The sequence below is a fragment of the Lissotriton vulgaris genome, chromosome 9 (genome assembly GCF_964263255.1).
Source record: "Lissotriton vulgaris chromosome 9, aLisVul1.2, whole genome shotgun sequence".
Taxonomy (NCBI): domain Eukaryota; kingdom Metazoa; phylum Chordata; class Amphibia; order Caudata; family Salamandridae; genus Lissotriton; species Lissotriton vulgaris.
The window spans coordinates 749,812,772-749,956,950 of NC_141697.1; positions in this window are offsets into that span (position 1 = coordinate 749,812,772).

Here is a 144,179-nt window from a genome sequence, read left to right on the forward strand (position 1 = left end):
AATAAGAAAAGTTTAAAACAGAAAATATAATTGTTGCAAGAGTTAGATCCTTGCAGAGTGAGAGAAGTGACAGGTTTGCATGGTCATTCACTGGCTTGTCTTTCCAGGAGAGTATGCCAGAGTGTTTTTCATCATTTCAGGATGCTAGCAGTGCATCATAGTAAAGTGAGGAAATTAGTTAGAATGTTGTATTATGGTAAGAGTCCAGCAATTATGCTTAAACAATTATGCACTGCTCTTTTGCATGGTTCTGAAGTAGATGTGAAGAATTTTTGTGAAGAAATTGAGTTTTGTTACTTTACAAGTAAAGAGGAGAATGTTGAAATTGACCCAGAAGAAGAAGGTAATGTGGAAGCTAGTTTACTGGTTTCCAGTACATATAATTTTCAAAAGGAAATTGCCACGTTTCAGGTGAAATCAAGTGAGAGGCCTAATTTCACTTGTGTGTGTTGTCGCCGCACTTATTATAAGAATCAGACTAAGTTAGTGGATTTATATGCGAAAAGTGAAAGGGAAAATAATAGTGAATGGAAGGATTTTGCAACATACTTGATGGTAGAACATTGTTTTGATTTGGGTTTGCATCAAGGTGTGTGTACTTATTGTTGTAACAAATTAAATCAAAACTGGATGCCTGCTAGAGAGGTTCATAATAATCTGGAATTGGTTGACATTCCTTCTGAATTGAAGGATTTAAATACTTATGAATCTATTTTGATTCAAAGTGTGCATCCCTTTCAGGCTATTGTAAGAATGGAGCCAAAGACAGGGAAATTGCCTCCATCGGATTTACAGAGAGGATTAAAGGGAAGAGTTGTTTATTTGCCTCTAGATTTAAAAAAGAATATTAATACAATTGGAGTAGAGAAAGTGGAAGAGGAACCTCTGGTTATCTTAGTTAATGGGGTTCCGACAAGGAGTAAGAAAATATGGCAAGATTTAGTGGATGTTAGGAAAGTCAAAAAGGCAACATTGTATTTGAAGAAAAACAATAAGTACTACAAGAATGTATATGTTGCAGAAGAGGAAGTAAGTGAAGAAGAGGATAGCGATTTGTGTGCTGGTCAAATTGAAAAAGTAGAACCCTCTAAAAATGAAGAAATATATGAACATTATAGTGTTCATCCTTTGCATTCTAAGGAAGTCATGGGGAATGCTATTGAGTTGTTTCAAATGAAACAAGCCAAAGGGAGTCCCATTAGTGTTTGGGAGGAAAGTTTGGAAGCTCTGTGTTTCCCACAGCTATTTCCAACAGGTCAAGGAGGAAGATATGATGAGCGACCTGATCAAATTCCTGCTTCTGAATACCGGACTTTACGATTGTATGCAGAAGATCCTAGGTTTCGTCAATGCATTCCCTATTTGTTTCATCTACTGTTTGAAAGCGATCTGTCTGGACTGTCATATGCAGTGAACCACATCTTGAAAAGTGGTGTACAGATGCAAAACATCTCGGCAAGTGACTTTATGGATAAAGTCAATGTGTAAGATAGTATTTTGGATTCTCACCTGATTAATCTCATGGCGTGTCAGCGTGGTACTAATGAGTACTGGTACCGTCGTCATGGTGATTTAAAATGTATGCTGAGGAACTTAGGAACTCCCACATGGTTCCTCACTCTCAGCTGTGCCTAGTATGGCTGGGAAGACTTACTTGAATTTCCACGAGAGGCAAATGGAAACATTGAAAATATCGAATTCAAGACACCCGGAGAACTGTGCTCTTTGGATCCAGTGAATGTATGCAGGTACTTCAATCATAGATTTAAAGCTATGCTGTCTTTCATCATGAACAAGAAAAATCCACCTCTTGGAGAGGTGTTGGATTTCTTCTGGAGAAAGGAGTACCAAGCAAGAGGTGCTCCTCATATACATATGCTGCTGTGGATCAAAGATGCTCCCAAATTTGGAACAGATCCAGATGACTTAGTGATGAGTTTCATAGAACAGTATTCTACATGTGCTGTTCCAAAGACAAAGGAAGACAAAAGTCTAAGAGAACTAGTTTTCCGCTTTCAAAGCCATCGTTGTGGAAAGTACTGTCGCCGTAAATTCAGAAACAAGAACAAGCACTATACAAAATGTCGTTTTGGATTTGCACGATCGGTGATATCTAAAGGAAGAGTGAACAATTTGATGTCTTCTCTGCGACATAATGTGACGAGGAAATCACCCAAAAATACATACAATTTGTAAAGGAACGAAGAGTCCAAGTATATCAACGACTACAACCCAGTGATTTTGTCCATGTGGAATGCTAACATGGATATACAGTTTGTGGCTGATAACTGTATGACTATGGCTCGGTATGTGACATCTTACATCACCAAAAAAGAAAAGACAGAATTGAAGGATATGTGGGAGGACATTTCCCATGAAAAGAGCCTCAGTAAGAAGTTGTACAGTTTCAGTCTGAAGATGTTGTCGCATCGAGAAATCGAAGCTTACGAATGTTCTGACCGGTGGTCTTCAGCAAGTCTTTATGCCAAATCCAGGAGTATCATTTGGGCGAGTCTTGGTCTTCCTGCAACGCGTAATCGAGTTCTGAAACCTGTACGTGAAATTGAGTATTTGGCGGAAAAGGAGCCAAACAGTACAGATATTTTGAAGACCAACATGTTGGATACATATTATCCAAATAGAAGCAGTCACCTCGAGAATGTTTTTCTGTATGAGGTTCTGCAAAATTACATATTCAAAAGAAACATCAAAGAAGATATTGATAAAGGAGTGTATGCTGTAATTGGAAGTGAGGGATGTCTGGTCAAGCAAAGAAAATGCCAATTGGTAAATCATCGAAAATTGAGTGGTGAATCTCCTGAAAGAAAAGAGTTTTTCTATTTAGCTCTTTTGCAACATTCAAGCCTTGGCGTGCAGAAGAGGAACTGCTTGGAGATTTCCTCGGTTATGAAGACTCTTTCAATGCAGCCAAAGAGACCATAGAATGTCCTGTTTTTCCCAAATATCTAGAAATGTTGAATGCGGAAATCGAGCAGGAAGCAACGATTGCAGCCGAGATTGCTAGAGACAGTTCTCAGGACAGTCAGAGTTCTGTTTCATTGAGTCAGGATCCACTAGGAGGACCAGTTATCGAAAATGAAGCTGCCACTGCTATGATTGAAGTGGAAAGAGCCATGGCACATGCTCAGGAGGATGCGGTTAACTTAGAAGACTTGGAAAGACAACTCAACGTTGAGCAGAGGAAAATATTTGACGAAGTTACCAACCAAATTGATCATGGATTAAGTCATGAGAAGAAAGAGTGCTCATGTACGTCGTTGAAGACTGTCCGACTGTACGTGAGTGGAGAAGCGGGAACTGGAAAAAGTTTCCTCATTAAAACTATTTCATGTTATTTGCAGAAAAGGACTGAGTCATCGCTGTCTTGTGTTGTCACCGCTCCAACTGGACTGGCAGCACATAACATTAAAGGTATTACTTTGCATCGTCTACTGATGCTGCCAGTGGAGCATGATAACAAATTACAATTCCACAAGTTATCTGGAGATGCTTGTTGTGAAGTTTCAAGAGTCTTGAGGAAAATGAAACTTCTTATCATTGACGAAGTAAGCATGGATTCCAATGTCATGCTTGCCTTTGTGCATTTGAGAATGCAAGAGTATGATGTGTTATTTGGTGGCAAACACATCATTGTTTTCGGTGATCTTCTGCAGCTGACACCAGTGAAAGGACAACCTGTGTTCAAAATGCTCACGCATGAAGATACCAGGAAGTGTCTAGGGAGTATTGGCAACGTCAATATATGGTTAAACTTCAATTATGCTGAACTGCGTGAAAATATGCGTCAAGCAAAGGATGAAGATTATAAGAATATTCTACAAGATGTTAGAATTGGAAAAGTGACCGAGCATGGGAAAGAAGCTTTACATGCACGATTACTGTCAAATTTGTATCCAGAAGAAGACGTTGTACCTGAGAATATTTTTCGGAAAATTACTGAGAAGAAATCTGGATTATGTTTGATGCCAACTCTTGCAGAATGTGCCATCTTCAACAACAAAATGTTGCATTTAGAAAACCAAGAGATTGTGAAACTGGAAGCTATTGACAGAGTAGAGCATATGGGAGCAACAATTATTTTGTCTGAGAATTTGAAATCTAAATTGGATTCATTAGAGAAGACTATATCTAAAACTGCAGGTTTTGAAAAGACTCTGAATGTGTGCTTAAATTGTCGTATAATTTTAAGAAGGAATTTACATATTGAAAGAGGTCTGGTAAATGGATCAATGGGTAATGTTGTTGATTTTAAGAAATACAGAAATAGAGATGGAATTGAATTTTTAAAAATTAAATTTGATGGCATTGAGGAAGTACAGCTAATTGGTCATTGCTCTGCTAGGTTTTTGCTTGTAAAAGACTTATATGTTCGCCGTAAGCAATTTCCTGTTTGCTTGGCATATGTAGTGACAATCCATAAATCGCAAGGTTTAAGTGTAGACAGTGCATTGGTGAATATTGGCAGTTCTGTGTTCAAGGAGGGTATGGCATATGTGGCATTGTCACGAGTTAGAACTTTATCGGGATTGTACTTGATTGAGTGTGATGTCACAAACATTTGTGCGGATCTAGATTGTGTTAAGGAACACAATAGGTTAAGAAAAGAGTATGCGCCACATTTGCCTCAATATCCTTTGTTTGAGAAACGTGTGGTAGGCCGGAAAGGAAGAAATGTGACCAATAGTCGGGAGGTTGTAGCAAAAAGACAAAAAGTCGATGAACCTGAAATTATAAGCAGAAAGAAAAAGGATTCTGTTGAAGATGTTGTTGGTTTTCAATTTGAAAACAGTTCTGGTGTCAACTGCTATGCTAATGTAGTGGTTAATGTTGTCTTTTCTCTAGAAACTTTAAAAGAACAGATTGTGATCAATTCGGATCAAAGTTTTTGCTGCTTGCTGAATTCTGTGCTAGAGAAATGTAGCACTGATAGAACAAAAATCGAAAGTGTGTCTGAAATTTGAAATTTGTTAGATATATGTTCAGGTCAAACGCAATTCTCTCAAAATATTCAGCAAGCTTGTCAAGAGTTTTTAAAGTATATATGCCTGAAATATTACAAGATGAAGGTGTACATGTAGATCACCTGTTTGGCCTTTCTTATCAATGGCAGCATGACTGCGAGAACTGTAGGCTATCAAGTACTAGTAGTGTAGACTCAGAAAGATTTATATATTTAACTTTGCCAGACAGTAAATCAGTGTCCTTTAATAAGCTAGTAAAATCAGCCGATCACAACATGGAGTGTAGCCAATGTAAGTCTGCAATGCTGTCCACATTATTTATACGAACATATGGCCAGTATGTCATTTTAATGTTCCAACGATGTAGCCCTGATGGACAAAATTGACAACTTTAATTAAAAATTTTGTGGCTTCGCAGTTGTCAATATCAGGAAGGACTTTTGTAACTGCAGCAATTATATATCATGACGGTCCTTCAACAACATCAGGACATTACACAGCTTATTTAAAGTCTAGAAACGGCTGGTCATTCTGCAATGATTCTGTTTTAATTTTCACAAAAAAATTGCCTTTCCTCCTTCAAAATTCTTACCTGGTATTCTTACACCCAAAATTTTAGGGAAGGAATCTTGGGATTTGTTCAGAGGAATTTCAAGAGGTTATAATGGCTCCTACTCTATATGGCCTTGTGGATAATTGTAGTACAGAGCGAAAACTGTTTGTGTTTATAAGCTAATTCAAGCAACAGATCAAAACAAGGAGTAGAGGAAATGTAAGTCTGCAATGCTGTCCACATTATTTATGGAAACTTATGGGTGAAATGTCATTTTACCATTTCAACTACATAAACTGGATGAAAATAAGCTGTCAAGTCTAATTAAAAATGTTTTGGCTACACAGTCATGGATTTCAGGAAGAACATTTGTAACTGCAGCTATTATATATTATGATGGTCCTTTGACAACATAAGGATATTACACAGTTTATTTGAAATATAAAAAAGGCTAGTCTTTCGGCAATGATTACCATTTTAGTATGAGGCAATGTTGCCTTTTGACTTGTTTTCAGAAGTGAGAATTTAGGGTAGGTAACTGGATTATAATGATTCTAGGTGTTGCTGTAATTTAGTGTGCTGTTTCAAATTGCTTTGTATGTCTCATTTTTCTTTAAACGATGGAGCTTATCTTTCAGAAAGTGTCGGGCAGAAAATAGTAACAGCACAACAGAGTATAAGCTGTTCATAGGACATCCTTTGACGTCATAGAAAGTAAGTTACTTTTGAGGAGTTCTGATTTCAGATTGATTATATTTTATGGGTTTTTTAAACACAATCATTTTGATTGTGTTTTTTTCCCTGCTGTTATTTGATGAATACCTTCAACTCACTGTTTTCAGTGAAATTTGATATATTCTGAGAACAGCAAAAAGAAACCATTAAATATGTTTAATTAATTTTGTACTTTGAACTGTGATTTTTAATATGTATTCATCTTGTCTCATGCTCACTCATCTTTTACTACCTTCTATTAATTTAAATTTTTTTGTTCTTTATTACACAGATTAAAAGTATAAAAATAACAAGTGACTAAATTAATGACAATTATGAGGTAAGTGTTTAGTACTCTTTACGTTACATCTCTATCACATTTAACTATTATTAGTTCCACTGCTTCATTTCTTTAACCCTCAGTTTTTTGCCTTTGCTACTTCCCTTATTTCTTTTTCTATTACTTACTTATACTACTCTTTCCACTCCTTTTCTCAGTCCCTCTTTCAACAGTATCTGTGTGTTACTCCCTCTATTTGTCTTTCTTTTAACATTACTCTCTGTTTACTTACTCTTCTTTTTTAATTTTTTTTTTTTTTTTAGTTCGCTTCCGGTTCGCGAACCGGTGCGCGAACCGGGAAGCGAATCATAAGAAATAGAGGTTGCCAGAATGCTAAACATTCTAGCAATTTCTTATAAAGGGGAGGTAGTTCTGAAAAGAACTTTTTTTAAAATTATTTTTGTTGTTTTATATTTTTTTATTATTTTTCTGAACATTTTTATCGTTTTTTTGTATTTTTTGAACGGTTTTATATTTTTTTTGTTTTTTTGGGGTGGGGAAACAAAAATGATTCATTAGAAAGGGCTCAACAGGAGCAACAAAAAAAAAGAAAATTTATTTTCTGGGGCGTTTTGTACATTGATGATGTTCAAAAGCTCTATTGATTAGAGTTACACTCCTCTCTCCATAGGAAATTAATTTTCCGCAAATTATACAGGTAAATTTCATTTGGCCAAAGTTCATCTGTATATTTGGGACTGTCTCCCTTGCCTCTGATTCCGTCACTGCCTCTTCATTGGTGGATGTACTGGCCACAGGTCGGGGGTTATCCACAAGATCACGTATTTGTGCACCACTGTAATTTATCGGGTGCCACCTCTCCATATGGCGATGCATGGTATAATTACCATGACTGTATTTTTTTTCTGTTCCTCTGGACAGTTCATTTTTACAAATCAGGCAGGTAACATACCGGGCGTTCACCTTTTTTTGTCCTTCGGGAAATGAAAAAAATTGCCAAATATAATTTTCTTTTATATGAGACCTCCTTGGCTGTTCTGGTAAAAACCTCCCTGTCCCTTGCTCCTCTTCCTCTTCTTCCTCTTCTTCCTCCTCTTGTTGGAGGATGACCTGAGAAGGTGGTCCTCTCTTCCTAGGAGGTTGTGGTGGTGGTGGGGGTCTACCAGCTGCAGCAATCATTGAAGCCATTTGTAAGGTAGTCAATGTAGGTCTTTCTCTCATAAAAATGAAAGTCAGAGTGAGGAAAAAAGGTGGGGCTTTCATCATTTGGGAAAAAAAAAATTCTAAACCAATGAAAAGTGTTATTTTAAGGTCGTATGACCAAGCCTTCCATCATTAGGAAACCAAAAGTAAAATGAACCAATGAAAAGTTTTATAAACAAGTCACATGACCTGTTATGCTTACGTTACGCGCTCCGCGCCGTGCCACGGATCGCTTCCGGTGCGCTGCGCTTCGCGCCTCGGTTCGAGTTCCGGAGCGCTTCCGGGTGCGCTAACGCGGCGCGTCATAAGACGCATTACGCGGTAATGTGATACGTCGCGCTTATGCGACGCGTCACGATGTTGCTTTATAACGCGGTACTTGCGCTAATGGAACTATTACCGGTTCGCGGACCGGGTCGCGGAACAAATTGAAGCTAACGGGAAGCTGCCCGGTTCGCGGATCGGCAGCGAAACAAAAAAAAATATTAAAAAAATATATAAATAAAAAAAATATATTACAAAAATATAAAAAATATATTTTTGAATTAGAATAAGAATACATTTTACAGCTTTTGATATTTGCTATTAAAAAACCATTGAAATTCACTGAAAAAAACATAGGTTATAGACCATATATATTTAGGAATTAGCATTTACAAAACCTTGAAAATTCACTGAAAAAACCATAGGTTATAGGCCATACATAGTTAGGAATTAGCATTCACAAAACCTTATTTTACTCGCACAAAACCATTGAAATTCCATATATAGTTAGTTGCACTAACTATATATTTCGCGCACCCGCAATCCACTGCTGATGATGTCACATATTACATCATTCATGACATGGTCAGTGACATCACTGATGACATCACTGATGACATCTCAAATAACATCACTGATGACATCACTGATGACATCTCAAATGACATCACTGATGACATCACTGATGACATCTCAAATGACATCTCATTTGACATCATTGATCACATCACTGATGACATCATTATTGTGCTAATACGATGAACCTCTTCAGACTCTAATATAACCTTAGATACACTCAGTGTATACAGACACTCACACACTGTCACTCATCTATGGAGTTACTCACACACCTAGTCAGTCATGCAAAGAAACAATCTAACCTCCATTTCCTCAACTATACAGTTATACGCAACTTACTTATTCAAACATATAGTAACACATATTTACTCTCTTATACAATCCCTGATACAAGTTCACAATGATCCTTACAGCCACTCACACATTCACTGGCTCTCATGCACAGTTATTTATATATGCCAACTCTCACATGTACTGTGTTTTACATATGTACTTACTATGACATGTAGCATTCAGATATCCATTCACTCATCAATGCACTCATGCACACAGTCAACCGCCCATGCAGCTGTTTCCACATGCACTCTTGAACTCATACACCTAATGAATCAACTGCTCACACATCTCTGCACAGAGTCACACACCTTCCAGCCACCCCCACACACACTCAATCTCATATACAAATACTTGAGCAACCAATCAATAACACATATAGCCTCTCGTATAGCTAATGATCAACACATGCAGCAGTTTACACCACAACAGACATACTGATGCACACATTCAGACAGTTTAGTCACTAACCCATGCATTAAGTACGACACATTTATTCACTCACTCATACAGTCAGTTATGCACCTACTAAATCCTTCATCCAGACACTTATACATCCACTCATTCTTCAATATGTAAAACATATTTAAACTTTACAGAAACACACAGTCACTGGATGATGTCATCAGTGATGTCATCAGTGATGTCACTGACCATGTCATGAATGATGTAATATGTGACATCATCAGCAGTGGATTGCGGGTGCGCGAAATATATAGTTAGTGCAACTAACTATATATGGAATTTTAATGGTTTTGTGCGAGTAAAATAAGGTTTTGTGAATGCTAATTCCTAACTATATATGGTATATAACCTATGGTTTTTTCAGTAAATATATATATATATGCATGCTTCAAAAGCTCGCCTCCGCCACAACTTGCAAGTAAGACGAGGTAGACCCAATTCTGTGCTGAATTTTAGTTTATTTCATAAGTGCCACCATCCATCACGACGCGTTTCGGCAGATCCCTGCCTTGATCAAATGACAACAATGTTGTGAGACACACCTCTATTTAAAGTGACTGTGCATGATTAGACCTGAAAGAAATACTTATCATTTGTCATTTCATTTGTTCACTACTGTTTCAAAGATAAAAATTGTATACATGTAAAATACAGGTAAAATGCTAGTAAAATATAGGTAAAATACAATGAATCTGTCCCATATCTGCTTAAATGCATGTGAGGACAAGCACAGATGTGATTGTATAGTACATTATTTCATTGTGTCCAGATATCTAAAATATACTCTTTGATTGTATAGAGGTGCCCTCCAACTCAACAAGCATATTTATCTAGAAACAGTGCATGGTTTTATGGCATTGTTGCATTTGCCATTGAACACAATTTTATACATGATTTTCTTGTGTGTCTAAAAAACTAATTTACAGTGTGTATCCCCAGAATCCCCATAAATGAAGTACAATAGTGTATGTTCTAAAAAAGTACAAAACGTGAATTAAATAGTGTCATACTTGTGACACCCTAACCTTTTAAATTGATTTCTATCCAATATTGAAAATATTTCCACAACCTAAAGTTCAATATCCTATTTCATGAATGCACTTGATATAGAGAACAATAAGACATTCGGAACAGATATTGCTGATCAGACACTGATGTTTCATAGATATACCCTCCCACATTTGCAGCAAGCTGTGTGCCAAAAGCCCACTTTTATTATGGATAGACCTGATCTAGGGCAGTCAGTCCAAATAAGTATACAGATCCTCACTCATATTCAGTCCTTTTGGCTGCTTAGTATCTAACGTTAATATGTAGTGGGTCTCTAACCGCCTTAACAATCCCTTCCTGTCCCCACCTCTTCTCTGTATTAGGACAGTGTCTATGAGGTAGTATCTCAGATCTTTTGGTTTGCCCCCGTGAGTTTCCTGAAAATGATGTGCTACGGGGTAACTAGAATCATTGTTATTTATTGCCCTGATGTGTTGTAGCACTCTCTTCAGGCCTGGTAACTTTGTACTTCCTACGTACTGTAGATTGCAACTGCACTCCAAGACGTATACCGCATCCTCACTTTTACATGTGAGATGATATTTTATTGTCTGGGGTTTCAAACTGAAGGCTGTCATAAATGTAGTTTTGTTGACACCATGTGAGCAGGCTTTACAGCTGGGGCCTTTATAGAATCCCTTCCGGGCCAATGACCGTCCCGTATTATCCTTATATTCTGGGCTGCTTTTCACCAGGATGTCTGCCATGGAAGTAGCCTTCCTGTACGTTATTGCATGATATACGGGGAGATAGTTGCCTATCACCGGGTCATCTTTTACTATGTGCCAATTACGTTGTATGATTTTACGCAATTCCCTATGTTGTCAACTATAGGTAAAGATGAATCTGGCAGTATCAACTGGTGTCTCTGTCCCTCCCTTCTCATTAGACGAGGTGGTACCTGCTACTTCCAGAAGATCTACCGTTGACTGCAATCTTGATTTCCTAATTGATGTATCAATCGTTTTGGCACTGTAACCACGATCTAGAAATCTAATCTTACTTTCCTGTTGATGTTTATATAATTCCCCCTCATCACTGCATATTCTGTGCAGCCTCATCATTTCCCCGTAGGGAATACTATGTATAAGGTGTGTGGGATGTGCACTCGTTGCATGTAGCAACGTGTTGCCAGTTGTTTCTTTTCTATACAGTGTAGTGTTAATCTTGACTTTGTCTGTATTTACTTGTACATCAAGGAAGGATACCTGATAATTGCTGATTTGGGACGTGAATTTTAAGTTTACATCATTCTCATTGATGCATTCAATAAATACTTCCGCCTTTTCTAATGTACCTCTCCAAACAATTATCAGGTCATCTATATATCTTAACCAGGATACGATTTTATATACATATGTGGCGGCAGCACTGAAATAAAATTTTGGCATCCAAATACCGTGGTCCGTGTCTGTTCGTGCCCGCTGCTGGGAAGCAAGGCTACAGTGTGGGGAAGACGGAGTTTTGTATACAAATATATATATATTTTTTTAAGTGAAGATAACGTTATAATTATGAAAAGGAATTTAAACAATTTTAGACATTCTGTTATAAAATCAAAGGTTACCACACATTATAGTAAGGTTCACTTTTCAATCGTATATACATAAGGATTAGCTGTGGTTGGATGCCTTTAATCTGCGGGTCATTTATTGTACTGCCTATTCTAAAAGGCGGTGTGCAGCTAGAGCGTCGTTAGCAGCAAATGGGATATAATGCCCTGTGGGATTCTGAACTATACTTTGATTTATATGTTTGATTCTAAACAGCTATTTCCTATTTAATCATATTTTAGAACAAAATGGCACTTTGTGTGTGTATGTGTGAGCATCAGTGTGCCATTCAGGATGGTATGTTGCTGTGGGAGAGCGGTTATTTTATGTTTAATGTTCACAGATCAGATGGCTATAGCCCTTCAAGGAAGCATGAACTTCTCTCCATGGAAACAAAACAGATTGCATCATTCTGTGACCCCTGGAGGCTTGAATATTTTGGAATGAATTGACTTTCTGCCTGTAGCTGCTTGTATTAGCAATGGTAATTCAAATGTATCCCTTGATTCTATTTCTTGGTTATTTTCTCCGACTGTGTTTAGGTTTTTACTGTCAAAATATACTTGTTGCTACATTTCTTTTTTTATTTCAACAAGTTTCATTACATTTTTCACATAAGAATAGCATATACAACATAATAAAACATAATAAAATAAAAGAATAATAATAATTATTGGTAATACAAAAAATACATATATTGTGAGAGTTCTATTGATATTCAATTACAGAAAAACAGAAGAGCATATACTGATTGATGTAAAAGCATGCATTAATTGTTGTGTAACAGTTGAGGTGAACTGTAGCAAGGTGTATGAGTTCATGACTGTAAGTGAACAGAAAATAAAGCCAGGTCGCCCCTGAAGGGGGGTATGATTAGAACATATGATGCTGAACATAGTAGCTAAGGTACAAAGGGTTTCAGAGGACGATTGGTGTACGAGTGTTGTCTAAGACAGTGTGCATCAAACAGTTTTTCTTTGCTAACAAAACAGACAGGGTGCCCTGAAAGGGGGGCGGGTGTACGATGTATGTTCAAGGGGACTAGTGGTAATAAAATAAATGTCAAGCATGTTCCTTAGTTGTCTATGTTGTGGTTTCCAGGGAGAGTGATGTAAGGCAACGTTGTTGGTTCCTCTACTATGAGTGGTCCAGCTCATCCATGGTATAAAATAAGTGGAGGCACTGTTTTTCCAATTAGAAAGAATAGATTTACAAGCTGCTGTTAATAAGATGTCTAACAATGGTGCATCAGTTTGGGATTGTAAACCAGATCCATGAAACCCATCTTGATCGACTGGAACTCGCATTTGATCTGTAACCCAAAAAGTGGTTAGAGGAACTCAATCACCTGGTCTTCAACGGAATGACCGCATGGCAAGTAAAGAGTAAATGTGTTATATCTCAAGTGTCATTATTACAGTTCCAGCAGGATAGTTCCTCTCTGAGGCCCACCATATGAAGGTGAGAGGGGGTACAGAATATTCTATAAAGCAGCCAGATCTTGGTCTGGGGGAGTGCAGGAATGGTTTTCTGGGAGACTAACAATTTTCAAATTTGTTTACAATTTTTGTGGGGAAATGATGAGTCAGGATCCCACTTCTCGAGTATGTATTGGTTTATGTTTGAAAAGTTTGATTGTAATAGTTTACAGTACCGTGAGATCTGGTGGCCATGCTTATTGGCAACTGCCATTAGTTTAGGGAGGGAGGGCTCTTTGTAAAATGGATTAGCCTAAGAACTGCTGGACCTAAGTTTAAAGAAATTTTAAAACTGTGTGTTATCAAGGTTGAATTGGGTCTGCGATTCCCTAAAAGAGAGTTAAACATTTTTAGTACCCAAAAGTGGATCCCTTTGGAGGACCATGCTGGCCAATCAATCAGGATACCCTAGATTTTAAACTACGTATTATTCCATAAGGAAACCAGGTTTGAATCTTTAATTGGGACCTCCAGTTTTTTATCAGTCTCTTTAAGGCCTGTTTAGTGGTCTGGAAAAATTGTCTAGCTGGTAGAGATCTTTTTAAGTTTTATGTAAAGCAACATAATAGGGTGATGGTCTTCCAATAGAGCTTCCACAATCAGCAGCGAAGTAGACGTGAGTCCCGGGGGGGAGGAACCGCATAGACCCTTGTTTGGCCAAAAAAGCAGTTTTGCATAATTGAAAGTTTGCGAGGATCACTCCATCTAGGGAAGTAGGCAGACAGAGTTTTATCAATATTCCTAGGCGTTTGTTTTTCCAAATGAAGGTATTTAGAAGTTTAGTTTAGTTTAGTTTATGACATTTGTTGAGCGCTTGGTTGCACAGAGAACAGTGCGTCCCCGCGCTGACGAACCTACCTACAACTCTTCAGCTTAGCTCACAGAGGGGAAGCATAGGAACAAGGGAGAACTATACTGAGTTTATCATGGAAAAAAGATGGGTTTTCAGCCTCTGTCTGAACCTGGTTTCAGACGGCTCCATCCTCAGTTCAATAGGCAGATTATTCCATTCGTTGCTTGCATGGTGTCTGAATGAACGTCCTCCCATCCTTGCTCTATGGATCCGAGGCACCACTAATAGCATGCTACCCATCGACCTCAAAGGACGTGAAGGGCGATAGACAGGAAGCAAGTCCTGCAGATATGGAGGTGCTTTTTTGTGAGCTATACGGTGGGTGATGCACATAGTTTTAAATTTAATTCTCTCCCTTATTGGAAGCCAATGAAGGGAGCGTAATGCATGTTTCCCAGAAGCTCTCCTAGGGAGGTTAAGGACCAGCCTCGCAGCTGCGTTCTGTACGCGTTGTAGCTGTGACAGGCCCTTTTTACTAAGTCCACATAGGAGAGAGTTCCCATAATCTAACTGGGAGGTGACCAGGGCGTGTACCATAGTTTTTCTGGAGCTGGGGGGCAATAGGTCCAGGATTTTCCTTAGGACCTTCAAGAGTCCATAGCATTTTCCCGCGACCTTACCCACGTGATTGGTGTAGGCTAGATTAGAGTCCAGAAGAAAGCCAAGGTTCTTAACTGTGTCTACTGGGACGGGGACAGAGCCCAGTTCCGTGGGCCACCAGGCAGAGGTCCAGATGGAAGGACATGGACCTACAATAAGAACTTCCGTCTTGTTGCCATTAAGGCGGAGACAGTTCTGTTTCATCCAGCCGTCAAGTGCAACAAGGCAAGCCGAGAAGTTCTCAGCATCCACAACTGGATCACGGGACAGATTGATCACCAGTTGTGTGTCGTCTGCATAGGAGACTATTGCCACACCATATGACTCCACCAGTTTGGCAAGGGGTTCCATGTACAGATTGAATAATGTAGGGCTCAGAATCGAGCCCTGTGGAACCCCTTGCCTGAGAGATCTTACACTGGATTTGCATGGTGGGCAATGCACTTGAAATCTCCTGTTCTTAAGAAAGGATACCAGCCACTCATGAGCAGATCCGGTTATTCCCTTTTCCCTCAGTCGGTCCAGTAGTGCGTGATGTGATACGGTATCAAACGCCGCACTTAAGTCCAGTAGGACCAGTGCGGCCGTGTGACCTTCATCCGCCTTGCTCCGCAGCAATTCTGTTGATAAGAGGAGGGCGGTCTCAGTCGAGTGTTTAGCTCTAAAACCCGATTGAGACGTGTGCAGGAGCAAGTTTTCCTCCATAAAGTTTACCAACTGTCGGTTAGCCAGTTTTTCAACTACCTTCGCGCAGTAGGGGAGAAGGGAGATTGGTCTTAGATTGTCTAGTTGCGCTATGCTTATGTGGGCTTTCTTTTTTATTGGGACGACTTGGGCTAGTTTCCAGCTCTCCAGAACAAGACATTCATGGAATGAGAGCGAGGCCATATTGCCTATATGCTTCGCCACCTGGGGAAGATGATATCGAAGAATTCTCGCTGGTACCGCATCTAGGGGAGAGCCCGAGTGAATGTCCGATAGGATATTGATAAACTCCTCAGTTTGGGGAACCACAAATTTCCTAAGTTCTTTACTGACCTTATTACTGTAGTTAGGGTCGGGCAGATTAGTCGCATCTGAATTAGTCTGAAACGAAGCATAGATCTTTTCTACCTTCCCTATAAAGAAGTCTGCGATCTCGTTGCATGACTCGGTCGTGGGTGGGACTTCCCCTGAACTCGCGGGCTGGGCAGAGAGTTCCTTCAGGATCATAAAGAGCTCTTTCGATGTATTCTCTGCACATCCTATCCTGTTGTTATAGTACTCTCTTTTAGATTTCCTGATCTGATTGTGGTAGACTCTAAGTTCGCTCTTATAGACTTCACGTAGTGAGGGGGCGTAATCCACTCTACATCTACGCTCCAAGGTTTTACATTTGGTTTTTGCGGCGCGTAGCTCAGCGGTAAACCACGGAGCAGATTTCGTGCTCCGTGCCATGGGTTTGTGAGTCCACGGGGCTACATTGTCCAGCGCACATTGAACCCATTCTTCATACATAGTGTACGCCTCCACCAAATTGTCGCTAAGCTTTGGGGGGTCCTGTTCTAGGGCTTGGCTGAAGGCATCGTGACTGAATTTCCTCCAGTCTCTGCGTCTAATAGCGGGAGGTTTCTGTAATGGCCCCCTGTTGGGGGCAGTTTTCTGAAGTATGTATAGTTTGTGGTGAAAGCCATCTGATAGGGAGAGAGGGAGCATAGCTATAAGGTAATTTACAATCCGTATAACTATCGTTTTTATGGTTTCGATACGTTCCCACCATGTGATGAATTTAGGGTTCCAGGATTCAAGAAGGTTTTGTATTTTATGCAGGTACTTTCTCATTATGTAGTAGGATGTCAATTGAATTCGTGTCAATTTCCACACCTAACTATGGGGCCTATTAGGATGGCGGACGAACCTGCATCCGTCCGCCAACCCAGAGGAGCAGGGACCAAACGCAGGGGCAGCAGCGGGCCCTCCGTGCTAATTAGGATGTGACCGCCACCCTGAAGCAGCACACGCCGCAATGTTAAAAAAACATGTTTACCTTTGCATGCACGAAGCTGTAGGCACCGCGTGTTGCCTGCCGCTTCGTGCACGCAAAGGCAGGGGGGTACCATAGGTACCCCCCATGTGCACCCCCCCTTCACCCCTGGGGGCCCGCAATGGGCCCCCAAAGACAGCACTGTATACCTTTCCACGTGGAAAGGCATATGACCGCAGCTATCCTAATTTGGCTGGCGGTGTCTGATAGACACCGCCAGCCATGTTAGAGCTTTTCCGCCACGGTCGGAAGGCGACTGTGGCGGAAAAACGACGGACGGAAAATAGATCCCCGAGCCATCCGATTCTGGTGGGGGGTCTTTTTCAGTCCGCAGCGGATAATCCGCATCCTCCGGGCTGGCGGTGGCTTCCACCGGCCCGGAGGATGCGGATTATCCGCAATCCTAATGAGCCCCTATTTTAGGTATCCAGTCTGCCATGCTAGCCCTGGTTTGCCTAATACTTCTTTGGAACAAATATCATTAAATCCATTTAACCTCTGATATTTCGCAATTAAAGATGTATCCCGCCACCAAGGCATAGTCCCTCAAAAGTACTGATGAATGCTTCAATAGATGTTCCTGTGTTGTGCATCAAAATCAATATATCATTTGCGTATGCTTCCACCTTCATTGTTGTATTTTTTAGAGTGACACTGAGATTGACTTGTTATACTGTTTGTTATGGAGGAGTGGTTCTAATGTAAGAATGGACAGGGAGGTAGAAAGAGGGCATCCTTGTCTGGTTCCTTTCTCCAGTTTAAAGGATGTTGTGAGAAGGCCTCCTCTTCACACTCTGGTGTTGGGGTTACCATAGTGGACCATGACCATTAATTTAATTTTTCTAAAATTTCCAGAAGAAAAACCCATGAAACCTTGTTGAAAGCATTTTCGGCATCACGTGTAATGGCCGCTCTTTCTGAGGTAGACAATTTTGCTCTTTCTAGCATGTGACAGAGTAGTCGTGTGTTATCCTTTGACATTCTACATTTCATGAAGCTAACCTGTGAATTGGCAATCAGGCTAGACAAAAGGAGTTCCAGGCATTTAGAATTATTTTTTCGCATATATCTTTGCGTCTTGATTTATTTTGGAGATTGGACTGTTGTTTTTTGCTAGGTTTAGGTTTCTGCCTTCTTTGGGTACAATCACTATGGTTGCTTCACTGACTGTCCCTGATGCGGTACCCCCTTCTGTAAAATGATGATAGAGGTTTAATAATGTAGGAAGAAGGGTATACGCAAATGACTTAAAGAAACTTGCTGAAAACCTGCCGGGTCCCATGGACTTGTTTGCTTTAAGTGACTTCATCACTTAAAGCAAATTAAGTATTTCGTCTGTGTATTTTGTCTGTGGTTATTGCCCAGTTAATCTCTCTCTATCTTCAGGGGCTAGTTGTGGAAGGATAATTTTATCTAAGTATGATTTGCATGACTCGGGAGAGTTGACACTGTATAGGGACTCATACAATTCTTTGAATATATTCAGAATCTTCTGAGGGTCTGTTTGGATATTACTCCTTTTATCCTTGATGGAGCTGGCCTGTCTTTGGCACTGTTTGTGAATTAGATATGAGGCTAACATTTTTTCAGCTCTATTGAAGTCACATAATCTTAAACTTTCAAACTTGCTCATCCAGAACCCCGCCCTCTCACTCACTGGTTTATTGTATTCATACTTTTTATTCACTGATAGGGTGAGAGTGTTGGGGTCAAGATTCAACACGTGCAGGGCTTCCAGAATTTTTATTTTGTCTCCTAAGGAGCTTATTTTTTTGTAAGGTGTTTTGTTTAATTTAGCCCAAATGTCTTTAATGATCCTCTTATGGTTGCTTTTAATGCATCCCAGAAGAAATTGATCTGAATATCAGGGGAGGAGTAATCTTTGATATAATTAAGGACTGCTTTTTCAATGTGCAATTTATTATCTTCACCTTTGATTGAATCATCTCTGAAACGCCATATGTTACTTTTAGTTTTAGGGTTAATCCCTGTGATTGATAGGGAAATACAAGAGTGGTCAGAGATTAGATGTGGTAGGATATCGGACTGATCAATCAGATGGGTGTGGATGTGGGCACTGGAGATGAGTAAGTAATCGATTTTTGAGTAAGACGAAAGTGGGAATGAGTAAAATATGTAATCCCTGGTATTGGAATGTTGTAGTGTCCATCATTCTTGGAGGTGGAATTTAGCAAAGAGAGTAATTAAGGCTTTGTGGGACTTTGAAGGGTGGAAAGAAGATTTGGATTGTATGTTTAAGTTTAAGTCACGGGGAAGATTGAAATCTCCTACTATCAAAAGTTCCAAGCTCAGAATATTTTTAAGGATATGAGTCAAGGAATCCCATAATTCTGGAGAATCTGTGTTGGGCCATAGCTGTTGAGGAGGTGATTGTATTTCCAGTTCTGGTTGAATTTTGTGAATAATATTCTACCAGCATCGTCAGTTGATTGGGATACTAGTGCAAGTAGTTCACATTTTGTTGAGCGAGTTAGCCACTTTAAAACCAATTTTTGGTCCGTGTAGTAGTAGAAGGCCTGCGTTTTGCTTAAAAAATTAGCTTAGATTTTTTAGTGCTTGACCGGGTGGTTTGAACCCTTGACATTCAGTGACATGATTTTTAGGTTTTTGTCTATTGTTACGTAAGCCATTATATTTTCAACAACAACTGGTGAAGATCAACATGCTATGGATCATACAGTGAGATAATGGAGGAATGTTTCGGCAGCATACATTTTGCGTGACATGAAAGAAGCAGGAGTTGAGCCAACAGGTTAATGTACCTGAGCCATTGTACAGATCTTGATGTCGTATGCAAAAACCAATGCAGTAATTCGATAGCAAAACAGAAGAAAAGACAAGCTAATAAATGAGTGAAAAAGTCTGCAGAACCCCCATAGGCAAACCTAAACCCCCCTTCCCTCCCTCCCACCCTGCCTACCCACAACAAATAAGTAGGAGGAGATGACAACAAGAAATCAACCCATGGTCACGGGACCACTAAAGTTTTAACAGATTTTTAGAAAACCGTTTGTGTAAGGATTTACTTGTTAAAGAACAACTGGAAGCAATGTCACATCACCTGTGGGATCAAATCCATAACTTTGAGGATGGTTTGAGAACAATTTCAAACAGAGATATGTTTATAGGTCGATATATCAACCCTGAGGATGATCCTATAGGTGTACATTTTTAACCATAGATATAGTGGTGAATTTGAGCAACTAAGGGGCATATTAACAAGCCTTTTGTGCCGCCGGTGCATCACTTTTTTGACACATCGGCGGCGCAGAGTGCTGGACCGTATTTAAAAGGCCATACAAAGCAACCTGGCACTGGCTTCTCATGGCCCTGTAGCTCCTTTTCATGCATCACTTTGTGTGAAAGGGGCGTGCCATGGGTGTTTCTGTGGGTGTTCCCATGCAATACCTGTGGATTCTGCTGCATTCCCAGATTTACAACATTTTGTAGACCTGGGAATGTGTCAGAATTCTACAACTCCCCAGAGGAGGTGTCAGGAGGAGCAACAAATAGAAATACTTTTATTTTTCTACGTTTTTACCACTTTCTATACATGATGCTTTCTTCAGCATGGCTAGAAAGAGCAAAACACAATCAATGATTGTTTATGTGCACGGGGGTATCACTTCCGGCACAAAAACAATCATCCCCACAATGTAGGCACCTTGCACAATGCTGCAAGGGTGCCTGCGTTGGCACATGGCAGCCCATTGTGCGCCAGCGCAGGGGAATGCGTCACATGTTTGTAAATATGACGCATCCCTGTGCTTTCAAAATTAAGCAGCTCAGCACAGCAAAATGGCTTGTGGCACAGGGCTGTAAAATGTTGTTGTAAATGAGGCCCTAGGTGTACATTGAGTACATAGCCAATGGTGAGGATGATATCTGTTATATGTATTTTTCAAGTGTGTTATTGTCTGTCAGTAGTGATCAATGTAGTGCCTGTGTATAGTGCTTTGTGTAATCGGAACACAGGCCATTAGGAAAGAACATAAACTGTGACTGTGTGAGGAAGTAAATCCGACTGGAGTCACTGTTCCAAAGAAAGAAAGGATATAGAGAGAGATCCTAGGTTGTTCTAATACTATGGTTGTTGCGGACAGTGTGTGCTAATCATGGTGCGCTCACACACCCCAAAGGATGTCATGGTGTGGAAGCTGGCAGTGATCGCTGTTAGCATGAGCTGAAGCCATTTTGTTTGTGGCAGCTATTTTATTTAATATAACAGCTCCATGCCAATTTGAATTTTTTCAGTCTAAGGACCAGTGCGATAAGAAGGGTTAAACCGGTGGGCTCGGTAAGGCCCACCCCACAATGCTTCATCATTGGGTGGTGCTCCTCATCAGGCCGGCGCTGCAATGCCCTGTTGGTCCCCAAATCAAAAACAGTGGTATATGAACTATGGGCCTGATTACGATGTCGGTGGTTTAGACATCTGCCCCTGTAGTCTGCCCACCGCATTACAATGTGGTGCATATGGCAGAGGGACCATCCGTTGTGCTTCCGATGGGCTTAAGAAGTCCATCGGAGGGGCAGTAATCCCTACAATGAGGGCAGTGCTTGCTCAGACACTGCCATGGGGATTACAATGTCCCTTTCCACCTCCCCCTACATGGTGGTTTACCTGCCATAAAAAGACAGGTAGAAAGTGACTTTGGGGTCCCCTAGCAGGGCCCCCTTCCCTCCCTGGCCCTCTGCTATAGGGCTTGGGGGGGACATATATGGCCAGTGGTGGCTGGTGACATTTGAAAGTAGTGGGGCGTAAAAGTTGGGTATAAGTGTAATGTCACCATGACAAACTACTAAACTATTCCCTGGGAAACTATTAACTAATTGCATGATACTCGGATAACCAGTTCTGCAGGACATGTTTTGCATATTCCGCTAGACACTTTTAGCAAGTTTTCTCACACGTTATCACCCAGTTTCTTGAGATACTTTTAACCACCAGATCGATTAGTATCTATTAACCAACTCCTTGAGGCCCTATTAACCAATTTCTTGAAGCACTGTTTACCAACTACATGGAGCGCTACTAGCTAGTTCCCGAGCACACTATTAAAAGTTCCTTCAAAATCACTAAGCAGCAGTTTCTATTAACCATTTCTCTGAGTCACTATTAACCCGTGTCCAGAAGTCCTATTAATCAAATATGTAACAACCAATTAGTCAGTTCTTTTTTAGACTTTTTTTTATCTAGTTTTATCATACATACTTCACCAGTGTCTGTGAGTCCCTTGTCCTTTACTTTTATAGACTCCACCACTAACACTGTGAGCAGTAAACTAGCCCCTTGGGCCAGCCTCCCACAGGGTCAATGATTGAGAGAGGTTGGCTTGTTCAGGGGCCATTTGGCAAACAGGGTAGGTCTGTGGCTCTGCCACGTTTGTGCGCCCAGGGGCCATTTGTGATTTTAGCATGGGCACACGGGTCTTTGAGGAAAGGTGTCAATAGTCCGAGAGGGATGGAGCGGGAATTTAAACTTTCACTGACCTTCGCTCTGCGTAAGTACGTAGATGCACACTTCCTGCCCTGCAGGGCATTTTCCGGACCCCTGTTGATGCCACACCAGCGCGCCTTTTGTCCCAGTACTGTCCCCCTGGCAGAGAGCAGGCCCCATCCTCTGCCACCAGCACCAAGAGTGACACCCCGTATAAGAAACAACTTTTTTTTTTTATTCCTTCAGATTCTAGTGTCTTACAAATTAGCCCCGACTTGTGATACATATCGTCTTTGCTAAAGAAGATCACAAATAATTAAGAAGCAGGAAGACTTGTACTACACTGATTTGTTATAAAATGAATGTCGGTCCTCCCAAGTCCCAATTCAGCTCTCTGTAACTTAACTTTCTATTTAAAAGTAAACCAACCTGCTGCTGCGCGCTCGTTTGAAACCACGGCTGCAGTGCAGAAGCCTTTCTTTTTCGAGCATGACTGTGTCCCTGGAATAGGGGGAGCTGCCAAACAGTCAATCTAATGCATAGCCACTCCCCTAAGTTCGCCTGCACTGTGGGCCAGCCCGGCCCTTTCCCAATATCCTGAAAGGCGCTCCACTGCCCGCGCCCTGGGCCAATTCCTTAGCGCCCTATTTTAAAACCATGCTCTGCCGCTTTATGCAGCCACTCCCACATAGTCACATCAGGGCCACATGAACCCCCGCCCCACATGCCCAAACCCGCAAATAACACAAAGACACAAATGTTAGGTTTGGGTAAAAATTGCTGCAGGTTTATTACATACAACATATGTAATGACGGTGGGTTAGCTTACGGGCGATCCTAGGGCAGGCCGCATTCTCGCCACCTGCCCGCCTGTTGAGCCAAACAACACAGTGGCGAACCACCCAACTGTTGTACAATTACCATAATTATAATGACACGCCCATTGCGGGGCGTGACTAGGCAAACTCCCGGTTGCGCAGGCCCACAACCGCCCGAAGGACTACTGGGGCGCCGACACGGATTCCTGCACCTCCCATGAGGTTACAGGTTAGGCTCTCAGGTTATGCTCTGGCACCCCTATGTGCCCGCTGACGTCCAGCGTTTGCACCTCTCTTCTTCCGGATCGCCCAGTAACTCCGCCTGCAACGAAAAAGAAACATATTAAAAGCTCCCCCCGGAGCCCCCTCAAGCCGACACTCTGGGTTCGAGGAAGGGCGGGAAAAGAGTGTCCCAACATGGAACTGCGACGTCCGGGGCGGCAAAGAGGCCTCCCCAGCAGGGCAGAGGTCTGATGTACTCCAGACGGCTCCTCCCCACCGCCCCGGACGTGCATCACTACCAGTCTCCACCAACCAGGGGAGACTGCCTCAGGAGAGGAACTACTGCGTCATGCGGGGGCGGGACAGCCCTCCGTGACTAGGAGCCCGCCCTCCTGATGGCCACTGCGTGGCCTCGGGCAGGCGCATAGTCACATCAGGGCCACATGAACCCCCGCCCCACATGCCCAAACCCGCAAATAACACAAAGACACAAATGTTAGGTTTGGGTAAAAATTGCTGCAGGTTTATTACATACAACATATGTAATGACGGTGGGTTAGCTTACGGGCGATCCTAGGGCAGGCCGCATTCTCGCCACCTGCCCGCCTGTTGAGCCAAACAACACAGTGGCGAACCACCCAACTGTTGTACAATTACCATAATTATAATGACACGCCCATTGCGGGGCGTGACTAGGCAAACCCCCGGTTGCGCAGGCCCACAACCGCCCGAAGGACTACTGGGGCGCCGACACGGATTCCTGCACCTCCCATGAGGTTACAGGTTAGGCTCTCAGGTTATGCTCTGGCACCCCTATGTGCCCGCTGACGTCCAGCGTTTGCACCTCTCTTCTTCCGGATCGCCCAGTAACTCCGCCACAGCCCGTGAGGTGGTTCCCGCTGCCGCACGGGCCCCCCCACCATTATTACTGCTCTTTACCTGCAACCTACACCTAGAATTGCTACCTCCAGACAGAGGAGGAACAAGGCAACGCCGATAGGCGTGGGGTGCTACCATCGGGCACCAATAAACCTGTCCTACAACCCCTCAGGGAAACGAAAGGGATAGGAAGGGGCCCCTACTACAGAGGCCCTAGGTAACATGAGATAGGCATTCCAGCGCAAGCCGCTGGGACACCAACATATCCCTTCCCCCTGAGCGTCAGAAAACTGCGCCAAGGAGTCACTGATACATCTGAATCACTGACTTCATAATCCAGCAGGGAGAGTAAGTGTGCTTACTGACACGAGGGGATAGGAGGGCACCGAACATACTATAGAACTTGGACGAGTCCCAGTTAAGCGGTAATCCGGGTCCCCAGGCCAAACAGCCAGCATCCCCTGCCCTCTTAGGTTTTTGGCTGGAAGCGGCTTCAGACATAGTATCGTTAAATTAGCTAGACTGAAGGCAGACTACGACCACCTCCCGGGGACCGCAGCGCCTGCAACAGAGAGCCCCCTCAGCTGACCCGCGCAGGGGCATGCATGGATAAATGCCAGCCACCCGACACCAATAGGCATAACCACCCGGGAACAATCCCTCTACCCCAATAGGGAAGACTTATCCCAGGCAAGAGACCAGGTGATGGGAAGGGCCCCCCTGCAGAGAATCTCTCCCGAATAATCAAGCGCTGTCACCAAACCAATAACTGCCAGATTATGCTTCAGCAACTAATCCCCGCAGGATACAGAAGTCTATTGCAGTACGCGAATGCATATATTGGAGTGACTAGCGAAGTGGTCTTGCAAGAGACAAACAGAAAACCACGGGGACAGCCGAGAACACTTGTCCCTCCTAGTTAATGCATTAATTCCTAAAAGACTTCTCGGGCCCACCTCAAACGATTATTGGCAGTCCGAGCTCGGGCTGTGGAAGCCACAGTTGTTCTCTGTATACCTGAATTGAGTGTTACACTGAAGGCTGCAGACCGCGAGTGAGCAGCCAGTGGGAACCCGAGCCTAGGATGAAAGAAGGCAGGAGAACCAAAGGAAGGGGGGGGGATGACTATAACCTATGACCCTCCCATTCATGGAAGAGCAACACATGAGCCGTTATCAAGGGTGCACAGGTAGAATTTCTCAGTTTAAAGTGGTTGCCATTATTGCAGTGCTCTCTATGTACCTGTGTTGGTACTCTTTGTTGCACACCACACCACTTCTCATAACGCACTGTTTGCTATTTTTCACGTGCTTATCTTAACACTTGCACCGGTGCAATCATAGCCTACGTAACATTTGTTCTAGTACTAGGGTGTCTGGTGTGCACTGCGTGCTAAACATATTAAACCCCGCACAGGGTGGCAAGTTTGCCGACGAGCCTGGCACAATCACCTGTGCTGCACCCCCTTTGCCTGCCCAAAATAATAGGGGGGTACTATCAAATCCCAGAGTTCTAAGCATATATGATTACCCTAGTTAGTAATTCAACACATGTAGATCCAATCAGAATTCTCAGGTGTAACTCAATACTTAGCCTGGGCTGTCAAACAACTAAACCCCCAGTAATCAAATCCTAGCAAGCCTCCTGTTTAACTTACTGGAGTAAAACGAGGACCTATACCTAGCTGATAACGTCTGGGAATATGTAAGTGGCATATCCAGTCTTTTTTGTTTTTGACGTGACATATGAATGTCAATGTCCAGCACTTCACCGCATGTTAGAAAAGGACTAAAAGAGATTGGCCGTTGTGCCTAACTATTAGGATGAAGACCTCTTTGTGGTAAATGGGGTCAAGGTAACGTAAGTGCTTTGAAAATAATAATACATAAAAGATACTGGATTTTCTTTGGGGAATACCTGCGCGTCAGATATATGGCAGAACTATCAAATTAACGTAGTCGTGCGTTGCCCAGACGACAGGTTACTTACGTAACATGGGCCGAGGTGCAGCACTATCTATAGCTGCGTATTGCCTAGTTTATTTTGAGCAGGAATCGCAAGGTTTGGGTGCGAGGTGCCTGTCTAATAGGGCAAGGAGTGTGTCATAGGCACTGTTAAGAGGAAGAATAAGGGCCCCAGGAAGGTGATAGGAGATGAAATTGCAGCCATGATCACTACAGCAATGTCACTTTTCCCTGAAATACAAGCCCCTACCCTGGACTAAAGGAGCCACATCGTAGGGTAAACTTCCCCAATACTAAAAGTGCGCACTACACCCTTAAAACACCCCACCATCTACACATAATATACTCTTGCAGCATGCCTACCGGACCCTTTTCCATTTGTAACGACCCACAAGCTAACACGTAAAGTAACTCAGGGAAACAGGTCTGGCCCTAGCTCGACACAGCGGGCCCAACTGGTGCGATCCTGTGGCGGGACAAGGCATATAGCCACTCTAGCTTGATAATGGAGTACCAGGGCTATACTTGAGACCAGTGTCACTACCACTTCCCGAATTTACATGGGTCAAAGCAGTCATTCAACCTCTATTGCTAGTACGAATGAGCAGGTCAAATTTGGGTCTCTTCTGCAACTCATGCTAAAAACCCAAAAGAAAGATCCAATACAAAGATGGACAGAAAGCGGGCGGGGCATCATGCCCTTCACGTGCCTGCATCATGCCTCGAAGAGCCAGCGCAAGTGCTGCCTAGGAGGGACCAAGGCCTATACACTGCATGAATAAAACAAAGTATGACCAACTGTTGATCTGCAGGAAACATAACTTCAAATTGCTAATCACAAGGAAGAAAGGTAAGTAATATGCGAAATAAAAGACTATATAGGACAGTGCTACCACACACCGGATAACAAATTTTTGGTAGACACACACCAACTGCAAGCAAACCATATAGCTTAGCGTAACTCACTGTTTGGATTCGAGTACTGAACAGGGTAGGTGTAACCACAGTAAGACCCTAATGTTGAACAGGCCACCTATCCACTATAGTTCCCTTTCTATCAAATAATTGGGTTGCGTGATACATGAGATTGGACCTCTGCTAGAACTTATCGCTGCCTGTTAGGGAATCAGTTGGACTCTACAGATACTGCGAACACTGGCACCGGGGTCTTATGCCGTGAGCAGCAATACCCCAGTAGGTACCCACTCTACTGGGTATCTACCGGGTAGATGACTACCTACAATGCTGGTCTATAGCATGGCAGCGAGTACATGGCTACATTAGAGTATGGTTTAGCTATAACATCACGCTATACAAACCTGATACCTATACGATATGACGACCAGTCACTTACCACCAGCAAATTTACAAATGTGCGAAATCAGTCATTAAAACTCTATAACTAGTACGAGTGTGCAGGTCCAGTTTGGACCTCTACGGCAACTCATGCTAAAACCCCTAAATGCACGATCCAACTAAAAGAAAAGATGGGCAGAAAATGGGCGCAAGTGCTGCCTAGGAAAGACCTGAAACATCCACAGCGATGTATGCGAAAAAGAGACTATTTTGGACAATGATATAACACAACAAAATACTCTTTAGTAGTCACCACCAAACAATACAGCTTTGAGCAACTCAATGCATGGATACAAACAATGAACTTGTAGGTTTTAGCTACAGCGAGTTGTACTGACAAACTGGCCACATATCCACTATAAGCTGCCTTCTTACATTAATAGGGTCGTGAGATATATCTAATTAGGCCCTCTGTGAGAGCTTGTCATAGCCTGTTAGGGTAACATTTGGACGCTACTGGAGGTGCGAACTCGTGAACCATCACCGAGCATTCCCTGGGCAGCTTTTTCTAGCAAAACCTGGCATCCATGTGTTCCTGTCCCTAAAAGGGGGTATGTGTAATTAAAAAGAAGCACACTAACCCTAGTGCTGGCAGACTCTTGCACACTGCTGCGGTGTCGCTAAGCTTCCCCCCAATACTTGTCAATCGCCAGTGTAGTTCCTGTACAAATGAAATAATGTAGTATTTTCAAGTATCAGGGAAGGCGCCAGGACCGGGCACCGACGAGAAGGATTCTCTAAGAAACTAGGTATGGAGACAATCACTTAATTAGGTCTAAGTTTCTGGAAGCAGCGCTACTTGAAATGGCAACATTTCTGTGAAATACATGATAACAAAGTTCACGAGGGTACATACATGGTATTAAATACATGGACCGACTGTTTCCTAGTCTTAAGATTTTGGATGCACATGATAAGAAATAGCAATTATGCACCATGACTGTTTAGATACTGCCTTGGTAGCTTTACTAATTTACAGTGCAGCCGTAAACCGCATCACAACTCCAAGAGTATGTCAACCCTTCACATGCATACCCCCCCCTCGCTTGCCAATGAGCGCTCTGTGCAGCCAGAACATTCCTAAATACCCCGACATGACAGGCAGGAAGCGGACCAGGTCGAGCCAAGCCACTCGCTGAAACAACCGACCACCGGGGTTACATGCTCACAGCATGCAAGTTCCACGTGCCCCGAAGTACCCCCGGGCTACAACACATAACACAGAATGAAGTATGCACATAATGCACGACGGCGAAACAGTGCACAACGGGCGCTCTGATCGTGTAGCAAGGGAAACAAAGGAACGAGCATACCCACGAGTGGGGCCCACTCCGTAATAACACCGGCAAGCACTGTCCAAAGGCGCCCCCACTCGGAAAGCGTTTCGGAATATGACGTGATGCAGGCCGCCGACACGGTGCAAAGATAGCGATCTGATCATGCAGCGGGGGAAGCAAAGGAACGATCACCCAGCGGGTAGGGACCACTCTGGAATAACCCCGGCAAGCAGTTTTCCAAAGCCCCCCTCCCCGCGCGTAGAGAGATTCGGAAACATGACCCCACAGACAAAATGGCCGCGAAGGGGGGGGGGGGCGGGCGGTCGCCCATCAGCCTACAGGCCGAGCCCCCCCACGTGCGACACAGGCACTGGGCCGGCATTGTGTCTACCCCAAACCGCTTGGGGAATTGTCTGGTCGCCGTTTAATTCCTGTTTGGGGGCACTAATGAGGCGAACCGCGCCTTAGCCAGAAACAACGCCCGTTAAATCTCAAACTAGCAAAACTATACTGCTACTGACCCTGCCTCGTTAGCCTGTGTAATTTGTCTTCTGGTGATAATGCCCCATAATGAACACGGACACATGCGCATGTGCACTAACATGCACACAAAACCAACGCTGCTGTGAGGCAATCTCATTTCCCACTAAAAGAGCGACTAGCAATCGGTCTCGGGGGATACTAGTGTATGGGAATGGGCGACATCCCTGAAGTTGTGCTTTCTGAGAGCACTCATAAACATCAGCACCACCTCTGGGGTATACTCGAGACTTTTGTATGGGCACAAGACGAAATAAGACAGACGTATGACGATCAAAGCGCTGAGACAGAAAGCACCCAGCTTCGGCATCTGATTACTATACATTAACTGCCCCCATTGTGAACACCACAGAAAACGCACGCGCGCACAACATAGAACACAAACCCCTAGATCAAGCACGCGGCCCCCACTTAAACTAAATGTACGCCCGACCACCATACCTCACAAAATGGCCACCGAAATGCTGAAATGGGGGAGGGGGGGTGACTGAGGGCACTGTGCTTACTGGGTATGCAGGCCCCCACCTTGCGGTAATGTACACTCACCCCCCCAAGGCCAGAGAAATTACAAAGCATAGGGTTACCCATCCGGCGTGGAGGGACTAACAGGTATTACACTTTACAGCGGGGCCCGACATGTACAGGCCGGGCCCGCACTGAACATGAAACAACCTTCGGAGGACAAAAGGCCGGGGACCCGAGAACAGCAGGCGGATACGAAAAGGGGGGGGGGAGGCCGGGCGAGACAATAATAACGGCTCGGAGCGAATACAAGATGTCGCCGAGTACTCCAGACGGCTCCTCCCCACCGCCCCGGACGTGCATCACTACCAGTCTCCACCAACCAGGGGAGACTGCCTCAGGAGAGGAACTACTGCGTCATGCGGGGGCGGGACAGCCCTCCGTGACTAGGAGCCCGCCCTCCTGATGGCCACTGCGTGGCCTCGGGCAGGCGCAAAGTTTGCACCTGCCTCTTCGCTTGTGCCTCGAGGGCGATGAATAATCTTCGCCCAGTTTTGCACAAGCGGAGGGCCAGGAAGACTCTTCCAGACGAGCACAAAAAAAAGTATTTCCTTTGTCATTTTACAGTTTCAGTTCACGGAGGAGCACCAAGTGAGTACTTCTTTTAAAACTGCTCGAGTTCAGTGCCAGTGTGCCACATGGTGTTCATTCTCTCTCCCCCCTCTAGTTTTTCCGGATGCTGCTAGGTAGGGCAACACCCCCTACGACCCTGAATACCAGCCACCACTGTATATGGCCCCCCTCAACATCCCTGCACCATGTGGCAGGCACCGCATGGTGCCTGCCATACAGTGCAGGGATGTTTTTATTGTGTTTATTTTCTATTGGGTGTGTGCTGCAGCCCGCAGCACACGCTGCAATAGAAAATATACACGTTTCGACTGTCATGAAGGTGGTTGCATCGTAATTAGGATCACAGGACCACTGACTTCTAAACGGGCTGTCCTGCTACCGCTACTGTGCCAGGCAGACAAGAAGCTGACTGCATCGTAATCAGGCCCTTGCTCACTTAGAAGAAAGGTGTCCTAGTGAAATCTTCTACAGCTGTATTTAAATTCGCCACCAGAGTGGGAGGGAAACCAATAGGGGCTCTCTTGAAAATTTACCAAGCCAAATGTATCTGAAAGGCCAGTTACGGGAGTGAGATATGGGGCCATATTGGCGTTGGGGAAAAGCAAATCACCGAAAATGTTTTCCTGCGTTGGGCCCTTATTATGCCACAAAGTATTCCATCGTATGTGTTGCAGGAAGATCTGGGGATGCCCTTCTTCTCAGATGAATTGGCTTTTCGTCAGGATTTGGGCCAAGCAGGAGAATACAATCAGTAAGCACGTCCTAAAGGACTGTCTTTCGCTTGACCATCTCTCGCACATCCGGCTCCAGTACATAAGAGTAGGCCATTCCAGGTAATGTAGAGCAGAACTATTTACTAACCCTGAGTGTATATGTAAGAGGGACTGCGCATGGGCCAAAGAGCGTTTTTTAAGAAGGAGCCATTGCGAAAGAGAGGAAATAGAGCTGGTAAGTCCAGTGTGCATAGGGACATCATGTTAAAAACTGTGCCAACCACTGAACCATATATTTTAGGGATCAAAAGCATTCATGATCGTTTTTATTGACGAGGTCTTGGCTCGATCTTTTCCACTATCTTTTGGCTCAACCTAGTGGCTCCCACAGTGGTCAGTGCCTCATGCCCTGTGGCTGTCACAGTGTGGCTCCTCAGGACATGATGCAATTTTAAATTTTTTGCAGCTTTTACGATGTTCCTAGTAAATTAATTATTATTTATATCCTTAAAACTTCCACCTGGACAACCCCAGGGATCCCAACTCCACCATCCTTCATGACTAACTCGCTGACATCGGACTCAAACATCTTGTCACCACACTAACCCGCAGAGTAGGACACACCCTCGACCCCATCTTCGCGGCAGGAAACAGCATCCACTTCAGCCACACAACGTAACCACCATGGACCGACCACCAATGCGTACAGTTCGCTGCCGACAAACCCAAGGCACCCAAACCAGCCCCACACCCATCAAGAAGGACCTGGAGCAAGGTCACCGATGAGCAACTCAACTCCACCCTCACCCGAGACAACCACACCAGGACATCTGATTCAAACACAGCAGGCAGAGGACTCCATACATGGATCTCCAACTGTGCAGATGAGCTCACCCCGCTATGCAACCCCAACAAGCAGCCCCCCAGGAAAGCCACCTGGTTCACCACTGACCTCCAAGAAGCCAGGGGCACCTGCAGATGCCTGGAGAAGAACTGGAGAAACTCCAAGACAGCTGAAAAAGACTCCACCTACAAGTACGCCATGACAGACTACCACAACCAAATAAGAAAAACCAAGAGAAACTTCTTCCATAAAAAAATTCTCGCCTACTCCACCAACTCCAAAGAACTCTTCAGTGTCATTCAGAAATTCACCAACCTATGCAGTCAAGCCACAGACATCACCCCGTCCCAAGTCCTCTGCGACAAACTTGGATCCTACTTCTACCTCAAGATCAACAACCTCTATGACAACTTCATCGACCACCCACCAGATGCCACAGCCCCCACCGGCCCCCCAGAGACACTAGCCAGCCAACCATCTCCAACTGGACACTGATCACAACCGAAGACACCGCAAAAACCATGAAAGGCATCCACTGAGGGGCCCCCACTGACCCTGCCCCCTCACATCTACCATGGAGCTGCGGCCGCCAAATGCCTGAACTATAATGCACCATCAATACCACCTACAAAACCAGCACCTTCCCAGGTGACTGGAAGCACGCAGAAGTCAGGCCCATGCTCAAGTAGCCCACAACTGACCCCACCAACCTCAGGAACTACCGGCCCATCTTGCTCCTCCCCTTCGCAGCCAAAGTCGCAGAGAAAACAGTCAACAAGTGTGAGAAGTTGGCTTGGCATATGGTGTCCAGTATTCTAGTGGGCACCTTGCACCAGTCCAAATGACCCTTATTGATGGTAGTTTAAAGACAACCTTTATAGAAAGCTATCCTAGTGGTAGCTGTGGAGAGCAGCCTTCAGGCTAAGTATTGTAGGAATGTAAAGCAGCTTGTTTTACCAATCTATAATCTTGTGAAAGACCAAATGAAAGGAGAACCACACCAGGTATATATTTAAAATATATGTATTTATTCTAAACACATCCCTCTAGTCTCTTTATGAGGCTAGAGGCAAAAGCACATTCAATAAACTTAATAGCACACAGTAAATTATCACAATATACGTTGAGCCCTAGGGGCGTACTAAACCATATTCAATAAAGTGGTATAAGAACCACGACTTGCATAGATACAAGGCCTACAGCCTTTAGGACCACTGGAGCCACCAGGAACCACCCAAGGTAGTGACACAGGGGACCCAAGGGGGATGCGTGCAGTGTCTAAACACAGCCGCGAATCACCATTAACTTCTATGAGGGAAAGTCGCGGTTGGAATTTTAAAGATAAAGGACACTTAGAAGAGGACTTGGAGCAAACCCCTTTATAACTAGGAGGTTCTAGAGCCAACACCCACGTGAGCACTGGAGTACTCGAGTTACCTCACCCAGGGGTGCCGGGTGCATAGGTGTCGTTTGATGTCAGGTTTCGTCGTTTATTTCACTGGCGATTTGCTGCAAAAGTGCTGCTGGCATCCAAGTTGAAAGTGTCCCGAGTGAACCAAGTCTGGATCGAGGATGAGAAGAACCTGAAAGCGGGGACAGAGTATAGGTCACTAGCCAGTGACCAGGGGCACGGTAGTCGAATGCCTAAAGATGTCGGTTGCTTGCAGGTGAAGAAGTCATTTGGCAGTAAATTATTCTCATCAGGTGCTTAAAATCCACGGACCTTCCTATCCTGTTCTACCTACTTGGGAGTGCTGATGATTTGGTGAGCTGGACCCTGGATTGCTGCTTGGAACTGTTGTTGGTCGCGGGGGAGCAGGACTGCGAGGCCCAGGGTTCTTTGCGCTTCTGACATCACGCGCACCTGGTGCCTCTTCCCGCCCCTCCTCCCCGCTGACCTGGTGCTCCTTAAACACGACTCGGGGCCCCCGCTCCTCGGGAGCCGCTCGAAGTCGTTTGGCAGTAAATTATTCTCATCAGGCGCTTAAAATCCACGGACCTTCCTATCCTGTTCTGCCTACTTGGGAGTGTTGCTGATTTGGAGAGCTGGACCCTGCATTGCCGCTTGGAACTGTTGTTGGTCACGGGAGAGCAGGACTGCGAGGCCCAGGGTTCTTTGCGCTTCTGACATCACACGCACCTCGTGCCTCTTCCCACCTCTCCTCCCAGCTGACCTGGTGCTCCTTAAAGACTACTCGTGGCCCCCGCTTCGCAGGAGCCGCTCGAAGTCGTTTGGCAGTAAATTATTCTCATCAGGCGCTTAAAACCCATGGACCTTCCTATCCTGTTCTGCCTACTTGGGAGTGTTGCTGATTTGGAGAGCTGGACCCTGCATTTCCGCTTGGAACTGTTGTTGGTCGCGGGGGAGCGGGACTGCGAGGCCCAGTGTTCTTTGCGCTTCTGACATCACGCGCACCTGGTGCCTCTTCCCGCCCCTCCTCCCCGCTGACCTGGTGCTCCTTAAACACGGCTCGCGCCCCCTGCTTCACGGGAGCCGCTCGAAGTCGTTTGGCAGTAAATTATTCTCATCAGGCACTTAAAATCCACGGACCTTCCTATCCTGTTCTGCCTACTTGGGAGTGTTGCTGATTTGGAGAGCTGGACCCTGCATTGCCGCTTGGAACTGGTGGCGGGGAGCGGGACTGCGAGGCCCAGGGTTCTTTGCGCTTCTGGCATCACGCGCACCTGGTGCCTCTTCCCGCCCCTCCTCCTCCTCTATTTAAAGGACGCCCATAACGCAACCGCGGGACGTGCGCGGGACGGAGCACGAGACGAAGCCCGGGCCAAGGGCGGGCCCGTTTCAGCCCGTTCAAGACCGATCAAGACCGACCGGGCCGCCCCTCTTGCGTGCCAAATCGGGTGGGACTATAAACCGAATGTACTGAAAATCTTCCTATTGACTACGTGAGCTTGTGTTCCATTGTTGAGTTAGTGCTAGTAGGATGGCCACTCGTGAAAGCAGGAGCAAGGCAGCAAAGGGGGGGGGGGACAGCTAACAGGTACTATTGATAACTTCATCACTAGAGCTAATTCTGTAATAGACCAAGGCATAATTTTGAGTGTATCACTGGACTTAGCAGCAGCTAGAAGAATGTCACAGGACCCTGCAATGACCAAAAGATCGTCCCTGGGTCAGATAGCATCTGCCAGAACCCAGGAACATATTGACCGCTCAGTCCCTACTGTTCACCACACTCCTAACTCACATCCAGAGTCGTCTACTGTTGCTCAAGTACCAATGCATCAACCCAATGACCCTATTATCCTTCCAGGGTCAGTTGCTGGGGATGAAGATCTAATTGAAACCTTGGATCGGGAGGGCCAGGAAGATGAGGCCAGTAAAAGACAATTACGTGGGAGACGGGAGGGTGCTATATCAAAACGGAAACGCCAGACAGCGCCTGCACCTGCTCATAATAATAGTAAAAAAGCAAAAGTTACAAAAGCACAGGAGAATAGGGACATAGTAAATAAAAAGGGGGAGGCGACAGGAGCAACATGACAGGTAGCACAAAGTGGGGGTAACGAGGCTGATGTTCAAACCATTGTCAATCTAGATATAACAGAAGAAACTCAGGACCCCTCTACTTAGAAATGAGCGGAGAGACAGTAGAGCTGGGCTGATAGATGATGGGTCCGCAATCCTGCTAAAGAATATAGGGGAAATTTGAAAAAAACTCCTAAACCCATTGGAAACGAGACTGTGTCTTGGCCCCCACTTTATTTTCCATCTTTGTGAATGATATTCCTGCTCACTTGGAGGGTTGTAAAAACGACTCGCCAAAATTAAATGGGGAAAGGGTACCCGCGTTATTATTCACTGATGATACCATTTTAATTTCCCAAACTAAGAAAGGTTTACAGGCATTACTACATTCATTTAGCGAATATTGCAACAAGAAAGGTTTGGAAATTAATGCCAAAAAAACCAAATATATGGCCTTAAATCCCATCAAACCAGATTAAGGTCACCTATCATTAAATGGCCAAAGACTAGAATCTGTCCAAAACTTTTCCTATTGGGGGGTCACAATCGACTCTAATTTCATGTAGAGACCCCAAATTGAGAAAAGTAAGTTAATATTCACCCAGAACACCACACCCATTCTGAAGAAGCAGGGTGTAAGTATTAGCAAAGCTGTGTCTCCAGCACTTGAACTGTTTAAATTCAAAGTTCAATCCGCTGCACTCTATGGTGCTGAGATCTGGGGGCCAATGTCAAAGGATGTGTTTATGACTTCCGATAACAAATTTATGAGAAGTCTCGTAAGGGTTCCAAAAGGCACCCCCCTAGTACCATTACAGTTGGATCTAAATGTCAGAAGAACTGACCACTATACCATTATCCGACCGTTAATGTTCTGGGTAAGACTTTGGCAAATACCAGAACTGCTTGACTACAAAAATGGGATAAAAGAGGTAATGGGTATGTATGGATCGAACTCTAATGTGTGGCTAAAACATGTTAGGTTGTGGTTAACTAAAATAGGCTTATCACAATTTTGGGAGAATCCGGAAATGTTGCCACATAATCTAAAAAAAATGGTGAAAATTGCCTTTTGGGGCTTTATTAATAATCAAATGACCAATGGAAACAGTGGTGGGACATTAGTAAATAACTTTCTAAGGTTCAAGGATGAACCATTTTTTGAGAACTTTTTAGATGAAGTCGAGCCCCCGCTAGCTAAAACCCTTTTTTTGAAATTTAGATATGGGAACCTTGTGACCAACACAACCTTGGCACGCTGGTCTAGAAGGGGTAATGTTGATGAGGACCATACGACTAGTAAAACATGTACTATGTGTGAGGGTAATTACAAGGAGGATGACCAGCATATCCTATTCTTCTGTCCAGCCTATGTGTTGGCCAGAAGGAAGTGGATTAAACCTTTATGTAACCTGTTGGGAATAAGGTCATGCACAACGGCGCTGAGAATGATCAAATCTGATACAACGCAAGTAATTGTATTTAGTGTCAGTCGTTTTTTGCACTCAATCTACATTGTGCGTAGGAAAAAAGGCCTAAGCTATAAGGTCCAAATCATTAACCACTTGTTCACTCGGTTTTACCTGTTTTGTGGAGTAAATGTATGTATTTATATTGTATATTCCTCGGCTCCGCGCCCCATTGCTTTTAAAGCTAGAGATGTACCATTTTTCACATTTGTATTCTTTTTAAATCCATATTGATTTTAATGGCATACCAATCAATTGATCTAACCAGGGGATTTAATGTGTATATTTTTAATGAAATGTATATGATGTGTAAATCTTTTATGGCAAAGCTTTGCTGAAATAAAGATCAATTGAATTGACTCTTCAGCCATGAGGACCTGGAGGAGTTGACAACAACCAGGCACTGGATTCGAGCTGTCCCATAAAGGATGTTGAGTGCTGCAGTGTTGGTGCCCGGATTGGACCCAACAAGCCTTTGCAACAGCAACCCACGCAGAAGGCAGAGATCGGCTTCGGTACAGACCAGCAAGGTCTGAGGGACTCGCCCTTTGGTAGGGAATCAGGGCATGTCTGGAGCAATCTGGGAATCCCATGGAAAAGTAGAGTTAGCTTCGAGGGGACCCACCAGTCGACAGACCAGGGATTGGAAAGGAGCCTTGAGCATAAATGCAAGAAGCAGGCCCAGGAAACACTCGTAGAGGGTAGGCCCACGATCTTCAGTGCAGATGGTGCTCGGGGCTTGGGCTACAAGTAACACAATGCATAACTTCCGTAAAGCTCGGGAAGTTGATGCACTAGCAAATGTGCAGAGTGTCCAGGAGTTCCAGTCCCATGTCACTTGTGAGGGCTGTGGGTCTCAGCTTTGCTGGGAACTCGGGTCGGCCTTCGAGAAGTCTGGAAATCATCTTCCTGTGCTGCAATTACTTCAGAGTCCTGCAGGAGCTTCGGAGCTGCAGACTGGTGAATGCTTTGTTTGTGCCTATTTGAATCAGGGAGTCACTCCTTGACCCCAGGGGAGATTCTTCTGTCCTCTAATCGTTAGTAGAGCATCGAAGTTCCAGGATTTAGTTTCAGAGTATCATCCAGGTGTATTCTAAAGTCCTGTTACAAGGGTTTCCTTACTTTTACTGAGAAAAGGGGTTGGACATACTCTGGGGACCCACCTACGGGAGGGTTTGACAAGAGGGGTGGCTACACCCATTTGCTTTGTCCAGTTTCACGCCAAAACAGGGGCTGGAAGACAACTGGTTTGCAACTGGTTTGAGCTGGGCTATGCACAGGGACACCAAAAGTACCCCCAGTGCAGACATCAAAGCACTCTCAGAGTGCACCACCCAGCCCCAATACACTAAAACCTGTCTGGGAGGTGGTTACACCTCCCTGTGACAGGAAACCTATTGTCCAGGCCTGCCCTGCGGGAGTTTCAGTCAGCATCTGGAGGCCAGACTCATGTCTGGGGCTGCAGCATCCATTTTGTAATGCTGGGGCTCGTTTAAACTATTACCGGGCAGACCAGTGTGTACATGTCTCTCCCTCTAGAAGGGTGGAATTCTACCCCCACTGCCAGGACTGGTGGAAGTGCAGGATCCCAAAGTGTTTGAGACCAAACACAACATGTTTCCATGGAGCCATTCCAAAGTTAGCATTTACTACGAGGTTATAATGCAGGGTATGTGGTCTGGCTGCATCACAGAACAGCCTCACAGAATAGGCTCCAAAAGCTGCAGAGGGGCTTTGCTCATGCATGGGCACCCTCTCACACAAAACCAAGCACTCTGCCTTCAGGATTGATAAGGCCTGCCATAGGAGTGGCTTATATGTGTCAGTGATTAAAGGTACATATAGGTAACCTATATCTTAGTAAGGGGTGCATGCACCATCTTACCCAGGCTGCAGTAGCAGTTCTGTGGTACAATTTTGGAAGGCTTCCCAGGGGTGGCATACTACGTGCTTGAGCCCCAGGTAGGACTCTGGGGTATCTATGCACTGAGTACCTGGTGTACCATATACCAGGGACTCACAAGGGTAACCCAGTAACCAATCTGGAGTATACCTAATGTACATGCAATCAATTTAGAGAGGAAGCAGCTAAGCTGGGGTCCTGGATAGCAGGGTCCCAGCCAGACTAAAGTCGAAAAATAGTGAAACACCAGCAAAAAGTGGGGGTAACAATAGTAAGCAGATCCAACTCTCCTACAACAGGGAACGGACACGATTCATCAAAGAGAACGCCATCCTTGATCCGTCCCAATCCAGATTCTGAAGCAACCACAGCCCGAGACCACCCTACTTGCCGCCACAGATGACATACGCACCATCCTGGATCAAGGCCACTCACCAGCTCTCCTCCTACTCGACCTATCAGTGGCCTTCGACACTGTCTCCCACCGCACAGTGGTAGCCAGACTACCCAATGCCGGTACACAAGGAACAACCCGGGACTGGATCCGATCTTTCCTCACAGGAAGAAGGCAAAGGATCAGACTGCCACCCTTTCTCTCTGATCCCACAAAAATCACCTGCGGAGCCCCACTGGGGTCATCACTGAGGCCGACCCTCTTCAATATCTACATGGCCGTTGTTGCAGTCATCGTAACACAACATGGCCTCAACATTATATCCTACGCTGACGACACCCAGCTCATCCTCTCCCTCACCAAAGAACCCACCAATAGCACACTCAAGCTCCAGAAAAGAATGCAAGACATCGTAGTCTGGATGACCAACATATGCCTGAAGCTCAACGCCGAGAAAACAGAAGTCCTCGTCCTTTGTACCACCTTTTCAGCATGGGACAACACCTGGTGGCCGACAAACCTCGGAAGCCCACACACCCCTCCAGATCACGCCAAAAACCTCGGCATCATACTCAACTCATTACTCACCATGAACCCTCATGTCAACGCTGTCACCTCCAGCTGCTTCAACACACTATGCATCCTCTGCAAGCCCTTCAAAAGGATCCCCCTTAAATCAAGGAAGACAATCACCCACGCACTGTTAACCAGCAGACTGGACTATGGAAATGCACTCTACACCGGCATCAACAAGCCCCTGCTCCGCAAACTCCTGAAAATACAGAAGAGTGCCACCAGACTCGTCCTTGGCGTCCCCGGCACGAATGCATCTACCAACACCTACAAAATCTCTACTGGCTCCCGTGGAGAAAAGAGTCACCTTCAAAATCCTCACTCACGCCTACAAATGCCTACACAACAACGGACCCAAAATACCTCAACAACAAAATCAACTTCCACGCACCCAAAAGAAACCTCCGATCTACCAATCTCGCACTGGCTGAAACCCCACGCAGCCACAGAGCCAGAGCAAGTGGAAGATCCTTCTCTCACATTGCAGCCAAGACCTGGAATGAACTACCGGCAGACATCAGACGTGTCCCCTCACTGAACAGCTTCAAAAAGACCCTCAAGACCTGGATCTTCGTCTAAACAGATCTGCGGAATCCCCCCCCCCTCAGCGCCTTGAAACCCTCAAGGGTAAGTAGCACGCTTACAATTCCCTGATTGATTGATTGAAAAAATCTGGTTTCAGGAGTGTAAGACCAGCATTTATCTTTTTGCAACTCCTCTCTAATGATACTATTTTGTACACTCTACATTTTTTACCGGTTGCTCTCAGACTCAGGTCAAGTTGCGATTTATTTCTGTATTATAATCTATGTACCTTTACAATAAATCCAGTGCAATTTTATGTATCAACATTAGCTAAATCTGTATTTTGTTAGATGTTTTTATTTATGTTTGTTCTAATTTTATGGTTTTATTTTTAAAACCAAATAAAGTTTGTTGATGATAATGAATGAGGCGGGAATATCAGGTTCCGTTTTAGAGTCAGGCCTGGAGGTTTATCAGATATGCTAGGAGTCATAGCACTTTGGTCGTTGCAAAAATAGGAGTGGTGCAGAGCTCAGCGCCGGGGAGGTTGTGCACTAAAGTAGGAGCCAAAGCAAATCTACCTTCATTTGGTGAGAATGCCCATAGCTCAAGCCCTGAGATCTGCTGGTACGCCAGTAGTGGCCATTTTGTGGAGTGCATCTCGTGGCCATCGATGCTTGTAATTGATCTGCCTGCCGAGAGTTGCTGCTTTCAAATGTTGGTGTTCGACTTCATGCTTTGGGGATTTAGATTAATAGTGGTGGCTTCGGGAGTCAGATTGGTGTAGAAATACATCCGTAAATCAGTTTCTTAGGTCTGTGCCAGCGCAAGTGGCAGGATTACGGTACCATTACCTTGCTGTCCAAGCCACTCCCCCCTCGTTGGTACATTTTTAATCTCTTTAATCCTTGGAATTAACCTTTGCATTTCTGGAAAGATTTGAGGCAATTAGTTTATCATTGGAATGGGTGTGGCCAATCTTATCCTCCATTTTAATTCTTCTATTTTTGGTAAAATCTTACGCACTCTACCCATTTTTGGGTAAAAACACAATCATAAAAAAATCTGTTGTTGCACGTGCTCAAAATACTCTAAGTTATCCAATCAAATATTATTCCCTTAATTCATCTGTATCCAATTGACCTTGCCAATCATTACAATTAGATGCCTCTGTGGATGACACTCAAACAAATATTTAAACCAGGTTTCTGCACAACCCAAAGGATGCCAGTAATAAATGCCATGAAAATGACGAATAACATTCATAAAAGCAGTAGAGTAAGGTCCTGATTGCAAGTTATGAGGACTATAGTGCAGTATCTATCACATCCAGTAAATACCATTTATAGAGAGATGTATTTACGGAGCATGATAACATTTTATAATCCACATTTTCAAATTGCAAATGAGGCACTGTAAGGAGAATTTAGATTTAAAACACGCAATTCCACGTTTGCCCTTTTCAATGCCTTTTCTTCAGATACATTTTAACAGGTGTGACCAGCTGTATTTTACCTCGAGCAAGCACACTGCAGCATTCCTAGTTTTTTTCAGAAAGGTGCCCCTCAGGGCAACGCTTTCTGCCATTCAAAATTACTACTTTTCAATCATTCCGAAAAATACTTGGAGAATGTATAACTTTGCCCAAAATATTACAGGGCTGAAGTTGGAATACTAAATAAGCCTCTTGGAAAATTTCTGGGTAAATTGCTCTTTCCCCAAATATTCTATAACTGGAATTAGCATAGTAATTTTGACCGTCCAGTCTCTGCCACGCCCACCGCTGCCCTGAAGGTGCAGTTCAGGGCAAAAAACACGGATGTTGTGATATTTATCATAAAACTTGTAATTCTAATACCTGTACAAACTCCAGCTTGGAATGATGATCAGATTTAGCCCCGAGATAGTATTAAGAGGCATAAGTGAAGTGTTACAAAAAGAAACACCAAAATTAGGACCCAAATATGTGAGCCATTTAATTCTGCAATAACTCATGTTATGAAAAACATTGGATTTGTGTTTTTCAGTTCATTAATGCACTACCTGCAATTTTATCACTGTAAAGTTCAGCAGGTTAAACTTGCCGAAATTTACCAGGTAACAAAAGCCCTGTAAATACCAGGGCATGTAGCATTTACCACACCAAGGGGCATATTAGCAAGAACCTTTATAGAATTCCAATAGAAGCCCAGGTTAGATTTCCTGCACATCTAACCTGGGATTCTATTGGAATGCTATAACGCATATTAGCAAGCCCATATTCGACGTTTTAGCAGCAGTTTCCTGCCGCTAAAACTGTGATAATTTTAACAAGGTTCTTGCTAACATGCCCCCAAATTCTTTGTAAATACCTAATCTCGAAGTGTTGATATTCATCAGGTAAGCAAAAGATAGCACCACTTCAAACCCCACTTTTGCGAGGTGATTATAATGTTCCTGCTCAGGTCGGAGTTTTGTCTTCAAGCATTTTTGACTCGCCAAGTACTAGCACAGAGGGTTAATGTTCTTGGTACAAAGAACACGTAGCACGCATATTCACAAAACAATATTTTATGAGGCTAGCAGGGAGTTATTGCTTTTTCCACAGAGATTCTCTTGTTTACTTGTGGAACGTCTGCGGCACAATGCAGAATTTCTTTTGTGTCCAGGAGTTTTCATGCAACAATAAAAATGTCAAGGTAATGCTGTTGAATAATGTTTCTGCTGTTGCTAGATCAGTGTTTTGTCCGGTGACATTCTTGACTCATGATAAAATAGGGCAGAGGATTAATATGCCTGCTGCAAAGAACGGGAATCAGGTTACGAGAGCATTAGGTTAGTGCCTTTCCATTTCTGGTACTTTACTGCAGTTACAACATATTCTTAGAGTTTCTAATTGCTCAAATGAGGGTAATTAGTGATGTTTATCTGTTTCCCTGGACTTCATTGCTTAATTTTGTTTGGGAGAAAGAGCTACTCTTAGTTGTTTTATGTCACGCATAATTAAATTGAAATTATGAAAATGTCACACATAACCAATCTGAAAGTTTGGCAGCTATGTACCTAGTATCAGTGATACAGAACTGCTGGTGATATTATAATGCTCCTTTTAGGCCATTAGGTTTTGGAAAAGAGGACTTTTTTTTAGTGAATTTGTTAACCTTTTTTCACTCACAGTAAAGTGTCACCTAAATTGCCACACTCACTTCTCTGCATTACTTTCTAGTAAAATGCTTTAGCAGAAAAGCAGGACTTCCTGTATGGGTCAAGGCTCCCTAATATCTTTTTCTCATCTGCTGTCAACTCCTTAAGCAGTGAATGTTATCCCTGGTGCACTTCAATGTAGTTTAGTTCCTATATTCCCAATAGGCTCTGCGCATTGGAATAATGTATACTGTAGTTTAGACGTAGGACTGAGGTCGACTAGGTCTCTACCGAATTTATTAAACTTAATAGTGAGTGCCAGCTAGCTCAGAGGTCACTAGAAACTTTCTCGAATTCACAAGAAGGGATTAGTTTCTGACAACCGTATAAACATGACAACTTTGTGTCCCAAGAATAAGAAATCAAATCTCTAGAGTCGCGTAAACAATAGATAACTATTTTACTCAGTCAATCATGCATGCTTCGTTTCACCAGAGGTGCTGAGAAAATAGAAAGACGGGTGTTTTCAATAAAATTTTTATTGAACAGTCTTCTTTCTCAAGCATAAGAAATGTACTGCTACAATCGTAATACTGGTTTTGAAGTACAGGGCATATTATACGAAAAGTATTATAGAGTAGTACTGCAAAAGCATGATATGGATTCTAAGCCATAAATTGCCTAAAACATATAAAATGCATACAGTGATAAAATAATGACTAAAACTAGTCAACTGGTGCTTCTAAAATACGCCTACCCCAGTGTACCTAACCTAAGTCTAGTACAAGGGAAGAAGTAAGTCAGGAGTAGCTTAAGTTTAGTAGTTCTCTGACAGGAATCTATTCCAAGAATTCTCTAAGGGTCTAATCAGCTCTGTACCTTAGTTTTAGTATGAAGGAGGTCTTGTATATCTCTCTCGGGAGTCGATTTCCCAGATACCCGCAAGGGTAGCCCGGAAACACTGGAGCTGGATTTCTCGGCAGGAGAAAAGACAAAGTCTCTCAGTGCGTCAGCTGGAGGGTCGGCTTCCTTCAGCACTTGCTGCTGCAGGGCGTCGGGCAAGTAGATAGTCGATCAGCTCCAAACCACCGTGTGTTTGTCTGGGCAAACCTAGGCATATTTATACTTTGAAGGTGCCGAGTTTGATGCATGATTGGACTTAATAACGTCACTCAAAGGCTAGATTCTTTGAAAACTCCAGGATTTCTTGGAGAACTCAATATTCAAGCAGGGGAAATTCCCTAGATGCTGGAGGCGGGTTTTTCCAATAAATCGTTGTTGATTCTCGGAACTTAGTGGAAGTAGCCATGCCATATTTGGGCTGTAAGGCTTAGGTCAGAAATGGTAGTGATTTCTATGCCTATATAAGGATATAATAAAGTAGACCTATATAAGGGCATGAATCGGGAAAGTTTACACTAGGGTCCTAGATTCATTTACAACACCCACTCAACGATCTTAAGTTCAATAAAGCTAAACGTATAAGCACTGAACATATCTAAAGCTATTGTTTACAATCCCACCCCAAAATACATAACATGCACTTGAAATGGTTGTACAAAAGAAAAAATATTGAGTATTTCTACAGTACGCATTTTAAGGAAGTGATGTCATTCTAAGCATAGAGTATCTAAATATGCGAACTGAATGAATCATGAAATTACATTTATGAAAATGGCTCTTAAATACAGAAAGAAAGGTCGAGACCATTTCATAATATAATATTTCATGTCAATTGTTATGAGGACAAGGCCAAATATTTTCTCTAGGCAGTGTTCAAAAAGGAAAAGAATATCTTGTTCTTTAAGAATAGTTCTACTTTAAGCAGATTAGTCTGTGCCAAAAAGTTCTAATATTTTTGAGAGAAAAACTCAATTGGTTGTGAAAAAATAGAGTTCCAAAGTTAGAAGTCTTTGTTTTGAAACATTGAAGGCCGAATTTCAGAGTTCAGGGAACGCTGTTTGCATGAATCAAAAGTTATTCTCGGTGTCAGGAGAGAACATCAGATCATCTAAGCTGGCAAAGAAATCGTCTACCACAGTAGGTGAAAGTGGAACTACTTGATCTAGCAGATCAAATGTGCACAGATGAGAAGCATCGCTGCCAGCGCTTGTTGCCGTGTTAGCAATGGTCATATCAGATGGTAATGTGTGCCTGTTGATCCTCGTATCTCACTCTCAGTTAGACTTACTGGTGAGACCTCAATGAATGCCGTCATCAGGATTGGTAGCAGTTGGGGACAACACGATGCATGAGTCGTTACTGGACCTAGCAAGGCGTCGACATCCGATGGCAGGACTGATGGAAGTGTAAGACAAATGTCCAACATGCATTCCTCTCCACAAAGCAGGCATCGTAGAACAGGTAAGATGCAATCTTGCCAGATTGGTCTGAACGAAAGAAACCAGGTTGTGTTCAGATCTCTTAAACGAGCCAAGCCAAGAATCTGTGTAATTCTCTCACGATACCTCATGGCAAGGAGGGTCCCTTCCATGGGGGTCTGGGTATCGTTGGTTACCGGACTCGCCATATCGGAGCAGAAGGAATAAAAATAAAATTCCTGCTACGAGTCCCTAGATGGGAGGCAGGCCGCCAAAAACAGAGTGCACGAAATTTGGAAAAATGCTGAGGACTGCTTCAAATGGTGTTAACAGTCTCAAAAAAATCGTCTTAAATACATGTGCGATGCCACTGGTATCAGACATATTTAAGATTTGACTTAACATTTCTGCGAAATATACTGGGCAGTTTGTTGATAATAATGCATGTATCTCTGCAGATGTCCTCGCAACTTGCAGATCATAGGTTTCTTTAGACGAGGTCAGTGGCACAGGTTTTTGCAAAAGAATGGCTTTTATTCTGCTTAAAGTATCAATTCCTATTGAAGAGATATTCAGTAAAGGCCATAATGCCGTCCCACTGTCTGTCCTGTGCGTTGGATACAGTACTTGCATACAACAAGTGACCATGGATGACACACTAACGAGGTAAAGTTTTCCTGGCAACATGCCACAGCAGCTGTGATCATTCAACATAACGTAAATGCCATTGTATAGCTGCCTGAAAATGGGTTCTATCACTGTGGAGAGTGTACCGTGCAGGTGTTATGTTATGTTAAAAATGCTTATTGAGCGCACTTACACCTAGCGGTTTCATGACGCTGTGAGCGGGGGGGGAGGCAGACAGTTCAGCAGTGAGGTAACACAAACAATGTTTAATCATAGGCTTTATGAAACAGGAGAGTTTTCAGGAGTGACCTGAAGCGAGCGTAGGACTTAGTTCATCTCAGCTCCAGGGGGAGTACATTCCAACAGGAAGGGGCAGAGAGGTTGTTTGCAGAACCATCGCAGGCTCCATGTAAATTAATACCTTTGCACAAAAGTGTTCCACTTACTGAGTTCTTACAATTTTAGCCACTAAGGAATACCTATATTCCCTTGTTCCAACATTCGTGTGTGTAAGGTACAGTCCATGTTGACTTAATGTATTCTTTACCCAACCTTTCATACAGGCCGGCTGGTATATGCTGTAGACAGTACTGAAATTGGAATATCGTCACTGGTATCATGATGGTGCCATGAATTATCCATTCAATGACAGGCTTCTCAGAAACTGTCAATGGTAATCTTTCCAATTTTTCAATACTCAGCACCGTATAGTCTGCTCCTCTTTGTGCCAAAGAGATTAAATACAGCAAACAATGACGTTGTGTTGATTAGGGTGAACAGTCAAAATATCGAGTCCAAAATATCGAATGGACATAATATCGAGTTTAAAATATAGAATGGACAAAATATCGAATGGACAGAATATAGACATCATTAATATCGTTTTTAAGGTAAGTAATGTAATATCGAATGTTAAAAATATAGAAAGTTGAAATATCGAAGTATATAATATAGGTTATTAAAATTATCGATTTTTTAATAATATCGAATTTTTTATAGTGTTTTTTATGTTATTATATGTATGAATAGTGTGTATTTATGTTATAATTAATTTTAATTATGAATTTTGCTTTTTTTAATTTTTGCGTAATTTAACTCTGTAGCAGGTTGTGGGTTTATAGGGGAATAGGGTGGGGAGTAATTTAATTATAATTAATTAAATATGTAAATTTATTTATTGGTATTACTTTTTAATTAATTGTTAATTAATTTATATTTGGTAATTAATAAAATTTTAATTGGTAATTAATTTTAATTAATTGGTATAAAGCTTTATTTCGATATAATAATATATTGAAAGCACATGACAATTAAAATACAATTCATATTATTAAAAAACACTCAATAAATAGTTAAAAAGACAGTTTAAAACAGTATTAAACAATTTACAGCTTTGAGTTTAAAAGAAATAAGGAACCAAGGATTGCCTAGAAGAGGATTCGTCACATAGCTTTACATCTGATCACCCACGCCCAACTAAGGAATTTGGCTACCCCGCACGCCAGTACTGTGTTAGGATCAGATTGTAAAATTCTTAATGCTGGGGCATAGCCTCTGGTCTCAAGAAGGGGACAGACAGGTTTTAGCCATTTGGATCTAGGCGTATTACATGTGGGATAGTTTCCAGTTCGGTGCTGCAGTGTGGACAGGTGGCAGGCGTCTGGTAGGGGGGTTTCCATTTAGAGGTGCGTTCACGGACTGGTAGGGTTCCTATTCTAAACTGTACATATAATGCCCTATCTTTGGGTTTTCTAATAAAGTCCATGTAGGGTTCAAGTAAGGGTACAGTATTGTGCAGTTAAAACTCATCGGTGAGTCTGCCCAAGTTATCCGCTCTAGATTCCTGGGCGTCGACCCACCGCCAATAAGCCCGCTTGACTTCTAGTTTGGACAATGAAGCACCGGACTCCCATGCCACCCAAAGGCCAATGGCCAACAGAAGATCCTTTATTTTAGAAAGCCAGGCTATTTTATGTGACCCCTGCAAGCTCATGATTTCTTTGAGGCCGTCTGCGTAGCTCTCTAGCTCTGGTGTACGCCACAGGCGAGCCCAATAAAGAAGCCGATGCAGAATTATAAGATCTTTGATAGATCTGCGTCCAAGATCGTATTGAATGGGCTTGCTAGGGGAACTCCTGGGGATGGACAACCGCTCCTTATAGAATTGGTTTTCAGCCATTACTAGCAGGTCAACATTACTAAAGCCCCAGCGCTCTGCCCCGTACAGTGCACTGCCTACTGCTTTTGCTGAATAGATCTCTAAGGCAGGGGCTATAGGTCTTGAAACTGAGGATCTATGCTCACTCCTTATGGCGCCCACGACCCGTTTGTCGTTTAGGGCCATTTTTTCAATGTGGGGTTTCCACTTGAGTTGGTCGGATATCCTAATCCCAAGATAATCGAACGTTTTGACCCGCTCTAGTGGCTCTTCATTGAGAGTAAGCGTGCGATTAGCTTTTCTACTGGGATTGAAATAAAGGAGCTTTGTTTTGGAGGTATTGATAACCAAGCCCCTTAAGTTACAGAAGACACAAAACCGGTCCAGCAGTTTTTGAAGCCCCATGGGCGTTTTGGAAACTAGTAGTGTGTCGTCGGCAAAGAGTATGGCGGGGACCTTCACGCCAGCCAGACTAGGGGCGTCATCATCAATGTCAGTTAGAAAAGAAACCACAAGGTACCAGAGTGTCTCAAGAAAAGGCGCCCAGGAGTGTAAAGAAGTTACCCAAGACACCCGCACCACTAAATTGATGCGGCACAGGAGATTCTCAAAGGATGAGGAAATTACCCATCAGTCACCATTCGGATCCGCCCTTCATCATTTGGGATTTTATCCGAACCACCCGTCTGAGAAAAACTGTGCCACACTCAGAGGTCAACCCGGTGGTAAGGGGGTCCCTCAGAAGGTATAGACACTAACAGTGCGGTCTACCACTCGATGTTAATGAGTGGACAAAGGTATGGGACTGGGGTGTGCAGTGCAAGAAAAAAGTGAGTGAGAAAAGAAACCAAGACAAAAGAGTGTGTTAAAATTGGTTTAGAAAAAGCACAAGATAACATTTATTCTATGTGTGCCTTAAATACCAAGATTAAAAATATGTGCAACCTAAAGCAGTCTGGTTATGTAGACTGCCTGAGGTAAGGGTGGTCAACATGTTTCTGCAATATGGGGACTACTACGTCCTTGCATTCATCAGGACCAGAACTAAACAATTAGAGCTACTGCACAACGTGAAAATAATAATAAGTGAAGTGGAAAAAGTGACACAAGGAAATCTAAAACAAGTGCTCGCAGTCACCTGAATAATCCGAGTGCCCTTACAGTCTGTGTCGGTCACTGTGGAAAGAAAAGAGGTAAGGGGTATGGGTATAACTATCAATATCTCATGGGCTATGAAGTAAGTCCATTGGCTATGGATCAATCTTAAAATCACACTCACGGAGTTGATCTAAGCGCTCTTAATATTAATAGAGCCAGATGTTATACATTTGGAAAGAGACTTCATTTGCCAAATGTCGTTCAGTCCTTACCTTGATCTGTAAGGTAGACTGGCCTCACCCCACCTGGCAGCGGCTCAGGGGAAGATGAAGCACCGCTCTAAAAAAACATGTGAAACACATGTCAATTACAGTATGCACAAGAAAAAACAGAACACTTCTCACTGTCGATAGCCGGTTTTCAATGGGACTTGCATCTTTAGTTAATGATGCCATTCCCTAAAGTAACGGAGAAAGGACTCTGCCGCATCCACAGAACTCGTGCCGGGATGAAGCAGCATAGCGGGAAACGAAGGGGCTCGTCTTACCTTTCCGTCGGTACTCCGGGGCCGGCGTCCTGGCCGACTGGGGAGGTACCGGACGGCAGGCGCGAGACTGATTATAACACGCGCTGTCGTTGGTCACGTAATCACGTGGGGCGCTTGAACACGCATTGTCATTGGTTCAGTTGATGTCAAGAATGCAAAATGCGCGCTCATTGGCTACCCAGCCCTAGACCAACGATTGGTCATTGGCCACCCACGAGGGGAAAGGAGGTAAACATAAACAACAACGAGCACATCCAGAGCGAGGTAAAATGAGGAAAAAATGCTAAACGGACCACATTAAATCCCATATCACTATTGCTGGCAAATTACAAATATTATGGTAAAGACCACCATATTTGATGTACACAACAAAACTGCCCTGTCAAGACAAGAATAGCTGCATAGTGCATTGTCATTTAGGTGTCAACAATATAGATGGACAGATGTGGAACCCTAATGGAGGTGTATCTCCGATCAACTAATATATTATCAAGTCTAGCTGTAATGACTTTGAATTGGATGTTATAATGCAGAGCACCAGATTAACATATCAAGTGAGAGTGTCACATACAGTATAATGAACAAGCCATTTAAGGTATACTGTATAGGGCCAGTGTGTTTATATATGGAAGAGGACAGATGTATATATCCTACTGCTAGTCTTGGTATATCAGTGGCAGTAGATCCAAATAGTAACAAGATGTTTAATGGCCTGTTGATATCGAGAGAGAGACTATAGTGTGGACCAAGGGATATCATCGTTTAAACCCTTTTTATGTGTCTTAAGTTTTAGTACCCATCTTTGCTCTTTTTTCATTAGGTACTTGGCCACATCTGCTGTATGTGTTGGAATAAAAGGTTGTTCCAAGACAGTCCACTGAAATTCAGTGGCTAGATGTTTAGCCTCCAAAAAAATGAGCAGTTAGTTTTGTGGCTTGTCTGGCGCAGCGGATGGTACTCTTATGTTCCGATATCCGTATGCAGACCTTCCGTGTGGTCATGCCCACATACTTATGGCCACAGGGGCAGGTAATTAGATAGATCACATGATCGCTGTTGCAGTTAGTAAATTTTATCTGCTTCCAGGGTCTTGAGGTGCCAATATCAATCTCCAATGATTTTGTAGTCTGTGCACACACCTGACAATTGCCACAGGGGTGGTGTCCCTGAACAGGAGGGAGATTCCACAGTGAACCTATGGCTCTTGGTAGATCTTCACGTGGTCTGGTGTGCACCAGTCTATCTCTAAGATTTGGGTCCCTCTTAAATGAGACCAGGGGGCGAGGAAGAGTTAGACGTCCCGAATTTAGTATTGGCCAGTGTTTCTTGACCATGCGTTGAATACTGTTGGAAAGATTACCAAAAGTATGAACAAAGGTGAGGCGATCCAGAGTAGCCTTGGGGGGCCTAGGTTCCAGCAGAGCTTCATGATTGTTGTTCATTGCCTTTTTCATGGACCTTTGCACAAGTGGTATTTGCGGGCAACCAGCTGCGTGCTCAATTCATTGGAATGTTTCTTGAAAGCTGCCTTTGTTGAGCAGTTCCTATGAACCCGTAGGAACTGGCTGAAGGGGAGGCTCTCCCCTTCAGTAGCACAGGCCATTATAAATTGGACAGGAGTGATGCTGTTCATTTCCCTGGAGTCAAGTAGTTGGTGCACAACGTCCAATGTCTCATCCTGAGGGATGGAGGTATAGAGTGCCTCTACGTCAAAAGAGACTAAGAGGTCAGTATCCATATCAAATTCGATGTCAGGTATTAGTCTCAACAAATCCGTGGTGTCCTTGATATAGGTGGGCATTTCCTGCACCATCGGTCTTAAAAAGTGATCCACAAAGGTGGAGAGGGGTTTCAGGGCTGATCCTATCCCAGAAATTATGGGGCGTCCTGGAGGCGGTCGTAGCTCTTAATGAACCTTTGGCAAGGTGTAGAAGTATGGCATCTTCGGGTGTTCTGTGCATAGGTACATGGCTTCGGCTGGTGTAATCCATCCCTCCGAGGAGGCTTCTTCAACCAGTATTTTGATGTTCCGTTTCAGTTCGTCAGTAGGATCATAGTTCAAAGGAGAGTAGGCATTTCTCATGTTCAGTTGTCTGAGACACTCAGCTCGATACACTTCAGTGTCCAGTATGACAATCGACCCACCCTTGTCGGCTGGTTTTATTGTTAGGTCCTTATTCTCAGTCAGAGATTTGAGTGCTAGATGGTATGGTTTGGGCAAGTTGTAAAAAACTTTATGTTTGGCAGTAAAGAGGTCATCCATCTCTTTCTCAAGTGCCTGCTCATAGGCCAAGACTTGGGGAGGCATTAAATGAGTAGGAGGAGTAAAAGTTGACTTGCATTTCAATCCTGTATTGACGTCATCCTTACTATGTAAGGAGGATTCTTTTTCAGCGAAGAAGAAATGCAGTCTAATCTTCCTCAGAAACCTTGCAAGCTCCAAGCGGGTTTTAAACTCATCATTATGATGGGTAGGCACAAAGCCCAATCCTTTGTTAAGGACTTCTTCCTCAGTGGGAGTCAGAGTATGTCTACTCAAGTTCATAACTATACTGGGGCTGCACTGCTCTGTCCGGCTTCCTTGTTCTTGGACGTGTTGCTCCTCAGTATCCTCCCTTCCGTTGAGGTTGATGGAGGGCTGAAGTGAACCTGAGGTTGTGTGTTTCCTCTTCTTCTCCCCCGTGATCTGCCCCGGCCAAACCCTAAAAAAGGCTGCCTGTTGAAGTTATTTGTTGGAAAATTCCCAGGTAAGTTAGTCATATTCGGTCCCATAGGCTGTTGGAAAGGACCCGGTTGCTGCGGTGGAAAGAAAGATTCATGCCGCCAAACTGCCAAGGATTAGGTGGCCACCATTGTTGTGGCTGGTTGCCCCTCCAGTTATTCCTAAAGTTTCTTTTGCCCTGCCCTCGCCCTCGTGTGTTGGAATTATCACTGCTGGTATCACTCCCTGAGGAGTTGTCACCGGAACTCGATGTGCTGTACGATGAACCCTTTCTACGGCCAGTGGTACTGAAGTCCGGGGGGGTGTAGGTATCACTTGAGTATGGATACACTCTCTCAAATTTAAACTTTTCAAGGTCTTTCCTGAATTTATCCATCTTAACCGTTAGTGTATGCTCTCTGAAATCTCTGTTGTTTTTATTAGAGTCATCTAAGTTTTTAATGAAGACCTTGGGAGCTATAGTGGTCTTTATTTTAGATTCAAGGATTTGGATCTCTATAAGTATGGTATCAGCTATGCGTTTGGAGGTTTGGATGATAAGAATCAACCAGTCTCTGGTACACCTCCAGGCTATAAGGGCCCAGTTTTTCAAAAACTCATTATCATTTATAAACAACCTGGGTGCATTGGTCACTATTAGTCCTGTTGGAGCACAATCATTGCGCAAATATTGTGCCATGATTGTGCCATGTAAGGCTGTCCTAGTTTGGGATTTTTTCAAGCCCAGCAGTTTACCCCACTCATCCTCGCTCATGGTGACGACAGAAACAGACGATTCTGTCAAATCAGGATGTTCAGCAAGTGCTGCCAGAAGGTCTGCATCGGAGAACGATAAACCGTGGTTTTCGGCCATGACTATAGAAAGTGTCCTGTCACAAGTACACACTGTATTTTAGAGTGACATAAAAGTTCAAACCACTCTTGCGTGATGAACTACTACTACGAAATACTTAATTCGTAGGAAAAAGAGGTCCGCAGTTAAAAACTGCACTAAACAACAAAAACACTACGGTGGGAGAGGACCTCGGGGAAATTTATAGACCACGTTCTGGATACAATCCCCAAAGAACCTATAAACAACACAAGGTACCAGAGGGTCTCAAGAAAAGGCGCCCAGGAGTGTAAAGAAGTTACCCAAGACACCCGCACCACTAAATTGATGCGGCACAGGAGATTCTCAAAGGATGAGGAAATTACCCATCAGTCACCATTCGGATCCGCCCTTCATCATTTGGGATTTTATCCGAACCACCCGTCTGAGAAAAACTGTGCCACACTCAGAGGTCAACCCGGTGGTAAGGGGGTCCCTCAGAAGGTATAGACACTAACAGTGTGGTCTACCACTCGATGTTAATGAGTGGACAAAGGTATGGGACTGGGGTGTGCAGTGCAAGAAAAAAGTGAGTGAGAAAAGAAACCAAGACAAAAGAGTGTGTTAAAATTGGTTTAGAAAAAGCACAAGATAATATTTATTCTATGTGTGCCTTAAATACCAAGATTAAAAATATGTGCAACCTAAAGCAGTCTGGTTATGTAGACTGCCTGAGGTAAGGGTGGTCAACATGTTTCTGCAATATGGGGACTACTACGTCCTTGCATTCATCAGGACCAGAACTAAACAATTAGAGCTACTGCACAGCGTGAAAATAATAATAAGTGAAGTGGAAAAAGTGACACAAGGAAATCTAAAACAAGTGCTCGCAGTCACCTGAATAATTCGAGTGCCCTTACAGTCTGTGTCGGTCACTGTGGAAAGAAAAGAGGTAAGGGGTATGGGTATAACTATCAATATCTCATGGGCTATGAAGTAAGTCCATTGGCTATGGATCAATCTTAAAATCACACTCACGGAGTTGATCTAAGCGCTCTTAATATTAATAGAGCGAGATGTTATACATTTGGAAAGAGACTTCATTTGCCAAATGTCGTTCAGTCCTTACCTTGATCTGTAAGGTAGACTGGCCTCACCCCACCTGGCAGCGGCTCAGGGGAAGATGAAGCACTGCTCTAAAAAAACATGTGAAACACATGTCAATTACAGTATGCACAAGAAAAAACAGAACACTTCTCACTGTCGATAGCCGGTTTTCAGTGGGACTTGCATCTTTAGTTAATCGTTTATCGTTCTCCGATGCAGACCTTCTGGCAGCACTTGCTGAACATCCTAATTTGACAGAATCGTTTGTTTCTGTCGTCACCATGAGCGAGGACGAGTGGGGTAAACTGCTGGGCTTGAAAAAATCCCAAACTAGGACAGCCTTACATGGCACAGTCATGGCCCAATATTTGCGCAATGATTGTGCTCCAACAGGACTAATAGTGACCAATGCACCCAGGTTGTTTTTAAATGATAAGGAGTTTTTGAAAAACTGGGCCCTTATAGCCTGGAGGTGTACCAGAGACTGGTTGATTCTTATCATCCAAACCTCCAAACGCATAGCTGATGCCATACTTATAGAGATCCAAATCCTTGAATCTAAAATCAAGACCACTATAGCTCCCAAGGTCTTCATTAAAAACTTAGATGACTCCAATAAAAACAACAGAGATTTCAGAGAGCATACACTAACGGTTAAGATGGATAAATTCAGGAAAGACCTTGAAAAGTTTAAATTTGAGAGAGTGTATCCATACTCAAGTGATACCTACACCCCCCCGGACTTCAGTACCACTGGCCGTAGAAAGGGTTCATCGTACAGCACATCGAGTTCCGGTGACAACTCCTCAGGGAGTGATACCAGCAGTGATAATTCCAACACACGAGGTCGAGGGCAGGGCAAAAGAAACTTTAGGAATAACTGGAGGGGCAACCAGCCACAACAATGGTGGCCACCTAATCCTTGGCAGTTTGGCGGCATGCATCCTTTCTTTCCACCGCAGCAACCGGGTCCTTTCCAACAGCTTATGGGACCGAATATGACTAACTTCCCTGGGAATTTTCCAACAAATAACTTCAACGGGCAGCCTTTTTTAGGGTTTGGCCGGGGCAGATCACGGGGGAGAAGAAGAGGAAACACACAACCTCAGGTTCACTTCAGCCCCCCATCAACCTCAACGGAAGGGAGGATACTGAGGAGCAACACGTCCAAGAACAAGGAAGCCGGACAGAGCATTGCAGCCCCAGTATAGTTATGAACTTGAGTAGACATACTCTGACTCCCACTGAGGAAGAAGCCCTTAACAAAGGATTGGGCTTTGTGCCTACCCATCATAATGATGAGTTTGAAACCCGCTTGGAGCTTGCAAGGTTTCTGAGGAAGATTAGACTGCATTTCTTCTTCGCTGAAAAAGAATCCTCCTTACATAGTGAGGATGACGTCAATACAGGACTGAAATGCAAGTCAACTTTTACTCCTCCTACTCATTTAATGCCTCCCCAAGTCTTGGCCTATGAGCAGGCACTTGAGAAAGAGATGGATGACCTCTTTACTGCCAAACATAAAGTTTTTTACAACTTGCCCAAACTATACCATCTAGCACTCAAATCTCTGACTGAGAATAAGGACCTAACAATAAAACCAGCCGACAAGGGTGGGTCGATTGTCATACTGGACACTGAAGTGTATCGAGCTGAGTGTCTCAGACAACTGAACATGAGAAATACCTACTCTCCTTTGAACTATGATCCTACTGACGAACTGAAACGGAACATCAAAATACTGGTTGAAGAAGCCTCCTCGGAGGGATGGATTACACCAGCCGAAGCCATGTACCTATGCACAGAACACCCGAAGATGCCATACTTCTACACCTTACCAAAGGTTCATTAAGAGCTACGACCGCCTCCAGGACGCCCCATAATTTCTAGGATAGGATCAGCCCTGGAACCCCTCTCCACCTTTGTGGATCACTTTTTAAGACCAATGGTGCAGGAAATGCCCACCTATCTCAAGGACACCACGGATTTGTTGAGACTAATACCTGACATCGAATTTGATATGGATACTGACCTCTTAGTCTCTTTTGACGTAGAGGCACTCTATACCTCCATCCCTCAGGATGAGACATTGGACGTTGTGCACCAACTACTTGACTCCAGGGAAATGAACAGCATCACTCCTGTCCAATTTATAATGGCCTGTGCTACTTTGGCCATGAAACAAAAAAAATTTCAATTCGAAGAACAGGTTTATTTACAAACATCTGGTACCAGCATGGGGAGTGTTTATGCCCCCAGCTTAGCAAATCTATACGTTCATTCATTCGAACAAAATCATGTACTGAATGACCTGAATCCCTTCATCGATAACCTTAAGACCTGGAAAAGGTATATCGATGACGTCTTTGTTGTGTGGAGAGGTTCGAGCGATAGTTGTTTGGAATTCTTGGGTTGGCTGAACAGCAGAAATAACCATCTCAAGTTCACCATCGAAATCGGTCGACATGAATTGGCTTTTCTTGATCTTTTAATCACTGCTAGACCAGAGGGCTTGCAAACTGAGCTTTACAGGAAGCCCACTGCCAGGAACTCTTTGCTACTTTTTGATAGTAACCACCCAAAAGCACTGAAGGAGAGCCTCCCCTTCAGCCAGTTCCTACGGGTTCATAGGAACTGCTCAACAAAGGCAGCTTTCAAGAAACATTCCAATGAATTGAGCACGCAGCTGGTTGCCCGCAAATACCACCCCAGACTTGTGCAAAGGTCCATGAAAAGGGCAATGAACAACAATCGTGAAGCTCTGCTGGAACCTAGGCCCCCCAAGGCTACTCTGGATCGCCTCACCTTTGTTCATACTTTTGGGAATCTTTCCAACAGTATTCAACGCATGGTCAAGAAACACTGGCCAATACTAAATTCGGGACGTCTAACTCTTCCTCGCCCCCTGGTCTCATTTAAGAGGGGCCCAAATCTTAGAGATAGACTGGTGCACACCAGACCACGTGAAGATCTACCAAGAGCCATAGGTTCACTGTGGAATCTCCCTCCTGTTCAGGGACACCACCCCTGTGGCAATTGTCAGGTGTGTGCACAGACTACAAAATCATTGGAGATTGATATTGGCACCTCAAGACCCTGGAAGCAGATAAAATTTACTAACTGCAACAGTGATCATGTGATCTATCTAATTACCTGCCCCTGTGGCCATAAGTATGTGGGCATGACCACACGGAAGGTCCGCATACGGATATCGGAACATAAGAGTACCATCCGCTGCGCCAGACAAGCCACAAAACTAACTGCTCATTTTTTGGAGGCTAAACATCTAGCCACTGAATTTCAGTGGACTGTCTTGGAACAACCTTTTATTCCAACACATACAGCAGATGTGGCCAAGTACCTAATGAAAAAAGAGCAAAGATGGGTACTAAAACTTAAGACACATAAAAAGGGTTTAAACGATGATATCCCTTGGTCCACACTATAGTCTCTCTCTTGATATAAACAGGCCATTAAACATCTTGTTACTATTTGGATCTACTGCCACTGATATACCAAGACTAGCAGTAGGATATATACATCTGTCCTCTTTCATATATAAACACACTGGCCCTATACAGTATACCTTAAATGGCTTGTTCATTATACTGTATGTGACACTCTCACTCGATATGTTAATCTGGTGCTCTGCATTATAACATCCAATTCAAAGTCATTACAGCTAGACTTGATAATATATTAGTTGATCGGAGATACACCTCCATGAGGGTTCCACATCTGTCCACCTATATTGTTGACACCTACGTGACAACGCACTATGCAGCTATTCTTGTCTTGACAGGGCAGTTTTGTTGAGTACATCAAATATGGTGGTCTTTACCATAATATTTGTAATTTGCCAGCAATAGTGATATGGGATTTAATGTGGTCCGTTTAGCATTTTTTCCTCATTTTACCTCGCTCTGGATGCGCTCATTGTTGTTTATGTTTACCTCCTTTCCCCTCGTGGGTGGCCAATGACCAATCGTTGGTCTAGGGCTGGGTAGCCAATGAGCGCGCATTTTGCATTCTTGACATCAACTGAACCAATGACAATGCGCGTTCAAGCGCCCCACGTGATTACGTGACCAACGACAGCGCGTGTTATAATCAGTCTCGCGCCTGCCGTCCGGTACCTCCCCAGTCGGCCAGGACGCCGGCCCCGGAGTACCGACGGAAAGGTAAGACGAGCCCCTTTGTTTCCCGCTATGCTGCTTCATCCCGGCACGAGTTCTGTGGATGCGGCGGAGTCCTTTCTCCGTTACTTTAGGGAATGGCATCATTAACTAAAGATGCAAGTCCCATTGAAAACCGGCTATGGACAGTGAGAAGTGTTCTGTTTTTTCTTGTCCATACTATAATTGACATGTGTTTCACATGTTTTTTTAGAGCAGTGCTTCATCTTCCCCTGAGCCGCTGCCAGGTGGGGTGAGGCCAGTCTACCTTACAGATCAAGGTAAGGACTGAACGACATTTGGCAAATGAAGTCTCTTTCCAAATGTATAACATCTGGCTCTATTAATATTAAGAGCGCTTAGATCAACTCCGTGAGTGTGATTTTAAGATTGATCCATAGCCAATGGACTTACTTCATAGCCCATGAGATATTGATAGTTATACCCATACCCCTTACCTCTTTTCTTTCCACAGTGACCGACAGAGACTGTAAGGGCACTCGGATTATTCAGGAGACTGCGAGCACTTGTTTTAGATTTTATTGTGTCACTTTTTCCACTTCACTTATTATTATTTTCACGTTGTGCAGTAGCTCTAATTGTTTAGTTCTGGTCCTGATGAATGCAAGTACGTAGTAGTCCCCATATTGCAGAAACATGTTGACCACCCTTACCTCAGGCAGTCTACATAACCAGACTGCTTTAGGTTGCACATATTTTTAATCTTGGTATTTAAGGCACACATAGAATAAATGTTATCTTGTGCTTTTTCTAAACCAATTTTAACACTTTCTTTTGTCTTGGATTCTTTTCTCACTCACTTTTTTCTTGCACTGCACACCCCAGTCCCATACCTTTGTCCACTCATTAACATCGAGTGGTAGACCACACTGTTAGAGTCTTTACCTTCTGAGGGACCCCCTTACCACCGGGTTGACCTCTGAGTGTGGCACAGTTTTTCTCAGACGGGTGGTTCGGATAAAATCCCAAATGATGAAGGGCGGATCCGAATGGTGACTGATGGGTAATTTCCTCATCCTTTGAGAATCTCCTGTGCCGCATCAATTTAATGGTGCGGGTGTCTTGGGTAACTTCTTTACACTCCTGGGCGCCTTTTCTTGAGACCCTCTGGTACCTTGTGTTGTTTATAGGTTCTTTGGGGATTGTATCCAGAACGTGGTCTATAAATTTCCCCGAGGTCCTCTCCCACCGTAGTGTTTTTGTAGAAAAGAAACCACCCCATTAACAAATAGGGAAAAGAGGGTCGGTGCCAGAACACATCCTTGGCGGACGCCTCTCTTCACCGGAATTTTTTCTGTTAACTGCTCCTTCGTTCCCCACCGAATGCGTGCGTAAGTTCCATCGTGCATGCGGGCCAGCAGGTGCAGGATGGGCAGAGGGAACCCCATCTTGTGAAGGACCGCCCACAGCCGCCCTCGGGGGCCAGATTGAACGCGGTCTTCAGATCAATGAAGGCCAGGTACAGACCACCCTTGCTAATCGAGACTGTCTTCCAATGCAGTAGTAACAGCCTGAAAGCCTGGGCTACAGTGCTTGTACAGGCCCTAAACCCCGCCTGGAAGGGGGAGATAATGTTGTTCTCCTCTGCCCAGGAGAGGATCCTTTCACGGAGGACTCTGCCAACCACCTTCTGACCAGCGTCGATCAGGCTGATCTGACGATAGTTGGCCGGGTCACCCCTTGGCCCTTTCTTATATATAGGGATCACTTCTGCTCCCTTCCATGAGTTTGGGACTGGAGACCCTAGGAGGAGAGCATTGGTCAAAAAGGAGAAGAATTTGGACCATTGCTTAGGGATGGCACGGAACAGATTGGCAGGGATGCCCTCCTGGCCCTGTGCCTTGCCTTGGGCGATTTTACTGATTGCAGATTCTACCTCCCTCTGCCCTATGGGGGTATATCTTGGTGGGGTAGTGTGCATTCAGCTGTCGCTTCAGTATTCTCGGGGGCCCCTACTCCAGCATACAGTTTCCTGAAGTGGCCGAACCATTCCCCATCCGTGATGTGGTTAGGAGGTTGGTCTGTTCCATCATCATTATTATTTCTCACTAGAGCCCAGAATTGTTCCCCATTCCTATTCTGGCTAGCAAATTTTAACTCTTCCCAGTGGGAATCATCCCAAGCCCTCTTTGCCACTAGTAGTGCGCGCCTATACACGGCACGAGCTAGGCGAACCTCAGTTGGATCTCGGGTTTTGATAGCACAGATCAAATGAGACTTAGCATCCCTGCAATTGTCGTGGGTATACCACCTGGCAGCAGGCTTCCTACGTTTCAGCCGGCTTGTCCCACGTCCGTCATGGAAGAGGGCGGCCATCCTATCTATTGTCTCCGCATAGACCATATTGACCTGGGCGGAGCCGGGATCATCGGCACAATTAATTGATTAATTGCTAATTATGTTAATTTTACTAATTTATTTTCTGTAGCGGGTTGTGGGTTTATAGGGGAATTGGGTGGGAAGTAATTTAATTATAATTATTAAATATGTAAAATTATGTATTGGTATTTATTTAGAATTAATTGTTAATTAAGTTTTTATGGGTAATTAATACATTTTAATTGCCAAATAATTTAATGTACTTGATTATTTGCTAATTAGGTTAATTTTACTAATTTATTTTCTGTAGCGGGTTGTGGGTTTATAGGGGAATAGGGTGGGAAAAATGTATTTATAATTATTAAATAATTAAATGTATTTAATTGTATTTAATTTGAATTAATTGTTAATTAATTTTTAATTCTTAAATGATTAATTGTTAATTTGTCATTATTTGTATTAATAGGTAACTAATTGTAATAATTAATGTTAATTAGTAATTTTAATAGATTAATTATTATATTATATAAAATTGGAAATTACTTTTAAATAATTTTTTATAGATATTAATTTATATTTTTTTTAATAATATATGAAGTATTTACTTTCCCTAATGTTGCACTCTCTGGATTGGGAATAGTAATTTTGACCCCTACGCTATCCAACGCTTTCCCTACTGTTGCACCCACTGGAGTGGGAATAGTAATTTTGACCCCTACGCTATCCAACGCTTTCCCAACTGTTGCACTCTTTGGAGTGGGAATAGTAATTTTTACCCCTACGCTATCCAACGCTTTCCCTACTGTTGCACTCACTGGAGTGGGAATAGTAATTTTTACTCCTACGCTATCCAATGCTTTCCCTACTGTTGCACCCACTGGAGTGGGAATAGTAAATTTTACCTCTACCTTATCCAACGCTTTCCCTAGTGTTGCAACCACTGGAGTGGGAATAGTAAATTTTACCTCTACGCTATCCAACACTTTCCCTACTGTTGCACCCACTGGAGTGGGAATAGTAATTTTAACCCCTACGCTATCCAACGCTTTCCTTACTGTTGCACACTTTGGAGTGGGAATAGTAATTTTTACCTCTACGCTATCCAACACTTTCCCTACTGTTGCACTCTTTGGAGTGGGAACAGTAATTTTAACCCCTGTGCTATCCAACGCTTTCCCTACTGTTGCACTCTTTGGAGTGGGAATAGTAATTTTTACCCCTACGCTATCCAACGCTTTCCCTACTGTTGCACTCTTTGGAGTGGGAATAGTAATTTTAACCCCTACGCTATCCAACGCTTTTCTTACTGTTGCACTATTTGGAGTAGGAATAGTAATTTTTACACTTCCGCTATTGTACGGTAATAATATTGGATATTATTTAATTATATTATATTACTAAATATATATATATATGTTTTAACCAATATGATATAAAACATTTTTTTTATAACTTTCATTAATTATTTAGTTATTATAAGTTAATTTAAGTATTTGTAAGTATATTTTAGTAATTAATTTTTAATATTAATGTAATTTAACATTGTTTTTAATAAAGTCTATATTTTTATAAACTATATTTTAGTAAACGATATTTTTTACTCAATATTTTTGTACTTACCTGTTTGTAGATACAAACTCGATATTCTGTCTGTCGATATTTTGTCGACGATATTTTTGATAGTCGATATTATGTCCCTCCATACTATGTCAGTGATCCGTTGATTAGACGCCATGGCACGTAGCCTGAACGAAGATTTTGCAACGTCCAGCCTAACTGCATTATAGAACGTAATTAAGACTGGCCATGTTGTAACATTAGCAAGTCCTGTTCCATTATGTCGATTGCAGAGGATACAATGCTGTCCAATGAATATATCCTGGAGGACAGAGTCGTTAACCCATTGTCCACTACATAGAGAGCTTTTTCTAAATTAATACAATCAATTTCTCGTATTCTTACTGCAGTTTCTATTTGCGTTATTTTCCAAGCTTCATTGTAAGCAGCGTATATACCGGCGTATATGAAACGTTTTAGCCGTGGTTTGCGAGTCCCCATTAAGAAATCTCGCAAATCATTGCCTTGTTTAAGTAAAGATAAGTGTTGTTTGATTTCCGGAAGTGTGGATGTCTTTAGCCACTCAAGGCATAGTTTTCATACACTATAAGTTGTTACTATCCCTGGATGGTGTCTCTGGGAGTATCTTGGATCTGGCCTGTTCAGTTTTAACCCCTGTGTTTTGTTCAGGAATCTATCATGACAGTTATTGGTATCTGTGGGCCAGATTAACCATTTTTTCCAATCAGGATTAGTTCTGTTTTGTGTTAAAATATAGGGTACATCTACCTCCTTTTCTGTAGTGTCATTATTCTCAGAAGTGGGTTTAGGTATAGACGGTTTATTTAAATCTTTTATCTTAGCCAGGCAAAGACAAGAAGTCTGTTGAACAGTTTCATTTAAAAACATTATTTTTTCTGGTATAATGCAGGCTCTGAACAAGGCTTCTAAACCTTGTACATGCCAGTCTTTCAAGTCCCAGATAGTTTTTGTCTCAATGTTGTCTTTCCAAAAGTCGAAACCTAATGTAGACAGCTGAGCATAAAAGTTTGCAGAATAAATTTGTTTAGTATTGGTCAACATTGTTTTCATTCCTGTCTTATTTACATTTTTGAAATAAAACGTTTCTGGATTTGTAACATTAAACCCTAAGAAGTACGATAACTTTTCATGAAATGTTTTTGAGCTGCCTTTTGGTGGTGTGGGACAATGTTCTCATTGATTATATGTAAAAACATTCCTTGGACTTGCAGATTTGTGCAAATAGTGGTGACCATAATGATTAAAACAATACATTTGTTCATAATCTGATGACCCTTCTAAATAGTCATGTTCAGTAAATTTTGCAGACATTTCTAAATCTGACATCATGTTATTAATAGTCTCACAGTCCCAATCATCAGAAAATGTGCTGGATGATACAAAGTCACTTAAAGAAACCTTGAACTGGTGTGGAATCTTCAGCAGCTCAATGGTCCATAGATGTCATAATCAGTTCTGTCAATACTAAAGAAAGGGAGTCAGAGGGAGGAAAAAAGCTAAGGCTCACCCTCCAAATACTATATTCAACGTAAGGTCCGCAGCAATTTCAGATGCAAACATTCAAATACAAAAATGACCACTCATTTTATGGAAAAGGGACATACCCCCAATGACATGCGTTGGGTGGTTCTGGAAATACAACAACCACATGCAGAAATTGAGAAAAAACTACTGGAAAAGGAACAACGCTGGGTTTTTAAACTTCGCTCTCACATTGTGGGTCTGAATGATGACATCCCTTGGGGACAATTCACGTGACAAGAAGTATTCAACTCAGTGTCACAAAAGCATATCTGCACATGAAATAACTGAATAAATGAAAAATAACTGTGGGAGGTATTCTTCAGACCGTAGTGATTTACATTATCACCTGCCTTAGTATACCTAAATATTTTCTTTTGTAAAAATTGGGGCAAACTAGTTGATAATAACAATGGTCGACAGGATTATGCCTTAAATTAATTTTTAATCACTAAAACCATCCTAATCCAAAAGAATTGACCTTCTAAATGAGTGGAAAGTACACCATACACCGAAGATGGCCGCCGGAATTGTAATATCCTAATCAACGGCCTTTATACACCTAATTATACTATTTTTGTAAAAATGTGGCGAATTAGTTGATAATATACAATGGGTGATGGGAATAAGTCTAAATTTAATTTTAGCTATAACGAACTTCCTAATCAAAAAATATTGACTTTTCAAATGAATGAATAGTACACCATACACTCAAGATGGCCGCCAGCCGCGACCGTTCTGAACAACGGACACGCACCAGCTCTTGACTGAGCTTGGGCGCGCATGCGGAAGTAACCGGGTGTCTGGAGATCTTTAAAAACAAACCCGGCGTCCCCGGTCAAGTAACATCCGGACCGGAGGGACGCTAGTAGGTGCCTAAAAGAGGGAGGTATTCTTTAAGCAAGTAATTGTGTGCGAATAAAATCGGGCAAACGAAGAGCCTTTCTCTTCAACCTTGCGGGTTGAATAACCATCGCTAAGCCTAAGGAAACCAGTGGATGCAATTTACGATGTGCCATTTCTCCTACCTCTCTTAGATTTGCTGGGATACTGAACCCCTCCGAGTCCATGGGGCACAGTTAGGCCCCACGACATGTATGTAAATATGTATGAGTGTGTGTGTAAGATGAATGTTTGGTTGTGTCACAATAAGGTGTTTTATCACGTTTTGATGCATGAGAACTACCATTTTTTGTGCATGAAAACAATCACGTTTTTACATAGAAAAAACGTCCTGTTGAGGACCACGGGAAATGTAATAACGTTTTCCATGAGCAATCCAAAAGATATGTGCTATGTGTGCTATGTTCGGGGGTAACACCCCTTGACTTTTCAAGTTGTCTTTTGTTTTACAGGAACCACGTGTTTGGAATAAATACGTAGGTATTACTGCATGCACTAATTATAGATTGCAGCATTTATTTAATTTAATTAAAATAACTCATTACAGAGCTAAGGAGTGGCGAACACAGGGCTGGTCCCTGTGTAGTTCCGAAGAAGTGCTTGGGGTATGCACGAAACATGTTGACAGGAGTTGATAGGTATACCTTAACACATTACGTTTAGGGGCCCCTATTCTTCCACCCCATTTTTAATATTACCACCTAGAGGCAAGAATAAAGTATATTGAAAACCTACTGGGCAGGTATTTTTTAACACATCACTTAGCCCACTCCACCATCACATCTGCACCACACATAGTCATTTGTAAGTGCTCCTACGTAATTCGCAAGTCGCAGCACGTCCCAGCCCGTAGAGGACTGGGATGGCCCCAATGATGAAGCATGTCACCATGGGGCAACCCTGGTGAGTGAGGGGACACCTAGAAAAAGAGCAATTTCTCCTTTTCTATCTACTATACCTTCCAGACCAACCCCATTGAGTGTTGTGAATGGATTTATAGTGACCAGCAAGGCTCTCAGGTATCTGATAATCAGTTCTGTCCCATGCTATACCACCAGGTATAGGAATGGCTGTGATGTTTACTGATGACAGGTCTCTCTTTTCACGATGAGATGATTTGTGAGGTTTTAGGACCAAGTTGATTTTCTGACTTGCTGTGTCCATTTTACTGTATTTTCCATCCATCATTTGTCCCAAGCTTAAAACTAAAATCAGCCAGAGTAGGAGAAAAAATACACCTAAACCAATCCAAAATTCAATCCATGGTAAAACCAGATATATTTTCTCAAGTTGATGAAAGAGTTCTGTTGTTTTTTCTTAGAGAGTTTTATTTGCAGGCGTTTCTTCGGGTTCACTGGGGTCCTCAGAAAATGTATCAAAGTTGATGAAATAGCCAGAGGCAGTTCTCTCAATTGTTGGAATTGCATCAGGATGGTTATTAATCTTTGGAGCTGCTTCTTCCTTTGTCATATTGGTGTATTCAGAGGCTACATCATTGTAGCCAGGTGTTTCTTGACAAACTGTTATTTGGGTCTCAAGAGGCACGAGTTCCATGGCTTTGTTGCATAGTCCTTCTTTTCTTACAGTAGGTTTATCAAAGGTGATAAGTCTTTCAGTTTGAACCTCTTGGATAGTAGCAAGATTTGGTCTTCTGCTACATCTTGGGAGTCCACTGGGCCTACTACTTATTATTGGCCACATGATTGTGGTTTGACCAGGTCGATGGACACAACTCTGTTCTCCCTTTTACCAGCAAGGGGCGGTAGTACTACTGATCTTGTTTCTTGGATTGCCAAGACAGGTACTGCTTTTCTGTAAGAAGGCCAAATTCCTTCTTCACCGCTATCTTTTCCCGGACTAGATCCCCAATCTTTGGAAACCAGAGAGGTCTTGCTGGGACAGGCGGTTTTTCTTCAGTGGCTGTTGGCTTTTTGTATCGTATTACTCAGACTTCTTGTTTCATTTAAGTCCTGTAAAACAGCCAAACGATCTTTGACATCATAGGGTTTTTCTTCCACCACTGAAGTTTGACAATCGAGGTCTTCGATTAACATTCTAGTACCAAATAGTAATTCGTATGGAATGATTCCCCCCAGAGAATTTCTTGGCAGATTATTAAGACTACGTTGGATACTTATTAGATGTTTGACCCACCCATCACCTGAACCTTATACCTTAGCTTTTATGGATTGCTTTAGGTCATGTTTTTTTCTTTCCACTACCGCATTACCATCAGGATGGAAGGGACTAGAATACTGCAATGCAACGCCCAAACTAGCCATGGCCTCCTTGTAAGCTGGAGAGCTAAACGCAGGACCCTGGTCAGAATGTAGCGTGCCGATTGCGTATGTGCCGATAAAGACTCGTAAATCCTTTATAACAGTTCTAGCGTCAGCCGAGCGCTGGGGTCACATCCAAATAAATCTTGTCCGTGTAGTTGTGGGATCGCATCTGTCCATGATGACGTCTGCGTGTAGATAGTCTAATGCTGTCTAATAAAGGCATCTGAATTGGGCTGGCTACACTGTAGTCAGGTATCTGGTAGTTGTCAAAGCTATGATATCTGTAACAGGTATCACAGTTGATTCCAAATTAGTAAACTTGGATGCTCATTCCTGGCCACCAGTACATCTCTTCTAATTCTTTTAGAGATTTCACGATCCCTTCATGTGTCAGACCCTCTCCCATATGTGCTTCTTGAACCAAGTAAGCTCTCTGCTTCCTGTTTGGAATTACTCTGTTCCCCACTCCAGGGATTCGAGCAAAAGAAACAGAGTTTGCATCAATTATGTATGTATACGTGAGTGGATAGTTTAGAGGTAACGCTGCATGATTACCTTCCATAGAGGCTTTTAATGTTAGTAACGTTTCACCATCTATTACTCTTTTTGTAGCTACGGAAGCCGTTTGCACAGCTGCCTTCGCGGCTTCATCAGCCAATGAATTCCCTGCAACGTGAACGCCATCATGCTGATGACTCAGTGTATGAATCACGTGAGTCTTTTGTAGTTCGTTCTCTAAAAGAACTACTTGTTCCCAAAGCTTTTTATGCATGATTGTTCCATCTTTTGAATTTTTTAACACATTTTTAACCCAGTTCTGCAAATTTTCGTTGTAAGATTCAACGCAGAAATACGAATCGCACACTTTTAGTGTGGGGAATTCGTGATCTGTATTTTCAAGCGCCATCTTTAAAGCCTGTAGTTCAGCTCGCTGAGCTGTACAGTCTCCGAGTGATTGAGTTTTTGTGACCATAGGTCTAAATTTGCATGTGGCCAGCGAACTTTAAAATCGCGCACGCAGCACTATAGGCTTGTTTACCCCCAATTGCGGGCTGTGCTGATCCGTCTGTATATATTATACAGCCGTAATGTTCTAGAGGCAGAATCTCGGTCGGCAGAGGACATTCCTGTTCGTATTGGAGAAATTCTTGTGTTTTGAAGTATGGGTCAAACACGTATTCAACGTCTGTTGCAGCAAGAGAGTTAACCCATTGTATCCATCTTGGATGTTAAGTTGTTGCATTCGGAATGCTTGCTTTTGTCACTGCCTCTAAGGCAGGTACAGGTGTAACGATCATTATGCGTTTACCCTGTGCAAGGGCTCTCTCATTTGCTACTGCAGTTTGAACCGCTGTCAGAATTTTCTCAGTAGAAGTGAATTTCATTTCTGCTTGTGTGTACAAGTGTTATTTGTAAGCAATTGGTACCATTTCTCCTTCATCAAAGGTCAGGTATGAGAATCCGCATCTGCCTGGGATGATTCGGATCACAAGGTTGCGCACGTTTTCGGGTGTCTGTAATTGTGTTTTTGCTAACATGTCTGTTTGGACTGAACGCAGAATTTCTGTGTGTGTTTGGGTCCAATTAGTTGGTTTGAAATCAGGTTTGATTAATTCGTAGAGAGGTTTAACCCTTTCTGCGTAATTCAGAACATAAGTTCTTCCAAAATTCAGGAAACCTAGAATTGACTGTAAGTTTTTCAGCGTCTTTGGAAGTTGTAGCAGCACACATTTCTCTAGAAAGTTAGCTGCCAGGCGTTTGCCTTCACTTGATAACTCGTAGCCTACAAATAGGACACTGAGGTGGGCAATTCGTGATTTCTTAAAATTGAATTTATAACCTTCAGAAGCGAACCCAAGTATTATGGTGTACACTCTTTTCAAGTGCACGTCCAAATCGTCGTCTGTAAGATAGATGTCATCGACATAGGATAATGTCTCATCATCGTACATTTGTAGTAACTCTGTTACCCTGGCTGAAAATAACCCTGGACTATTCTTGAATCCCTGGGGGAGACAGCAAAATTGTTGTTGTGTCCCCATAATTGAGAAAGCGTTCAAATGCCTGCTTTCCGGTGCAATGTTTTGACAGAAAAACCCATTCGAAATATCTAATGTGGTTTTACATTTTTCCGCACAATGTTATTCATCAATGCTGCACTGTGTACATTTTGTACTGCAAAAGTTTTGCAACAGGGGTTTAAATGTCTGTAATCCAAAACTAGATGATATGAATTGTCTGGTTTGGAGACAGGAAACAAAGGATTGTTCATTGACGAGGTGCATGTTTCAATCACCCCTTGGTATTCAAGTTGATTTAAAATCTCTCTGACTTGTTTTTTAGCTTCTTGCTTGACTGGATACTGCCTCTGTGCAGTAGGTTGATTTTTTAACTGGATTTTATGGTGTGGAGAGTCCTCATCCCATCCTACGTGATTTTTATTTAATGCTGGAGCCTGGGCCACAGCCCAGTTTCTGGCATATGTCTATTTTTTATGAATTGGAATGTGATTTGAGAAGGCTGGCATAATTATCTCTTCGCCAAGTGGGCACTCCCTGACAAATTCAGGTGGCCAGTCTTGTTCAGCTAGAAGAATATCATAGCCCTTAGCCCCTTCGATGCTGATGACGAGCTGAGCTCCTCATCAGCCACGGGGGGCGTGTGCGGATGATGAGCTGAGCTCGTCATCTAACGCGGCTTTTGAAAAAAAGCTGCGTAGGGGAAAAATCACCGCAGCAGCGATGCGGTTAGAGAGCTTCTCCCAAAAGAGTGCTCTTATTTTTCTAGTTATGTCCCCCTCCACCCGGAGTGTTAATTCATATAACTTGTGGGGTACACCAACCCTGGTGTCGGCAGTTTCAACTTGAATGCATTCATTCAAGTCCACTGTCTCCAGATGATCCATTAGGATCCTGCGAACTATGGTGACCTCTGCTGCGCTGTCCAGCATTGTCTGAGCCCACTCCCCGTTCTTGAGTTGTGTCCTCAAGATCCTCGGCATGTCTGATCTTTATGCTTGCTACCTTCTTTTATGTGAATTGAGCTTTTTTGCTTTGGTGAACGGGTTCTTTGTCTTTGGACTTGAGGCGTTCCTCTTTCTGTTCTGACCGTCCTCTTCTTTCTGATTTCTGCGAGGAAGTCTGAAAAGATCGAGAAAGACGTGTATCATTATCTTGATATTTGTCAGGTTTTTTCAAATTATCCCTATTCCTAAGGTTATACCTTTTTTCAGAGGGCTCCCTTTGGGGAGACCTACCTCCTTGTTGGGGAGATCTTCCTCTGGATTGAGAACGTTTCTCTTTAGGAAGTGTCTGTTTAGTATTTTCCCACTTCTTTTTAGGAGTAGTGAGATTATTTTTAATAAATTCAGGATTTTCTGTTAATTCAGGCTTTACTGGTTTCCCAACCAAACTATCTCTTCCTAATTCTTCATTAGATTTTTCAATAATTCTAGCAAGCTCATATGGTCGGTCTGTTATATATGTTTCTTTTAACTTTTGGCGGATTGCCACGGATGCTGCTTCACCTCCAATGTTAGCTAATAATATAGCTGAGACCAGTTTGAAATCTTTTTGTAATTTCATGCCTAGATTTCAGGCAGGTTCTGGACCGTATTCATTTTGAATCTGCCTCAGAACATCTGGTATTACCGCCATGGACGGACCACCATGTGTTTTTGTGTAGATTAAAGCAAAGACTGTACCCCAAGTGTCACAGTCCTCCACATGTGGTGCTATCCCCATTGGTAAACAGATTGTCAGAATTCTGTGTTTCTCATGAGGTGTACTATCAGGGCATACTGCCTCTATTTGAGTAATTTTCTGAGCTAACCAGAACAGAATTTGTTCCCTCTTTGCGGGTAATTTACCAATGACTGATTGTATAGTGTGTGGTGTGATTTTCTTTGTGTTCCCCTGGTGAGGGGTGTGCTGTGGAATCCTTACAGTAGGTTGGACTGTTAAGGTCCGCATGACATATTGAACCAATTGTCCATGTATTTTAATTAACTGTTTCAGCTGTATCAACAGTTCTCTACCTGGCATATTTTCTATGTCAGGATGTGGTGTATAGCCGGCTAGTACCAGCCATGTAGCTCCTGGTCTACCTAGTGGACCGAGCCTGGTAATGTGATTTTGTTGTTTTAGGGCGCCTTTAAACCAGAGATGATGCTCTTGGTAAGTTAATGGAATTTCAATGTCCTCATAAGGAACATATTCCTCTGGAGGTTCCTCTACTTTGTAGTAGTGGAACTCGTGTGTCCCTCCGTCTGCCGGAGGAAAATGAATCCATGAATAGAATACCTCTGTTTGCCGGTATTCATGTGCCTCTATAACAAAGATTACTTTACCACCTCTCGATGATACCCCATTATTTATGAGTTTGTAAGTTATAGTTTTTCTTACATTTACCGGGATGATTATAGCTTCCGGGTCATTATCAGGCCTATTTCTGTCATCTAAAGCCGCTTGAGCTGCAGCTGCAGCTAATTCTTCGTCAGACATCATTATTTTCCCGACTGAAGAGTTTTGCAGAATAGGTTCAAGGAAACAAAGATTAGGTGCACAATATTTTGGAACACTGTATCCTTCAACGTTGAATAAACCAAAGACTAATACATAGGATTTTCGTCCTACTCAGTTTTGGTGGATATTAACCTTTTACCCACTCCAGACCTCTATTGGAGTATTTTACGAGAAAAAGGGGTCTAGCGTTAAATTTTCGCATTACCAAACGTTGGGTGCCATGTAGTGTAGTTCCTATATTCCCAATAGGCTCTGCGCATTGGAATAATATATACTGTAGTTTAGACATAGGACTGAGGTCGACTAGGTCTCTACCAAATATATTAAACTTAATAGTGAGTGCCAGCTAGCTCAGAGGTCACTAGAAACATTCTGGAATTCACAAGAAGGGATAAGTTTCTGACAGCCGCATAAACATGACAACTTTGTTTCCAAAGAATAAGAAACCAAATCTCTAGAGTCGAGGAAACAATAGATAACTATTTTATTCAATCAATCGTGCTTAGAAAATAGAGAGACGGGCGTTTTCAATAAAAGTATTTATTGAACAGTCTTCTTTCTCAAGCATAAGAAATGTACTGCTACAATCGTAATACTGGTTATGAAGTACAGGTCATATAATACGAAAAGTATTATAGAGTAGTACTGTAAAAGCATGATATGGTTTCTAAGCCATAAATTGCCTTAAAACTTATAAAATACATAAAGTGATAAAATAATGACTAAAAGTACTCAACTGGTGCTTCTAAAATACACCTATCCAGGTGCACCTAACCTAAGTCTAGTGCAAGGGAAGAAGTAAGTGAGGAGTAGCTTAAGTTTAGTAGTTCTCTGACAGGAATGTATTCCAAGAATTCTCTAAGGGTCTAATCAGCTCCGTACCTTGGTTTTAGAATGAAGGAGGTCTTGTATCTCTCTCTCAGGACTCGATTTCCCAGATACCCGCAAGGGTAGCACGGAAACACTGGAGCTGGATTTCTCGGCAGGAGAAAAGACAGAGTCTCTCAGTGCGTTAGCTGGAGCGTCGGCTTCCTTTGGCACTTGCTGCTGCAGGGCGTCGGGCAAGTAGATAATCGATCTGCTCTAAACCACTGTGTGTTTGTCTGGGCAGACCTAGGCATATTTATACTTTGAAGGTGCCGAGATTGACACATGATTGAACTTCTTTGAAAACTCCAGGATTTCATGGAGAACTCGATATTCAAGCAGGGGGAAGTCCCTAGCTGCTGAAGGCGGGTTTTTCCAAGAAATCGTTGTTGATTCTCGGAACTTAGTGGAAGTAGCCATGCCGTATTTGGGCTGTAAGGCTTAGGTCAAATATGGTAGTCATTTCTATGCCAATATAAGGATATAATAAAGTATACCTATATAATGGCATGAATTGGGAAAGTTTACACAAGGGTCCTAGATTCATTTACAACAAGGGCTAATATTCTTGCTACATAGAACACGTAGCACGCATATTCACAAAACAATATTTTATGAGGCTAGCAGGGAGTTATTGCTTTTTCCACAGAGATTCTCTTGTTTACTTTTGGAATGTCTGCGGCACAGTGCAGAATTCCTTTTGTGTCCAGGAGTTTTCATGCAACAATAAAAATGTCAAGGTAATGCTGTTGAATAATGTTTCTACCTCAAAACTAAGTGTCCTTTTTTTCTCATAGTTCCTGCACTTCGTGTGGCAGTGATGGTTTCTACTGTTGCTAGATCAGTGTTTTGTCTGGTGACATTCTTGACTCATGATAAAATAGGGCAGAGGATTAATATGCCTGCTGCAAAGAACGGGAATCAGGTTACGAGAGCATTAGGTTAGTCCCCTTCTATTTCTGGTACTTTGCTGCAGTTACAACATATTCTTAGAGTTTCTAATTGCTCAAATGAGGGTAATTACTAATGTTTATCTGTTTCCCTGGACTTCATTGCTTGATTTTGTTTGGGAGAAAGAGCTACTCAAAGTTGTTTTATGTCACGCATAATTAAATTGAAATTATGAAAATGTCACACATAACCAATCTGAAAGTTTAGCAGCTATGTACCTAGTATCAGCGATACACAACTGCTGGAGATATTTTAATGCTCCTTTTAGGCCATTAGCTTTTGGAAAAGAGGACAGTTTCTTTAATGAATTTGTTAACCTTTTTTTACTCACAGTAAAGTGTCACCTAAATTGCCACACTCAATTCTCTGCATTACTTTCTAGTAAAGTGCTTTATCAGCAAAGCAGGACTTCCTGTATGGGTCAAGGCTCCCTAATATCTTTTTGTCATCTGCTGCAAACTCCTTAAGCAGTGAATCTTAGCCCTGGTGCACTTCGTGTTGCCTACACACTACTACAGTCCTTTGTCACGGTCCATAGATATACTAGGGGTGTTGTAAAACTGGTTATGTGGGAGTCAAGAGACAGGGAAACACCTGGATGCAAGAAGTCTGAGGACAGTGGTGCAGTCGATTGGAAAGTCAGCCAGACAAAACAGTAACCAAAGGTGCAGCAGTTGCCTCAAGTGAAACAAGCAGACCTGTCACATGTAAAACTAGATAAATCGAGACCAGAATATGCTATTGTGTTTGTAAGTTGGCTTTTCTTATTAAACACTAGTAAAAAACTTTACTGTTAGTGGGTTTGAGGATCTCCTTTTTCTTACCATTGGCCGTTTTCAAAGCCACTCTCAATTACATGCTTCCTGCTGGTCAGTTCTATGGTCGGCACTTTACTCTTCTTGCATGTGATCCTCACGTAGAGTGGTGTTATTGTCCCAGGAGAATACTTTAAATAACTACATGAAACTCAATACAACAAGTGTGTGTTGAGAGATGGGATACTGTACCTTCCCGGAACCGGCACTGCAGGTTAGGTCCTCCTCTGAGGGGGCGCGAGTTGTTGACACTCGTTGGGTGCACGTGTCCACAAGATGCCGCTACCCGATGGGGCTAGTTTTTAATAATTCATAGATTGGTTACCACACCCAAGGACTACACACCCCATTGGTGCTATCAAACTGGTAATATCTAGGTTACTATACCCTATTAAAAGTCATTTAATGTAGATTTTAACTTTCATTTTAGGTCCTGAAGAATTGCCGCCTGATCCTTCCTGTAACAACTAGGGCAAGAAACATATTGACCGCATGACACAGAGGGCAACTGCCTATAGCATTACTTTAGACAGTCGCCATTACATTTTTAATCAGGGTAGGAGACATGAATATTAAATTGGTGGCCCTGACTCATGTGGTCTTTTTAGAACCCACAACACTGCACATCTACACTTTTAGGGCCCCTTACACAGACTCACAATACGGCAAGGAATAAAAGATCTCCGCCAAACAGCCCCCACTGAGGGTGCCGGTTGGGTATTGCAGCACGGACCTGACGAGGAGCATGCCCAATAATGAAGCATGACACCCAGCGGGCTGGGTGATTGAGGGCCCTAATTCCGAAAGGAAGGATTCCCCATCCTCCCTCTTGGCAGCCAACTTCCTGCACTTATTTCACAGCCTATCTCAACCTTCTTAGGAACTGCATACTTCTTTCCTTGTTTATAGTATCTGGGCACGTATGCTGGAAAGCCCCTTCTTGGTCTCTCCTTGGTCTCTCCTTTTTGTTAATACACTGTAGAAGATGGTATAAATTATTGTTTTTGTGTGTGTACATTAACTGTAAAATGTTTTTTCTTTACTAATTTGGTCTGCCAACTCTTATCAGTGGACGGCTGGGGTAGCTGCAGATAATTTAATATGTGTGCGTCATTATTTAACACAAAAATGTGAGCTATCAGCATATCAGCACCTATGAGTGCTATGGCTCTAGCAGCCCTCTTAGGATCACTGACATAATATAGAATGACAAAATATAAACTTACCAAAATATAGTCAGCAAAATATAGAATGACAAAATATCGAATTCCTATCTACAAACAGGTAAGTACAAAAATATCGAATCCAAAATATAGTCTGTAAAAAATATAGTCAGTCAAAATATCAATTTTTTTTAAATGTCTTAAAAGTAATTTAAAATTAATGAAATAATAATTATAATTAGCTAAAACATACTTAAAAATACTCAAATAACCTTAAAATTAAGATATAATTAATTTAAGTTATTAATAGAAAATGTACAATATTTTACCGTAGGATAGCAGGAGGGTAACATTTAATATTACCACTCCAGTGAGTGCAACAGTAGGGAAAGCGTTGGATAGCGTAGGGGTGAAAAATACTATTCCCACTCCAGTGAGTGCAACAGTAGGGAAAGCGTTGGATAGCGTAGGGGTAAAAAATACAATTCCCACTCCAGAGTGCAACAGTAGGGAAAGCGTTGGATAGCGTAGGGGTAAAAATTACTATTCCCACTCCAGAGAGTGCAACAGTAGGGAAAGCGTTGAATAGCGTAGGGGTAAAAAAAACTATTCCCACTCCAGTGAGTGCAACAGTAGGGAAAGCGTTGGATAGCGTAAGGGTAAAAATGACTATTCCCACTCCAGAGAGTGCAACAGTAGGGAAAGCGTTGGATAGCGGGAGGGTAAAAAATACTATTCCCACTCCAGTGAGTGCAACAGTAGGGAAAACGTTGGATAGTGTAGGGGTAAAAAATACTATTCCCACTCCAGAGAGTGCAACAGTAGGAAAGCGTTGGATAGCGTAGGGGTAAAAATTACTATTCCCACTCCAGAGAGTGCAACAGTAGGGAAAGCGTTGGATAGCATAAGGGTAAAAATTACTGTTCCCACTCCAGAGAGTGCAACAGTAGGGAAAGTGTTGGATAGCGGGAGTGTGAAAATTACTATTCCCACTCCAGATAGTGCAACAGCAGGGAAAGCTTTGGATAGCGTAGGGGTAAAAAATACTATTCCCACTCCAGAGAGTTAATATTACCACTCCAGTGAGTGCAACAGTAGGGAAAGCGTTGGATAGCGTAGGGGTGAAAAATACTATTCCCACTCCAGTGAGTGCAACAGTAGGGAAAGCGTTGGATAGCGTAGGGGTAAAAAATACAATTCCCACTCCAGAGTGCAACAGTAGGGAAAGCGTTGGATAGCGTAGGGGTAAAAATTACTATTCCCACTCCAGAGAGTGCAACAGTAGGGAAAGCGTTGAATAGCGTAGGGGTAAAAAAAACTATTCCCACTCCAGTGAGTGCAACAGTAGGGAAAGCGTTGGATAGCGTAAGGGTAAAAATGACTATTCCCACTCCAGAGAGTGCAACAGTAGGGAAAGCGTTGGATAGCGGGAGGGTAAAAAATACTATTCCCACTCCAGTGAGTGCAACAGTAGGGAAAACGTTGGATAGTGTAGGGGTAAAAAATACTATTCCCACTCCAGAGAGTGCAACAGTAGGAAAGCGTTGGATAGCGTAGGGGTAAAAATTACTATTCCCACTCCAGAGAGTGCAACAGTAGGGAAAGCGTTGGATAGCATAAGGGTAAAAATTACTGTTCCCACTCCAGAGAGTGCAACAGTAGGGAAAGTGTTGGATAGCGGGAGTGTGAAAATTACTATTCCCACTCCAGATAGTGCAACAGCAGGGAAAGCTTTGGATAGCGTAGGGGTAAAAAATACTATTCCCACTCCAGAGAGTGCAACAGTAGGGAAAGCGTTGGATAGCGGGAGTGTGAAAATTACTATTCCCACTCCAGATAGTGCAACAGTAGGGAAAGCTTTGGATAGCGTAGGGGTAAAAATTACTATTCCCACTCCAGAGAGTGCAACAGTAGGGAAAGCGTTGGATAGCGTAGGGGTAAAAAATACTATTCCCACTCCAGAGAGTGCAACAGTAGGGAAAGCGTTGGATAGCGGGAGGGTGAAAATTACTATTTCCACTCCAGTGAGTTTAACAGTAGGGAAAGTAATGATTTAATATATTATTAAAAATAAATTAAATATCAATACCAATAAAACATTAATTGAAATTAACAACCAATGTAATATTAGGTAATAATTAATTAGAAATACAACTACATATTAGTTATTACAAATTAATAACCTATTCATAAATATTTAACAACTAATTAATTTTCAATAACAAAAACTAATTCATAATAAAAATTAATACCAATTAAAAATTAACAGTAAATTAATTATCAATACACAAAAAGTATTTTTAATATGTAATTAATTACAATTACATTACTTCCCACCCTATTCCCCTATAAACCCACATCCCACTACAGAAAATACATTAATACAATTATCATAATTATCAAATATTTAATTAATACAAAATAATTACCAATTAATAAAAATTAATTGCCAATTAATAGAAATTGATTACCAATTAAAAAGTAATTATCAATAAATTTAAAATCAATACCAATAAATGAAAAAAATTATTTACTTAATTACAATTAAATTACTTCCCACCCTATTCCCCTATAAACCCACAACCCGCTACAGAAAATAAATTTAGAAAATTAACATAATTAACAATCAATCAATTAATACAAATTAATTGGCAATTAATAAAAATTAATTATCAATTAAAAAATAACAATCAATTTAAAATGAATACCAATAAATAAATAAAAATATTTAATTAATTACAATTAAATTACTTCCCACCCTATTCCCCTATAAACCCACAACCCGCTACAGAATCAAATTACGCAAAAATTAAATAACATAAAATTAATTACTTAAAATACATTAAACATACATTACAATAATTAATATACACTTTTCACACATATACTAACATACAAAACACTTTAAAAAAATTGATATTATTAAAAAATCGATATATTTAATGCCTATATTGTATACTTCGATATTTTGACTTCTATATTTTGAAAATCGATATTACTTACCTTAAATTCGATATTTTTAACCACTATATTGTGTCCATTCGATATTTTGTCCATTCTATATTTTTACTTCGATATTATGTCCATTCTATATTTTGGAATAGATATTATGACTGTTTACCGCCCTCTTAATATGGCAACCGGACGATACCACATGGTGCTCCATTTTTTAAAGTCGGCGAAAAAGTTCTCTTTTTGAGAAGGTGACATGGGTTGTAGGAGTTTTAGAAAGTCAACTATATTTAAATTCTGAAAAGTATCCAGAGCACTTGTTAGTCTGAGAGTTATGTATTCAACTTTAATGACAATAAGTGCACTCAGAGTATTGAACCCTCCAGATATTGATTCTGTGTGTGAGGGGGACTCCACTGCCTGGGTAAGGGGGTCGCTCTCAGAGGGGTTGTGGTGGCAATAGTCTCATATTCGGGTTGTAGACTGCACACACAGCACCTGTAAATCACATTGAGTTTGGGGCTGTATTGTGAAAGGGCTTACATTCACCTTCATGCCACTAATCTGCCTAACCATTAAGATCAATAGGGTCACCTTGTATAGCAATTTTTAGTTTAAGAAATAGGACTAGCTAAAGTAAAAGACCTGAAAAGGACAAAGAAGTTATGCTATTGTCTTGTTTATTGTTGGAATGTGAAAGGTCACCCATTTGCACTATTTGTCACCACAATCGCCCATTGAATTGTCTGTGTATTTGTTAGTGTGTTTTCTTTGTCAGACAGCTCCCATTGTGAAAGAAATAATCAGGTTCTGAACCAGTACCCGTGGTACTTACGAAACGAAACCACTTGTAGCTTTATAACTGCCTAAAGCAATATTTAACGTGCTTACATTAGCCGTGGCAATGCACCTCCACCCATACGATCCTGTGCCCTAGAGCATATGAAGAAGATGCGTCATGCCTCACTGGTCCAGGACGCAGCAATGGCCCAGCAGGGGTTTATACATGGGTGGTAGAACATCCCAGGGAGAAGTAGGGCCCACTCTCATGAGGTTCGGATTGGAGCTGTGCTTTCGTAGAGCTGCAGACACTTTAAACATGTCTATTTCAAAGTGGAATACTCTGCTAAAACAGTTGCCATTGATTCAAGGCAGAAAAAAATGATTACAAATCACATAAAGTGCAGCAGAAATGCAGCAAAATGTCAATTTTTGTGCATACAATTTTCACTTTCTGTGCTACATTATTGCAAATCTATGCCACAATATCCTAGGGGGTCTGATCTTTTGCCTTGAGTGTGATGATTCCACATTCGTAACTTCACTACATGTAAGTTACTGCTGTTGTAAATCGGGACCCAAGTCCTCACAGACTAAGATTTGCCTGGCAGCCACTGGAAATATTTTAAATTATCTACAGCATCATATACAGCTGGCATTGAATGACTGTCTAAATTATCTATTGCATTGTGAGAAGCTTCACTGTCAGCAGCTGCACCAGCATTTTTATCTATCTGATTTTAGAATTGTAGGCCTTTAGGGCCTTGGGTATGTAGTAGTGTTTTATATTTCCATGCTGGGTGTAAATCCTTCACTTGCATCATTTTCAATTGTTGGCATATGATTATGACAATATTTGTCAATTTAAGCCACTTCATCAGTGGCTTCCCTGGAACCTGTAGGAAGTCTAGCAGCAGGGTAAGTGTAATGTACGCATATGTTGAAGAGAAAAAATGATTAAGCTATATGGTAATCTAATTTAAAACAATGTAAAACAATAAGTAGATTGGGTGAAATGAACTTGGCATTTCATGTGCACTAAGAGAGTCAAGCAAGCCACTGTATACTCCACTAATAAGTCTTACAGATTCACGGAAAGCTCACTCTTTTTTTCTTGTCTTATTAAAGATATCTCTTTGTATTCACTTCAATGTAATGTAAAATATATTTCTATAGCGCACTACCAACCCACGGGTATCGTGGCGCTTAGAAAATAACTTGTTGTTATAATCATGCTTGATCAGTCACCCTAAAAAGAAAATACAGGATCTTGGTTAGAGAGAGAGGGGAGAACCAGACGAAATCAGAAGATGAAGAAGTGACATTACATCTATGTATTATTTCTCCCTCTGGAATACCCATGTCTTCAGTTTTATCCTAAATTACATTACATTCTCACTCTGCCTGATGTTAGATGGAAGCTCATTCCACAGTCGTGAGGCCACTGAGCTAAAAGCTCTTCCTCCTGTCTTAGCTCTTTCAAATCTTGGGATGTTGACCAGATTAGCTGTTAAGGAGCAGAGATTTCTTATAGGAGTATATCATGTACATTTACTCTGCAGTGGTCTAGGACCCAGGCCAAGTGCTGCCTTAAAAACAATGCAGAGAGATTTAAAATAAATCCCCTGCTGTATCGGTAGCCAGTGAAGGTCTCTTAGAGCACGGGATGCAGAAGATCTGCGCTGCCGATTTAAGGCTAGCTTTGCTGCTAATATTTGGATTCTTTTCAACTTCAGTATCATGGAGCTAGGGGCTCCAAGACACAGCAAGTTGCAGTAGTCCAGTCTGCTCAAGATAACACTCCTCACCACTTGTATTCTAGCAGAGACTGGTAATAGCGGGAGAATCTTGCATAAAGCTTTAATCAAGAAGAAACAAGTGCCGACTGTTTTGTTAACTTGTGAATCCAATTGGAGATTGTTATCCATCAGCACCCCCGGATTGCGTACTGTTTTAGTTGGAGTTAACACACTATCCGTAGGGGTAAGCCCGAAATCAGCAGGAAGGGGACGGGTTATATAGCCTGTGGTGCAGACGATAACTTCTGTTTTGTCCCCATTAAATTGGAGAAAGTTACATGATTTATAGTACTAAGTCTCGAATATAATATGTAAATCTAGTAAAATACCTTTAAAGACTGCTGCAACAAGTTCAGATGATATTGGACTCTTCTTTGCCAGACAAAAACTATTGTCACTGAACTACAGAGCATAGATGCGTGAATAGTGTCTCTCAGAAAATGACTGCTGTTAGAAATCATGTTACTGGTTGACTGGGGTATAAGGTATGGTTAAGCAATACACACAATCCTAGTTAGGGTAAGTCACAAGCAAACCCTAAATTAACTGGTGCTCACCCTCTGATAGCTTGGGACTGAGCAGTCAATCTTAACTTAGAGGCAATGTGTAAAGTATTTGTGCAACACTTCAAACAATAAGAAAGTGAAAACACCACACAAAAAGATACCACACCAGGCTAATAAAATAAATCTCATTTTAATAAATAAAACAAGACCAAAATGACAAACATTCCAGCAGTAGAACTGGAGGTATGAATTTTGTAAGCATAAACTGATATATAGTGCCTAGGAACAGAAAGCACTAACCACAGCTATCTAGTTGTGCTAGACTGGGTAAAAGTCCAAATTTCAGATAACTGCAATGGAGCGTTGGACAGATGCAGTTTCAGATTAGTACTGCTGATGTTTTACCGTCTCAAGTCTTGTACCAAAAGTTTGGATCACATGGAAGAAGTTCCCCGGGAGCAAGGAGAGTGCCACTGGCGATGGTCAGCAGGGCGCAAAGAGTAGGTCAGGCACTAGGGACAGGTGGGCTGGAGCCTCGCAGTTGCGATCCACATGGGCGGACGTTACTTGCTGTACGAAGAGACAAACTTCGGTGGCTCACAGTAATTTCCTGTGCGAGACACACAATTCTGGTGCGAACGGGCCCAGTCACGGTTGCAAAGAGCCCAAACGCTTGACTTTATGAGCTTGAGAGTACCACCAAGGGCCCAAGACCCAAGAAGCATCTCTTGCGTGTCGAGAAATTGTTTAAGATGGGTCCAAAAGCTGTGGGGAGCCTGCTATGTCCCTGGGGATAATATCACAAGCCCAGCAGACTATCGCTTTGAGTCACTCTGTGGTCTTGGGTTCAAGATGGGTGCCAGGTTCTTCCCCAGGCAAGAGGGCAGCAGGCAGCAGGTCAGCACAGCAAGTCACCTGCTCATTCAGAGTGGTGGTCCAGCTATCCACAGTTCCGGAAGTATACTGAAGTGGAGTTGTCTGAGGCCAAATAATTATACCCGGTGGTGCCTGTGACACAGCCTATCCAGATGTAAGTGAGGCTGTGGCCAGCTCCTCCTTCTCATCCTGCCAGAAATGGACCATTGAGACAAAACTAAGCCCTAATTGTGTGTGGCTATCTTGGAGGAATACAAAAAGCTCAAATGCCAACTACACCCAGTCATGTGATCAGGGACAGGCTACAGGTACCAAAAGGCTAAGGCAAACATGCCAACTCTTTAAAAGTGGCTTTTTCAGAATTGCCATTCAAAATCTGACTCCACCATAAGTTGGGATTTTAAATTGTGATTACAGCGGCACCAGACTTGAAGAGCTTATCTCTTTCCAAGTGGAAATTACTTTTATAAAATGTAAAAAGGTAATCCCAATATTATCCCAACTGAGAGGTACGCCTTGTAGTGGTGAAAATGGAATTTGATTTGATAGATTTTCTCTACCAGGACATGTAAAACTTAAAAAGTACATGTTCTGCCTTTTAGATACATTTCACCCTGCCCGCTGGGATGTCCAGGGCCTACCTTGGCGGTAACGTATATGTATAAAAAGGGAAGGTGTGGGCCTGGCAAAAGGTTTATTTTGCCAGGTCAACATGACAATGTAAACTGCACACAGATGCACATGGCAGGCCTGAGATATGTTTATAGGGCTACTTAAGTAGGTGGCACAATCAGGGATGCAGGCTTACTAGTAACATTTCATTTACAGACCCTGGATACATGTATTACTTCTTTACTATGGACTTAGAAACAAATGAAATATGCAAATTGGGGGTGAACCAATATTACCATGGATTAGGGGAGAGAGCATAAGTACTTTAGCACTGGGTAGCAGTGGTAAAATGTACAGAGCCCTAATACCAGAAAAAACGAGGTCAGAAAAGTGGAGGAGGAAGGCAAAAAGTTGAAGGAAGACCACCTTTTAAGCTATCAGGGCTAACAGCTGCCATGCCAAAGTACCAAAAGAACAATTGACGGATGGAATGCTGAACAATGTCAAACACTCACCCCCAGTACAGAGATATGGGCCTAAATTCATAGATTTTTTGCTCAACACTCCACCCCAGTTTGGACCCAGCCATATGTAAATCAGTCTTGATTTTGCTTCCCATGGGAAAGGTCCAACCCGAACTGCCAAGCCAAGGTCACGACTGATTTGCATATCACTAGGTCCAAACTGGAATAGCATGGTGAGCAAAAAACACAGGATTTAGGCCCGGATCTGTGTACTGGGGTGAATATTTGACAACACTCAACATTCCTTCAATCCTCATTTTGTGTTACCATAGGTGCCCGAAGTGGGAAGGGTATGCCCAGATGTGGGTCCATGCTCACTATACCATTAGATTGAAGCTAGCTTGGCTGATGAGCAGTGATATCCCAAAATTAGCCCCATGATGCTTGTTTACAGCCCAGGAAGGTCCTGCCTGGGAATTCGGGCTGGACTGTCCCCTTGGGGATCAGAGTCAAAACAGATTTGCATAAGGATGGGTCCAAATTGGAATGGCGAGCAAAAAAACTATGGCTTTAGGCCCAGATCTCTGTACTAGGGTGAAAGTTTGACAATGTTCAGCATTCCGTCCATTATCTTTTTGTGTTCCTTTACGCTGTTGGAGAGGAAAATACACTAAATCTTTTAATGACATGAGAAACTCGATAATGACAATTTCTGATTGAAAAATTAATAAACGTGCACCAACTACATGTCCAAGAACAATCCCAAGCCCTTGGCTGAGTGGCAGACAGGAAGATGGAGCCCAGGACGGGAGGGCCCTAGTACAAGGCGGGTTCCCCCAGGCCCCTGTTAGAGCTCCTGGACCCAGGGAAGCGTTCCCTGGACTGCAATTGCCGGTTCCAGGTTCTTGGCCTTGCAGTGGGCTGGAAGACGGAGCTCAGGATGGGGCACTGTGGGAGGGACAGGCAGAAAAAGGATTGTGAAGGCTTAATGTGCTTCTCACTCTTGGAGTATTTATTAAGGGGGGCATGGACAGACTGAGTAACGCCCTTGCTTTCTTGTTTCATGAAAAAACTTCTTCTCTTATTTTCCTTTAGGGCAGTCTTCTTCCAGGAGGCTCAGAGAAAAGAAGGCAGCTATGGTGAGTACATTGATAAGAATATAATCAGATTCAGGATAGAGTCCTTCACCACTCCCCAGGATTGATGGACAGGGACCTAGGCTTTGTGTTTCTAATAGTAAGGTTGTATAGACAAATCTTATTGCCCTGGGTTTGCGGGGCTCCCTCCCCCATGTCTTTGACCAGGGAATGGAAAGGAAAAAAATGGTAAGAGCAGGAAGAAGACAAAACCAAAGTGCTCAAACTTTCTTCTTCTCTCTCTCTGTCTGAATACACTGTGGGATGTTTAGACCCTTTCTGTTAATTGCCCTGAAGTTAACAAGTGCAGACGGGCTACATTACAGTCTGTCTTTTAGGGAGGATTGGTAAATTAGGTAAAGTAAAGCAGCAACAAAAAAACACCATGTTCATGCTGCTGTTGCACGGCGCTCTTGACACAGCTCCCTCCCTTCCCTACTCTGACCCTCCTCCGTCCCTTCTTTCACCCTGAGCCTTCCCCAAGTCTCCCTCCCCTGTCCAAGTCACATACCGCAAATGTTGCGACTCTCCTGAGTTGCAGCATCGTATAGGCACTTCCTAGGGCGTCCACCACTCTTCAATGCAGTCCTCTGGAGCCGCAGCATCGTTGTCACCTTCAGCTTTGCCAGGCTCTACTTCTCCCAATGGCGTCTCCTCTTGGGTTGTCCAGCTTCCACTGGATCCGTGGTCATTGGCGTCTTCCGGGTTTCTCCACCTCCAGTCTTCTTCCTTTATGCCCTTTCGCGGGATGATGACATCCTTTTCACCTCCGGCTGGAACCTCTGGTTGGCCCCTGGGACTGGTGGGTCCGCCCCCTTCCTGTGTTGGAGATTCTGTATCAGTATGATTAACACTTTGTTCTTTTCCATTCTTGGGAGTATGTTGTCGACGTTCCCCTTTGTGGAGGAAGTGCTAGGATAAGAAAGGTAAGTCAGGGGGCTCTATGGGTGTTGTGACCTGGTGTTCCTTACAGGTACCCACCCCAGGTCTGTCACGGACCCGGTCAGAGCTTTAGGACCAAGCAGGGAAAGCCTTCACTGGTTCCAAGGGACCCTGTCCTAGGTCCTTGGCAGTGAGGCAGGCAGGAGCCCAGCGTGGGAGAGCCTGCCCCAGTCAGAGTTCCTGGACCCAGCCGCATAGGGGAGGCCTTCCCGGGCCCGCAGGTCTCCGTCCCAGGCCCTCTGCCACGCAGCAGCCCTGAGGATGGCATTCAGTATAGGGGATTTCCACCCCAGGGTCCGCCGGGGCCCCAGTCCTGGGCGATCTGGAAACTGTCTGTGAACCACCAGCACACAAGTGGGTCCTGGGTACCCTGTCCCTAGTAATCCAGAGGAGAGCTACCCTCTTTTCTTGTACTCGATGCACACCGAGTGACAGAGGAGACTGAAGGTGCATACGCATCTGGGCTCCTGGAGCCCTGGCTGGGCTCAAGGCAGCAAATGATCCCTGATCTGGACTTCCAGGGCAGCCCGGTCATCTGGTCCTCCCCCCAGTGGAAAGCATGGCGTGCAATCAGATGGCCTGGCTCAGGGGACAAAACAAATAGATCGAAGATGCACAGCAATCAAGTTTAATAATTGTTTAGCTACAAAGTTAGTTAGGGTAGGTTGCTCTCGCAGGTAGCGTGTCCGTCCGCAATGCTAGCAAATATAGTTCAAATGTGCATACATACGACTGAATGCATCCCTGTGTGAGGCACTCCTTAAGGTTCAACAAATAATGACTCCATTAAATATTGGTTCGTATTTCCAAAGTTTATATGTGATAATCAGTTTCACTAGTTGTATTCAATGTTTCAATTCATGCAATATAATGATGAACATCTCATTAATCATTGAGTTAATCCGACTCCAATGCATTTCGGGCCAGGGTGCCCTTTATCAAGGAGTACTGTGGAGGACGAAAAAGATATAATGAATGATGCGAAGGGTAATACAAATGATAATAAAAACTCACATGCAGGTGATGCATTAGGTGCCATGCACCGCCGTGGTGTGTTAATAAATGAATGTGCACAGATGTTGTGCCAAATACGGGTACCGGTTATCAATGGTCACGTGATATGTATGCCCAGTGCGGTTCTAAACGGTAAAGAAGTGCAAAATAAGTGATAGGGTGAAAAAATGCTAATAGGTCAAGTGAACTAATGCAGAGACACCCACGAAGCACAGTGTATTCTGGGGAGGTGGCTAACAAGGACGTGCTAAAAAAGTGTGACAGGTACATGCAAAAAATACCAGAGAAACCACTTACAATCATTCGATCTAACACACTCAGCATAGCTGCGAGAAAAGATAACGTAACATTAGGCTCCCTGAGAGCATATCTAATGCCTCAGACAAAGTATCCCATATGAAAGTAACAAGAGTGACTTACATTTGCGTGTAGTAGAAGTTAGCGTCTATTGGGATCCGGGAAAGACGGTAACAGTCGCCTGACCAAAACGCGGAAGGGAGACTGTGTGTGGTTAAAGTGGTGCGGAAGGTTAGTCACGTGACAGGTGAATGAAACTAGAAATAAGAGATGGACTCGCGACGCGGCCATCTTGGGAGTACCAGACAACAGTGTGGGGAATAAAGTAACAATCTGAACCGTTACAATGGGAGGGTCATATGAAAACATTCGAAAAATACATAAAACAGAGAGCAAAGCGCTGCTGCAACGCCTAGCGTCTCCGGCGTACAATATAATGAGGCCATACCTTCTCTGAGGGTTTCATGAAGATCCATATTTTGCAATGACCAGGGTGGAAAAACAGGGCCATGCAGAAGGAAGGTTAATCACAAGCATTCTATGTATTTCCTCTTCTCCAACCGTCATGTGGCCCCCATGTCTATTAAGTCTTACAAAGTAGAGGACATATCGATTCCGCTTTAGCTCTGGGGGACTTCCTTACTTGAAAACCTATAGTTTTGTAATTTTGAGCTCAGCTAAGCTAATGTGACAGCACAGCAACAGCGTCCTAATAATGATCCCGGCTTGAACTGACGGTGACTTTAATATTCAGAGAAAGCTATATTACCTTTAGAAAGAACAGCCTGTCTCAGGGGTATATGTGCTAATTTCCAAACTCCTGGAAAATAAATTGTGGTTAATGAAAATAACATCCTAAGGTGGAGCAATGGCTGCTTGAGGGCTCTTTGTGATGTCAAATTAACGCTAAAACATAACAAATACATTTGCTAAATACCACGGGGAGGTTAAAAGTTGAAGTGGAAATGTCAAGATCTCAAGAGGAAGCAGCTATTACAGTTTCCACGCATTATCAACTTACGTGTCAGACGCATAACATCAGATGATCACCTTGCTGAATTACGCATGAATAAAATGAGTAAACGATTTACAGAAAGAGGATATCCTAAAACTATACTAGACAACGCGAAAACAAGGGCTCTATCTACCAGCAGACAAGAAGCCTTAAGGAAATCCTTAAAACAACCAGACGACCGAATGGTTCTTGTATCTAGATTCTCCACCATGATCCCTGCTTACAAGGAAATTATCCCTAAACACTGGCCAATCTTAGAACTTGAACCTGATTTCAAAGACATGTTTAAAAAACCACCCATATTTGCATACTCAAGAAGTCGTAACATCAAAGAAATTCTTGAAAAACCTTTTGTTACTCACACAGAAAACAAAGGCACGCAGCCTTGTATGAACTGCAGCAATTGCAACAATATCATTAGATGTAACTCTATCACCCACCCCATGAAAGGAAACAATATCAAACTTCATGTAAATGCTACTTGTGATTCCTTGAACCTGATCTATTCCTTGAAATGTCCATGTGATAAAATCTATGTGGGAAAGACTGAGAGAAAAATTAAGGTGCGGATAAATGAGCACAAATCAAACATAAGAACTAAAAACGAAAAATCTGCCGTCGCTGTTCACTTTAATGAGCAAAAACATACAGTTTCCCAAATCAAATTTATGGTCCTGGAAACCATCTGTAAAGTTGAAGGTAGAGACAATCGTAAATTTCTATTGCAACGCGAAATGACATGGATTTATCGTTTACAAAGCATGAAACCCTTTGTGTTAAATGACAGAACTGAATTTAGCTGTTATCTATAACTATTTCTTTTTGAACCACATTCTGTGGCTGACTGACACTGATACTTTGCTGTAGCTCGTTATCCATCTATTGATTTTCATGCAGTCGGCAACTTGAAGGTGTAAAGTGTTATATTTTATAATTTAGTGTTTTCACTTTTATGCAGTTTTATTTATGTATTTTTTGAATGTTTTCATATGGCCCTCCCATTGTAAATGTTCAGATTGTTACTTTATTCCCCACACTGTTGTCTGGTACTCCCAAGATGGCCGCGTCGCGAGTCCATCTCTTATTTCTAGTTTCATTCACCTGTCACGTGACTAACCTTCCGCACCACTTTAACCACACACAGTCTCCCTTCCGCGTTTCGGTCGGACGACTGTTACCGTCTTTCCCGGATCCCAATAGACGCTAACTTCTACTACACGCAAATGTAAGTCACTCCTGTCACTTTCATATGGGATACTTTGTCTGAGGTACTAGGTATGCTCACAGGGAGCCTAATGTTACATTATCTTTCCTCGCAGCTATGCTGAGTGTGTTCGATCGAATGAGTGTAAGTGGTTTCTCCGGTATTTTTTCCCTGTACCTGTCACGCTGTTTTTGCACGTCCTTGTTAGCCACCTCCCCAGAATACACTGTTCTTCGTGGGTTTCTCGACGTTAGTTCACTTGACCTATTAGCGTTTTTTCACCCTATCACTTATGTTGCACTTCTTTACCGTTTAGAACCGCACTGGGCATACATATCACGTGACCATTGATAACCGGTACCCGTATTTGGCACGACATATGTGCACATTCATTTATTAACACACCACAGCGGTGCATGGCACCTAATGCATCGCCTGCATGTGAGTTTTTAATATCATTTGTATTACCTTTCGCATCATTCATTATATCTTCTTCGTCCTCCACAGTACTCCTTGATGAAGGGCACCCTGGCCCGAAATGCATTGCAGTCGGATTAACTCAATGATTAATGAGATGTTCATCATTATATCGCATGAATTGAAACGTTGAATACAACCAGTGAAACTGATTATCACATATAAACTTTGGAAATATGAACCAATATTTATTGGAGTCATTATTTGTTGAGCCTTAAGGAGTGCCTCATACAGGGATGCATTCAGTCGTATGTATGCACATTTGAACTATATTTGCTGGCTCAGGGGACCCCACGGGCAGGGTGCTCACACCGGGCCCGCAGGGACCTTATCATACAGGCAAAGGGGGGAGGCCTCCCTTGGCCTGATGGAACCCCGTCCTGGGCTCTTGGCAGTGCTGCAGGCCGGAGGACGAAGCCCATCAGTCCTTGGGCCCGTTCAAAGCTCCTGGATCCAGCCACACGGGTGAAGGCTCACTGTTCCCAGACAGATGGCAATAACACTTGTTCTGCCATTTTTTTTCCTTAGATTTTGGCCCCTAGCTCAGCCAGCCCCTGGGGACACCTAGTCAACTTATTATTTTCCAGGGTGGGCTGACTTGTATGGCTCTCCCCGCATTTTATTTCTGTGATGGAAGGTTCTGGAATCTGAAGGGAGCCACAAACTTCCTTCCACCCGGCATTCCCCCAGGTGTCCTAATACAAATGGCAGGGGAGGCCCTTACCCTGCTCCCGAGGCTGAAAATTTTTTAAATTGCACTGCTGTATACAGCAGAGGGATTTCCTGGACGTGCACAGAGGAGGCAGTGGTTGCATCCTCCACACACGGCAACAGTGGCGGAGAATGTAACCTTAACATCCTTGACACAGAAAGGGTTAACCAGCATCCAGGAAAATAATTACGTTTATTTGCTATTTGTATGGCTGCTGGTTAAATTGCACATGAGGTCTGCTGTTTTGCCAACAGCTTGTAATGAGTGATAATTCTATGCTATTTGCTTGACTGCTGGCCTAATAGTACATAAACTCTGCTATTTAGCCAGTGTTCAGGTAAACATTGAAGTTTCCATGTTATTTGCACAGCTGTTGCCCCAATAGTGCAAAATCTCGGCTGTTTAGACAGCAGCCAATAGTGATTTTTTTTTTAAATATTTGCATGGCCTTCGGCTAAACAGTGCAGAATCTCTATCATTTAGCAAGCAGCTTGACGCTTTTCTGCTATTTGCTCAGCCACCTACCAAAGAATACAGAATCTTAAATATTTAGGCAGCAGTAGGGTAAAGAGATTAGTTTCTCTGCTGCTTTCAAGATGGCCAGTCAAATAGTTAATTATTTCTACTATTTAGCCAGCGGCCAAATAAATAGTAGTGAAAAGTTATTACTTTTCTGGGGGATAAATGGCAATTACATTAAAGGACGTTCATGAAATAAAACCACAAGAAGAAAAAACTTCAGAGTAGCAAACACGTGCTGCTGCTCAACAATTTATCAGTTGCATTTTGTTGCACTTCAGCCCTGATCACTCTATTAAGATGTAAAATGTTTCCATGCACCAGGGATCATTTTCTCACTTGTAAGTTGATAATGCGTGGAAACTGTAATAGCTGCTTCCTCTTGAGATCTTGACATTTCCACTTCAACTTTTAACCTCCCCGTGGTATTTAGCAAATGTATTTGTTATGTTTTAGCGTTAATTTGACATCACAAAGAGCCCTCAAGCAGCCATTGCTCCACCTTAGGTTGTTATTTCCATTAACCACAATTTATTTTCCAGGAGTTTGGAAATTAGCACATATACCCCTGAGACAGGCTGTTCTTTCTAAAGGTAATATAGCTTTCTCTGAATATTAAAGTCACCGTCAGTTCAAGCCGGGATCATTATTAGGACGCTGTTGCTGTGCTGTCACATTAGCTTAGCTGAGCCCAAAATTACAAAAGTATAGTTTTTCAAGTAAGGAAGTCCCCCAGAGCTAAAGCAGAATCGATATGTCCTCTACTTTGTAAGACTTAATAGACATGGGGGCCACATGACGGTTGGAGAAGAGGAAATACATAGAATGCTTGTGGTTAACCTTCCTTCTGCATGGCCCTGTTTTTCCACCCTGGCCATTGCAAAATATGGATCTTCATGAAACCCTCAGAGAAGATATGGCCTCATTATATTGTACGCCGGAGACGCTAGGCGTTGCAGCAGCGCTTTTCTCTCTGTTTTAAACCCTCATTTCATTTTGAAATTGTTTCTAGTGTTTTTTTAACTCCACTATTGATTCTGTGTGAAAGCCAACCTGTGTTATCTCCTCGCTTTCTACCAGGTCGCCGCCCCGTTCCACCACGGCTTGTGCCGCTTGTGTGGAGGGCGTACCTGAGCTTTGGCACGGCCCCCGAGAGCGTAACAATACCGCCAGAGGCGGGACTGGTGCCTTTTTAGGCTGAGCCACTATCTCCCACGCAGCGGACACGCCGTAGACGCTAGGCGTTGCAGCAGCGCTTTGCTCTCTGTTTTAAACCCTCATTTCATTTAGAAATTGTTTCTGCTGTTTTTTTAACTCCACTATTGATTCTGTGTGAAAGCCTACCTGTGTTATCTCCTCGCTTTCTACCAGGTTGCAGCCCCATTCCACCACGGCTTGTGCCGCTTGTGTGGAGGGCGTACCTGACCTTTGGCACGGCCTCCGAGGGCGTAACACTACCGCCAGAAGCGGGACTGGGTCCTTTCTAGGCTGAGCCACTATCTGCCGCGCAGCGGACACACGCGGCGGGCCGCCGGCTGGTCGCCAAAGGCGAGCCCGTCTGCGCCCGTCCGCGCCTGTCCGTCGCCTGTTGCCCAGACCCCTGGTCATTTGACTAGGGATGGCGCCCTTTGCCCGGGATGAGCTGTTTGCCCTTAGATTTCAGACTGACTGTATGGTGCATGCATGTCACCCTGGTTCCCCCACTATAAACTGTAACCATTGTGGCTTTAAGGCCTTTGAGGCCTGTCCATCGCCTTCTTCCTTAGCCTCAGCGGCTATTAGTACCTCTAAACTACACATATTGAGTCTAAACTGTAGGCCCCTTGTAAAGCACCACGAGGACGTTCATGAGCTCCTCTTAGACGAGAGTCCTGACGTTCTGTTTTTGACAGAAACATGGTTATCTTAGGACTCCGTGGCAATTCTAGCCCTGGCTCTTCCCCCAGGCTACCTTATATGTGTTCAGAATAGACCCACTGGTAGAGGAGGTGGAATAGGGCTGATCTATAAGTCCAAATACATCTGCACCCTCAAGACCACAAGCATAGCTAGCAGCGAATGCGCTCTATTTAAGATAAAGGCCTCTGACACCTTCACTCTCACAGGGCTTCTCGTATACCATCCCCCAGGGCCAGTGAGTGCTTTTCAAGAGTCGCTAGTATCAACTATTTGGTCATTAGCGCTTCAATCAGCTAATTTCAGTGTTATCAGTGACCTCAACCTCCATCTTGAGCATCAAGACTCTCCCATTATATCGAAGTTTCTTGGTGACTTGGAGGCATGCCAGCTCCATCAGCTGATGGTGGGACCCTCTCATCAGGCAGGCCACCTCCTGGACTCGGTTTTCACTAATATAGAGGAAGCCACAGCTGAACGTCCCAGTCCCCTTAGTTGGACTGATCACTTCCTGATCTCTGTTTCAGTCAAGATTCCAGTTAGTGGTAGGGAGACTCCTCCTCCCTTTCTATGGAGGTGCCCCTGGAATAGTTTAAACAAAGCCCTGTTTGACGCCAGGCTTAACCACTCTCGCCCTGTCAGGTCGATCAACATGGAAGAGGCGGATTCTGCCTACAGGGAGTGGATAAATAATTCTTTGGATCATTTTATCCCCATGAAACGTTCGAGGCCTAAGCGAGATCAATCCCACCCCTGAGACTCTCGCTGACACGAAAAAACAATGTAAGCTGCTAGAGCGTATCTGGAGAAGATCTTATGATCCCCTGGCCAAAACTAAGTTTAGATCAGCCACTAAAGCGTACCACAAACTTATAAAAAAAAACAAAGCCACCTACTACACAGACTTGATTACCTCAAGCACCAATCGCTCCAAAACGATCTTCTCCCTGGTGAAAGATATGACCAAAGCTCTGGAAGGTACAGGCAACCTGATAGTGTCAGACGCACAGTGTGAAGACCTATCCTGTTTTTTTATTAAGAAAGTCAAAGGGATATATGATTTATTACAACTGGATGACCCTTCGGGGTTCCCCAATCCTGCTAGAGATAACTGTGATCCTCCCTACTCCCTCTCAATCCTTCCACCTATAGAGCAGTCAGTAATGGAACACCTAGCTCTAAGAGTAAAGTCAGGATCCCCGGATGATTTCATCAAACCAGAACTGTTCAGATCACTTTGTGACTCTGTCATGCAGGAAGGCCGAGAGCTGATTAATCTATCTTTTCAGCAAGCCTCTGTTCCCAAATCTTGGAAACATGCCAAAGTAGTGCCTCTTTTGAAGAAACCATCACTGGATCCCTCTAGGCCAGATAGTTTCCGACATATTTCGCTGCTTCCTTATCTTGCGATTGTGGCGGAAGCACATGTCAATTCCACTCTGACTGCCTACTTGGAGTCCAATGGTATTCTTGATGAGTCCCAGAATGGCTTCCGTGCTAACCATAGTACGGAGTCTGCCCTGCTAACAGTCACAGAACATCTAAGGGCTTCCCTGGACATGGGCGCAACCTCCATCCTGGTCCCGCTGGATTTGAGCGCGGCTTTTGACACGGTCTCCCACAAGATACTACTTGAGAGACTGTGGGAGATCGGAGTCAGGAAAACGGCCCTGGACTGGTTCTTGTAATTTCTATCTGACCGTTCCTTCCAGGTGCACGCCCCGCCGTACTCATCCAGCAGGCTCCCTCTAGAATGTGGGGTGCCTCAGGGGTCTGCGGTCAGCCCCACATTGTTTAATGTGTACTTCCGCCCCCTGCCCTTGATGGCCCGGGAACGTAAGATCCAGCTAATATCATATGCGGACGACACACAACTCATCTTCAACTTTTCTAACAACAATGTGGTGGACCAAATTAAATTCCAAGAAGACATCCTGGCGATATCAAGGTGGCTATCTAACAATTATCTTCAGTTAAATTCCTCTAAAACGAAGGTACTTCGGATCGGCAATGGCACGCAAACATGGGACGAGCACTGGTGGCCTCCTGCGCTGGGACCTGCTCCCATACCCAAGGAGTCAGTAAAAAATCTGGGGATGATGCTTTACAATTCACTTAACCTGGAGTCCCATGCCACTTGCTACGGGCGTCTTCGCTCTCTTAAACCCATCTTGGGTTTCTTTGAGCCTTCTACTCGCCAGATTATAGTCCAGGCATTAGTTCTGTCTCACCTGGACTATTGCAATGCCCTCATGTTAGGCTCCAACATGACTTCGATCAACAGGATGCAAAGAGCACAGAACGCCGCCGCTCATGTTCTGTTTGCCCTATCCAAAACTTGTCACACGTCCCCCTTTCTTCGGCGACTACATTGGCTACCAATACAGCAATGCATTCAATTCAAGACCCTCTGCCTCACCCACAAAATCTTGTATAGCGCTGGCCCCCAAACTCTGCAGGGACTTTGTTCCTTTTATACTCCCACGCGCGCACTCCGTTCAGCTGACCTTTATCTAGCTCGTACTGTCAGGATTCGGAGGAGCAGAGCCGGTGGCCGCTCCTTCAGGTATTTGGCGCCCAAGCTTTGGAATTCTATCCCCCCTAAAGCTCGGGCCACTTCAAATCACCTGCAATTCCGAAAACTTATAAAAACTTGGCTGTTTGCGTCCATCTAGCACTTTCTCTGTCGTACTAGCCTCTGACATGTCCGCAAGCGCTGGGACGCCCCGTTGCTGGGGTAGCCATGCGCTGTATAAGATTCCATGACATTAACATTATGCATTATATCACATAGCAATTATGTCATACATTGACCCAGCCACAATATTGCAAGTAAAATACAGATAAGTGTGATAGACCAATACAATTTTTATGTTTATGGAACTTATAGAGCGCTCGTATACCAACGGTCTCATGGCGCTAAGGGGAGACTAGAGCTATCCTTCAGGTTCTAACAATAAACTTGAGTGAATAAGCATGTTTTGAGTCTTTTCCTGAGACTGAAATATTATGAGGTCGGTCAGATTTCGATTGGAAAGGAATTCCACAAGGTGGGACCTAATACCGAGAAATGGAACCACCCATTCTCTTGCGTTTAAATCTTGGAACAGTCAACATATTCATTGTCGCTGATCTGAGATTCGGTGTGGGCATATATCTTGCAATCTTGGTGGATATGAACTTGGGTCCTGAGTCGTGGAGTGCAATAAAAATCATAGAGCCGGTCTTAAACATAGATTGCTGTATCACAGGAAGCCAGTGAAGCTGCTTCATTAATGGTTTAGTGTTGCACTGTCTCGGTTGCTGGAAAACCAGCCTAGCTGCTTGATTTTGAATGAGCTGTGACCTGTGAATTTGACCTACAGGGAGTCCGAAATATATGGGGCCTCATTTATGAAAAGTGACACATCGCTGCGTGAAAACAGCGATGCGTCACTTTTCATTGCGTCCTCCTTGCAACACCAATGATGTGTCATATTTACAGTATGACGCATCATTGTGCAAGGAGTTACAGGTACGTCAGTTTTTCTGACGTATCTGTATGGCGCAAAAGTGACGCATTGCTGGAGTGTGTCACAAAAGTGACGCAACTCCAGCAATGTATCCTTTCACATGGAGCAAGCCCCATGTGAAAGGGCCTGCATCAGTCTTACGCCTGCTGTGAGGTAGGCGTAAGAAATTGACGCGTTTGTGTCTTAGAAGTGGCGCAGTGAAATCTTATAGATTTCACTGCGTCACTTCTATGACCTTTTCCTGCGTCATAACGCCCCCTGCATACATTATACCTGGCGCAGGTATAATGTAGCGCAGGGGTTTACAAAGTGACAAATCTACCTAGATGCGTCACTTTCTAAATATGGTGAAAAAAGGCACATTTTTTACGCTGCTGGTGCGTCACAAAAAGTGATGCACCGGCGTTGTAAAAGTGACGCACGGCCTCATAAATGAGGCCCATGGAGTTTGCGTAAACCAACTGAGACATTATTAGTGCGAGCAAGATGGTTATGCTAGCCTCCTTAGAGAAGAATTTCCTAATTTTCTTGAATGTCCTCAGTTGGTACATACAGGCAGATGAAACTAAGCTTATCTGATCCTGCATGGAAAGATCAGTATTTATCTTAATTCTCAGGCTTTTTACTGACTTTTTGGGTGTAGGGGGAATACCCAAAGCAACAGGCCAGTGTGCTGGTGTCCACTGTTCTATTCTGTTGTTTGAGATAATTATCTCCGTCTTGTTGGAATTTAACTTGAGATAATTATGGGTCACCCATTCCTTGATAAAGAGCATAGTATGTTTAGAGTCATTTGTACCGTCAAGCGGGAAGATCAGCTGCATATCATCTGTATAATTCTATACCTTCACTCCTCTCTCCTTAAGAGCATAAATCAGGGGACAAATGTATACATTAAACAGATGCGGTGAGAGGGAAGACCCTTGAGGTACCCCACAATTGGTATTCACCCGGGAAGAGCTGAAAGGTGCCAGTCTGACGGACTGTAAACGATCCTTTAGAAATTAGAGCATCCAAGCCAGAGCTGTGCCTCTCAGACCTGCCGCTGCTAATCTATCCATTAATATAGAGTGGTCCAGAGTGTCAAAGGCCGCAGACAGGTCTAATAGCACCAAGGCCTGGGTGCACCCCTTGTCTGCGCCTTCCTTCAGGTCGTCCATGACACCTAGAATAACTGATTCTGTAGAGTGCTTTGGTCTAAACCCTGCCTGATGAGAGACCAGAAAGTTGGAATCTTCAATGAAGGCGCATAGGAGATTTGCCACATGTGCCTCCAACAGTTTGGCTAGGTAGGGAAGGAGTGAAATAGGCCTATATGTACTTAAAACGCTAGGATCTACTCCTGCCTTTTTTTTGCAATGGCACTAACACTGCCTCTTTGAAGGCGGGTGGGACTACCCCTTGCTCCAAGGAAGTATTTTAAAGAGAAAGGAAGGTGGCTGGGAAATGGGATAACAGTTCTTTTTGTATCATGACAGGACAGAGGTCATTGGGGGAACCAGACTGCACCTTATTCTTGAGTTCTTCCAATCGATCAGGAGTGATCTTTTGGAATTTAGTCATCGTGATAGGATTTTCATATGATTTATAGGATTTCCATTCCAGATAACCTGAGGAAATGGAGTTCTGTATAATCTTAATTTTTTCCACTAAGAATGTGTTCAGCTCATCACACAGAGCCTGGGAAGGTGTGATAGCCAAGGTGATACGGTCAGGACTAGAAAGTTCTCAACGATTTTAAAAATATTGCTGGACTTGTTATTAGAGTTGAGCACCCAAGAAGAATAGTAGTCCTTTTTTGCCTCCACTATGGCGGCTTTGTATTCCATGAGTGCTTCAGCATACTTCTTCCTTTGTGACGGAGTATAACTTCTCCTCCACTTCCGTTCTGCTTGACACGTTTTAAGTTTGACAATTTTTAATTCCTTAGAGAACCAGTTAGAGGTTTCATGCTGCCTCCGGGGCCTGTCTTTCCGCTGTAAGGAGGCATGCATCTCAAAGGCTTGCAATAGCCAGTTAGAAGTGGCATTCTCCAACTCATTAGCATTGATCATAACAGGCAGGAGGGTTGATTGCAGCATATTGTAAAACTCTGGTAAGCGAGACTGGTTCCACATTCTAATCATGGGTCTTATATCGCTCTGAGGTTTAGCTGTAGATAACCCATTTATTGAAAAATGCATGAGATAGTGATCTGACCAAGTGCAAGGCTGTATCAAGAGATCAAGGACTAAAAGAGTAATGGTCCATAATTGATCTAGTACATGGCCTTTAATGTGGGTGGGTTGTGTTATGTGCCCTTCTAGATTCAGATTAGTTAATAGGTCAGTAAGGTCTTTGGAGGATTAGGTAGACAACGCAGTATAAAGAGTAATAATGTATTTAACATTACGATGTAGTGGCAGGCAATGTAGTGGAAGTGATGCAATTGTAGGCTCTATTGCCCTTGACATAGTGTCAGGCAACACTGAGAGAATAATAAAGTTCAATCAGTTCTTTCAACACCACACACCATTATTCTCTCCTGAAAATGCTGAAGAATGTCCAATGTTACCATAGTTTAAGTAAAAAGACACACTTTATAGTCATATATTATCTGTCATAGAGGTCTGTCTTCAATCCGCTCAACTCTTTTTTGAGATGCAAATGCTGCTGGTTCGTCTGAGTGGCCATGCAAAGCGTCAGGAAAAATTGTCACCTTCACAACTAGTTAGCTCATGAAATAAAGTAATCTATCTATCTATCTATCTATCTATCTATCTATCTATCTATCTATCTATCTATCTATCTATCTATCTATCTATCTACACATGTATATATACATACATACAAACCTACAAACGCACGCAGGAACACACACACACACACATTATAACATCACAGTATCATCCAAGGGTCGCTGAGTATGGTGATCTGAAGGACAACGCAGTACCAGATACCTAAGATGCTGAGCGTTGCTTCTCTCAAACAATACCAAGGAATATCAAACCACAGAAGGAAGAATCTTAACCGGGTGAATAGGACAATGCTATCTGAAAAAAGCTGCCTGCTGTGAGAATGCATTGACAATGTGAGTTAGTACATGAAATCTGCTCACAGACAAATAAGATGCTGTCAGTGCTCAAAAAATGTAATAGTTGCATTCACAGCAAGACACTATTTTATGCTTGGTCACCAAACCCGTAATGTAAAGTCATTGGTATGATATATGTATCTGCAAAATTCTACTGGCTTGACTGGTAGACCAGGGGTCGTATTACATGAAGTTCCCTGGGGGCGCAACAGGTGTTTGTGCCCACTTTGCAGGCCTCCTGGGCACTTTGGTATTACAGAAGGGGCCGCAGGTGCTTGTGCCTACCCTTCTGTAATACCAATAGCTCTGGCGGACATAAAGCGCCAGCACCATCCTAAGGAGACATTACCTCATTTGACTGGGGGCTTGCCCCATGTAAATAAGGAGGTCCTTTTGCCTCTGCGCTTGCATCGCATGACAGGTGCAGGGGCAGAAGCTAAGATGCTGCCAGGAAGTATACTGACAGTGAGCCTCCTGAGAGCAGCCCTCTGGAGCGGGAAAAGTCGGTCCTATATACCCCCAGCCATCCCCTTGCAGGCGGGTGCAGTCACTGACTGCACCCACCTTCAAGGGATTCTCTTATCCTCTTAAAAAGTGCAGGCGGGTTTCACCTGCACTGTGAAACACAGAGTGGCTGCTTCAAAGTCTCTCCGTATTTCACTTGAACGCACTGCCCCCAGGGAAGCATGAGTTTGCAGCTGCCCTGGGGGTCATGCATTAAATGGGTAAACAGTCAAAATATCGAGTAAAAAATATCGAATGGACATAATATTGAGTTTAAAATATAGAATGGACAAAATATCGAATGGACAGAATATAGACATCAAAAATATCGTTTTTGAGGTAAGTAATGTAATATTGAATGTTAAAAATATAGATAGTTAAAATATCGAAGTATATAATATAGGTTATTAAAATTATCGAATTTTTAATAATATTGATTTTTTTATAGTGTTTTTTATGTTATTATATGTTTAAAAAGTGTGTATTTATGTTATAATTTATTTTAATTAATGAATTATGTTTTTTTAATTTTTGCGTAAATTAATTCTGTAGCGGGTTGTGGGTTTATAGGGGAATAGGGTGGGAAGTAATTTAATTATAATTAATTAAATACGTAAATTAATTTATTGGTCTTCATTTTTAATTATTTGTTAATTAATTTATATTTGGTAATTAATTACATTTTAATTGGCAATTAATTTTAATTAATTGATTAATTGCAAATTATGTTAATTTTACTAATTCGTTTTCTGTAGCGGTTTGTGGGTTTATAGGGGAATTGAGTGGGAAGTAATTTATTTATAATTAATTAAATATTTAAAATTATTTATTGCTATTCATTTTTTAATTAATTGGTAATTAATTAAGTTTTAATTGGCAATTAATTTTAATTATTGATTAATTGCTAATTATGTTAATTTTACTCATTTATTTTCTTTAGCGGGTTGTGGGTTTATAGGGGAATTGGGTGGGAAGTAATTTATTTATAATTAATTAAATATGTAAAATATTTATTGGTATTTATTTAGAATTAATTGTTAATTGATATTCTTTATGGGTAATTAATTACATTTTATTTGCCAAATATTTTTATTTAATTGATTAATTGCTAATTATGTTAATTTTACTAATTTATTTTCTGTAGTGGGCTGTGGGTTTATAGGGGAATAGGGTGGGAATTTATTTATTAATAGTTAATTAAATAATTCAATTTATTAAATTGTATTTAATTTGAATTAATTGGTAATTGATTTTTAATTGTTAATTAATTAATTGTTAATTTGTAATTAATTTGTATTGATAGGTAACTAATTGTAATACTTAAATTTAATTTGTAATTTTAATTGATTAATTATTATATTATATACAATTGGTAATTACGTTTAATTAATTTTTTATAGATATTAATAATTTTATTTTAACATAATATATGAAGTATTTACTTTCCCTACTGTTGCACTCTCTGGAGTGGGAATAGTAATTTTTACCCCTACGCTATCCAACGCTTTCCCTACTGTTGCACTCTTTGGAGTTGGAATTGTAATTTTAACCCCTACGCTATCCAACGCTTTCCCTATGGTTGCATCTTTGGAGTGGGAATAGTAATTTTAACCCCTACGCTATCCAACGCTTTCCCTACTGTTGCACTCTTTGGAGTGGGAATAGTAATTTTTAACCCTACGCTATCCAACGCTTTCCCTACTGTTGCACTCACTGGAGTGGGAATAGTAATTTTTACCCCTACGCTATCCAACGCTTTCCCTACTGTTGCACCCACTGGAGTGGGAATAATAATTTTAACCCCTACGCTATCCAACGCTTTCCCTACTGTTGCACTCTTTGGAGTGGGAATAGTAATTTTTACCCCTACACTATCCAACGCTTTCCCTACTGTTGCACTCTTTGGAGTTGGAATAGTAATTTTTACCCCTATGCTATCCAATGCTTTTCCTACTGTTGCACCCACTGGAGTCGGAATAGTAATTTTTACCCCTACGCTATCCAACGCTTTCCCTACTGTTGCGCTCACTGGAGTGGGAATAGTAATTTTGACCCTCCCGCTATCCAACGCTTTCCCTACTGATGCACTCACTGAAGTGGGAATAGTAATTTTTACCCCTACGCTATCCAACGCTTTCCCTACTGTTGCACCCACTGGAGTGGGAATAGTAATTTTTACCCCTTCGCTATCCAACGCTTTCCCTACTGTTGCACTCACTGGAGTGGGAATAGTTATTTTGACCCTCCCGCTATCCAACGCTTTCCCTACTGTTGCACTCACTGGAGTGGGAATAGTAATTTTGACCCTCCCGCTATCCAACGCTTTCCCTACTGATGCACTCCCTGGAGTGGGAATAGTAATTTTTACCCCTACGCTATTCAACGCTTTCCCTACTGTTGCACTCTTTGGATTGGGAATAGTAATGTTTACCCCTACGCTATCCAACGCTTTCCCTAATGTTGCACTCACTGGAGTGGGAATAGTAATTATTACCGCTACGCTATCCAACGCTTTCCCTACTGTTGCACTCATTGGAGTGGGAATAGTAATTTTAACACTCTTGCTATGCTACGGTAATAATATTGTATATTTTTTAATATTAATATGTTAATATATATATATGTTTTAACAAATCAAATTGTATTATTTTTTGTTATATCTTAAATTAATTTTTTAATAATTTTAAGGTTATTTAAGTATTTTTAAGTATATTTTAGGTATTTATTTGTAATATTTATTTAATTTTACATTAATTTATTAAATTCGATATTTTTATAAAGTACATATTTTTAAACGATATTTTTGATTCGATATTTTTGTACTTACCTGTTTGTAGATAGGACTTCGATACTGGTGATGAAACAGATATTTCATTTTCTTGTGAGATTACTTTAAAAACCTTTTCCCAGAAAATTGAAAACTGGATGCATTTTGGAATTTTTTATTTTTTTTTGTAAAACTTAAAAGGGGTAAAAAAAAGTCCAGGTTATCAAAAGAAACTTCAAACGAAGAGAACATCACGGCCTATTGATTGAAAGCTTAGTGTTTTTGAGAATAGAGGGAAGTTCCCAAGAGAGAAAAAATGAGGGAGCCTAAGGACTCACCAAGATGGTTTGATTTCGATACACTCACAATATCGTCATGGAGAATGCTTGTTGCTTCGAAGAGGTCAATGGACTTTTTCCACCATCTAGATATATAAACAGATAGATTGATAGATAGATAGATGGATAGATAGATAGAGTTTTTTTACTTAACCCCTTGCATGCTGTGCACATTTCCGCACTGTGCGGGCGATTTGAATAATGGGTGCGATTCGGACGGCCCCCGGCTGTCCTCAGCACACGCCCACCATGACGTCGGACGGCCGGGGGCCGTCTGAAGCATGCAAGAGGTTAAGGTTTCACACGTTAAGCATTTACATTTTGCCTGCGAGAGATTTGTACACATTTTAACGCAGTGCAATTCTAGCAAAGTTGACAAGTCAGTTTTCAATTCTTGCACTTGCTCTCTCACATACAAATCAATAATTAAAATAGATAACAGTCATAACATGTTAATCACATAATGTATTCAGTATTTTCGCTGATCAGTGACCTGGTAGGCTGAAAATTACTTGATGTCTTGTGAAGCCGGCAAGTTTGAAGGATAATTTCAGGAGACCGTTATCAGAAGCTGACATGATCGTATTCTTTTTTTTAAGCATTATTCTGTGCTTTTTATTGAATTAAAACAAATGGGCTTACTTCTCCCACCCCACTCCTATGCCCCGTGTCTCATTACATGATAACCACATGACATTGAAACACCTCTCAAATAGGATTAACAGATCAATCAAACAGGCGTTTGTTAAGCGTGATTGCTCACCCCTAAGGGTCTCAAGTCCCTGGGGGGTGGGGTGTTAGCAGAATCCAGTCCATCAAGGGGGGGGGGGGTCTGTTGAAGAGCCAGGTTTTGAGGTTTCTTGTGAAGATGGGGAGCAATGTTGTCTGTCTGAGGTGGAGCGGAAGGGCGTTCCAGGCTTGGGCCGCGAGGAAGGAGAAGGAGCAGCCTCCCAATCTGGTCTTTCTGGTGAGGGGAACCACAGAGTAGGAGAGCTGGGCTGATCGTAGCGTCCTCTGCGGTGCGTGGAATTTGAGCCGGCTGTTCAGGTATGCTGGTCCGGGGTCGTGGAGGGCCTTGTGGGCGTGGATGAGCATCTTGAAGGTGACTCTAGCTTCAATGGGGAGCCTGTGGAGTGTGCGCAGGTGCTGGGCAATGTGGCAATGTCTTGGTAGGGCGAGGACCAGTCTTGTGGTGGCATTCTGGATGTTCTGTAGCTTGTGGGTGAGGTTTCTGATTATTCCGGCGTTGAGTGCGTTACTGTAGTCGAGTCTGCTAGTGACCAGGGCGTGAGTATCGGTCTTTCTGTGTTCAAGGAAGATCCATTTAAAGGTCTTACGTAAGAGGTGGAGGGTGTGGAAGCAGAAGGACGAGACAGAGTTGATCTGGCGGTCCATTTTGAGCTAGGATTCCAGGATGGTTTCCAGGTTGCATGGTTGCATGCATGGTCCATGGGGGTGGGCGGCTTCTAAGGGCCAGGGGCCTGCAGGTGGTGTTCCAGGCGTTGGGCTTTGGGCCATGATGAGTATTTCTGTTTTGTTGGTGTTTAGTTGTAGGCAGCTGTTTTTCATCCATTTGGCGACAGCTTCCATGCCTTCTCAAAAATTGTGTCTGCCAGTATTGGGTTTGTTGGATAAGGAGAGGATTAGTTGGGTGTCATCTGCGTATGACACAATGTTGAGTCCGTAGGTTCTGATGATGGGGGCGAGCAGAGCCACGTAGACCTTAAAGAGTGTGGGGCTGAGGGAGGAACCCTGGGGGACTCAGTAGGTGTAGGGTCCACGAGGAAAGGGGGGAGCTAGACCCGCTGCATTCTGCCGGAGAGGAAGGAGCGGATCCAGTTGAGGGCCTTGTCTTGGATCCCAGCATCGTGGAGTCAGCGTATTAGGGTCCAGTGAGAGACTGTGTTGAACGCCGCTGAGAGGTCGAGGAGGATGAGGGCTGCTGATTCTTCTTTGTCCAGTAGGTTGCAGATGTCATCTGTTGCAGTGAGGAGGGCAGTTTCCGTACTGTGTTTTTTTCTGAAGCCGGATTGGGAGGAGTCGAGGATGTTGTGCTCTTTGATGAATGTGGCGAGTTGGCTGTTGATGGCTTTCTTTATGACTTTCCCTGAGAACGGGAGCAGGGACATGGGTTTGTAGTTTTTGAGTTTGATAGGGTCTGCTGAGGGTTTCTTCAGGAGGAGGTTGACCTCAGCATGTTTTAGTTGTCGAGGAACGTGGCGGTTGCCAAGGCGCTGTTGATGGTGTGGCAGAGAATGAGTGCGGTGGTTTCGGCGGCTCTGTTGAAACAGTGGTTGGGGCAGGGGTCCGTGGGGGCCCCGGAGAGGATTGACTTCATCGTCTTCAGTGTGTCTTCATTGTTGGAGGCTGTCCAGTTGTCTATCGCTGCCTTCAGGGTGTCAGGCGTGGTTGGTGAGGTTCAGTGTATTGGTTGTCTTCGTCAAAGTCGTCGTAGATGCTCTTAATTTTGTGGTGGAAAAAGGTGCTGAGTTTGTCGCAGAGTTCTTGTGAGGGAGGGATGTTGGTGGACTCGCAGGTGGGTTGGGTGAACTCCTTGATGATGTTGAAGAGTACTTTGCTGTTTTTTGCGTGAATTAAGATTTTATCTTCAATCACTTTTTTCCTAGTTCTGATGAGTTGGTGGTGGACGTTGGTGGCGGCTCTGAAGTGGTTGTGGATTTGGTGTTCCTCCAGGCCTTTTCGAGGTGGCGGCAAGTGCGTCTGGACTCTTACTGTTTGGTGTTAAACCAACTGGCTTTCTTGGCGTTGGTGTTGTTGTTTTTCTTGAGGGGGGCTATGGTGTTTACGCTTTCGGACATCCGTCTGTGCAGGGTTTGGGCTGCGGTGTTGGGGTTGTCATTTTGCGCGATGGTTGGGGTGAAGTTGCTGAGTGATGAGGTTAGCTGGTCATCAGTAATTCTGGTCCAGTTTCTTCGTGGGTGCATGTGTCTGTGGTTAGTGGGTGTTCTGAAGGTGAAGTGGATGGATCGATGGTCAGTCCATGGGAGCTTGGTGATGTGGCTGAAGGTGAAGGAGTTACCTGTTGTGAAGAGGGGGTCGAGAGTGTGTCCTGCTGAGTGCGTGGGTTCGGTCACGATCTGGCAGAGTCCAATGTTGTGGAGGTTGTCCAGGAGGGATGTGGTGCTGGGGTCCAGTAGGTTTTCAAAGTGGAAGTTGAGGTCTCCCAGTAGGGTGTAGTTGGTGGACGCAATGGCAGGTGGGGAGATGATGTCCGTGATGGAGTTAGTGAAAAGTCTGCAGGGCATCGGGGTCTGTAGCTGAGGGTTACTCGGAGGGTGGTGGTAGGGCTGGCCAGTATCTTGAAGTAAAGGTGTTCCATCAGGTCTGTGGACTCATCAGGGAGTGTGCTCAGGCAGAGGGTGCATTTGTGGACAATGGCGATTCCTCCTCCCGGGCGGGTGGGGCGGTCCTTCCTGGAGATCATGTTTCCTTGGGGAATGGTGACGGCAATGTCTGGTCCCGAGGTGGTGTTGGTCCATGTTTCGGTGAAGAAGGCTACATCCGGGGTGGTGCTGTCAAGGAGGTCACAGATTTTGGTGGCGAGTTTATGGAGGGATCGGATGTTGAGGAGGGTGCATTGCAAAACAAAGTCAACACTTCCAACCACACACCATGCAATCATAGCTAGCTCCCCAAGTAGGCAAATGCTTTAATGTCCATCATAGTGCTATTAAAAGACATATAAATGCTACAAAATTATGCTTTTGTCCTCTTAATACAGCCAACGTGTTTCTAAGATTGAATGTAATATTTGTCATATGCTACAGCTCAGCCACCAACACAAAAAGCACATACTTAGAGAAGACATACACGTTTAAAGAGAATTTTGAAAAATACAGTTAGGAGGTCATCTCAGTTGTATCTCGATGAATACATGAGCTTTGCTTATTCCAGCGTTGCTGGTGATGGTACTTACTGGTGCCATTAAAATGACAAGATACACAGTAACTCTACTGATCTGGTGTGTTTCATTCTGAGCTCCATCAGCTAGATAAAGTCTCTAGGAAGAATACTGGGAGGGGGGGAGGCAATATTATAGAATAACCTGTGAAATAAGAACAAAAAGTACCATTCTCCATCAAATGGTAATGCAACCTTCTCATCTAGGAGGGCATGTCTTGGACCTCCTGTTTGCGAATCAGGCCGAGGCAGAAGTCGTCTGTATTCTGCCTTAGAGCTGGACTGAGCATTTTCTAATTCATTTCTCTATTAAGTTGCCTAGCTCAGGGGACAAAAACATCCAGTCATTGGTCTTCCGGAAAGGAAGAGAATGGAATAAGGTGGTAAAAAATAGGAAAACATACACGTGTGGAGGGTCAAGGGGAATAGTTTAACGGCCTGTCTGCTCATACCCCTAATCACAATGCAAAACACAAAAAGAGCAGACCAGGTCAAGGGATGGCGTGTAATCATGACGGAGACCGTGATGTAGTCAGGTGTGTGTGTGTCAGCAAATGTCATTGCATAACTGGAGCTCAGTTCGTAGCTAGAACACATCCCATCAGACCACCCTCGTGGTGGTTTTCATCATGTGGGAGGTGGTGGTCACTCTAGACCTCACCCAACCATATAGTGTCGGGGATCAAAGCCAACATTCTAGCCATGATATAAATGTCATACAGTGAAAAAGTCAAAAATAAAGTGCAGTGCTGAGGTGATAGTGATGAGTAAAATTAACTACTAGGACTCAGAGAATATTCACACTGAAGTCTAAGTGTCAAAAATTAAAAAACACGCCGAGTAGTTGAAAGTTGAAGCTACTCATAGGCGCTGTGCAGGTGGTCGACATGTTTCAGCCAATGGGGGAGTCTGCCCCGGCTTTCTTCAGGACCGAGTAGCGAGTCTACAATATAGGTAGTGTTTTTTAATTTTTGACACTTAGACTTCAGTGTGAATATTCTCTGAGTCCTAGTAGTTAATTTTACTCATCACTATCACCTCAGCACTGCACTTTATTTTTGACTTTTTCACTGTATGACATTTATATCATGGCTAGAATGTTGGCTTTGATCCCCGACACTATATGGTTGGGTGAGGTCTAGAGTGACCACCACCTCCCACATGATGAAAACCACCATGAGGGTGGTCTGATGGTAAAAAATAGGACCCAATTGTCCTTTCATGGTCAGATTCTATTTTCTTCCTCCACCTCGGTAGATGAAAACTACTAGACTTATTGCAAGGTGGCGGCAGAAATCCTTGACTCTGTGGCCCCGATAAAACGCTTAAGAAACAGGAAACAAATCACTGCCTCCTGGTATAATGATGAACTGAAACAGTTGCGGGGTGCATGTAAAAGGGCGGAGAGAAAGTGGAGGAAGGCCTATTTGGATTCTGCCAAAAAGCACTGAAACTGGCACAGATCCAGTATAAAGAATCTATTGCTGGGGCCAAAGCAAATTTTTATGCTAAATCTATTCTACAAGCCCCCAATAGTACAAAAGAGCTTTTTAATATTGTTAGGGACCTATCCAGCCCAACCTGTACAAGTAATAAGGTAGTGGCATCGCAAAAACTCTGTGTTGAGATTGCCTCTTTTTTTGATGACAAAATAACCAACATTGTCGGAAAACTACAGTCTGACGGCCCGGCTGATATGGCTTGGAAGCCTGTCATAGTTCCCCAGAATGCCTCTTCATTGGACATATTCCATGCCCCCTCAGAGGACTCTTTTAACCAGCTCGCTTTAGGTTGTGTCATCGGGTTCCCCATTATATCCTTTTCCTCATAAAATCTGGAAAACCTTCGACGAAGGAACCTTTCATGGGCTAAAGAGGATTTGCTGTCAGTCATTGGAGGAAGGTGTGGTTCCGGGGGTATGGAAACAAGCAATAGTAACTCCTCTGCTAAAAAAAACCATCCCTGGACCCTACTGATCCAGCAAACTTTAGACCCATTTCCCTATTGCCATACCCGGTTAAAATCTTGGAGAAGGCAGTCAGCAAAAGCCTATCGTGTTATCTTGAGGACAATTTTTTGCTGGACAGGGATCAATTCGGTTTCCACCCGGGACATGGGACTGAGACGGCATTGGCAACGGTAATGGACGATTTGCGAATGCTTGCTGACAATGGTAACTCCTCTGTCCTATTACTTTTGGACATTTCAGCCGCATTTGACACGGTGAGCCATGCCATGCTGGTTAAGAGATTGGAAAGCTTAGGGATCAAAGGGTGAGCCCTGCAGTGGCTACGATCTTACTTGCAAGGAAGATAACAGGCCGTATCCCTAACGCCGTTTATCTCTGACATGTCCCCAGTACATCACGGGGTGCCACAGGGCTCGGCAAAAAGCCTGATTCTTTTCAACATCTATCTATGCCCTTTATTCCCCATCATTAAGTCCTTTGGGTACACCTGGTCAACTATGCGGATGACACTCAATTGATATTCTCCCTGGAGGGGAACAAGCGGTGTCTATAGACACCTCTCATGCGTGTATGTGTCAAACAGCAAGTTGGCACAGGAAAAACTCCCCACAGCTTAATAGGGGAAAAACAGAGGTGGTGTACTGTCCTGCCACCAGAGTATCCCGACACCTGCCGATAGAGTTTAAATTTACTCTGGAGTAGTAAGTAAGTAAGTAAAAGTTTATTTGCACAATTAATTAAAATCATTGCAATTTACACAATCATGGTTAAAAGTAAAAAAGAGACACTTATCAATTCTGATAAAAAGACAATAGGAACATAGGATGAAAAAGGTCAGTTTTGAGGAATTAAAGCTCAGTCTTGATCATCTGGTTGTATCATGGAGTTAATTTCAGAGATAACTTTGGATGAAACTCTGACTCCAGCTAAAGTGGTACGCAACCTGGGAGTTATGGTTGATGAAAACCTCCAAATGGATATACAAGCCAACAAAACTGCCAGTGTGTGCCTTTCTTTGCTATGAGTAATGCGTAAGATCCTCCCCCTACTCCCAGAAATCAATTGACTGCCTGTAGTGAGAAGTGTAATACTGAGCAGATTGTACTATTGCAACTCTCTGTATCTGGGAGCACCACAATATATTGTGCAGGGGCTGCTGAGAGTACAGGCAATGGCAGCAAAACTGGAGCTGAATAGACAATGTGGGTCCTCTACGACACTGGCGCTAAGAGACCTTCACTGGCTGCCCATCTAGGAGAGAATTTGTTTTATATCACTCTGTATTGTATATAGGGCAGCACATGGAGAGGGTCCTATTCCCTTGCAAGAAATGTTCATTTTGTATAACCCAAGGAGGCAGCTCCAAACGTCAAATACCAATTTGATTACACCTACCAGGTTTAAGAGGTCCTGGAAGGGGGGTAGAGCCTTCGGAGTACTTGCCTCACATATCTGTAATGCTCTGCCTCTGACTCTTAGGCAGGAAAGCTCACTGATCGGGTTCAGGAAGAGTATGAAAACCTGGCTCTTTTCAAGCTTCCTATCTTCCCTGCTACTGACAACTGACTGCTATTTGATGTTCTCTCTTTGATCCAAGTGCCAGGATACCCGTAGGGTGGCAGTTTTGCGCTATACAAATTCCTATTCCATTCCATTCCATTCCAAAGTCAAAGTCAAAAGTTACTTTATTCGGTTAAAATTTTAAAACCATCAAAGTACATTTCAGATCACATTCCAAATACAAAAAATCGGACGACCCACGATACACAATTTTCACCAAAAAACCAACCCTTGGTATTCAAATAAATAAGATACAAAGTTTGTCACACACCATAATCAATTGGTTAGAGGGCTCTATTTTTCCTTCAAAAAGTTGTTAAAGAAAAAGAAAAGAAACACCAGCACTATAATTACAAACTGTTACGTCTCCTAATTGCCCCTGTGATAAAGCTTGCGACCCCAAAACATATAAGCGGGGATCCCAGCATTTGCAAGTAGGCTAGCACTGGTCTGACTTGCTTAAAGTTACCTCCTCTTAACAGTGGCAAGATACATTTTCTGCATATCGTAACATAAAAATCGCAGAAAAATATCATATGGAGGGTGTTCTGCTCTGAGAAATTATCACATGGACAGGGGCCTAGCAATCCCTCTTTAAAATAGCCTTTTGGATGCGCCAAAAACCATGGCAACATATTATATTTAAATCTAATTAGGGTAAACAGATGATAGGGTTTGTTTATGTATGTTAAGTATGGCTGCATCTCCCTAGCTAGACTTAACATAACAAAACACCTCACTGAGGGTGTGGCTACTTCCACTTCCTCCCTTATTAGCATTGATCTATTCAGAAACTGGTGCTTCAGACCTCTAATGACCGCCTTACCAAGAGCTCTAGGAGTTAAAAATAGGTCAGAACAGCCTAGTGATTCCATTTCTGTCTTGACATAACGGATCCACGGGATGTCAAGGCCTTTGTCCAAAGACGGATGTATGACATTACAACGCATGCTTTTACCACGCATGCTTTTACAACGTAAGTATTACAATGCAAACCTTTACAACGCATAGTGCTTTGGGGTGCTGGATAGTGAAAAGTTTAATTTACTATTCCAACTCCAGTCCCTGTGGACGCTAGGGAAGGTGTTGGATAGTAAATTAAATCTATTCCCTATCCTAGAGCGCCCCCCAGTGCAATGCGTTGTAATGGTTTGCGTTGTAATAGTTGCGTCGTAAAGGCACTGCGTGGTAAAAGTTGCGTTGTAAAGGATGTTTCCCCCAAAGACACACAGTCCTGAATGATCAGCTGGTTCAGATTTGGTGATGGTCTTAGCCAACATAGTAATGGGGCAACCGCGATCTGCTCTGAAATAAAACTGGCATCTAGATCCTCATGGAGGTTACAAATTGGAGTGGAAGCTGGAAGCGACAGCAGCTTTCGAAAAAAAATATTTTCAACTGTCTGGATGTCTCTAGTCTCAGTGTAACCCCATACATCGATCCCATAGGTTACCATTGGAAAGCACTTGGCGTTATAAATTTTTATAAGGGCAGGGAGTGGTTTGGATCCTATTCTCCGTGCAAACCCCAATATAGCCCCAGACGCCCTAGCCAGGGTGTTCTTTTTATGTGCACGCTGCATCACCCACAAGCGTTTTTCATCAAATAGGACGCCTAAATAAGGAAAGGCGGGGACTTTCGTAAGTTCCAAGCCCTTACAATAGAATTTAACCATTTTTGCCCGGCCCGTGCCAATTGACATTGAGTGTGACTTTTTGAGGTTTGTGATTAAATCTAGCGAGTCCATAAAATCAATAAAACAATCTAAAAGGGATTGTAATCCACGCGATGTCTTTGCTATCAAAACTGCATCATCTGCATACAGTAGGGCAGGGATCATTTCTGTGCCTGCTTTTGGGATATACTTACAAGAAGCGGTCAATACATCTCCCAGTTTATTGATGTAAAGAGTAAACAGCAGGGGCGCCAAAATGCACCCCTGTCATACCCCTCTCCTTAAAGCCCATGCATTGGTTAGGCTGCCGTTCTCATTATAGCGAACAGCCGCCGAGGAGTTTTCATGAATTGCCGCCAAAAATGAAATCAGGGCCGGCTCTAGGCCAATGGAATGTAGGGAAGCCCAAAGTTTTTGCCTATTTACAAGGTTGAAAGCATTGGATAACTCCATAAAAGCCAAATGGACGTCACTACGCTTGGCGACCGTGTATTTCCCTATTACTAGATGAAGATTAAAGCATTGACCTGTCGTGCCATTGCCCGCCTGAATCCATATTGGAGGTCCGAGATGATGCCGTTTTTATCTAGCCAATCCGTTAAACGGAGAAGTACGACATTCCCCATTATCTTGGCTGCAGAGTCCAAGAGTGAAATCAGTCTATAACAGGCCGGGTCCTCTCTTGAGCCCTTTTTTAAATATTGGGATTATCACCGCTGTTGCCCAGGACAGGGGAAAGCCGACCTATGTCGCTGAATTAAAAACAAAAGTTAAAATCTTAGCCCATACAACAGGGTCAGCCCTGTAGAGATCAGCCGGAACACCATCTGGGCCAGGTGCCTTTCCCCTTAGGGTAGACATAATTGCCTCAGTTACTTCCTCCTCTGAAAACACTACGTTCAGGGTGTCGGTGTCGAACCCCTGCTGGCTGATTGGCTCCAAGCTCCCGTCAGTATACATACCACTTTAGTGCTCAACCCATCTTTCTGCAGGAATGAGACCGTCTTTAGCAGAATTATATGTCTCATCAAACATAGGGCTATTGACCACTTTCCAGAAGCTGGAGCTGCTAGACAGGGTGCTCACTTGACTGAGTTCATTCCACGCCCTTTCTCTTAGCTCTGTCTTTCGCCTTTTGACAGCGATTTTATATGCCCTCCTAACCTGCTTGACCCTAGTTGGGTCCCTCGGGGTCCATTTCAGCTCCTCCAAGAGTACTGCGCGTGCACGAGCGCACGCTTGGTCAAACCAATTTTTGTATTTCTTAGGTTTAGAATGACAATGGAGCGTCAGGTTGGCTGCCACCTGTTTAGTGATGCGGTCAAAAGCGCTCAGGATTTGTGATGGATCAGAGGCCTTACTTGAACAGACACTAATGTCATGTAAATTAGTTTTATACAGATTATCAAGGAAGCCTTCTGGAGTAATTGCCTCCCATCTTAGCCTCCGTTCTTGATCTTTAGTGACAGTATTAGAATTAGATATGAGTGCCAAAAGTTTAATAGTAACAAAAGCCTGGACATTTATTACCAAGGTTAGTGGGTTATGGTCACTCAAGCAAGTCTGCATTACCCAAAAGGAACCCAATAGCTCCATCAAAGGGACTGAAACTAAAATAAAATCAATAATACTGTGATGCCCCTGCCCAATGTATGTGGGAATAGGAGGAAGAGTTTCCGACTGTACAGGGCAGAATAAGTTGAAACACATAAAAAACTCTCTAGAAAAACCCTGGACTTTTAGTGCTCAAAATGGGTTAGCCCCTGCAGGCTGTGCTCCTCCTCTAAACCTGACATACAATTTGAGGAGCAGACATGGATATTAAAATCGCCAAGGATCACTAGGTCGTAAGACGCATCATTATTGGCCTCATAGTCATCTAAAAAGGTAGCCAGAGCATTTAAATGCTCGAGATCGTCCGACCTTGTAAAAGAATTACTACCACAAGGGCTGGTAAGCTTTCACTCGTTAGTTTAACTGTCATAATATTTGGTGAGATTGTTTCTATCAGCTTTGGTTTATAAAATAATTTAAGGCTGATCAATAATAAGAGTCCCTCCCTTGATCTGCCCATTGTTGATGGAACAGCATATTTACTAAAAGAACAGTACCCATCCAAGAAGTAAATATCATCACAATCCCAAGTTTCCTGCAGGGCGATAATGTGATGTATTGAGAGGAAAGACTCCCAATTTGTGTCCCCCCTTTTAGACCGAATGCCGGCAATATTCCATGAGAGTGTTTTCAACTCCAGCAAATGTACAGTCTGTCCCGTTGAGATGGGTTCAATATCAGCCAGCGTCGTTTGATTAGGCTCAACTGTCTGGTGTAATCCCGCCAAGCTGGAACTATGCATTAATGATGGGATCTCATTTTCACCTAAAATCCCCTTAACTGACATATTCTTTGTGGGGACATGGTTAGTTTCCAGTCATCCCTGGTCATCTAAATTGGACAGGGCATTAAATCTATTGGAGACTGCTAATGGGGGGATCAGCTCTCCTGGATAACTCAACGGTGGCCTATAGAAATAACCTAGTGAGAGCGCCTCAATAGAGGTATTAGGGAAGAAGTGATGATATTGGGCTTTAAAGATCATTTGAGCCACTGCAGGACTTTGAAAATTATTAATAACAAATCCCCCCTATCCTTTTTTGCAATTTGCCTAGCCATGCAACTCTGCGAACCATCAAGATGTTGTTGGCCCTAGAATACCTGAAACCTTTATGTTTTGCCAACCAAGTCACAGTTTTATTTTTTATCTTCGCCCAGGATTCGGATTGACCCGATCTCAATGGGGGACACCAGACAGGACTACAACAAGGGGACATGCCGCAGGTGGGAGATCAATAACATCTTGCGAAGGTTTAAACAACACAATATTTGTTGCCTCATTTATAATATTTTGACCCTCCCGACCCAACAGGTGGGGCAGTTGATGCTCCTAACAATTCCCTTGGGATTTGGGTATAATGGGGTCCTAGACAAGGTGGGGTGGTTTGCCGTTCCCCACCCTGAGGATTTATGTTAGATCTTAAAGGCTGCCCACCAGAATTTAAACCTACATCCTGTGTTGGAAGGTTTGAAATGTGCGTAGTTCCGCTCACGTTATCTGCACCCAGCCCTGGCAAAACTTTGTTTTGTGTAGCTCCTAGTGCACAACTTCCCAAGCCTGTTCTTAATGTGCGTTCCTCGACTACGGTATTCAGTGTGTCTATGTTGCACCTTGCCTCAGAATTTTTTGCCATATGAGCGACTTTATCTTCTATGGCCCCTAACCTCGTCCAGAATGGAGCTAGTATGGTTAGAATTAGTGTTTCCATGTGTTCCCAATAAGCCTGGTTTTCCACTTTATCCCCTAGATCAATTACATTGTGGTTAGTAGATGGAGACATTCCGGGCTCAAAGGGTCGGGGCGATTTTCTTTTGTGATGCTTGGTTTTCCCTTTGTCCTTATTTTTATTTCTTGTCGCTAAGCCGCCCCTCGTTCCTTTCGCCCGTGGTTCCCCTGGCCCACCCTCCATACCAGTGCTTTCCCTTGCTGGTCTCTTGGGCCTAGTAACTCTATCTTCTTGGACAACCACATGCTCAGTAGAGCGAGTGGATTGGGCATAGGCACATGGTGGGGCTTGAACCGAGGAATTACTGTGCTCCTCAGTGGGGCTGGTCATATCACCATGTGTGGATAGTCTTGGAGAGCTGATATCCTCCACAACACGGACATCAGGCTCACCCCCCTGCTCCAGGGTCAGGCTACGCGTCATCTCCACCATGGAACCTTGAGGATGTACAATAGGATTTTTAATGGGCTCTGTGTTTAAAAGGCTGGGTGGTTTAATAGCTCCTGTTGGTGATTTAGCCATTCGTGTAGCCCCCAAGGAGGATCTTTTTTGCTCTGCATAGAGACCTAAAGAAAGTCTTTTTTCAGTAAGGAGTATCTCATGCTGTAAGACTGATTCTGCCCTAATTAAAAAAGCATCCAATGTGCCTGCAACCCCCCTGCCCTCTGTCCCGCCAGATTGCGTTTTGTGTTCATGACAACGCCTTATCAAACACCTGTTACAGATAAATCACTTAGCTTTTTTAAAAACAAGGATAATAGTCCCGTTTCAAAATTTATTCAACCACAAGGAGGAAAAGTCACTAACCAAGTCCGCCCGCAAGTCCACTCCTGTCGCTGATGAAAATGAAAGTGACGTGGCGCAAAACGATGACGCGGTTGTTGTGCGCCCTGCTAACTCTAGGAAACTGAGTCCCGGGCGCTTCTCCCCGCGTGTAGCTGGTGGCTGCGGCAGTAGCAGTCCCAAGTGGGCTGGTGTAGCAGACTGACATCAGGGGAGCAAAGGTCAGTCAATCCGGCAAGCAGCGTTGGCAGGGACCCGCACTGTGGGAGCCCTGCAGGGGTTAAGTAGCGCCTCCTGGTGCAAAACGATGACGCATTTTTTGTGCGCCCCGGTAACTCTGTCAAACTGAATCCCGGGCACCTCTCCCCGCATGTAGCTGGTGGCCGCGGCAGTATCGGCAGTAGCAGCCCTCCGTGGGATGGTGTAGCAGGCTGGCATCAGGGGAACATAGGTCAGTCAATCCGGCAAGCAGTGTTGGCAGGGACCTGCGCTGTGGGAGCCTTGCAGGGGTTAAGTAGTGCTTCCTGGTGCAAAACGATGACGCGGTTGTTGTGCGCCCCGGGAACTCTGGGAAACTGAGTCCCGGGCGCCTCTCCCCACATGTAGCTGGTGGTAGCGGCAGTAGCAGCCCCCTGTGGGCTGGTGTTGCAGGCTGGCGTCAGGGGAGCAAAGGTCAGTCAATCCGGCAAGCAGCGTTGGCCACTCTGTATTGTATATAGGGCAGCACATGGACAGGGTCCTATTCCCTTGCAAAAATGTTAATTTGGTATAACCCAAGGAGGCAGCTCCAATCGTCAAATACCAATTTGATTACAACTACCAGGTGTGAAAGGTCCCAGAAGGGGGGTAGAGCCTTCGAAGTACTTGCCTCACATATCTGGAATGTGCTGCCTCTGACTCTTAGGCAGGAAAGTTCACTGATTGGGTTCAGGAAGAGTCTGAAAACCTGGCTCTTTCCAAGCTTCTTAGCTTCCCACTACTGACAACTGGCTCTGCTATTTGATGTTCTCGCTTTGATCCAAGCGCCAGGATACCCGTAGGGTGGCAGTTTTGCGCTATACAAATTCCTATTCCATTCCATTCCATTCTGTATTCATATTATTTATTGGGGGAATTTACAGAAACTCAGCATAGAATAATGCAATACCAACTCTAAAAACATGCACTAATGAGACAACATATTCCCAAACATAATTCCCACTGATAGTTAGTGATGCCCACAGTAGATGTAATTCCTTGGGAGGGATCCTAAGGAGTTCTATATGGGTAATAGAAGTTCCAAACCATTAAGCCACGACATTGACCCCTCAAGTGGTAGCGGATGAACCCTTTAAGTCTACCGCACTACCTTCACAGTGCGGAGGACGTGACTGCTTCTTCCACCACACAACAAGAGAAAATCCTTCTGGTACAAAGCATAAAAATATTTTTATTTAAATAATAACAATGTTGGAGCATAAGAAAAAAGAATCCCTCATGTTCTAAGATTATTTTTCAAATAATGTAATGCATAGAGTGCCCAGAACTCTGAAGTGGCACTGCTAGAAAGTCGAAAATATTCCCCTTCCAGCAATATCTCTGTCTAGTGCAGGGGTCTCCAACCTTTCGTGTAATAAAATACTATAATACTGAGCTACTAATGTTAGTGTGGTAATAGCAACCACATCAGATAAAATTACCTAAGTGACAACCACCATGCAAAATTAACAGCAGTGATCAATCACTTCACTGAATCATGCAGGGTTTCCAGCAATCATGTTAAAATGGATTTATCAAATTTAAATGTCTCAATGTGGTCACTAAAAGACAGTTATAGCTGCAATGCCCTTGGCACTAAGGTAATATTAGTAGTAAGTCTCAACAATGCATTATGAATGAGGACTCAAATATCAACTTTGAATATATTTTGGAAATCCAACCATTTTTCTCCAAACATCAGCTTATGATTTCTGAAATTACACATACTAATATCTCGAATATACGCTTTACAATTCTGGGATACATATAGCAAATGTAACCAAGCAAAATCTTCTAATTTGGTAGGTTGGGATGCTCAAAGGAGAGTCACAGGTAGTTGGAGAACTACAGTAGTTCACAACCTACTCATTGGAGAAGCCTGTTCTAGTGGATCTTTGTTTGGGTAGAACCAAAGCACCATCCACCAAATAGACATTATTTATGGGGGAGCATTCCCCGTAGATGGGTTAGTGCTCCCCCAACTAAAAAGAAAAAATGAAAAAAAGAAACAGACTTTCTCATATTTCGGGCAGAAATCTCCCTAGATATTAGGAAATTAGGGCCATATGTATCAAGCCTTTTGAGAATTGCAAAAGGCTATTTTGCATGATTTGAAATGTATGAAATATTCGCATCTTAAGGAATTGCAAATACTTGTGATTCCTTAATTTGCCATAGCATTTAAGGAATCGCAATTGTGTGATTCCTTAAATGCTATTTATGAAGCTTTTAAGAATTGCGATTTGAGGTTTAGAAATCGCAAATTACCACCAACTTGTAGTTGGTGGTAATTTGCGATTTTTTGTAAATATGCACAATTGTGCATTTGTGAGGGTGGCATATGACGCATATACATGCCCATTGGGCATGTATGTGCGCCATATGCACACACATGTAATTTACAGGGGTGCAGCAGGGTGTCCTTGAGACACCCCTGCACCCTTGCAATAATTCTCAAATTGCGATTAGCAAATTGCGAATTCGCAATTTGAGAATTAATTGGAAATCATTCATATGGGCCTCCTGGCCCATAGGAATACATTGGAAATCATTCCTTAATTGCGAATTCACAAAATGTGAATTCGCAATTAAGAAGCTTAAGGAATCGCTAAAAAAAAGCGATTTTCTTCATAGATACCATTTTGCGATTCCTAAATAGCGATTCCTTAAAAATCGCTATTTAGGATTCGCAAAACGGAACTATGATACATATGGCCCATAATATATTAATATATTCTAATCTGCCCCCCCAAAGAGGTGAATATCTACTAGACATCAAGAGTTACATAAAAAAATTAAAATAAGTAGTTGAGGAAGCTGCCCGGGCATCAGGTCAAGCTTCTACCCCAGGGGATAGAAAGCCTATTAGATACCAGGGATAGGGCCATGCCCCCACCCCTGGGGGCATACACGCAATCTGTTTACTGTGGGTGACGAAATTCAAATAGGTGCTAGAGAAAACTGGTCAAAAGTAATAAGAGGAGGTGGGTGCAGTCTGCTCAGGCATCGGCAAAAGCACCAGCAAACTAGGCGATCCCAGGATATTATTAAAAAATAAAACAATAAAAGAAGAGGTGGGCTGTCCAGAAATCAGGCTGTGTCTCCACCTCATAACGGGCACAATAGTCTTTCTTCCCCCACCTGGGGCTATGTGATAAGTGTTGAAATGGCTATGATCAAGTATTACCTAGACCGAATGTAACTAGCAGTGAATGGAAGTGTGTGGATGACCCATCCACGAACAATTGCTCCAGACAGAATAGTCACTGATGCATCTGGTGTCCCAGTATAGTGGTGAACCACCAATTAGCAAACCTGCACTGTGCCACATATGGGTGTCATGGTGTGACTGTGGATTAAGTTAAAGTTTCTTGAGAGTAGTTTTCCAAACAAATATTATGGTCTTAGATCAGTTTGTCTATGGGTGGTGGGGTAGTCTTGATGATTTGGACTCGTATTGTGTTCGCAAGGTAGTGGAGCAGTGGATTGTGAGACAACATATACATTCCAAAAATATTGAATTCAAAACATCAGCCCCAAAATTTTTGAGTTCAGATACATGTAAACCAGATTAATATCATGGACCAAAACATCATGGTTCAAAATATCAATATTTTAATGGCATGTACATATATGTAAATGCAATTAACGTGATTATAATTTAAAGTGCTTTATAATACATGAAGACAAAATGGCAGTATACTAAAAAAATGATACTGTTATTAAGATGTATTGATTACTTGTTTATCATGTGAGATGGCACTCCAATGAACTGGAACAATACTTTGCAATATTAAATAAGAATGCATGTAACTTTCGATTCACCTGTACAACAAGTCTTTAAAGTATTTGGATACAGAAAATTGTGTAAAAGATGGAGAACAAGAAACAACCCTTCACTGCAAATCCACAGCAACGAACTACATATTGCAATAAAAAATTGAGCAATCCATACTGGGAATTTCTATGCATACAAAGAAATTGCTCAACAGAGGAAGAAATATATTAATGAAACAGCAATGCACATAAATGATTCATGCATATGGAATACCCCAAAACGGCATTGGAAGAAGACCACTGAGATCATAGGAAGAGAATAGAAAAGATGTGCCCATAACAAAAAATGAGGAAATATCTAAAAAACCAGTGAACTATGCCAAATGAAGATGATAGCCACACTTTCAAAGAGGAAGTCACCCAATCTAAACAAGTTATGAAAGGCAATTGGAAAAGTCCAAGAAGTATCCCAACAGTGACCGAAATAGTTGGAGACTCCCCAGCTGTAACATTGCCACAAGCCAAAAACGTCTGGGACAGATTAGTACATAGACATTTAAAGCAGTGTAAAAAGATACTGAGAATTGGTAGGGAAATTATAAAGGATTTGGAAAATGTAGCCACTGCGAAGTATGTGAAGTAGCAAAACTGCAATCACATGCACGAGCCACAATATATATTCTCAAATGCCCATGCACACCTGCAGCACAGGGTGCAATCGTCACAAATTTTAGGGAGCGAAGCACCTAGACCACGCCCCTATTCCTCCTCTGCCCTGAACCACCTAATTTTAGATTGCTGATGTTCGACTCCTGTTAGGCGCTGATTGAGTGTGGGCTGTGGCACAGATCAGCGCAGTGCCCAGGAAGGGGCTTGTTACCCCCCCACTGCAGTAGGGTATGAAGGTTTTATTAAATTAGCACAGTTAAATAAAACCATTGCTATAGAGTATCAACATTAGCGCAATTATCACGTTAAAAAGCAAAACTAGGAAAACCATCAAGGTTTGAGTTCCTATACATATAACTAAAAAGGCAATCATGTAGTTACCATTGTAATCACATACAGAATTCAAAAGCCTAAAATAAAATAAATTAATACGGGAATACTAGGCCAGGGGATGAAAAAAGTCTGTGATGAGTTTTTTGGGGGGAGGAACTGGAAGAGCAGGGGCCAAGGAGGGTAAAAAAAGATTGTCCAGGAGTCTCGCGTATTTTCCAGTCCTTACAAGCACTTGAGTGTCTAAGGAAGTAAAGCACAGGGCCGATGCCTCCCAACATGACCTGATGCCCCATTTTAAATATAAGGGTTTTAAAAGAAGTCTTCTGGAAGCATCAAGGGCGGGACAGCAGCACAGAAGATGCAACCATGATTCGGACCTGTGGTTGCACAGTCTGCAGGCCCCATCCTCACTTGTTGGAGCCCATCGGTTGAAGGCAGTGGAGCGCAGACCTAGGAGACGCATGAACATTATATTCTTCCGAGCCACTGCGTTCAGATTTTACAGGAGGTAAGATTGAGGTACCCCAGGGAGTCATGAGTTATTCAGGGGGAGCAAGACAGTGGATGTTTTTAAAGCCTGGGAGTCCATCCGATGGGAAATTTGTCTAACCTGCTTATTGATAACCTTTTTCCAGACTGTGTATGGAATAGTGTCTGTGGTTAGTAATGAGTTATCGATGTCTAGCGATCTTATGGCCTTTGTGATTTGACGATTCCATGGATTCCCAGGGCTGGCAAGAGTTTCTTTTAGCTGGGCTTTTAGGGTGTTGTCTGCGGCTTTTAGTGTCCTTATAAAGTATCCCAGGGTATCAGCCTCACAAGAAATAGATTGTCTTTGAAGGCCCAGCTCCAGTCATAGTCTTGCCCTGTGAATGAAGTTCGGAAGATGAAAGATTTTTTTATAAAAGGAAAATTGGGCATGGTCGAGACTGGCAGAGCATGCTCAGGGGAAGGCCTGATGCCCATAATTTAAGGCGGGGAGAAGAGTGGCTTTAATCACCTTCAGAATAGGTTCTGCAGAAGGACTACTCAGGGACTGGTTAAGTTGGATCAGAGAGTATGTTATTGCTCCTGCTCTCTTTTTCAAGGCAGCTAGATGAGCTGATGGTCTAGAGGACTCACTAAACCAGACCCCCAGATACTTATATTTTGATGTTGTTTTAATCTTTGCTGGCCAGATGTTCCACCTTAAATTTTTCTTGTCTTGCAACAGCCGAATATCAGAACCTTTGTCTTTTCCTGGTTGATTTTTAAAGTATTAGCAGTATTATATTTGTGGAGCATGCTTAAAGCTTGTTGAAGGCCAGGTTTTGCCTGGTCCATTATAACAATATCATCGGCATATTGCAAGATGTGCAGGTTTGTTTTTGCAAGGCCCAATTTTGGCGGAAGGAGATTGCTTTTCTCCAGGAATGTTCCCAGGTCAGCGGTGTAAGGGTTCAACAAGAGGGGGACGAGAACGCAACCTTGCTTTAGGCCGTCTGAGGTTGGAATTTTTGCAGAGACTGTGTTTGGGCCAGTTCTAACTCTCACCCATGTGTTCTTATGCAAGGAGATAAGGGCTCCTAACAGACTCTGAGGGATCGCCCACTTGTCTAGTTTCTTCCATAAGGTGTTACGAGACACTTTATCAAAGGCAGCGCTGTAGTCTATAAAGCAGCAGTAAAGAGGTAGATGATTTTGTTGTGCTGCTTGCTGACTCAGGATAGCTAGAGTGGTGATGTTTTCTCATTGTAGAGGCCGAGGATCAAAACCCAGTTTGAAAATATGATAGGATGTTGTTTTCTGCTACCCATTTTTCCAGCGACCTGAGAAGACACCGGGCGTATACCTTAGCCTCAATATCTAATAGGGCAATGAGTCGATAATTAGCTGGAAGAGAGGGATCTCCTTTCTTAAATATTGGGCATAGGATCGAGCCTAACCATGAGTCTGGTACCCGACAGGTAGTAAACACGTTGTTGTATAAGGGGACCAAAATCTTGGCCCACTCTTCCAGAGCACATATGAATACCGCAGATGGAAGGCCGTTGGTCCCGGGAGCGCCATTGTTTATCATGGCTTTCAGGTACTTGGAGACTTCGGATGGATGTGTCAGCTCATGGATTTCTATCTGCGTAGTATCGACAGTCTCTAAGCTCAGTTTCCGCAGGGTCCACGGTGTCACAGCAGTATTGTTGAATCACATGCTGGGCCCAATCTTCTTCACAAACCGCGTTCCCTCTGTTCTTGTTGGAGGAACGAATCTTGTTCATGTGGTTCCAGAACTGGGACAGGTTTTTTCCCTTTAGCAAGGCAAATATTTTTAGCCACCCATTCTGTTCTTTTTGTCTCTTAGCTTCCCATGATGATTTTTTAAAGGCTTTGTGCATTGAGACCATATTGTTAGCAGAGTGCGCAGTGCCTTTTGATTTGTGCAGGCGCACAGCCCTCCTTAGGGCTCTTCTTTGGCTGGCGAACACCGGATCAGAAGTCTGCTTCGGGCGAGGCCCGTGGGATCTGTGGTGAGCTTCATGGCCTGTTAAGAGGTCTCGTAGTTTGACAATGGCGTTGACCCACCAGTGATGAAAGTCTGTGGGGGCATTGTGCGAGGAGTTTTGAGTTTCTCCCATAAGCCAGGAGCCCACGTTATCAGAACCCGATGCGTCCCATTTAATTAGTCTGACTAGGGTGTGGAGTTCAACCTGCGTTGAGTGCCCCACTTCAGTTATTTCGGCAGGGGCAGGCACTTGCAGGCCAATTGTTACAGTTAAAGGGTTATGGTCGCTCTCGGTACGAGTGGGGATTTCCATCATGATTAATTTATTCGCCAGAGATGGTGATAAAAAAATATAGTCAATGGTCGAAAGATTCTTAAATGTTGGCGACCAATGGGCGCCAGGATTCTGTTCCAATGTGATTTGCTTTGCAGAACGTAAGTTGTAGTTGGTTAAAAAAGTAGTAATAGCTTCTTGCTCTTTAGTTTTGGTGAATGAAAGGGCGTTGGTAGCCAGGTCTCTGATGTTGAAATCCCCTAGTAACAGTACTTCTGCAAGGCGAATTCCAATAAAAGTTCTTCTAGATGTTTGACCAATAAAGCTGTTGCCATTGATTTTGAAGTTTTGGCTATGTTGTGGTAACAGTCAATTAAGAGCAAGGAAAAGCCTATGCCTAAGGTTGGAAGACCGGTAATTAATACCGTCTGCCCTGCCGTTAAGTTCCGATAGATGGGAGTGACCACGATCTTGAACCTGTGTTTGATGAAAATGGAGAGGCCCCCAGAGGGTCTTCCATAGGAATTAGGCTGGGAAGCTGATTGAAAAAGTTCGTAATAGCCGTGGAGAGGCGATGGAGATAGAGACTAAGTCTCTTGAAAACAAATGATATCACTTTTATTCAAAAATTCCACAGCTGTTTGGATGAGAAGGTTGACTTTAACTCAGCCACATTCCAAGACGAACCTGACCATTTAGCTTCCCCGTTAGGAGGAGTGCTGCTGGAAACATGCGGTTGAAGGCTCTCGATCGGAGTACCCATAGCGGCTTTCAGTGGCGTGGGAGACAGGGTGACTGGATTTACAGCTCACCAGACGTTGATTGTTGTTACACGAGATGTTTAGAGGTTATCCGCTTTCGAAGCATCTTGAAGCCAGACATGGGTTGCACCCCGAGTCCCCTTCAGAATACAGATGTACGGCCCCACTAAATCATCCTGAAGAAGAACGTGGGGATATTTTTGTTGTGGAGGAACCCACAGTTCTATGCCACAGTTTTCAAAGAGGTTGGCTTCCCCAAAGATTGCATCCCTTAGGGATTCTCGAGATCACGTTGTAACAGTTGCTTCTGAACCCCCTTTGCCTGGTATTGAGGCAAACTTGACCGATGTAAGATCTGAAGAGGTCACCCCAGAAAGCGCCGGAACGTGATTAAATAAGCGGATAAGGTTGCTTCTGTTGAGGATGTCATGCGGGCCCTTGTGTACATAGTGAGGAAAAAAGACAAGTTCTGCATCTTTTTCCGGACTTTGATATTTCTGTCTCCCTGCTGTTTCAAGTAGAGGTGCGGGGGCCTTAAAATGTTGGGGTCGAACTTCAGATGGATGATTGTTCCCCACTGGTTGGCTTTTCCCTCCCGAGACGTATATTAATTGGGACTGAGAAAGCCTCTGCATTTGTATAGGGTGATCCCAAAGAGTTTTGGTTGGGTCACCTGACGAGTGACACAGAGACCAGCCCGTCAGTTCACCTTCTGTTATAATTTCGAAGTCTACGTTGGTTTGTTTTGCATTTTCCGGGCCTTTGTTTGGGCTGTTCCATGTGTTTGGTACTTTCCTTAGAGGCTGTGCTATGTTGTTTTGACTGCCCAGGCTTTGGTCTTCAGAAGCTGTTCCTTTAGTTTTTTTGGGCAAAGATCCATACGTTGCCATTGTGGAGTATAGTTCAGTAGTTCCAGGTGCCGGGGGCATTCCCTTAGGCACTTCCTGTGTTAATGGCCCAAGATTGTCAGTGGCGTCTTTATTGTCCATGGGAATCATTCTTGTCTCAGGGGTTTTCATTTTAAGTTTTCAGGCCAGGTTAAAAATGGGAAAATAGGAGGGCCCTTCGCTTCCGAAACTGGCATACTAGATGCCCCTGACCCATCGAGCCCCACTCTCCTTTTCGCAAGACTTGTTTTTTTGATTGTTTTTTTAGTTTCTTTCTCTCCCTTCTAGACAGTGGAGGTTTTGTCGGAAGATTAGATGGCATGTTAGTCGTGTTTAAATGGGCTATGTCAGTGAGATCAGACTGCGTAATCGCTGATGGAATAAGCTTAAGACTGCTGATGTTAATGCACTCCGATCCAGCTTTGAGATTGCTTGGGCTGGTCGCCAATGACAAGCAAGCAAATTTTTGAGGTCTAATTCCAAGGAAGGAGAGATAGTTCTTCTCGCTGATAATGGGCCATCCGATGTTGCAGTACACAAGGACTCTTCAGGGGACAAAGACTCTTGAGTGGATTTCGGTATCCCGTTTCTATTGGTGTTGAACTTCACGCTGTCCAAAAGCGCACCCAGAATTTCTGGAAGGGATGAGAGTTTGTTGATTAGTGGCAAGCAGGAACAAGTGTTCGAACTATCAGGAGGCCCTACAGATCTTTCGAGAGAGCTTAGCCTGGAGCCCAAGTCAGACAGTGCTAAAGCCAAAGTTTGAATTAAGTCAATCTGTAGTTCCATTTTCTGAGATTGCCATAACAAAGCTGTTGCAATTGCGTCTTGCTTTACGTGAAGGGACGTCAACGAGACCGAGATAGGACTTATAGATCCCGAGGGGGTAGACACAGGTGGGTCCTTGTCTTCTTGCACCTTGCTGAAGGAGTTGTAGTAAGGGTTGAAGCCCGGTGTGTGGGCAAGGGAGTCCTCGATTCGGGCTTCTAGGGAAGCCAGGAATCGATCGGATAAGTTTTTAGATAACAGGGGACTTTCATACTTTGGGCTCTAACTTAAAGATGAGGAGTCGCTGGCCTCATTTTGATGTGCACCCGGACTGCATCCTAGTGCAGGCTTCGATACTGAATAAGCTGCTGCCCGGTCTCTGCAGCTTTCTTGAAGGTTTAAAGGAGCGGACAGGACGCTGCCATGAACTTGGACTTGAACTTGTAATTTGGCTACAGTATTTATTACAATAGTTTTTGTAGAATCTGAAACGGGATCTGATGCAGAAAGGTTTCCAGCGTCAGTGGGATAAACTCTTAAAGGGTCAATAGAAGTGTCCTGGATCGTGATGACATCGTCCTGGAAAAGCCTATACGGCTGATGATTCTCATGTGGAAGGTGAGCTTCGGGCGAGCATAAGCGAGGACTCTCAGAAAGTGATCTTTTAATACGAACAGGGCTGGGAGAAGAGAGCTTATCGTGGTCCTGGGTTTCCCCATCACACTGTGGTGATGAAGTAGGAGCAGAGACAGTTTGAAGAGCAGGTTTACTGAAGAACTCACTGATCCGTGCTTGTGACAGTGTGCTACCTGGGTATGACACTTTATCTTGGGTTAACGGTGACTGTTTGAGAGCACCCCCGGGGGAGACAGCTCGAATGGTAGTACTCTTTCTCCGGGGAAGTTTCCTAAGTGGCATAGTGTCTTGGCCCTCCATGAAGCACCGGCAGGATATTGCTTACAGATAAGAGAGTTGGAGCTCGGAGCTTGCACACTCCCCATCAACACCCCGGCAACCCTGGAGTGGTAGAGGGAGAAACTACAGGGACCACAATCCACCACAAGTGGGGCCCACAACAGCCCAGAAGAGTTTATCGAGCTCACTGACAGGAGTGCACTTTAATGTTTCCCGATGCCGCACTTCCTTGAGCGTGTGTCCCCGAAGACCGGACCGTCCCAGGTGACTTCGGGGTGCCAGCAGAATACCACCTTTGGTTGCGGCTAATCGGTAGAGTTACCAAATGCCAATCCTTTGTGCAGACCTAGGTTTGCGTCGCGGAATGCCTCAGAACCTCAGCCGCGTCTATGGCAGCCTCTCCTCTCTTCTCTCCCAAGATTCTGAGATTTACTGAGGGCTGTTGGAAGCCGCCCGCAGGCTCACTGCAATCCTCGAACTCAGCACTCGTGGTGCTGACGGCCTTCACTGCCCCCGCTGCCCTTCACTACCCCCACTGGGAGGTAGAAAGATGCGGGGGGTCTGCAGCAGGCTGGAAAAGGCTGAAGGGAGCCTCCTAGCTCCTAGCTTCCTCGCTGTTAATGTAGCGCTGCCAGAAACACCCCGCTGGGAACGGAAAACCAGGACTGGAATCTGCAGACTCTCCGGTACGACTGGTTGCACTCTGCTCCTCACTCTTCGGCCTCAGGATCCTTGGTGGCCCTCTTCCACGGGTGGTCATGGGGGATGGAGGGGCGAATGGGTGAGTGGCTGGGGCAATTTGCGGTTAGCTGTTGGCTTTTTTAGCAAATGGCTCACTGGTTTTTCCGCTCGTGCTCACCTGCGGACACTCGGGACCGGGGGCAGCCGCAGTCTCACACCGCACACCGCTCCCCTCCGTCTCTGCTCCATCAGTCCCTCCGTCAGTCCCTCTCACCCTGCTCCACCGATAGGCCGTACAAGCTGCCGCGGCTCCAGCTGTTCCCACGGCTCACACTCGTGCTCCCGGAGCTCTGCTCTCTGCTCTTTGCTCTGCGTTCTGCTCCGTGATCCCGAACCGATAGCTGTGCATGCGTGAAATGAGTGTCAGCCCCGAGCATGCAGTAGGGAAACAACAACCCAGGATGTGTGGGGCTTTGAGTCTGGTGGTGTCCCCCTCCCCTTTTTTTTTGCTACCAGCGAACTCGCTGGCACTGGACTGCAGCATCAGTAGAACAGTAAGACGAAGAAGGGCCTTCTCTGAGCATAACCACCTGCTCCACCTGCTCCTCCTGCTCCTTCCCAATACAGTCTCTGAGCAGTACCATGAGTGTGAGCACAGCAAGATAAATCCTCTGTGCCCAATGCCTAATGACCTCTACTGCACGTGCGGACATCCTCCTTCTGCATCCTCTCCCTGCCCCTGCTTTGCTGCCAGCAGAGGGGAAAGACATTGAATACAGTCAGCTGCCAAGTTCCAAAGGTGAGACAGAAAGCTAAGTAGCCTGATACTCCTCTGCAGGTTGGCGCATTTGTGACTCCAACTGCACACATGGTTCTCCTGAGACACGACAAGGCCCCAATGGCAATTGCCGGGATGAAGGACGACGGCATAAGGAAAAGGGGTGCCACACTCTGCTGAGGCAATCAGGAGACCACATGATCAGACTATTCTCGATGGTCTGATGAGATCCTAAAAGGGGATCTAGATATCAAAGCCACCTGGGAACCCAAAATGGGGCTAGAGATGGGCCTCATGCAAGAAGACCATAAGAAGCTGAAAGAACATGTGGACAGCTCAGACTCCACTCTACCTGTGCTCCGACCGGTGGTGATATATACAGATTCACATAAAAAAGTCAGCTACCTCAAAAAATGCGTGGAGGATCAATATGGTCTCCCGTGCTGCAACAACTTAAGGATAGTTGGCTTGCTGGAGCTCATCATGGGCCCTAGTATGGAACTCTACCTTGAGGAGCGGCTGGTACAGTCTGTGCTGGGAGGTAAACGGTTGCCTTCTTTTCAATAGAACAATCCCACAGTGTGCAGGGCAGACAACCCCCTTATGGACCCACCCAGACCACTGGCTGCCCGACTCTTCAATTACTGGGAAAGAGGCTCTATTTTGCAAGTGGCACATATCAAGGGGCCTGGGCCATTGGCAACTCACAGGTAAACATCTCCCCTGACTACACAGCTGAAGTACAAAGCGGTGAACCTCACCCCTAGAGGAGAAACAACAACTTTGCGAGTATGACATTAAATATACCTTGCAATACCCTGCTACTCTCAAGATCATGCATGAGGAACACACTACTTTCTGTACAGCTCCCAAAGAACAATGTGTCCAAAACTAACCTTGCCCTGGTGGACTCTTTGTTGCTTGATGGATTGCTCATCACTTCCAGATTGGAAGATGACCTACTCCAGGTCCCCTAGCCTTGCAGCGACCGAGACAATGCAAGCATTTTTACTGGAGGGTCACTGTGGGCCTTCCAAATCCAGTAAAGTACTGGAATCGTGAGATCCCCATTGGACTGACATTTTGAGTGAGCAGTACCCTTCCATTCCTGTTTGTGTCACATTGGCTACAACATATGACTTTTTACATGAATATGTTTATTTGCATCATAGTGAAACTGGCAGGGCACCTGTTGGTGGACTGGTTTGGGAAGGGATTTGGGTAATTGGATTGCCCTTTCTTTTTTTCACGTTTTCTGTTTCAGTACAGGTGTGCACAGTTGTGGGATGGGGCGTGGGTGGAGGATCAGGGATTGAGGGGACATGGGCCCACAGGCTGGATGATACACTATGCAGGACTGCCACACATTGGCTGGCCCACTCTACCAGCTTATGGCCTGGAATGTTTGGGGAATGGCAAGCTATGTAAAGAGGTATCGCATACACCAGATTTTATGGAGATGTGGGTTTCACATTGCCTTTCTCCAGGAGACAAGTGTTACCATTCCAACCCTGGAGATAGTGCATAGTAGATGACGAGGCACAGTAGTGGGAAGAACATAGTCCAAAAATGCCTTAGGGACCTTGATCTGGTTGGCCCCTGGCGTCCAACTGTTGGTGCTATACACTCAGATCAACTTGGAGGGGAGGTGTGTTGTATTGGAGGGGTTATTGGATGGGCTCCCCATCTACCTCATCTCTTTTGCACCCCTAAATCTAATCAGGTGACTTTTTTGCAGACTCTAACCCCAGTGTTGCTACGGGATGAGTTGGCACCCTGTTACTGGGGTGGGGACTACAATTGTATTCCAGAGTAGGGGATAGACCAACCTCATATTCCTGTGATGGGAGCACAATCTATTGTCTTATTGAAATACCTACAACAGTGGGCCACTGTTAAGGCAGCAGGAGGAATAGGCAATACACTGATCCTAGTTTTCAAGGGCTTTATTTTTAAGTACAAAGAGTCCAAACTCTTCTTCTTGGTGGTTGTTTTCCCCCTTGGAGATCGACTTCTGGCTGCCTTTCTGATCCTAGACTCCGCAGCTGAGGCGCGATGGTCCTGGTCGAGTCTCCGTCGCGGGACTGGCTCGTCAACCTCCGTCGTGCCGTTGTAATCAATACCCAGGGGGGGAAAGAAAGATAGGGAGTGTCAGCGTACTGTCCCAATGGCGTTTTTACCTATAGCGAAAAGGGAGTGAGGATAACCCTAACTGTGCACCAGTTCACTGCAAACGCCGTAGTGAGGGGAGGGCGGAATCTGTGTTCAGGGAGGGGGCACCGGGACCAGTTAGGATGTGACTTAGGGAACGTCGGTACGTGTATTCCTGCCCGTGACCCAGCCCCGTACTTTGTCACGTACCTGGCGTAGCCATACACCTCCCGCGGGTGTATGGCTGGGCGACTCGTAGTAACGGTGGCCTCCTGGCTTCTCCTCCTCACTCGTCTCTCTCGCTCCTCCGGCTCGATTCTCGTCTCGTCCTTCTTCACTCTGCTCCGCTTCGCTGTCTCCTTCAACTCCGCTCCGCGTCTCCGTCTCTTCCTCCTCGGTGAACAAGCACACCCCTGATAGGTTCTGTGCCGTATATGACGTCTCTGTGTCTTGACGCGACTCCGCCCATTGGTAATCCCAGTCTTCGTTAAAGGGCCAGGGTTCCGATTGTGAGTCTGCGTTTGTGTTGGTGTTCTGCAGAGGGTACAATTGGTTAAAGGCAGAGTTTGTCCGTATTGTCCTTGCATGTTGATCACATTCCGCATTACTGGACATCCCCATTTCGTTACAGCCACCCACATCCAATTGTTAGATGTCTGGGGCCGCTTGCACCCCGCCGCTAGGGAGTACTCCTTTCATTCCACTTTACATGACCTCACACTAGAACCAATCTTTTTAATTGTAGCACCGCTGCATTTGCCAGGGTCACTAAGCCTCATTACTTAGGTTGCACCTCCTCCGATCACAGCCCCCTTCAACTTCTGCTGGCATGGGGTTGAGGCCACCCATGTTTACTGACCTGGCGCATAACGACACATGTCATACAAGACATGGCATTCCAAGCTGTGCTCTCTATCATATTTTGAGGTGAAGGAAGGCTCTGCCTCAGATAATCAGCTAGATTGAGATGTGTTCAAGGTAGTTCTATGGTGTCTAGCCAAGAAAAGGATCTATGGCTCCAAGATGACGCAACAGAGACAGCTTCAGAGCCTGGAGACAGACATTAGGATACATGAACTGGCACTCTCCATAAACAGTCTGGCCCCTGCCACATTGGTGCAGGGCAAGCTGGTGCATAAGTCAACTTCAGAAAAGCTAGGCACCCAGGACCATAGGGCGACAAGGCAGGTGGGCTTTTGGCATAGCACCTCCACTCTGATTCGCCAGGGTCCCTATTATGGTTATTGGGAATGCTACAGGTACAATAGTTAACTCACGAGAGGCAGTTAACTTTGCTTTAAGCACCTGCTAGGCTATGCTGCACCTACTATGCTATGCTGTACATTGTAGCCTGCACGCTGGCAGTGGATACTGGGAGCGGTGGGTATTCCTAAATGTGGTGTGTCTCACTCAATTACAGGTCTCCACAGCACAGCCATGGAAGTTCCAGTCCCTGAGGATGAGGAGTCCCAGGAGCTCAAACAAATAGCATGAAGTAAGACTCCCGGAGCAGATGGCTGAACAGTAGTGTTGTTCTCCACTTTTGCATCTGAGCTTACACCACGCCTTTTTCTGGTCTTTAACTCAGCTTACTCAGCAGGCATACTTCACCCCACCCCACGATGCGAAAGGCAGTGTTGATGGTCCTCCCTAAACCAGATGGATTTCGCCCTCTATCCCTATTGCACACTGACTACAAGATCCTTGGGAACGTACCTGCAAACCGGCTTATCCCCATAGCTAAAACCCATCATAACACCTGATAGAAATGGCTTTATACCATGCAGGAACACTTTTTTAAACTTATCCCACCTTTTCATTCTTATGGATTGGGCGAAGACATCGGGCACCGACCCCTGGGTCGCCTCGCTCACCATAAAAAAAGAGTTCAGTACCCTAGGGGTGGATTACCTCATGGAGGTCCTATACAGATTTAGAATAGGGTTGAGGATCTTGAGATGGATTTCCCTACTATATAATATGCCACTGGCACGGGTGAAGATGGGTGGTACCATATCTGACCCTTTTCATATTAAACGAGGCACCCTACAGGGATACCCCCTACCCACAATTATTTTTGCACTGGCTATGGTACCTCTTGCATGTATGTTGCATGCTAGGACGCCAGAGTAGGGCATACGGGTCACAAATAACTGGATTATAATCTCATTATATATTGACGATGCACGAATGTACCTCCGAAAGGAAGCAGCAGTATTCCCCCCCTGATGGAACTTCTACACCTCTTCTAAGATGCCTCTGGCCTGAAGTCCCTTTTCCCATTGACAGCGTCCGCAGGTGCCCCTTTTCCCCTGGAGCCGCAACACTATTAAATACCTGGGGGTCAGAGTATATCACGCAGAAAATGACCTGATGGATGGTAATAGGGAGAGGGCACTGGCAGGGGCATGCAGTTTTCTACAGATCTGGATGTGCCTCCCACTCTCTCCCATGGACTCTTAGCCATCTCTAAAATGTTACTACTCCTGCAACTGTATTTCTTTGCCGTTGTCCCTGTTCTTCTACCCAGGAGGTTCTTTGCAGAGCTCCTGATCACCTTGACATGCAGCTGAGGAAAGGAAGAAGATGGGTAGCAATGTCAAAGTTGTATGCCCCACGAACTGAGGGCACCCTTAAGGTGCCTAACTACAAATACTACTATGCCACAGCCCAGATGCAGTAGCCATCAGGGTGGTTGGCAGGCCATAATATATCTGAATTGGAGCACTGGTACGGCAATGTGGGGCTGCCTGTGATATTGTATTGGTTGATGGGCTCTGATTAGGTGGTCCTGAAGGTGAAGGGAGTGAACTCATGAGAGTAGCTCAGGCATGTTGGTGATCCTACATAGTTAAGCACCGCATAGTAGCTCCATATGCTCTGCATTTGCCCTTAAGGGTGTTGCTGGGGTGCTCCATACTTTGTTCGAGACAAGAAGCGGCTCAGTGGACGGAGGAAGGCCTTAGCTCGTGGGTTGACCTCTTGGCTGATAAGATGCTATGCACCTTTGAAACCTTGTGGTATCCCTCTGGGCTCTTTCCTTCTTTACGCTTCCTGCACCAGGTTTGGCTCAGGACAAATAACAAGCCTGAAGCCTCACAGTTTATACTAACACTACTCACACATGGAGACCCACACTGAGCAATTGCATGCCTCTATGGTTCATTGCACACTGATAGGGGTTCATCCCTTGCATCTTTACAACTGTATTGGGACACTACACTATCCATCACGCATACAAGCAACCTGTGGGCACAATGCATGGGTACACCCAAGACAATCTCCACCAATGCTAGACTTGAATATGTTCAGTTTAACTATCTTCCCCACTCCTATCTTAACCCCGTGAGCAGACCTCGGATGTACCAGGGCACTGTTGATATCTGTAGCCGCTGCTCCATCACAGAGGCAGACTTTGAATATGTAGTATGTTCCTGTCCCTTTATTAGTTCTGACTGGAATGCAGTGCTGGACTGTTTCACATAATTCCTGGGATCCCCTATTCTGAAGGATGCACATCATTGTCTGCTGGTTCTCACCAAATGCACTGCTGAACGTAAACCAACCAATGAATTCATTGACTTAACCCTCATTCTCGCCAAATGTATAAATCTGTCTTACTGATCTGCGGTCTGGTATGTTGGCTGAGTGGGACATACTACGCAAGCAGGGCGTGAGACATGGAGTTTGTAGGACCATCCACACATCCAGATTGGGAACGGTACTTGGCACTGGTGGAGGCCAAGTCCAATGAGATGCCACCCTGAACTCTCGGTCCTTGCTTTTGTCACTAATGGTTGCCCCAGTCTCCAAAACCTTCCCCCTTGTCCTTCTGATTATGCTGCTGGCATAAGAGGGATATTATTGTCTGTCCTGATGAAGGTGGAACCTCAATAATCCTTTACCATCGAAACGTGTCCACGCTTGTGTTTTTAGAATTGGTTAGATCCAGGAACTCCCTCGTGTCTAATTTGATGATGAAATAATAGACTGATGGTTCTTTGTATATCGATTCTCATTTAAAATAACCGTTCTTCGATGAATGTAATGATTTCACACAAATTTTTTTCTCTCTGGTTTCTCTTTTTATAAATATACATTTTTATATGTTTTGGATTTATGTATTTTATCACTGAGATTGTATGATCTTGTTGATAATTCTCAATGTGATGGTATTCTTTTAATACATTTTGTATGCATTATATGAATTGAAGTCTCTTATCTTGTTGTCACATGCGGTTGTTTTTTTGTGGTTCAAATTGGGGTTTAAGTTTGGATCGGTATTGTTGTGCCATTTAGTCTGATCAGTACAAATGTTGGTATATGTATGTATGATATAATAGCACATACTGGTTTGTTATGTATACCCAGGAGATTTTCTTTTTATGTTTACAAGAAGGATGGCTCCAGAAAAGCCTGGGTAAGGAACAGGTTTCTGAAAGAGGAACCCTTTACACACACTGACCATTGATGTGGTAACTTACCATGCTCTCCTCTCCCCCACTTTTTGTTGTGACCTGCCCACCCATCATCACCCCTTGCCTAACTTGGTATTTGATGCCCTTCCCCGAACATATGCAGGGCACATCCCCCTCTCCCCCCTTGCACACTCACATGTATACCAGCACTGCCCACCTTGGTTAACTGTGTTAATGTTGTTTTAACACCTTCCATGCTGGGCCGTTTCCGCCGCTGTGCGGTAAACAAAAGAACAGGGGCAGGCCATGACAAACCCCAGCCGTCATCAGCACACGAGCGCCGCAGAGCGTGACGGCTGGGGTTCGTCACCAGCATGGAAGGGGTTAATACCCATTGAACAACTGACTAAGTAGTGTAGGACCATGGGACATGAATGTAAACCAGTACATAGGCGGCAAGGGATGGGGATCCGTTATCTCTATTAGCAGCGGCTTGTGAGCATGGTTGATCTTACACGCCATGATATGTATAGACACCTGACACCTGTTAGCTTTTGATACAGCTGTGTTATTTGTTCTTGTTTTTTTTATGTTACCAGTTCAAATATAGAAGCGTTAAAAAAAATTAAGAATCTTCACTCAGGGCATAATTAAGTAATGTGGTCCACTTCACATGATGTGAGATGAAATCACAGCGAGATGTGCCAGATTTTATGATTAAAACAGTATATGCATGTTAGACATGGGATTTGGCTAGGGCTTAGTCTGTTGCTGCTGTGTGTTTGTGTTGCACAAACGCTTTACACATTGCCTCTGGATTAAGCCTGACTGCTTGTGCCAAGCTACCAAAGGGGTGAACAGGGGTTATCTTCAGCGTGTAACTCCCTTGCCCTGACTAGAGTGGTGGTTTCTGCCTGGCTTAGGCGCAAGCCCTAGCCAACCAGAAATCCATTTCTAACAGTGCTCAATTAAGTATTAAATATGCCTTTGTGAATCATGTCTGTCAGAACCCTTATCAGAAGTTCACAGGGCATGCAAGAGCTACTGGGCCCAACTGTCTGGTGTTTGCCTTTGTCCTGATGTTCCAAGGCCCAACCTACTACGGGTTCTGAGTAACTGGGCTAATAGCAAACCCATCAGCACTTGTCTACTAGTGATAGGGCATACCAAACAGCCCTAGACTTCTCGAGAGGGAGTAGATGCTTGGTATACACAGACTGACAAATACAAACACGCTCGGCAACCCCAATACATGAATGTCTAGACAGATACTTGCTTTTATGACAAAAAGTGTAATTAGTATGCAAAACGCAAATTGAAATACGGCACACAAACAATGCACAGTCTTCATGAAACCAGAACTCTAGAGCGCTCCAGATATGTTCCTGAGTCCCACTCCCTTATCTATGGGTGGTGGGTATTCCCCATTCATGTGAAGTGATCATTCAGGCTAGGTCTGCTAGAAAGTATAAGTCTTAGAAGTTTCACAAATACTTCTTAGAAGTCAAAGTGTTCAAACACAGCAGTGTTTTTAACCAAAGAAGTTGCCATAGAAGTTAGATGGCACAGCAGTCAGTATTACCAGCTCTCGCTTAGAGCTGAGGTACGGTAGGCCCAGGCATGTTCCAGCAGCCCAGAGGTGAGCAGATGTCTGCATTCTTCCATGAGGTGCAGGCATCCATGGCACTCGTTCAATTATGCAGAACGTCTTCCTGAGCACAATGACCGGAGTAGGATGCTCTTGGATTCGGGTGATGGAATCAGTGCTCTTCACCAGTGGGTGATATCCTGTTACACTGCTCCAGGGTAACAGATGTCTTCTTCACCATGGCCCCAATCCTGGCAACAGAGGTTGTGAACAGTCCACTCTGGGCGACGGCCCCATTTGATTTACAACACTGTACTTCCTGTACCAGGATGACGGCCCTCATCTTCACCACAATTGCCATAATTCAAGTATTGAAAAACATAATACATAAAGAACAGTGTGCATTCATATTTTTTTCAGAATTCAGGGTTATTTGCACCACAATTGAAGGGATCAAATTCTTGGTATCTCGTAAAATTCCTTTGGTACATAGCACTTCAAAATTTTTTAAAAAAGGACATCCATTGAATATGCGAAGAATAGGCAAAGAAGATCTTGTGATAACGTTTTTTTGGGTGGGGGGGGGGGGGTGTCTCACAACAGAGTAGCAACAGCCAATATGTGCTTGGCACCATGGTGGTACACAGACCTAAGGAGTTTCAAGGCTGGAAAATACTGTTAAGCAAAAATAAGTATAATAAGGTTGTTTACAAATTAGTGACCACATGACAATAACATGTCTAATGTGTTGAGTTCCAGAAACCATGTTTATGCACACTTGTGACCAACATCAAACGTAAGTTAAAAACGAATATGGACTACTTTCAGCTGTCAATCAAGTGAAACACTCAGTGATGGTATTGTTTCAGAAATAAAAATAGGGAGTATTTCCAGAGGTTTACCTCAGATGCAGTAAAAATGGTTGTTAACCATTCACAGTGTACAGTACTGGATCTATTAGATCTACACAGCAAGTCTATCTAGTCGTAGAAGATGGGAGACAATTCAGCAAAAGCCATCCAAAGTCATCACATGCCTGGTGATCTTAAACAGATGCATCTGTCACTATCTGCTATAATCATTTAAGTTTGGATGGATTATGTTGTGTCTAGGATCAGAGTGTGATCATTGAGGCAATCCAGGATGAGAGAAAAGGGAGAGAAGGTTAGGTTCGAATGGTGATGGTTGGTGGCTGGGAAGGAAGATGGAGGCACTGCTGAAGTTGCTGCTCATCTTCAACATAATACTTCACCCTACCTGTGCGTTGGAGAGTAGTCGTACTTTACAATTTGGCGAAAGGTTGTGAGCAGCACAACCACAAACCCGCTATTCTTGAAAGGCTTCATGCATTCGAGTTTTCATCCAGAGATATGCCATGGCAGTGCTGGAAAGCGGACGGCGGCACACTACAGCAGCAATTCCTCCTATTCCACTCTGGTCACATCAAGAGAAGCAGTAACGCACAATCTGCGACACAATGAGTGTGCGATAGTTTTGGTTTATTGTTCTGCATAACCTGTCAACAAGGTTTGAGCTTGGTCTCGCACCAGTACTTGGTTCTGTGTCGTGCTGCATATGTCCACACCGAAACCAGGTGACAAGGGGACCGTTCTCACAAGGAACCAGGGTAGTTAAATTATTATCAGAAACATTGGTTCCTATGAAGAAATACAAAAAATCTGTACTGGTAAGTATATGCACAATCGCAATGAAAAATGGTTAAGGTGATGTCAAAAGGAGAAAAGACCAGATACACTTTTGTTACACTTTATCACAGTTGTATTTGATATTTTGCAAGCAATATATACAGAAATACATAAAAACAGTTGTGTAAGGTGTCCCCAGTGAAAAAATGGAACCTAAAACATAAGTGACATATTTGTGACATTAGTATTTGGTTTCCAAACTATTGTAAAGTCGACCATTTTGAACTGTACAGAAATGGACCACGACTGTATACAATGATGCTCACAGTTTTAATGTTTCGCTTTTGTTCTTTGTGGACGACGTTTGGACCCAGTGTGTAATGTAGGGTCTCTTCTAGACCTAGGAATGTACAAACATGTGAATGGATGTTTATAATAGTTTTAGTCAACACATTTTCAAAGTGACCTGCAATGAAAGTTGATGCTGCATCTGTGATTCAGGTTGTGGATGATATATTTGCCAGGGAAGGTTTGCCAAAGAGACTGTTCACAGATAATGGGCTGCAGTTTACCTCCAAGGAGTAAAGGAATTTTCGGAAAGGACAATTTCACATCATTGTACCACCCAGCTGGGAATTCAATCAATCAATCAATCATATAACTTGTAAAGCGCACTACATACCCATGAGGGTTCCAAGGCTCTGGGGTGGGGGGGGGGGGGGGGGGGGGTGCTGCTATTGGTCGAAGAGCCAGGTCTTGAGTTGTCTCCTGAAGTTCAGCAGGTCTTCGGTTTGTCGCAGATAGAGGGGGAGGGTGTTCCAGGTCCTGTTGGGTACGTAGAAGGAGAGTCGACTGTTGAGATAGGCTGGGCCGGTTTTGTGGAGTGCCTTGTGTGCGTGGATCAGGAGCTTGAAGGAGATTCTTGTGTCAACGGAGAGCCAGTGTAGGTTCCTCAGGTGGGGGGTGATGTGGTCGCGGCGCGGGACATCGAGGATCAGGCGTGCAGAGGCATTCTGGATTCTCTGTAGTCTGCTGATGAGCTTGGACGAGGCTCCGGCATAGAGGGCGTTTCCGTAGTCGAGTCTGCTGCTGACTAGGGCCTGGGTGACTGTTTTCCTCATGTTTGTTGGGATCCATCTGTAGATGTGTTGAGCATTTTAATAGGGTTATCATGGTGAACATTCACATTTCAATGAGGAAAAGTGTTTCATGGCAATTTCAGTTGGCAAAATTACAATGAGCATATCGCACTACATCAAAAGTAACTGGTTTTTATCCATTTAAGCATGAAGGGCACTATGTCTGTGCACCCTTTAGATGCAGAGATCATGTGGTTATGTCATGTATGTGTCGGCGCTTGGATCCAAGGATACAGACTAGAGATCCAGGGCCAGGCTGACGGCGGTATCAGGAGTTCTGCTGGAATGACTACAGTGCTCTCACCACCCAGATGTCAGTCTCCTCAGGCTGGTGGTTGTCTCCTATCAAGATGGTGCAGTATTCAAGTGAGCCCTAATTGCACTGTGTTAGATTTGGGGGTCTCTATTTGGCACAGGTAGGTACTTGTGACAAATAGGGACCCTTGCCTCTAGTCAGGATAAGGGGATTACACTCCTAAAATAACCCCTGCTCACCCCCTTGGTAGCTTGCCACGAGCAGACAGGCTTATCTCAGAGGCAATGTGTAAAGCATTTGTGACCACATTCAGTATCCCTGTGACAACACTACAGATGGACACCACACAATGTTTTATATAAAAAAATAAGTATACTTTATATAGATTTACCACAAGACCATAAACAACAAAAATATACAATACTGTTACTTTACAATGGTAGTTTTAGCTTAGTTCAGTTCAGTTCTTAAGATGCAACATTTTGCGTCAATGTACCTTACGATGCGTTGCGCGTACACGACAAGCAATGTTGCAACAATGGAAATGCAGCAAAGTTCCGGTGCAAAGAAATAAAGACGTGAAGATCTTCCAGATGCGGCACGCTTCTCCGGGGATGCAAGAAGTTCTTGGTTCGTTGCGTAGACTGCAGCGGCAACACCCTTTTTCAGCGATGCAACGGCAGCAGCTTCAGCAGCGACACTCTTCTCCCATCTTTTGCGTGAAGCTTCCGCACAATGCAACAACTACAGCGGCAACATCCTTGTTCAGAAATGGGACGGCAGCAGCTCCGACGGCGGCGAGCTTCTCAGGGGATGAGAGGCGCTTTCCTCGATGCGGTGCAATGGGAAAGTTCCAGCGGCGACACCCTTGTTCAGAAGTGCGATGTCAGCAACAGCGAAGGCGACACGCTTCTTCCTCATTGCAAGACTCTTCTCACAATGCGATGCAGTGCGACAACTCCAGTGGCCACACCCTTGTTCAGAAGTGCGACGGCAGGCAGCAGCGACGGTGACACGCTTTCTCTTTGTTGCGAGACGCTTCTCTCAGTGTGGTGCAGTGCAACAACTCCAGCGACGACACCCTTGTTCAGAAGTGCGATGACAGCAGCAGCGACGGCCTACCGCTTCTTCTTTGTTGAGTAGTGCTTCCAGCTCCTTGCGACACGCAGTCCCTCAGAAGGCCCAAAAACAGCAGCATGCACTTCCAAAGAACTCTGGGGAGCTGGGGGTTGAAGTCTGTTGTCCCTGAGACTTCAGCAGGAGGCAAGCTAATTTCCAAGCCCTTGGAGATCCTTCACAAGTTGAAAATAAAGCACACAAAGTTCTTTCTCCTTTGTTTGGCAGTCAGGCAACCACTGCAGGCCAATCCCCTAAGCAGCACTTCATATTCACAGTAAGTAATAAGCTTTATTTCGATATAAAAACATATCATAAAAGCAACACGTTACATCAGTAAAAACAGTTTAACAACAATCAGTACAAAATATCCTACGTGATCGTCATTGAGAATTAAAAAACATCTTTAAGAATGGCAAAGATAGGGGGGGAACACATTACTGGATCAGCAATTTTTTCGCAGTTCTTATACGCCAAGCCCAGCCTAGGAATTTTGCCATACAAGAGGCAAAAAAGGGTCTTGCATCTGTACGCAATATGCGTAAGGCTTCCAGATGTGAACGGGTTCCCAAGCTCCTACAAAGGGGCTTCAACCACCTCCGTCTAGGCGCCGCGTAAGCGCTGCACTCAAACAGCAAGTGAGCAACAGACTCTACCCTTAAGTTACAGAAGGGGCAATAAGGTACAGTTTGTAAGGGCGGTTTCCAGGTGGAGGTAAACTGGCATAAAGGGAGTACCCCCACCCTAAATTTAAAGTACAGTGATCTGTCGCCTGAGCTATGGATTAAATCCAGATAGGGTTCCCTATAAGGGATCTCCTTAACTAACAAAAATTGGGCGACAGATTTACAATGGTTTGTATTGCATACTCTCTCGTTGTCCACCCATGACCAATAAGCCTTCTTTAGCAGTTGTTTTGAGGGTGCTGATTTATTGTCCCAAGCATCTCCTAAACCCAGCTTATAAAGAAGCCTCTTGACCTCCCTAAGCCAAGTAAACTTAAGACAACCCGGGAGGGACAAAAGATCGTTTAGGGCATCTGCATAGCTGCGGAGTTCAGGGACATTCCAGATTCTGGACCATAATAGAAGGGGGCGTAGTTTGGCTTGCTCGCATATTGGGCGGGTGCCTGCATCTAGCAAAATGGGGATTGTGGGAGTACTGTGGGGTAGCCTCATAAGATCTTTGTGAAAGTTGTTTTCAAGGTGGGCCAGGGTGTCAACTCTCTGGATGCCCCACAGTTCAGCACCGTACAGTGCTGCACTCACAACCCTTGCCCTATAAATGTCTAGGAGTACCCCAATTGGTTTTAAAGATGAGGCACGCTGTTCTTTGAGCAGGGCACCTGCAACCCTCTTATGAGTCAGAAACACCTTTTGGTGGTGTGCCTTCCAACTCATAGTGTCGCTAAGGCGTATGCCCAAATAATCAAATTCTTTGACTCTTTCGAGTGGAACAGAATCTAGAACGGGGGGAGCAACAGATTTCTTGAGGGGGTTGAGGACAAGGAATTTGGTCTTACCTATATTTATAGCCAGACCCTTAGTGTCGCAAAAGGCCTTAAAACTAGAGAGCAATGATTGGATGCCCGCAGGTGATTTCGAAATTAGAAGGGTGTCGTCCGCAAATAGGAGCGTCGGAATTTTCCTTCCAGCCAGGGAAGGTGCGTCTGATTGATGTTGGAGGAGGTGCTCCACCACTCCGTTAATGTAGAGAGAGAACAGAGTGGGGGCAAGCACACACCCCTGGCGGACGCCCCTATCTACAGGGATACGAGGTGTTTTTTCCCCCTGGACACCCCATCTAATTTGGGCAAAATTGCTATCATGAAATTTTTTAAGCAAGGCCAGCAAATATGGGGGTAGACCTAACCCATCGAGGACATTCCACAGTAATGCTCATGGTACCAGGCCGAAGGCCGTTCGCAAGTCTATAAAGACTAAATATAAACTGCCCCCTCCCAGCACCACCACTTTCCAATAAATCATTAGAAGGCGAAATGTCTGCTCGATGGTACCTGTCCCTGTTCTAAAGCCTGCTTGAAAATCTGACAGGATCTGATTTTCATCTGCCCACTGGATAATCCTGCCCAATACCACTTTGCCCGCTACCTTTTGGGTTGAGTCCAGCAAACTGATGGGGCGATAATTTGCTGGGTCGTCCCTACAGCCTTTCTTAAAAATAGGGACGACCTCAGCGCCCCTCCATGAATCAGGGAAAGAACCTCCCAACAAAACCTCATTTAGAAGGGAAGCGATTAATCTACTCCATAATGAGGGGTAGTTCTTTATCAAATCACCCGGAATCCCATCAGGACCTGCCGCCTTATTAGGTACAATGCACCTGATTGCCTTCTCTACTTCCAGGCTAGTGAATAAACCATCATAACATGGAAGGTCAACTGTGGGGCTTGGCAGTGGGCCCAGAAATGGATGAGCTGGATGAGATGCCCCCAGAGGAGCAGAATATAATTTCGAGAAGTTGGAGCCAGACGTCACCAGGGATATTGCAAGTTAGCGGTTGTTCAATAGGCTTTTC